Here is a 121,896-nt window from a genome sequence, read left to right as displayed (position 1 = left end):
AGAAATTTCTCCCTAAGTGTTCTACTATTTAAACCTTTTGTAAAAAGAGGAGCAGGTTGATAATATGGTATTTGAGGCTGTCCATTGTTCCTGACAGCAGAAATTTAAAAACTAACCATACAAATTAACTATAACATCATCAGAAGGAATTTTATTAGGTTTCATTCTATGACCTAAAGACAAAGATTAAATAGCAATGGATACTCTGACATAATATCATTATGAAGTGCACTGTGCTTGGTTGTTACAGCTATAGAAATGGCAGTCCTGAAGCAGATCTTGGTAAATTTGCTTGACTACATTCTTTAGGTAGTTGTCCTCCAGTGGTACTTTAGATAGAATTGCAGTGATTTCATCGTGGCTGGAAAGAACAAAAGGTTCATTAATTTTTCTGACACTTACCTCCATTTCATTGGAATTCATGTTTTTGGGGATGGTCTCTGAGTCTCTTAGGAAGCACAAGTAGGCATTTCTAGAAATAGCCTGCCCAATTGGAATTGAGATTCCAAAACGAGGCCAAAGAGCAATTCTCTATGAACTGTGAGGTATCTTGACTTAGCTAAAAATCTGAATTGTTGGTGTTTGCTGATGGATTTGAGGTGGGTGCATTCTAAACTCTGCCACCTTACAAACTGTCAGCAGTGTGTCTAAAAAGTCACAAAATATATGGTAGGAATGAAATATTGTTATATCTGATTACAAAGACTAATTGAGAAAAGCATTATGACTACACAGCTTTTTAAGTGATTATTAAGTGATTAAGCGCTTATTCTGTTTTTAAGGCCATAAAAGTTGTTTATATATGATCTGGGCTAAGCTTATACCCATTTTTTTCCTTCTTGGTTCCTGCTCTAGGTAAGAGTATTCAAAAAGTACAGCAAGTATAAAATAGACCAATGGTCTCCAGCATCCCCTGGAGCTAAAAATGAAGGTCACTGACTTTAAAAGAACAAATTTTTCAAAATGAAGTCAGAGAGAAATGACATTTGGCACTCACTATGGGGGATTATCCATTATTGGTATATCCAATAATGGTATATGCATTACTTCTGACCACTTTGAGAGATATTTTAAATGATATAACATAGGTAAAAAAGTAGTTAGGAGCCCTATCCTGGTGGCTCTTTACTTACCCAATGTTTCCAAGGTGATTTTGAATGGAGAAAGGTAATGGGACAGTTGGAAAATGGACTGAGAGAGGCAAAGTTATCTCAAATTTTGCAAATGCTGTAGAGCTGGAGAATAAAAGCCTCAATCTATAAAAGACAAGATCTTCAATTAAAAATACAAAACAAAAACAGAATGAAACAAATACTTTTTCCTTTTATACTCATATGGAAACTTAGGTAGTACATTATTTACTTGTCCTTATCAAATGGACAATGGGTAAAAAATCTGGAACAAAGTATTATTATTAGTAGTATCATTTTCATTGTTAGTCATAAACTCATTAAAATAAATCATTTTAATAAATTTTTGACTATTTACTGTTATGGGTTGAACTATGTCCCCTCCTGCCATCCATATGTTGAAGCCCTCGTCTCCAGCAACTCAGAATGTGACCTTATTTTGGAAATAAGGTAACTGCAGGTTTAATTAATTAAGATGAGGTCCTGCTGGAGTGGGATGGTCCCCTAACCCAAAATGATTGGTGTCCTTATAAAAAGGGTACATGTGGACACAAACATGCACACAGGAAGCACATCATGTGAAGATGAAAGCAGATACTAGGATTATATATTTATAAGCCAAGGTATGCTAATGACTGCCAGCAAATCACTAGAAGTTAGGAGATAGGCATGGAACAGATTCTCCTTCACAGCCCCTTGGAAAGAACCAACCCTGCTAACATCTCGATCTCAGACTTCTAGCCTCCAGAACTGTGAAACAATAAATTGCTGTTGTTTTAAGCCACTGAGTTTGTGGTACTTTGTTATGGCAGCCCTGGGGAAATAATGTACTTACTCAGTATTAGTCACATCTATGTTCATTAGGTTATAATTTGGTCCCCATCTCTTTAAAAACTCAATTTCCTCTCCAAGGAGTCTACAATGGCTCACTACCATTGAGATTTCTTGAAGCATCTAGGAAAAATTGAGGGAAAAAAAATTATGAAAACATTTCCGTTTTTAGTGGCTTTTTTATAAAGAATCCCTTGAAGTTAAACAATTTAATATATTTATAGTTTCAGGATTAAATATATGACATTTCAGTTCTGCTTTTTGGGACATATAACATAATTTTCCTACAAAATACTTCAATCAGATTTACCTTGGGTACTTGATGCTGTGTTGTACATTTCTTCTTCCAGGATTCCTGTTCCTCAATGTACTGAAAAATAAGCTTATGAACTAAAAGGGAGGAAGGAGGAGCTTTATCCTCTGAGGAAGGGAAAAAAAAAATCAAAACAGGGTATTACTTATTTTCAAATATATACATAAGCTAGAAATACGTTCAAACTACTAAGTGTCTAAGTATCCTCTCCATTTTATTTTCAAGCACATAAATCAACATATATATAGTGAACATAGACATTCTTTTTTTTTTTAAAGATTTTATTTCTTTGAGAGAGAATGAGTCGGGGGCAGAGGCAGAGGGAGAGGGAGAAGCAGACTCCCGGCTGATCAGGGAGCCCAACGCAGAGCTCGATCCCAGGACCCTGAGATCATGACCTGAGCCAAAGGCAGATGCTTAACTGACTGAGCCACCCAGATGCCCCAAACATAGACATCTTATAAAAACTCAAGACTTTATCATATACGGAACAGAACTTGGTTAAAAGCATGGGTTTAAATATAACCTAAACAAGTTTAAATACTGCCTTTCCTTACAACCTGAGGGATCCTAAGCACACTTACTTCTTTTGAGCTACAGTTCCCTAATTTGTAAAACAAGGAATACTTACCTCAAAGTGTTGATATAAATAATACAAATGCCTGATATAGTATAAGTACTCAGAATGGTAATTTTTAAATTACGGAAATAGCTATTATTAATCATTGCTTACAATCTAGTAATAATTAAAAATATAATTTTTTTTTAAAGATTTCATTTATTTGACAGAGAGAGCGAGAGAGCACAAGCAGGGGGAACAGTAGAGGGAAAGGGAGAAGCAGGCTCCCTGCCAAGCAGGGAGCCCGATGCGGGGCTCGATCCCAGGACCCTGAGATCATGACCTGAGCCGAAGGCAGATGCTCAACCATCTGAGCCACCCAGGTGCCCCAAATATAATTTCTTTTAAACCCTACCCAATATTTAGAACATTACCCAAGCAATTATATGTCTAATACACATTTCTAAGGACAAATTATTATTATTATTGTTTATAGTTAACTTCATATATGAAAGATTTCTCAAGGAGCAAATTACACTTGTAAATATTCAACAAATTTTTAATGGATAAGTGTTTGGACTTACCATCTAACAGAGATTGAAAATTCAGGTCAACAATCTTCCTATAAGCCTTGTCCAGGAAAAGGAGACCAACTAGAAGAACCAGAATAAGAGTAGTACTTTTTTAAAAACATATATTTTATTTATTTATTTGAGAGAGAGAGTGCGCCTGTGCAAGCAGGCAGTGGGGGGGGGGGGCGCGGAGGGAGAGGGACAAGTAGATGCCATCTGAGCCCACACAGGGCTCAATTTCATGACCTGAGCTGAAATTGAGTGGGATGCTTAACTGACTGAGCCACTTCCGGCACCCCATTATTTCTTTTTATTATCTGATTTTAAACTACATACAACTCAGTACTTTAGAATCCTACTTTTTCTGGGTAGCAGGGTTTTTTTTATATAAGCAGTGAAAGATGTATCTTTTTTTTTTTAAGATTTTATTTATTTTAGAATGAGAGAGCATGCATGCATGAGTGGGAGGAGGGGCAGAGGGAGAGGGAGAAGCAGGATCCCTGCTGAGCAGGGAGCCCGATGTGGGGCTCGATCCCAGGACCCCAAGACCTCAACCTGAGCCAAAGGCAGATGCCTAACCGATTGAGCCACCCAAGTGCCCCTAAAGGTGTATCCTTGAATCATATTATTCTTTGTGTATGGCAAATGCTCCCCCTGAAACTGCTGAACTACATTTATTGGCAAGTCTCTGAAGGAAATTTAAGGTGTAGTACATTTATTGTAAATTTATCAAGGCCTCCTCCTTGACTCCTAACTTTTGTGCAAAGATACTATTTTCAGACACCATACAAAAAAATGACTATCATCTCTTCATACCTACTATCTTTTTACAAATACAGTGAAAATGATTTATGCTTTTAGCATTACAGTAATAAGTAGCCAGGAGAGCTGCTTCCTCTTCCAAATTCTAGAGTTATCTCCTGTCTCTCAAATTCGATTCTTTTTACTTTGTTGAATATTCTCTATGTGTTAGTGAGACAGACAGACACAATCAATTTATATTCTCAAAAAGCTTATAACTCAGGGGATGCACAGATAATTACACTAATAAACACCAAAAACTACAATCAATGATAAGCACTATTAAGGAAAACTGCAGGAAGCAATGAGAACATATATAATAGGAGGGCAAATAGTAGAGGAAGTGGATAAAAGGAGAGTCAGGGAAAACTTTCCTGCAAAAGTGATAACTGAGTTAAGCTCTTAAGGATTATTAACAGAAGTTCATTTAGTGAAAAGGGAGTACTATGGTCTGAACATTTGCGTCCCCCATCAAATTTATATACTGAAATCCTAATGTCCCCTGTGATGGTATTAGGAGATGGATCTTTGGAAAGCATTTATTAGATCAGGAAGGTGGAGCCCTCATGAATGAGATTAATGCTCCTATAATAGAGAACCTAAACAGTTAGCTTGGTCTTTCAGCATGTAAGGATACAATGAGAAGTCTGCAACCTGGAAGAGGGCTCTCACCTGACCATGCTGGCACCCTGATCTTGGACTTCCAGCTTCCAGAAATATAAGAAAAAATTTCAGTTGTTCAATAACTACCCAGTTGATGGCATTTTTGTTATAAAAGTCCAAATGGACAAAGGGAAAGGGCTTCCAGGCATAAAAAACATCATTATGAAGGTCCTGAGGTAGGATGGAACATGATTGAGCATGAAAAGACCAGGACCTTTTAAGGAAATGAAAAAGGAGCACCTGGCTAGCTCAGTTGGGAAAGCATGCAACTCTTAATCTCAGGGTCATGAGTTCAGGCCCCGTGTTGGGTGTAGAGCCTACTTAAGACAAAAAAAAAAAAAAGGAAATGAAAGAAATCCATGTGCCAAAGTACAGAGAATAGTTTAAGATGTGGCAGGAAAAGGAGGAAAAATTCAATTCATGCGAGACATTATAGGCCATAACAAATATTTTGATCATTAGTCTAAGAATATTAGGTGCATGATTCGATTTCCAACAATCATCATAGCTACAGGAAGGAAGATGAATTGGAGAGGAAAAGGAGAGGATTCAGAAAGGCCAGCTGGAATGTTATTGTAGCCATTTGGTTAGAGATGACTATTGACAGGAAACAAAGAAATGTGGATCAGTATTAAGAAATTAAAATCCCTAAGTCTTATTGATGATTAGGTATGCCTGATAAGGGATGAAGAGGTACAGAGTGATTCCTAAGTTCTATTTTTTGTTTGTTTATTTATTTATTTTTAAGTACACTCCACGTTCAATGTTGGGCTTGAACTCATGACCCTGAGATCAAGAGTTGCTTGTTCTACTGACTGAGTCAGCCAGACACCTCTAATTCCTAAGTTTTAATTTTGGACCTGGACTGAAGTTGATGGTATTATTACTATTTTTTAAAGATTTTATACACTTATTTATTTGGGAGAGAGAGAGCATGAGCAGGGGAAGGAGCAGAAGGAGAGGGACAAACAGACTCTTTGTTGAGCACAGAGCCCGATCCCAGGACTCTGAGATCATGACGTGAGCCGAAACCAAGAGTCAGACGCTCAACCGACTGAGCCACTCAAGTGCCTCGATGGTATCCTTTGAAAAAAGGGACTTTTAAGGAGAATCCTCTGTGGAGGCTGGGAGACTGTGAAGTTTGTTTGGCCATGTTGAAACTGTTTCAGAGAAAAGACCTAAAGACACTGACAGGAGACTCTCAACAAAACAGCTAGAACTCTGTCCAGCCACCATATAGTGATTCTACCTACTTTGATAAGCCTACCAATACACACAGAACTTCCAATTTTTTCAGGTTAACTTAAGTACAAAAAAAAGTTAAGAGTCATCAGCCATTAGAGTAAATCCTCTATCACAAAGCACAGATGGAGAAAAGGAACTCAGAATAAATAGATGCAAATAGCATGTTGATCCATTATTTGGATACATAAAATTTCTATCATCTATTGTAATTCAACAAAGGTCAAATTTCACTAGTTGAATTTTTATTTTTTTATTTTTGAAGATTTTATTTATTTGACAGAGGGACACAGCAAGAGAGGGAACACAAGCAGGGGGAGTGGGAGAGGGAGAAGCAGGCTTCCCGCAGAGCAGGGAGCCCGATGCGGGGCTTGATCCCAGGACCCTGGGATCATGACCCGAGCTGAAGGCAGACGCTTAACGACTGAGCCACCCAGGTGCCCCATTGAATTTTTATATAATTTGCATAATTCTATTATCACAAATTAAAGTGATCAACTCTTCTAAGATTTTCAGCAGTGCTTTCATTATGTCAATAGTTATTATTGTATTAAAATAAAGAATGGACTCTCTAGTGAGTTTAGCCATACATTTTCCTGCAGAGGAATTATCTTACTTTTGCTACTCACCTACTGTCTCTCCAAAGGTGATGGTAAGTTCTATTGTGTCATAAAGAAAGGTGAATACAGCTTGATCATCACTCCACTCAATGACTTCCCACTCAGACAAGCTGGAGAGAACGAAAGAGAGACAAAGAATTTTTTTCTGAGGTAAAAGAAGAGAGTTAACTTCTGATACCATGCAAACAGTATGAGCAACAGCTGCTGAAGTTTTTCTACTGGCTTGGGGGACAATCAATATTTTGATTCAAATACTGTGAATGTACAAACATGCTTTTAAAAAAAAAAGAATTGACTCAATTTTGAATTGTGTATCAGAGAAAGCCAAGTTTAGGCAATATAAGGTGTTAAATATTTTAAAATTATAATTTCATAGCTTTCCTACCTCATATACCTTCAGCTTGATGCTGGTTACACTGACTCTTTTTGAGAATGTATTGTACTATAGCTTAAAACAGCGATACACATTACAAACACATGTCAACTGCTGTAAGAGGTTTAGACGACCACAAAGGCACAGGATAAAACACAAACTAATGACACCTACTTTTCCTTACCTCAACTGATCCAGTAGCTCTTCAGTTTTATCTGTTTGTTTTTGTACAAAGTCTATTTGAGCAAGGGTCTGTTCTTTTTGTACTTCCAGTTCTAAAAGATTTCTGCAAATCAAAGTAGGTATTCATAGCAAGATAAGGCTGCTGTCAGAGAATTTGGACTCCATTAAAATAAAGGTTTACGACAAGAAGTCACATGCTAGATAGCTCCCCACTGAAGTGAATGGCATCCATTTTTTTTTTTTTAGGTTTCTTTCTTTCCTTCTTTCCTTTCAATAAGCATTAATCTAGAAATGTGGGTCTAATTAGGAAAGGCTTAAATAAATGGTTCTCAAAATTAGGATCCATGAAAGTATCCTTGAAGGTTTGCATATTCTTTAAGATTATTATTAAAATTTATTTTTTGTTTTGATGATAAAATATAAACATAATGTAGATCATAAGAATGCCCATCTTAAAACTGAGACATGCCATAATTTTGATGCCTACGTTTGGTTTTGTTTAGTTTATTAGAGCTAAATAGAACTTATGCCTTGTTAGTCATTTTGCTAGCATCAATTTAATTTTAGCCAAACATTATCACCTGTCAAATTAATGTTGTCAGTTGGAATTTTATTGGTTTGTCATTATTTATATTTGATTCATTTTAGTCTTATAGTTAAATAAGACCCATGACAATAAGAAAAATATACCTCATTTTATACTTACTTAAGTATAATATGAAAGTACAATACAAAAACAGCTTAATGCTAGGTTTATTTTCTTCAAACGGATACTGATACTATTCAAGCTCGAGAAATAGTACCTTGGATTAACGCCCTGTAAACAGTAAGTGCTTAGAAAATGTTGTCAACTAAGATGGGTCAAGTTCAAGGTGGAGCAGAAGCCCTGAGTCAGTCTTAAGTCAATACTCATGTGGCTAATCTCCTCAGTTTTTGGAGGTAGGAAGTCATTTAGGCCTGTAAAGTTAGCCTATTTTCTAACACTCCAAATGAAGGCTGACCTTTGGAGCTTTTCTTCTTCAGTTTTCAGCTGTTCCAGTTCTTTGGAAAGAAAAACAAAACAAATTTATCAGAACAGACACATTAAAATCTTGCCACAAAAATCATTTGTTCTACTGAAAATTCTGTATCACTTAATCTCACCTAAATAAACAAAGAATAGATTTTTCCCCCCTTTTATCTCCTTAATTAATTCAGTTATCTTTCTTTTCTTTTTTATTTTATTTTTTTTAATTTTTTTTAAAGATTTTTATTTATTTATTTAACAGAGAGAGAGAGCACAAGTAGGCAGAGCGGCAGACAGAGGGAGAGGGAGAAGCAGGCTCTCTGCCGAGCAGGGAGCCCGATGCGGGGCTCGATCCCAGGACCCTGGGATCATGACCTGAGCCGAAGGCAGCCGCTTAACCGACTGAGCCACCCAGGCGCCCCTTTCTTTTCTTTTTTAAATATTTTGTTTATTTATTTATTTATTTGAGAGAGCAAGAGAGAGAAAGAGAGACAGAGAGAGGAGCAGAGGGAGACGGACAAGAAGACTTCACACTGAGCAGAGCCTGATGCAGGGCTCGATCTTATGACACAGATCAAGACTTGAGCTGAAATCAAGAGTCAGATGCTCAAACAACTAAGCCACCCAGGCACCCCTTCAGTTACCTTTCTCTGCAGCTCTCATTTCAGAATCCCATTCTTCCATAGGACTGTCTTTCTCTTCATCCTCCAAATTCTTAGTTTCTAAGGAGGCAATGTGCATTAGGATAACTCAGTAAAAAATAACCAGAGATAAGAAAAAAAGATGGTCCCCAAATGAAGTGTTAACAATATTTCACAAACACTCGTTATTCCCCATTTTCCTCACCAATAAAGCACTGAGCTATAATTATAATTTCATACAAAGACTTGCTTCTAGTGGCAGACAAGTGCACTTTGAGCCATATGGCAATGATCTCCAACAGCAACTTCTCAGGGGCCACTTGAGGTAGAAATTGTTTATATATAATTTGCATACATCAAAGTTATTGGGAGGCAATCCCATGGACAAGACGCAGGAACAGATACACATATACAAATGCATGCATGCACATTTTAAAATTTTAATTTGTTTTTGAAATCTTAAAACCTCATCCTTAAAATCCCTTTCCTTCCCACATCCAAAACAAGTTTAGATTTTTACCTCAAAAACATAATTTTTTAAAAAGATTTTATTTATTTATTTGACAGAGAGAGAGAAAGAGCACAAGCAGGGGAGCAGCAGAGGGAGAGGGAGAGGGAGAAGCAGACTCCTTGCTAAGCAGGGAGCCTGATGTGGGGCTCGATCCCAGGACCCTGGGATCATGACCAGAGCTGAAGGCAGCTGCTTAACTGACTGAACCACCCAGGAGCTCCTGTTCTTTTTAATTCTTCTTCTCCTTTTTTTTTTTTAAGATTTTATTTATTTATTTGTCAGAGAGAGCAAGAGAGAGCACAAGCACTGGGGAGCGGCAGGTAAAGGGAGAAACAGGCTCCCCGCTGAGCAAGGAGCCCGATGTGGGACTCGATCCCAGGACCCTGGGATCATGACCTGAGCTGAAGGCAGATGCTTAACTGACTGAGCCACCCAGGCATCCCTGTTCTTTTTAATTCTTAAAAATATTTTGTATTTTCTCTTTAATTCTTTATATAAAATTATTTTATAAGTCAAAACTCTTTAAGAGGCCCTCCTTGGCCAGGCCTCTAAAGCTGACATCTCCAGCTTTATCTCAGATCATGTTCTCTCTTATGCTCTCTCTAGTCTAGCCACATTGGCCTTATTTCAGACCCTTGTACTTGGCATATTCTTTCCCATAAGAGCTTCTGCATGTGTATTCATATTAAATAGTCTACTCTCCCCTCCTCACTTTAACTCTTCCTCATTCTTCAGATCTTAGCTTAAATGCCACCTCCTCAGAGGGAAGCCCCTCCCGACGTGACTAGGTTAGATTTCTATTTCAGGACTACAGCACCATGTAACCTCTTTTGGAACCACTTATCAGGTAACCACTTACCGTAAAACTATTTAATTCTTTTTTCTAAAGATTTACTTGAGAGAGAGAGAGAGAGAAAGCATTAGTGAGGGGGAGGGACAGAGGTACGGGGAGAAGCAGACCTCCTGCTAAGCAGGGAGCCCGAGGCGGGGCTCCATCCCAGGACCCTGGGATCATGACTTGAGCTGAAGGCAGATACTTAACCAACTGAGGCACCCAGGCGCCCCCTATGTGTTTAATTTTTTTTTTTTTTTTTCACAGAGAGAGAGAGAGAGAGAGCACAAGCAGGGGGAGCAGTAGAGGGAGAGAGAGAAGCAGGCTCCCCGCTGAGCAAGGAGCCCGATGCGGGACTCAATCCTAGGACGCTGGGATCATGACCTGAGCCGAAGGCAGCCGCTCAACTGGCTGAGCCACCCAGGTGCCCCCCTATGTGTTTAATTCTTATGTTCTTTTCTAGATGAGATGCTCCACAAGGCCATGAAAGTTTTTGGGTTCTTTTTTTTTGAAGGTTCATTTTTTTATTAGAGAGCATGTGCACGTGAGTGAGCATGCACATAAGCAGGAGAGTTGGGGAGAGGGAGAGAGAAACCTAAGCAGACTACACACTGAGCTGGAGCCCAACATGGGTGGGGCTTGATCTCACAACCCTGAGATCACAACCTGACCCTAAACCAAGAGTCGGACGCTTAACCAACTGCATCACTCAGGCGCCCCTAAGTTTTTGTTTTTTATCACCATAGTATTCTTCGCACTAAGCATTGTACATGGCACATTGTAGGTACTCAGCATATTTGCACAAGGAATAATGAAGGAATGAGAAAGAAATAGAGAGCTATTTGTTAGTGGGTCCTAGAGAGGGAAGTGTGGTTTTGGTATTCTTAAAGATAAGAGAGAGGTGAATATATCCTTCAGAGAGGAGGCGGGGAGGTTGAATATATAAGAGATAAGGAAAAATCAGTGATATGAAATTCCTGAGACGATAAGAGGGGATGGAACTCAAAGTTTAGGTGGAAAGATTGGTCTTACGGAAAAGAAGGATGGATGAAAGAATGGATATAGATATATAAAAGTTTGATTTGTTTGGCAATAGGAAGTTTAGAAATTGTGGCCTAATAGCTTCTATTTTTTTGTGTGTGAAGTAGAGAAAAAGGTAATGAACAAAGGGGTAGGGCAGTCTAAGATTATGGAATTCATATACTCATTATCAATACAATGCAGTAAACATGTCCTAGGTACTTACTCAATACAAAGCATAGTGCTAAGAACTCTGAGGGATATGGAGAAAAATAAAAGCTGATCCTTGCTTCCATGGAGCTTACAATTTAGTTAGGGAGATAAACTATGCAAAAGTAACTATAATTACAAGTAGATGTATAGCTACTATAAGAAAGACTAACAAAATAGCTATAGGAGCTCAAGGGAGATGATGACTACCTCCTTTGGTAGAAAACAGGAGAATGCACTAGCAAAGACAAAGTGGCACTACTGCATAGAGATAACAAGATTTGGTTGGAATTTGGGATGCATAATAAAAAAATAAAAGTAAATCACATAAGAAAGGAAGATCTAAAAAGGACTGGAGAAGAAAATGATTGTAGAGAATGTTAAATGTCAAGCTCCGGTGTTTGGACTTTATTTTGTTATAAATGGAAAGACAAGTTTTTCAAAGAAGTAACATAATGAAAACTGTTCTTCATAATTATTTAATCTGGCAGCAATGTGCAGGTTGGACTGGAAGGAGACAGAATGAAGTTAAGAGTGTAGCTAGATTAGTTAGAAAACTTGAAATAGCACGTCAGAATTAATGATAGCCTTAATGGAAATGGGAAAGAATACAAGAGATGCTGAAGAAGTAGATATGACAGGACTTGATAAGAGAAACTCAAAGACAAAGAAAGTTTTAGCTTTTTACAGTTTATAACAATAGTGATGTCTTTAATAGAGATAAGAAACATCACAGGGAGAGCAAGTTTTCAGGCTTTATTTTGGAAATGGGAGAAGAAAATAAATTTCGTTTTATTCACACAGAGTTTACGGTGCTTAAAGACATTTTTGCATAGAGGTTCAGCAGGAAGCTAGAAATGTTAAGTTTGGAACTCAAGAGACAGGCTAAAGATGCTTTTACTCAGAATAATTATAAGCTACTCAAGGTCAAAATCTGTGTTTATATCTTTTTTTCTGATGCTAAGCACAGTATCAGGTATGCAGTAGGTGTTCAACAAATGATGAATTTAACTGAATTTGGGAATCATTGATACAAACACAAATGTTAAAGCAGATGAAAGGGAGAGAATATAGAAATGAGTAGATGATAAAATCTAAATGCCTACAGATGAGGTTAGAGAGAGACCAACAGAAGGACTAAAGGGAGTACTCAGGAAAAAAGCAAACAGTTGGGGGTAGTGCAGTATCACAGAGGTTCAGGGAGGTGAAAGGTTCAGAAAGAAAAGAATCAGCAGTGTCAAATGCTGAGAGGTCAAGATGGTTAAGAACCAAGAACTTCCAAATTTGATGATTATGTGGAATTTTGTGATCTTTGAGAAAGCAATTTCAGGACAATAATAGTAACAATGCGGGATCATGAGAGGTCAAACTGAAAGGAGATAATTTTCAAAGAAGACAATAAGTTCATCTATTTAAAAAAATAAGACTATGGTTTAGATTATGAAGAGCTTTCTAAAGAGATTTATTATCTTGAGCATCTCTTGTTGATTGTGTTACGGATGACCACAGGAAAGGAGTTTTATTTTGCTCTAATTTAATGTCTCAAGTTGCTAATACAAGGCTTCGACATAAGTGACACCAGCAATCTGTACTGTAGGGAAGTATTTAGATAAAATTAAATTTTCTTTTGGAAAAGTATTCAAAATACATTACCTATTTCAACCTCAGTGAGACAGTTCTCAATCTTCTTAAGTATGTTGTCCATCTCATCTATCCTTATCTGAAGTTTCTCCCTCTCATTCTAAACAAACAATATTATATTGTCAAGTTACACCTCTAAACAAAATATTTTAACATTATAAGTGGTTAAACTTGCTGACATACTGCTATATCACGAACAGGCAAATCTTAAAATGAAGGTCAAAGCTTCAAGCCTGGACTTGAAATGTTTTTAAAAAGCATACATAACAGATTAATATAAACTTATTTTTTGTACTTTCCTTTATTCCAGTATTTCCATGTAATATAAGATGCTAACACATGTTACTTAAAAAAAAATTTTTTTTTTAAAGATTTTAAGTAATCTCTACACCCAATATGGGCCTCAAACCTACAACTCCAAGAGCAAAAGTCTCATATCCACTGACTGAGCCAGCCAGGTGCTCCCCGCAAAAAGGAATTTTTTTTATTTTTAAAAATTTTTAGAGGGGGGAGGGGAATGACAAAGAGAGAGGGAGAGAGAGTATCTTTTTTTTTTTTAATTATTAACATATAATGTATTATTTGTTGCAGAGGTACAGGTTTGAGATTCATCAGTTTTACACAATACACCGTGCTCACCATAGCACATTCCCTCCCCAGTGTCCATCACCCAGCCACTCCATCCCACCCACCCCGCCTCCACTCCAGCAACCCTCAGTTTGTTTCCTGAGAGTAAGAGTCTCTCATGGTTTGTCTCCCTCTCTGGTTTCTTCTTGTTTCATTTTTCCTCTCTTCCCCTATGATCCTCTGCCTTATTTCTCAAATTCCACATATGAATGAGATCATATGATAATTGTCTCTCTCTGACTGACTGAGAGAGAATCTTAATCCACACCCAGTGTGGAGCGCAACTCGGGGCTTAATCTCACAACCTTGAGATCACGACCTGAGCGAAAGAACCAACTGAGCCACCTAGATGCCCCCCAAAAATAATAATTTTTTTAAAAAAAATGTATTTATTTGAGAGAGAGGGAGGCAGAAGGAGAGGGAGAAGCAGAATCCCCGCTGAGCAGGGAGCCTGCCTGGAGCTCAATTTCAGGACCTCGGGATCATGACCTGAGCTGAAGGCAGACGCTTATCCAACTGAGCCACCCAGGCGCCCCCCAAAAAAAGAGTTCCTAAAAAAATGTTCTATGGTCAAATAAATATGGGAAACACTGAACAGAATTATAGCATGTTTTGTTCCTTTTATTTTTTAAAGATTTTATTTATTTATTTGACAGAGAGAGACACAGCGAGAGAGGGAACACAAGCAGGGGAGGTGGGAGAGGGAGAAGCAGGCTTCCAGTGGAGCAGGGAGCCCGATGCGGGGCTCGATCCCAGGACCCTGGGATCATGACCTGAGCCGAAGGCAGACGCTTAACGACTGAGCCACCCAGGCGCCCCTGTTTTGTTCCTTTTAGACTTAAAAAAATATTTCTAACTTTAGACTTTAATATGCTAGCTATTATATTTCTCCAAAGGGGGAATATGGCATGTAACATTTCTCAGAATTATTTGCCAAGGGAAAGAAAGTTTTTTTATGCAAAGTACAATCATTTTGGGAAATGCTACTTTAAACATGGACATCTGGCTCAGTCGGTAGAGCACGCGACTCTTGATCTCGGGGTTGTGGGTTTGAGCCCCATGTTGTGTGTAGAGATTACTTAAAAACATAAATAGATCACAAACTTGAGATGAGGACATAGGCCCATATTAGTAAATATATTCTAGAATTACTCAAGATGCCAGATTTCCCACTTTTGATAAATTGAACCCTACCTCTTTATGAACCATGTTCCTTAGGAAACATTCTTCATATTCTATAACCACTATAAAGTAATTTTAATAGATCTTTCTTTCTATGCTGTTAACTGTTTCAAATTACCTGAGCTGACTGTACCAGTTTGCTGTAGAGAGCCACTTTTCCTTGGTGAGTGAAGACTTTAGTCATCTTTGTAAAACGTGATTTTATTTTGTTTAGGTAAATTCCAAAGACCTTCAGCTGCAAGGAAAAATCAAAGGTTAGGGCGTACTAAAACAAATGAGTTAGGAAAGGCAAACGGTCTGGGAAGGCTGGTTCAGCTGCTATGGGCTGTTTTGCCCATCCTAGACTGATTCCTAAGGCAGGGCATGTCTCATTTGCAAATTTAATCACATTTAGTAGTTTAAGAACAGAACCAAAGATTTTAATTTTAATTCTTGCCTTTAATTCATTTATTCATATTACAAATCAGAAAATGATAGGCCCTAAGTTAATAAAACTCTTAATATATTAGAGCACATATAAAATGAGTTGCTATTTAAGTAACCAATTAAAGTAAATCTTTTCCTCATCTAAATCTAAGTGAAACAAGTAGGAGGAAATTCTAAATGAACTTCAAATATATTTCATATATTTAATTGGTCATTTGGGGTTTGAAAAGATTATATATTTTAATGATTATTCACGTATAATTAAATAAAAACCTTGCTAACATATTTTACCTGAGAAGTTAAAGAACTCATCACTAATTATCAAGTAACAGTTACTTATTTCACAATAAACATGTTCAAAATGTCTATACTGATTCCCATTCAGAAAATGAGATAAAAATACCTCCTCATCAGAGCAGTGTCTCATTTTTTCCCACAGGTTCCTATTTACATCAGTCAACAGTTTATCCTGGTTCAATGCAGAAAGCTTTAATCTAAAATATAGAAAAGCTAATTAATTAGCACAGGGTTCAGAAGTCAGCTTGAATGAATCAACTGAGATTTACAGGCAAACTTAACTTAATTCCTCCTAGTTCTTTTCTACATTAAAAAAAAGGGGAATTCACACAAGAACAGTGGTCAGCCTGATTATTTCAATGCTTGTAGAACAGTTCAAAAATGTTATGAATCAGAAAAACTTCCCTCACAATCTCAATGAACTTGTTCCAATATAAAAATATGTTGCTTTTAAAGAATCCTTAAGGCCTATCAGTGCATAACTGTTGTGAAGTTGTAGCTATTATTTTAAGTAAGTTCCCAATTCAGTTCCCAGTCTTAACTCACCTTTATACAATAGCATTTATAAAAGTAGTAAAATTATATATTAGTCTCTTGTTAATAAGAAATAAATTTCTACCAGAGTTAGAATATATTATATACAGGAACATAAGTGTAAAATCAAACAGTAGAGCACATCTAAACAGACTGTGCATTGTATGTGAGATCCTATTTATTCAAAATAAAACATTCTAAGACAAATCTTGAGACACTCAACTCTTTTAGACAATATGAAGAAAAAAATCTTTTGTGTCTTGTTCAGTGATGAGCCCCAATACCTAGTACAGTGCCTGGTACAAAGTAGGTATTCAATATACAGTTGTGGAATGAAAAACCAGAATCAGGCAAATCTGTAGTGTTATAATTTAACAGCATCTTAAGTTTTTAGTTTAAAAACTACATAGTTATTTAAAAATTATTTTATTTCTTTTCTGTTAGATTGGTTCAAATTTAGTCGAATAGTTCTAGGTAAGTATGATATATTTTGTGCAAATCTAATTTACTGAGGGAATTTAGATATACCTAATCTATAAATTACTATGCAGCATCCACATATACCAAAGCACTGAGCAATAATCTGTGTAATACCATGTACTTTCTTACATGCAAATCAAGGGCAAATGTGATAAAATTATAAACCCCAAAACAATCTTGATTTCAGGCACTATATATAAATTTCTAAAGGGTATTATCTTCTTTTGAAGATGTTCTTTTGCAATCAGTTTATGATATCATAACCTAATAACTGTTTACTGAGTGTATGACATACTTTTTGCTATGAATGGCATGAAAACATTTTATATACACTATTTCTACTGCTCATATCTACCTGCTGAGTAGGTATTATTATCCCTAATTTATGGATGTTGAAATGAAGGTTAAATGTCTTACACAAAGTCACACAGCTAGTGCTATACCCAGGACTGAGCTTCAATCTGTCTGCCTACAAACTTGATTCTTTTCCACATACCATATCACACTGCCAATTAATGCCATGAACTTTTTCCTATGCCAATGTTATTCTAATTAGAACTTTACCACACAGATTATCCACCCATCCAACAAAACACACACAAAAAATAAAAACTTTCATACTCTTCAATTTTTTGGCGAAGAGCCTCACAGTCTTCTCTATAAATCTGTATCTTGGGTCGGTAAACATACTGACTTAACATCAAGTCTTCTGGAGTAGGTGCTGTGTTTATAGTAAACTGGAAAAAAAAGAAAATCAGTCCCTCAAAACTGGTAGCTTGAAGACAAAACCATGTTTAAGAACTGTTTGAAGTTTCAGAGTGCTTATTTTAAAGTTCTACAAAGAAAAATTTGATTATTCTATGAAATTGATATACCCAGTAAGCTACAAGTTGGAATCCGAATACAAGTCTTTGACATAAAAGTCCATTTCCTACAGATGTTTAGTGGATGTTCCACTCACATGCGATTGAATAGTGGTTTGAAAATGGCTATGTGCTGTTTTAAGAAAATCAATACCTAAAAATTCAAACTTATCAGGAACCCTTTCATTAGAAGAAAGAAAAAAGATACCAGTTTCCTAGATTAATCTTTTCTACTCCCATTCTCTAGCACTGATCCTTACTTCTATCCCAGTTTGAATTCAAATTTTTCTGGCACATGTAAAATAAGGTAGTAAAAATTTGGTTAAAAAAATTCTTTTAATCTCTGGACATGTCTTCTTTCTTAACCATCTATATTTTAGCCTTCTCTGTTTTCTTACTTAGGCTCTTAAGGGTTTTCTTATTTTATTGTCTTTTCAAAGTACCAGATTTTGGATTTGCTATTCTTTCTATTAATTTTTGTTTCCTGTCTCATTAGCTTTACCATTTACTTACATTAATTCTGCCTTCTTGCCTTTTTAATGGATTTTATTTTATTATTCATTTTCCAATTTCTTTTTTTTTTAAAGATTTTATTTATTTATTTGACAGAGAGACAGCAAGAGAGGGAACACAAGCAGGGGGAGTGGGAGAGGGAGAAGCAGGCCTCCCGTTGAGCAGGGAACCTGGCGCGGGGCTCGATCCCAGGACTCTTGGATCATGACCTGAGCTGAAGGCAGACGCTTAACTGACTGAGCCACCCAGGTGCCTCTCATTTTCCAATTTCTTTTTTTTATTTTTTTTAAAGATTTTATTTATTTATTTGAGACAGAGAGAATGAGAGAGAGCAAGCACATGAGAGGGGGGAGGGTCAGAGGGAGAAGCAGACTCCCTGCTGAGCAGGGAGCCCGATGTGGGACTCGATCCAGGGACTCCAGGATCATGACCTGAGCCGAAGGCAGTCGCTTAACCAACTGAGCCACCCAGGTGCCCCTCATTTTCCAATTTCTTAAAGTGAGCATTAAAAATTCTTTTATTTTTAGATTCTCTTCTATAATAACAATGTTATCTAAGGCTTTTAATTTCCTGCAAAGTATAATTTTTGCTGTATGTCCCATATGTTTGGTATTAAATATTTTCCTTTGCTTTCTTAACAGTCTTGATTTCTTCTCTGAGCTCAGAGTTATCTACAAGTGTATTTTTCAATTTCCAAGAAGCTAAGAATGTTATAGTCCTTTTATTAGTTCTAATTTTATTGGATTAAGATCAAATGATGTTGTCCATAAAATCTCCATTTTTTTCAATTTGTTAATATTTGTGGCCTAGGGCATAACTAATTTTTGTAAATGTTCGACAGACTTAAGAGAAAAACATATTCCTATTAAGTGACACAAATTTTTCTTCTTTTAAAATGAGTTTGTTGATTGTACAATTCAAATATTGTATAATCTAACACAATTTTGATTTTGAAAAATGTTTATTAAAAACTTCTGCTATATTTGGATTTTTATATAGTGGGAAAAAGCATATGCTCAGGAAAAAGTATCAAAGACAAAATACATGGCAAGGAATGAGAAAAAAATAGAATTTCATCTTATCAAAGTCTATGATATTACAAAAAAAAATCAATTTTTTTTGTTTTTAAGTAGGCTCCATGCTGGAGCCCCAATGCAGAGCTTGAACTCATAACCCTGAGATCAAGACCTGAGCTGAGATCGAGTCAGACATTAGCTGAATGAACCACCCAGGTGCCCCCCAAAAAAACAATTTTTATGCTAACCACAATGTACCTACTATAGAAAAACTTTCTGCAAGCAAATATTCTTCCTTAGATTCTTTTTCTATTTTTGAATAAACAATGGTTTTGATGCACTTTAATAAACAAGTATAATACATTTTAACTGAGATAACTATTTTGCCAAGAAACTGCACTTACTTTGGCTGGGAGATTGCTCTGTCGGGGTTTCTGTATCAAAATGTGGACCTGAAGAAGTATAAAGAACTCCTTTATTGTAATTTTCCCATCTTTGAGTTTCTGAGGAAGGAAAAAAAGTTTGCACAATATTCAAGGTGAGCTCATTTTGACTATAACCACCCATTTTGTTTCTAAATAGCTTATAGTATTTTGCATATATTTGTGGAAATATCCAAATATTTGTAAGCTATACACGAACAGATTTTATCTAATATTATTTCTTAAGGTTATTCAGTGACAACAGAATTGAGAACAAACAACAAAACACAGGTCTTTTAATTGTGATTTCTACCCCATATGATCAATCACCATGCTGGGTCCTTAACAAAAAAACCTAATTTTATATATAGTTGAATATTTCATAATTTTTAAAAAAAATTTAAAAAGTGAAAACAAAACAGGGAATATAGTTGCATTAGAAATGAGAAATAGTTTAACATACCTCCTTCAAGCTCTCTTCACAAATAGTGTCTCCGAGAAACTGTGATTCCATTTGACTATTGTGCTGTGCTAGATGTAAAGCAAATTCAGGTGATAAACAAGTCAAAATTAAATTGTAAGCTTAATTTTAATTATCATTCAGGTTTATGTGTTGTTCATGCTCTTAAAGCTATCCACTAGGATCTTTTTGGGAAAAGAGTCATTTACAGGGCAAAGCATATTACCGTTTTAAGACCCCATCCAATTATTTCTCTACTAATTATAAGCTTCTTTTTTTAAGATTTTATTTATTTGACATAGAGTGAGAGAGAGAGAGAGAGAGAGAACACAAGCAGGGGAAGTGGCAGGCAGAGGGAGAAGCAGGCTCCCGGGCAAGTGGGGAACCCGATGTGGGACTCGATCCCAGGACCCTGGGATCATGACCTGGGCCAAAGGCAGACACTTAACTGACTGAGCTACCCATGTCCCCCTAATTATAAGCTTATTTAAGGAAATTACCCTTTATGGTCTATCACTTCTCAATTTATTAAAATAACTAAGCATTAAAAATAAACTAAAATTATTTTACTTATCAACTATGTATAACTCCCAAAAAGCTTAAATAAATTTCAAATATCTCCTGAATTGAAATACATTTATTATTAGTGAAGTAAGCAGATGACATCTATTATTTAGTCTTTATGAAGATCTTACTGCTGAAGTCCAGAGAGGTCCCATCGGCCTTGATCGAATCAAGAGAACTGCTGCAACTAGATGGTGTTCTGCTCAGGCTTTTTATCAAAACACTGTTAGTATTTTTATCTATATCCCCGTCAGCATGGTGATCAAAAATCTGAAATTATCAATTAAGGAACATCATCAGCCTCGTTATGACTCTGTATACTTACAATAACTGTTTGTTGAACACTAACAAATACTACTTCATAACATAAAATTTATCTACAATTATATGAAATATCTTAGTAACAAACTGGAATAAGTAACAAGCAACTTATTAGGCCTTTAGAGTTCAAAGTAATTTTATTTTAATTTTTTAAAAAGTTTATTTTTCTTAGTAATCTCTACACCCAACATGGGGCTCAAACTCACAACCCTGAGATCAAGAGTCGCATGCTCCTCTGACTGAGCCAAACAGGTGCCCCTAAAGTTCAAAGGGATTTTATTTAAGAATATATAGAAATCAGTTTGCGTATTATACTGTATAAGCAAATTGTTTCTCAGATGTGTCTAAGTTAAAGCCAGATCCTATGAGCTGCCAAACACTGACCTATTCAATTATTCAACTACTAGCCACCAGGGTCAGGGCTACCACACTGAAATAAAACAGCATAGAATATTGGCTATTCATAGTGACTCTGGCTAGAGCAACAAAGAAACTCATTTCCAGGTTTTAGTACTTCTTTCCGCAGATGACTAAGACTCCTTTGGCTGATGTCAAATAAGTGATATGGTCTTGCTTTTACCATTTTAACCATTTGACTTTAAGCCTTAATTGCCATTTTCATCTACCTACTTAGTTATGTTTTTGAGGTCAATATATCCTTTGTCTAAATGTTAGAATGTAATCTCCATGAGAACAGATTTTTTTCTGTAAATTCCTGCTGATGTATTCCCAGCACCTAAACAGTACTCAGGACACAGGAGACATTCAATATCTACTGAACAAAATACTAATTTTCATATAATCCGTTCAGTTATAAATTTCCTATCACTGATACTACATTCTCAAAGCTTCACAGATGAACCATTTCCTCAGGACCTCATATTATAGAACTACTGAAATATTTCTCTAAGCTTACTCACATATTAGAGTTCAAATTTTGTTTTCTATGAACCTCTGATACTTTTTAAAATTATTTTATTTATTTTTTTTAAGATTTTATTTATTTATTTGACAGAGAGAGAGACATAGCGAGAGAGGGAACACAAGCAGGGGGAGTGGGAGAGAGAGAAGCAGGCTCCCTGCAGAGCAGGGAGCCCGATGTGGGGCTCGATCCCAGGACCCTGGGATCATGACCCAAGCCGAAGGCAGACGCTTAACGACTGAGCCACCCAGGTGCCCCTGATACTTTTTTTTAAAAGATTTTATTTATTTATTTTTGGGAGAGAGAACACAAGCAGTAGGGAGAGGTAGAGGGAGAGGGAGAAGCAGGGCTCGATCCTGGGATCATGACCTGAGCTGAAGGCAGCCTCTTAACTGACTGAGCCACCCAGGCGCCCCCCTCTGATACTTTCTAATCTTTATTTCTCTACCTATAAAACTCAGTTTGAGTGACAGATTTTATTCTCTCCAAGTTATCCAAATGAGTGTTCCCTCAACTTTTAAAATCTATAACCTCTTTCATAAACTCAAATTCTCACTTCTTCACTTTGAGATACTGGGCTTGACCTAGGCATTCTCTCATCCACTAAAGAGGCATTCTACATATCCTCATTAGCCAAGAAAATTCAGGCAAGCTTTTCTTATGCAGTTTGCATAACAAAAAGGCTTTTTTGTTATGCAGATATTTAGACTGAATTTAAGACTAAATATTCAGATATTTAGACTAAATTTAACGTTTCAAACTACATATACCCTGCCTAGAGATTCTCCTAATGCAAAACCACAATGACAAATTACACAATTACATTAATTTTTGTACTACTTCCCATTTCACTTTTTGTGATGATTTGTCACTTCAAGTTGTTTTTAAGTCTAGCTGTTAGTCAAATAATTCCTTAACATTCTAAATAGGAATATTTCTCCAGCCCTATAACTGGAAATAATCAATTCCTGCTCATCCAAGACTAAAATTAAAACTCAATACTCATAACTTAAAAAACACATTCCTTAGTTCAAGACAGAGCTTACCTCCCGATCTTGTGCAGTATCACTAAACCTAATCTCACTTTTCCTGATTTTCTTCTCATTCTGAATATCCTCTTCATCTTGTACCCAGGTTCTTTTTTGGCTACTGTAGGTTTCTCTTATTTTATTTTCAGATGGTGAAATCTCTTTTTGATATGTCTTAATCAAAGCCTTTTCCTCAGATTCTATGGTAATAGAATCTGAGGAATTAATCTCACCAGGATATACAGGAAGGTTTTCCTCATTTATATATTGAGATGGACTTAAGGTCAGTTTAGCTGCAACAAATTCAATGCTTGACTCCTTACTGAAGACTGGTTGAGCTTCTAAATGATTTAAATCAGTTGTATCTGCTTGAATCTGCTTCAGGTCATTAATACCAGTGACACTACAATTTCTCTTGTTTGGCAATCTGGGCAAAAATATTCCCAAAGAACATCTCCTCACTTTATCTTTTACAACTGTCACGAGTGGTACAGAATTAGTTTCAGCTCCATTATGAGAAATTTTACTTTTTTCATCTCTATCATCTTCAACATTGCTGGGCACTGTGTTAATATTATGTATTTCTGTAGCTTGCACTATACTCATATGATTGTGTGCCTTATTTACTAATGCAAATAATTGTTCTGGAGAAGGTGGTATATGAGGAGTTTGGAAATCTAAAACTTCTTCAGGTTTTCCATTCAAATTATTCAGATTTGATCTGACACTACTAAAACTTGCAGTATTAGATGCAATTGCAGGATCTGATGTTTCTCTAGAATTAGCATGAGTTTGAATAACTTGCTTAGTCAAGTCTGAATTACTGTGGAAATCTGTATTACATTTAGCTGTCTGAATATTTTTTCTTGGCTCCTTTGTACAGGCTATAGTAAACTGTTTGTCATTATTGAGCATTTTGGACTCATTTTCACATGTGGGTACAGAGGAATTTCCTATAACAATATTTAAATTCTTATTTCCAGCATTCGATGATATAGTTTCATCTTTATTCACAATTATCTGTCCTTGTTGAGGTAATGGAGGTAGCTGGCTTGAGAGATGAGGCTGAGAAGTAACACAAACATCATCAACAAAGGTCATCTTTAAATTATGTTCTGCCTTAACAACAAAGCCCTCCATTTGATCCTCTGGGAGCTTAGAAGATACTTGCTTTGAATTAGGTTTAGTTATCTCCCCCAGATCTTGACTATATAATAAAGTTTGATTAGCTATTAAATTTTGGGGCTCCTTAATCAGATCTTGATCTTTGAGCACTGTTGTAACACAGTCTGACTGTCCTTTGGTATTGGTTTGAGTCACTTTTTCCTTTTCTAACAAAGAACAAGAAGCAGAGAGAGGCAGTCCCTCAGATTTCAAGTAATATTCATTGGCTAAATTGTTTACATAAATAAGATCATTTTGCACTGGACAGTTATTGGCTTTCTCATCTTTATCACCTAAGGACATGACATTCCCCTCCAAATTATCAAAACAGGAAATAGCATTTGGTAAACAGGAATAATTATCACTGGATCCACACACAGCAATTGCATGACTATTTGTAAAATCCATGTTTCTTCTATCTGTACTGTTTAACTGACAGCTTACAATTTTTGCTTTTTCCAGTGTATAGGCCTGGTCTACAACTTTCCCCATGACCTCTTCATCTACAGTGCTATTGAATTTGATAACTTCTAACTCACTTTGACCCCTAGACAATGTATTAGTAGGAACAGAGGGTATCACATGATGCTTTTGCTTAGTGTAAAGAACAATTTTGTTTTCTACAGCCGGTGCTTGTTTTTCAATGACTTCTTGAACAGAGCTACTATCATTATGAAAAGAAATACCCAAAATTTTTCCATTAGCTATTTCAGATTTAGGGCATTCTTTAAGAATTTTCTCTGTGTCTTGACAATCAATGAAAACAGTATGGGACTTGGTGACTTCCAGATCATCATGATTATCTACAAACATTAGAGTTTTGTCTATTGGCCTGGTAGTTTTTTTATCTGGTGAGACAGTTTTACATTCTAAGGCAGTTGTGTGACTTCTAGTCATCTCCATGTCATCTTGCCCATATATATACAAAACAGTTTTAGAAGTTCCTGCCAAAGGCACCAAATGGGAATCCTCTCTATCTTCCAGGGCAGTTTTGTTGTTTATTTCCACTGTATAGCTCTGGGTGATATCCATATCATTTTTATCATTTTTGGAAAATGCAGCAGTCTTGTCATTTTTGAGTCTAAGGCTTTTCCTTCTCTGACTTTTGCCTGATATAGTTTCATTCAGAAATTCTGGTTTTTGTACATCATCGTTTTTCCAAAAGGTTGATTTAGATACTTCCATGTTATCACCAGCTATAAATCCTACAGCTTTCTCTATAGGACCATTGTTAGACCATCCCCTCAGTAGTGTTAGCTCGTTGACTTTTGCTGAATGGTCACTCTCACCATTCTCTGGAAAGGAAACATTCTCCTCAGCAGAAGCAGGTGTCAGTTTTGGCTTTTCTAGGCTTTTCCTTTTGTATAGTTCAAAGTCAAGTCTGTCTGTAAGCACAGTGCTCTCCTTTGCTTGGTAGTCAATGAAAACAGTATGGGACTCTGTCATTTCCAGTTCATCGTAATTATCTACAAACATTACAGTTTTGTCCATCGGCCTAGTGGTTATTTTATCTGGTGAGACAGTTTTACAGTCTAAGGCAGTTGTGTGACTTTTAGTGGCCTCCATGTCATCTTGCCCACATGTATACAAAACAGTCTTAGAAGTTCCAGCCAAATGGGAATCTTGTTCATGTAATAAAGCTTTATGATTTATTTCCACTGTATAACTCTTAGTGATATCCATATCATTCTCATTATCTTCTGAAAATACAATAGTCTTATCAATTTTTTGTCTGCCAACACTTTTCCTTCCACAAATTTTGACATCTTGCTTTTCATTCAGAAATCCACGTTTTTGTATGCTTTTGTCTTCTAACACATCTATGTTATCATTAGAAATAAATGCTCCAGTTTTTTCTGTAGGAATTGTATTACATTTTTCAACTTTTACAGTTATCTGTCTGTCTACTGTTGTTAGCTGGCTGTTAGAATTTTCTAAATTAGTTTTACCCAATTCTTGTACTTCAGAAGGACCAAATCCAATGACAACAGTGTGACTCTTGGTTAGATCCATATTTTGTTCCTCCTCTGAACAAATAATTGTTTTGTTATGGGAACAGCCAGGTGTGGGATTGCCTACACTTTTCCTCAGTGGCTCAGGCAGTTTAGAATTCTGGCCTGATACAGGTTTCTCTGTGTAACTGTTAACAGCAGTATTATGATTTTTCATGGTAGACTGTCCTTCTAATGAAAATAGTGACTCTGTGGTAGGAAACAAAGATGGCTCACATGAAACTGTATTTCCCAGTGCTATTTGTTTCTTAAGATTTCCACCAGAGTATACTATACTATGGCTCAGTGCTATGTCTTGATTAATATCAGCTGACTGAGGAGAATCTTTATCAAGATAGGGTGCAGTCTTTAAAACTTGATCTTTTTCTTTGCCCCACATGTCAGTTGGAATGTTTTTAGATATTATGTTTGGCTGCTGGGATGGTTCAATATGACTTTTGGTCATTTCTTCCCATTCATCTGAAGGGCTTTTGCTGTGAGAGTGAAATTTACTGGTATTCTCAAATATTAGATTGTAAGATGCAAGAGGAGCTTGACTTTGTAAGTTAGTTGTGTGACTTTTAGTCAAATCCATATCTTCACCTGTGAAGATTTCAGTCTTTTTGTCAGTCAATGAAATAGATAAAGAATTTGCCAGGCTCTGCTGTAATCTTCCCTTAGATACATGAGGAACTAAGCTACAATTTATATTCATTTCCCCATCCTCTGACATGGTTATGAGATTTTGGAGCATCATTTCTTTTTCAGATATTGGTGTGTCTGCTCTCTGTATATTTGTCTGATCTTGTTTAAAAATCTGATTATCTATTGCAACTGTATGACTCCTGGTAATGTCCATGCTATCCTCTCCTGAATAAATAGTTTTCTCTGTGAGAAGAGAGATGGCATCTAGTTTGGGATACATTTTAGAATAATTACTACCATTCTTCAGCAAATTCTTCTCTTCTCTCATAACTGAGAGACACTTGGTCAGTTCCATGGCATCATTACTACTAGAATAGAAAAATGTCTTATAATTTTGAGTTGCTGGGCTGGAACATATAGATTCTGGGATTATGGCCAATGTTCTGGCATCTTGGTTAGAAGTCTGTGTGCCTGTGTGAGTTTCTGTCCCGGTAATATGACTTTTGGTAATATGTATTTCACCATTAGGGTTTAAAGAAGGGTCTTGAAAAGCAGCATTTGGTTTATTCTTAAAGATTGTCTTCCTTCCTGGAGCTTTAGTTCCATAATCTGTCATAACCTCCATCATGACATTCTGAGTTTGATTTTCTGTATTAGATAAATTATCTGATGAGGGTAAATTCTGTATAGTGTGATTAGTTGTCAAGTCCATAAAATCATTGCCATAAATTGTAATATCATCACCTTTAAATTCCCTTAAGCTGACCTCACTGGATGTGGGAACCAAAGTCTGAATATTGGCTGTATGACACTGGGTGAAATTCATCCCATCATCTTGTTCTCTAGAGATTCTAGTCATATTATTACTATTTTCATTTACCCTAAGAGATACATGCATTTGATGTACAGAAGAGGCCCTATTTGATTCTTTGGGATGAATAGATATCTCGAAATTTTCTTTATCAGGTCCTGTTAGAGAGGCATTAGATTTTCCCATTTTCAATCTTTTTATGAAGTCGTTAAAATTTATTTTCTTTTCTGAAGAAGTGCTTTGATCCGTGGAAAAATTTAATTCTTTTTTCATTCTTGAATCCTTAGTATGGAGCTTTAAGTTAGCCAGAAATGATGTGGTATCTATCTTAGTGGACTTTTCACTTTTAGGACAATCTAAAAGGCCTTTGGTAATCATTATGGTGTGACTTGTTGTTAGGTCCATCTGGTTTTCATCTGAAAAGATGACTGTTTGGTCATTTGCATGTTTCCTTTCATGGTTGTGTTCTGTAATTGAAATCTATAATGAAAGCAAAATATAGGAGATCAGATCAAATGCAAACTTTTAAGAAAGGTATTTTATAATATGTACTATATATAGAGTGCTATATAAATAATCCTCAACGATGGCTTCATGATACACTGGTTTGTTTGAATCAGTGGTGCGGTATGTAGCATGTAATTTGTTATTACATTTTTTTTCAAAGTCTGTAAATGCTTTTAGTGTTTTTCGACAAATAAAAGTTCAAGGTTAATTATACACCAACTAGAATGACTAAAAAATGAAAAAGACTGACAATATCAAATGTAACTATAATGAAAATTCTAATTACTATATTAGATAGGTCATTCTCATTCTAAGTAAAAAACACTTAGAATGGGCTAAGAGCATGATGGCTAATTTATAGTACACTCTACTCTTGGAAGTTGGGTTCTCTTTGAATCTTAATGCAATGGTTTTATTTGTAAGGAAACAGTCTAACTCCTTGCTACTCAAAGTATGTTTTGTGAACTAGTACACTAGTATCATCAGGAGATTGTTAGAAGTGTAGAATCTCAGGGCCTGCCCCAGATATACTGAAAAAGAATCTATATTTTAACAAAATCCTGCATATGCCCATTATAGTCTGAGAAGTCCTGATATAATTATATATTTCCCTATTATTTAAACTGGCCATGATTGAACTGTCCTTAGGTTAACTGCAAAGGTAGGAAGTTTTCCAGTCTACGCTGGTCTACTTTAGTAAGTAATCCCTAAATCATGCCATTACCATTAATTTTTTTGTGTGTTAACTATAAGGGAGAATAAAATAAAAGGCATGTGCATGAACTCATACCTCTCTCTGTTGCATCTGGGTCTGAATGGGAGCACAAAGCAGTGTGTTCATCCCTATTGAGAAAGATGAAAAAACTACAGTCAATAGCAAAAATATGTATCACCAAGAGCCTGATTTTTCTTTCCTTAGGTTCTTGATCATTTATGAGAATTTATTGAAGTTTTATCAGTTACTAAGCCCTTCATAAGGACTGAGGTATTAAATTTCATTAAGACTTCTAATTGTCCCTTGGTGCTCAGTGGGTTAAGTCTTCAACTCTTGATTTTGGCTCGGGTCCTGATTTCAGGGTCTTGAGATTGAGCCCCACGTTGGGCTCCGCATACTGTGGGGAGTCTGCTTCTCTACCTCTCCCTCTGCCCTTCACCCCGTGTGCTCTCTCTCTCTTAAATAAATATTTTATTTTTAAAAAAAGATTTCATTTGAGAGAAAGCATGAGTGAAGGGAAGGGCAGAGGGAGAGGAAGAAGCAGTCCCTGTTGAGCATGGAGCCTGATGTGGGGCTCGATCCCAGGACCCTGAGACCATGACCTGAGCCGAAGTGAGACCTTAACCAACTGAGCCACCCAGGCACCCCTAAATAAATCTTAAAAAAAAAAACAACAACAACTTATAATTGTCCCATTTTAGGGACAGAGAGATCTGTGATTATTGTATACTCTACGTGACTGAAATATTTTTAGAATGTGGTGATTTTATTTATTTATTTATTTATTTTAAAGATTTTATTTATTTATTTGACAGAGAGAGAGACAGCGAGAGAGGGAACACAAACAGGGGGAGTGGGAGAGGGAGAAGCAGGCTTCCCGCCGAGCAGGGAGCCCGATGCGGGGCTCAATCCCAGGACCCTGGGATCATGACCTGAGCAGAAGGCAGAAGCTTAACGACTGAGCCACCCAGGCACCCCTAGAATGTGGTGATTTTAAAGGTGGAAAGTTTGGACTACTTTTTTTACCCTTTACTTCTTTATTTTTATTCCCTGTATAGTAGAGGTTACATGGTAAAGAGTACCAATTCATGAGACTGAAATGTTAGAGTAAGATTTTTTTTTTTTTTTTTAATTTATTTATTTATTTATTTATTTATTTGACAGAGAGAGACACAGTGAGAGAGGGAACAGAAGCAGGGGGAGTAGGAGAGGGAGAAGCAGGCTTCCCGTCGAGCAGGGAGCCCGATGCGGGGCTCGATCCCAGGACCCTGGGATCATGACCTGAGCCGAAGGCAGACGCTTAACGACTGAGCCACCCAGGCGCCCCTAGAGTAAGATTTTGAAGCATCTTTTATTCTATGTTAAGGAATCTAGATGTTACCATGATGAGATGTGCATTTTATAAAAATAACTCCAGAGAAGGAGAAAAAAGTAGATTTAAGAGAAGATGAACCAGTGAGGAGCTGCTGTAATAGTACAGATACAAACAGGATGAGAATTTCTGTTTGGGTAAGAGAAAATGAGAATGGAAATAAAGGATTAGACTCAGGACACTTTAGAATTGAAATATAAAGATTAGATGGACTTTGGAAATAAGGAAGGGATTGAAGATGCTGTAATAAAACAGGAAATACATTTTTATAATATTTAAGTTTAAAGGCAAATCTCTAGAACATTTTTAAAAAGCTTTTATTTAAATTCTGGTTAACATACAGTGTAATATTAGTTTCATATGTACAATACAGTGATTCAACACTTCCATACAACACCCAGTGCTCATCACAAAAATCTTTGAAACATTTTAAAGAGTTTATGGCAACCTTGATTGAATATGAAGTAATTATAGGCTTTTTGTTAAAAATCTTACTTATATATCAAGCTTTCATTCACTTATCCAACAAATATTTACTCAGAACTTATTATGTGCCCCAAAACTCAACTACCTACTAAGGCACAAAGAACACAAAATTTCTGGACTCAGAGTTCCCAGTTTAATTAAGGAGCCAGAAGGAAATACCTAAAATACAATATGATAAATTCTACAAAAGACTCAGAAATAAAAGGGGTATTAAACCATTACAGGACAGAGTGACTCCTTGGTTTTGTCAGAAAAGGCTCCATTTAAGCCAGTACAACTTGATGTGTGGTGCCAGTCTGTGAACTGCTTGTTACCAATTCATGATGAAATAAGGAGCTTGCAGCCAATGTAAATCATGTGATATTTCTTTCATCAAGAAAGCTTTGCTAAGAAAAAAATGTCAGCTAACTAAACAGTAGTTTACTGCCATAGTTGGTTTACATTCTAGTGCAAGTTCCGTTTATGTCATGGATTATTAACAGTTTGAGGGCTAGCTACTTTGTTTGTTTGTTTTTTTATTAAGATTTTATTTTTAAGTAATCTCTACACCCAATGTGGAGCTCAAACTCACAACCCTGAGATCAAGGGTTGCATGTTCCACCAACTGAGCCAGCCAGGCACCCTGGACTGGCTACATTGAATAGCACTGAAGTTAACCTAAGTGAAAAACTAAGTTAGGTGAAAAATGAGCAGACTAATAGGCAACTTGGAGTAGGAAGGGCACTTCAGAGAGAAGAAACAAATGGATACCCAGAAAAAAAGTCAACATGGGGATCTATTAATACTTCTTCATGGGCTAGAGCATATCTATAAAGGGCAAGAGATAAGGTAGGAGAAGTCAAGCCAAATTTTAAAGAGCCTTCAAAGTCTATGCCAAAGAATGTGGGTTTTATCCTGTAAGCAAAAAAGTGTCATTGAAAAATTTTAAGTTGGGAGGTAATATCAGATTTAGAAATATGTAGAATGGATTATAGGGATAAGAAACTAAATACAATAGCCCCTGAAAGAATAATGAATAATGAAGATTTGAACTCAAACAGTGGCAGAAGGAACAGAGAGGAGGTAAAAGATTTGCAAGATATTTAAGAGAAAGAATAGAGAGTGAAGACAAATGGATATAGAGAATGAGGAAAAAGTTCAAAAATGACTCAATTTCTGACTTGAGTGAATGAGTGAGTGGGAATCCAAAATAGAGAAAACAAGTGGAACAGCAGGTCTGGCAGAAATCATAGCATATTTGTGAAATTTCATATTGAGGATTTTGTATAAAGAACAGAGCTCTTTACATTTTTTTCCAAAGTTCTTTTACACATTACTCTGTCCGAAATTTGGCTGAAGAGAAAGTTATGTGGTAAGAAAAGTATTCTGGTCATACTCACCAGTAATCTCATAGTAGTTATCTTCTGGATTCTTATTCCTAAAAATTAAAAAGTATTTTAAAAATCTATATCCCAAACAATGATCAAGAATCATAACATTTGAAAGAGTAGGGAAGGTGAAAGGTTTTCAAAGGGTGACTGTCAGAAAAATACAATGACATCTTTAAAAAGACTCATCTAACTCTGGCAGAAAAAAATTACAAGGCAGTCAAAGGAACCTTTTCAGATTGGTCTTAAGGCTTTGTTAATTTCAAGGATACTATAAAAATATGCTTAATATATGCTGTTGTTTTTTTTTAAAGAACAACCTACAAAGCAACTCATTATCTAGAGATTTAGCCTTAAAAAAAAGCAAATAAAAGAAAACAACCCAAACATCCATCAACAGGGAGCTGACTAAATGCTGATGCAAACATACAACAAATTATGAAAGACTGAGGTATATCTATATGTAACAACATGGAAAGTGTTATCAGACATATTATTAAGTGTTCTCATTTTTGTCTTGTTAAAAACAAAAACTAAAGATAAACATGCACTTGGATATACATTTAAGTTTCTGCAAAGACATCTAAAATTATCAGGGTGCCTGAGTGGCTCAGTCAGTTAAGCATCTGACTCTTGATCTCAGCTCAGGTCTTGATCTCAGGGTTGTTGAGTTCAAGCCCCATGCTGGGCTCCACACTCAGCGGTGGTTAACTGTGAGGAGCCTAAGCTTAGAGAATCTTCTGAATCAGTATATAAAAAGAATCTTTTTTTCCAGCTCAAGAGTAGTCAATTACATGGAAAATTTAGAATTTATTTAACCAGTCCCTGATAGATCCTTAGGATCTTTTACCTCCTTTGCTATTACAATAAATGCTGCAGCAAATAACCTTATATGTTCGTTTTAAACATTTACAAGTATCTTGAAATAAATTCCCAGACATGAAATTACTGAGTCAAAGGGCATGTGTATTTAAAATTTTGAATGATACTGCCAACTGCCTTCTTCAGTTTATATCCACTAGCAAAGAGCGACTTTTTACCTATATTCTTTTTTTTTTAAGTTCTATTTATTTGCGGGAGGGAGGGGCAGAGGGAGAAGGACAAGCAGACTCCCTGCTGAGAACTGGATATGAGGCTCGATCCCAGGACCCTGAGATCATGACCCAAGCTGAAGTCCTGGGTCCCTGCTCCCTGCTCAGTGGGGAGCCTGCTTCCCCCTCTCCCTCTGCCGCTCCCTCTGATTGTGCTCTCTCTCTCTCTCAAATGAATAAAATATTTAAAAAATAAACACTGCATTTGATAGGAATAAACAGCTTTTAAAATATAATTTGAATCACATTTTCTTTACTTACTGTATAAACAGAACATTTTCTCCCGCTTCTGTTTCTAAAAATAAAATAAAAATTAAATTTGTTCAAGGATACACTGATAAAGCATTAGAAAAATTGCATATGAACATTAACAATTAAAAAAAATAAATTACTAACTACCCACCTTACTTTCTGACCCCATGGCTCAAGCTATACTTTTTAAGCAATAAGATAGACAGTTTTATCAATCACCTGGTTAGATAGCCACAGCAAAATTTAATAGAAAACAGATTTACCTGCAATTTCTGACTTTCTTACTATTTTCATATGAGACTCTGTCTGGAATACTCTAGAAAAGAAAATGAAGATTACTGAAAATCTGCAATTTAAAAAAAAAGATTTTATTTATTTATTCTGGATGGGGGCATGAGCAGTGGCGGGCTGGTGCGGGGGTGGGGGGGAATGGGGAGACAGGGAGGAGGGGTTGGGGTTGGGGACGGACAAGCGGATTCCCTGCTGAGCGCGGAGCCCAACCTGGTGGCTTGTGGCTCTGAGCTGGGCTGTCTCAGGCCGTGAGATCATAACCTGAGCCGAAACCAAGAGTCTGATGCTTAACACACTGAGCCACCCAGGCACCCATGAAAATCTGCAATTTTTTTTTTTAAGATTTTATGCATTTATTTGATAGAGAGAAAGAGAGACAGCGAGAGAGGGAACACAAGCAGGGGAAGTGGGAGAGGGAGAAGCAGGCTTCCCGCTGAGCAGAGAGCCCGATGCGGGGCTTGATCCCAGCAGTCTGGGATCATGACCTGAGCTGAAGGCAGACGCTTAACAACTGAGCCACTCAGGTGTCCTGAAAATCTGCATTTTCAATTAGAACCCTATGGTGTTAATTTATAGTCTGTTTTGAGATAAAGATAACTGATTTCAGCTTCCTCTTTGCTACATCATGTACTATTAATATTTCAAATGCCAAAATGCATTTAACATTAAAATGTTGTTTTTAATGAACTCTGACAAAAATCATTATTTTATCCCTCTCAATAACCTAAAATATTCACTCTATTCAACGAAACATTTATTAAGCACCACTATATACTTGATGCTATATACTAGAGTCTGATATATGATCCTTGACCTCAAGGAGTTTTCACTGTAAGTAGAGCTGGAACAATGATTATAAACTTTTGTTATTAACAGTTCAGATAAGGGGACATGGACTCCAGAGGAAGGGATCTCTTTTGATTGGATGATTAAGCTTCTGGAGAAGCAGCATTTGATATCTGCCTTAAAGAATCTGGCTAGTTCATTTTTGTTCTAATATTAAGTATCATTCATTATTGAGAACCTAGTCTTAATAAGAAAGAAAATTTAGTTTCAATTACAGGGGCACCTGCATGGCTCAGTCAGTTAAACATCTACTTTTGGCTCGGGTCATGATCCCAGGGCCCTGGGATTGAGCCCCACATCAGGCTCCCTGCTCAGTGGGGAGCCTGCTTCTCCCTCTCCCTCTGCTCCTCTTGGCCCGGCTCCTGCTCTCTCTTTTTCAAATAAATAAATAAAATCTTAAAAAGAAAATTTAGTTTCAATTACAAAAAAGCAGTGAACATTTGCATACATACTGTGTGACAAGCATTCTGTTCTTTATATACATTTTTAATGATTATAACAATTATCATGTTATTTTACAGATGTAGATATTGAAGGTCATAAAGTTTAAGTAAGTCCCAGGGTCATATACCCAGTAAGTGGCAAAACCAAAATGCAAACCCAAATCTGTCTGACTTCAAAACCTGAGCTTATAACTACAAAGCTATACTTGAAAACTTTTCTTCAAATCATTTACAATAGAATAGAAGCCTTTTTATTCAATATGAGCTGGATCAGTAGTTGGTCCATTAATCAAAAAAAAAAAAAAAAAAAAAAAAACCTTTAAAAAAAAAAAATTTAAAATAAAACCTAAAAAATAAAAAAAAAAAAAAAAAAAAAAAAAAAAAAAACCACTTAAAATAAGGAATCTTAACTGATACCTACATAACTTAAATATTAAAAAAAATTAAAACACATAAGTAGATTTTAATTTGCAAATCTCTGAATGTCAATCTGAGGACTTTACTTTTGAGTGGATCTACTGGTACAATTTTAGTGTATTTATAAAGTGGAATAAAAAAAACTTTTTTTTTTTTTAATTTATTTATTTATTTGAGAGAGAGAATGAGATAGAGAGAGCATGAGAGGGGGGAGGGTCAGAGGGAGAAGCAGACTCCCTGCTGAGCAGGGAGTCCGATGTGGGACTCGATCCCAGGACTCCAGGATCATAACCTGAGCCGAAGGCAGTCGCTTAACCAACTGAGCCACCCAGGCGCCCCAAAAAACTTTTTTTTTTTTAAAGATTTTATTTATTTGACACAGAGAGAGAGGGCACAAGCAGGGTGAGCAGCAGGCAGAGGGAGAAGCAGGCTCCCCGCTGAGCAAGGAGCCCGATGCAGGACTCGATCCCAGGACCCCAGGATCATGACCTGAGCTGAAGGCAGACGCTTAACCGACTGAGCCACCCAAGCGTCCAGACAAAGAAACTTTCAAGTAATATGAACACAGACTCCTAGATTTTCTTTTTTTTTTTTTTTAAAGATTTTTATTTATTTATTTGAGAGAGAGAGAATGAGAGAGAGCACATGAGAGAGGGGAGGGTCAGAGGGAGAAGCAGACTCCCTGCAGAGCAGGGAGCCCGACGCGGGACTCGATCCAGGGACTCCAGGATCATGACCTGCAGACTCCTAGATTTTCATGAAAGATTTCCCCATGGTTGTCTCAGCCATACCAAATTTTTATTTTATTTTATTTTAAGATTTTATTTATTTATTTGACAGAGGGAGACACAGCAAGAGAGGGAATACAAGCAGGGGGAGTGGGAGAAGGAGAAGCAGGCTCCCCGTGGAGCAGGGAGCCCTATGCGGAGCTCGATCCCAGGACCCCGAGATCATGACCTGAACCGAAGGCAGATGCTTAACAACTAAGCCACCCAGGTGCCCAGAAGTTTTTTTTTTTTTTTTAAGATTTTATTCATCTATTTGACAGAGAGAGAGAGAGAGAGCACACCAGGGGGAGCAGCAGACAGAGGGAGAGGGAGAAGCAGGCTCCCCGCTGAGCAGGGAGCCCAATGCGGGGCTCGATCCCAAGACCCCGGAATCATGGCCCCAGCCGAAGGCAGCTGCCGAACCGACTGAGCCACCCAGGCATCCCTTGAAAGAATTTTTTAAAATAAATTCACCTTGGGCGCCTGGGTGGCTCAGTTGGTTAGGCGACTGCCTTCGGCTCAGGTCATGATCCTGGAGTCCCGGGATCGAGTCCCGCATCGGGCTCCCTGCTCAGCAGGGAGTCTGCTTCTCCCTCTGACCCTCCCCCCTCTCATGTGCTCTCTCTCTCTGTCAAATAAATAAATAAAATCTTTAAAAAAAAATAAAAATAAAAAATAAAATAAAATAAATTCACCTTTATCAAAGTTTTCCGTGCTGTTCCTTACAATTTTCATAGAAATAAGTATCTTTATCTTTGAACTCATTTTCATCAGTTTATGTAATATTAAATTAAATTATGCAATTACAACAACTTCAACTAGATAAACAAGACAAGTACTTCTTGGTAAGCCTACCAATTGACTCTCCGGATCTAAAGTTTATGGACAGGAAAGAACATTCTTTGTGCTATAGATATCAGTATACTTTACAAGGGGAATGGAAAATATAGGTTAATTCTAACAATTCAGTGAGCTGGGAATTATTAAAGAGTGCTTTTACTATGCATGTTTCTACATCTAGAATCCTGTAATTCTTTTTCAATTAATCTATTTAACAAAGATAATTTTTTTGAAACATCACTCATACATTGTTCAATATTACTTAAATTGACACTATTTGTGATAACATACACTATCTTATTTTGGCCATGCAATACTATGAGATATGAGATATGTAAGAACTATTATTTCCATCCTAAAAAAAGGAGGAAGCTGATGCTCTGTTAAATGACTTAAACTAGGGACTATTTAGTAATAAGCCAGAACTGTTCAGTTTTTTTGGTTTTGAACCTGAAATTCCTTTTAATATCCAAGAGCCATTTTAGGAAAGTAAGCATAATGAGTAGATTATATCCCAGGAAAGGAAAGGGTGGACTAGGTTTAATAGTATTTGGGAAAGTCTATCAGAAGAAGTGGAAAAAGCAGTAGACTAGGAGTCAGGAGACCTATATTAAACAACTGTGGTTCTGTCACTACCTACATTATCTCGGGAAAGTCATGTCACGTCCCTGGCTTTAATCTTCTTGGTAAAACATAAAGAGTTTGGATTATACTTACTTACTTATTTAGTAGGCTCCATTCTCAGCAAGGAACCCAACATGGGGCTTGAACTCACAACATAAGACTGAGATCAAGACCTGAGCCAAGAGCAAGAGTCGGACACAACTGACTGAGCCACACAGGTGCCCATACTTATTTTTTTAATTTATCATTATTATTATTTTTAAATATTTTATTTATTTATTTGAGAGAGAACACGAGTCGGGGGGAGGACGCAGAGGAACAAGAAGACTCCCCACTGAGCATGGAGCTCAAAGCAGGCTCACACAGGGCTGGATCCCAGGACCCCAAGATCATGACCTGAGCCGAAGTCACACACTTAACTGACTGAGCCATGCAGGTGCCCTAGAAAGTACAATTCTGAATGAAGACATAACAATTATGACTATGTACCGATGAACATACAGAATCAATACTCATAAAGAAAAACTATTGGAAATATAAAGAGAGAGAGTGAGATACAGTATCAACAGGACACTAATTTACCTCTCATAATTCATGCAGATTAAACTGAATAAAATTTAAGATTATAGAAGTTCCAAATAACATAAGGTATAAGGTAGATATAATTGATATATATCAAACTCTACACCCTAAAATACAAAATATCTTCTTTTTAAATACCTATGGATCATTTACAAAAATTCATTTTTTATTAAAAAAATTTTAATAAAAACAAAATAATACAGATTAACATTCTCTGACTGCAATAAAACTAAAAATTAATGACAACAAAATACCCTTACCACTTGGCTATTTTAAAATTCTCTATTAAACAACTTTTTTTTTTTTTTAAGATTTTATTTATTTATTTGACAGACACAGACAGCGAGAGAGGGAACACAAGCAGGGGGAGTGGGAGAGGGAGAAGCAGACTTCCCGCTGAGCAGGGAGCCCGATGTGGGGCTCGATCCCAGGACCCTGGGATCATGACCTGAGCCGAAGGCAGACGCTTAATGACTGAGCCACCCAGGCGCCCCTATTAAACAACTCTTGAATCAGTGAAGAAATACAAATATACTGCTGAACATCAAGAAAATAATCATGAAAACAATATATATAAGAATTAAATTAATAAATTGGGGCACCTTGGTAGCTCAGTCAGTTAAGCACCTGACTCTTCGTTTTGGCTCAGGTCATGATCTCAGGGTTGTGAGACTGAGTCTCACATTGGTCTCTCCACTCCACGTGGCGTCTGCTTCCCCTCTCCCTCTGCCTCTCCTCCCACTCGTACACACTCTCTCTCTAAAATAAATCAATAAATCTTTAAAAAACTAAGGGCACCTGGGTGGTTCAGGGGCTAAGCAGCTGCCTTCGGCTCAGGTCATGATCTCAGGGTCCTGAGATAGAGCCCTGCACTGGGCTCCCTGCTCAGTGGGGAGTCTGCTTCTCTCTCTCGCTCTGCTGCTCCCCCTGCTTGTGCACTCTAGCTCATGCTCATTCTCAAATAAATAAAATCTTTAAAATTTAAAGTAAAAAAGTAAATTAATATATTAATTTAGGGAAAAGTAACATCTTTGTGATGTTGAATCTTTTTTTTTTTTTAAAGATTTTATTTATTTATTTGAGAGAGAGAGCAGAGCAAGCGAGAGAGAGAGAGCACGAGCAGGGGTGAGGGGCAGAGGGAGAGGAGGAAGCAGGCTTCCTGCTGAGCAGGGAGCCCCTAGCGATGTTGTATCTTTTTATTCAGAAAATTGTTATAACTCCATTTGCACAATTTTTTAGTATCCTTCAGTAATGGTTTATCCTTTATATGCTTTTATTATTAAATACATAGAAACAAAATATAACACAATGGGGGGAAAAGGTATTTATCTTCTATCTGGTTATTATTTATATATAGGAAATATACCAATTTTCATATATTATTATTATTATTTTTTTTTTTTTTAAAGATTTTATTTATTTATTTGAGAGAGAATGAGAGACAGAGAGCATGAGAGGGAGGAGGGTCAGAGGGAGAAGCAGACTCCCTGACGAGCAGGGAGCCCGATGCGGGACTCGATCCCGGGACTCCAGGATCATGACCTGAGCCGAAGGCAGTCGCTTAACCAACTGAGCCACCCAGGCGCCCTTCATATATTATTTTTGTATCCTGCTGCTTATTGTCTGTACAGGTATTTCAACTGATATTTTTTTTATTTTTATTTTTATTTTATTTTTTTTATAGATTTTATTTATTTATTTGAGAGAGAGAGAATCAGAGAGACAGCACATGAGAGGGGGGAGGGTCAGAGGGAGAAGCAGACTCCCTGCCGAGCAGGGAGCCCGATGTGGGACTCGATCCAGGGACTCCAGGATCATGACCTGAGCCGAAGTCAGTCGCCCAACCAACTGAGCCACCCAGGCGCCCCTCAACTGATTTTTTTTTTAAAGATTTATTTATTTGACAGAGAGAGATACAGTGAGAGAGGGAACACAAGCAGGGGGAGTGGGAGAGGGAGAAGCAGACTCCCTGCTAAGCAGGGAGTCTGATGCGGGGCTCGATCCCAGAACCCTGGGATCATGACCTGAGCTGAAGGCAGACACTTAACGACTGAGCCAGTCAGGCACACCTCACTTGATATTCTTATATTTTCCGAATATACAAGCATCTAATTTGCATAAGGTAATAGATTTACCCCCATCTTTCCAATCTTTAGAACTCCACTTCCTCTATTTTTTGTTGTTGTTGTTGTTGGTTACTTTTTTTTTTAAATTTTATTATGTTATGTTAGTCACCATATGATACATCATTGGTTTTTGATGTGGTGATCCACGATCCATTGTTTTCAAATAACACCCAGTGCTCCATGCAGTACGTGCCCTCCTTAATACCCATCACCGGGCTAACCAATCCCCCCTCCCCTCTAAAACCCTGTTTGTTTCTCAGAGTCCATAGTCTCCCATGGTTCATCTCTCCCTCCAATTCCTGCCCCCCCCATTTTTCCCTTCCTTCTCCTAATGTCCTCCATGCTATTCCTTATGTTCCACAAATAAGTGAAACCGTATGATAATTGACTTTCTCTGCTTGACTTATTTCACTTAGCATAATCTCCTCCAGTCCCATCCATGTTGATGTAAAAGTTGGGTATTCATCCTTTCTGACGGCTGAGTAATATTCCATTGTATATATGGACCACATCTTCTTTATCCATTCATCTGTTGAAGGGCATCTCGGCTCTTTCCACAGTTTGGCTATTGCGGACATTGCTGCTATGAACATTGGGGTGCATATGGCCCTGCTTTTCACTACATCTGTGTCTTTGGGGTAAATACCCAGGAGTGCAATTGCTGGGTCATAGGGTAGCTCTATTTCTAAATTTTTGAGGAACCTCCACACTGTTTTCCAAAGTGGCTGTACCAACTTGCATTCCACCAACAGTGTAAGAGGGTTCCCCTTTCTCCACAACCTCTCCAACATTTGTTGTTTCTTTCCCTGTCCATTTTTGCCATTCTAACTGGTGTAAGGTGGTATCTCAATGTGGTTTTGATTTGGATTTCCCTGATGGCTAATGATGATGAGCACTTTTTCATGTGTCTGTTAGCCATTTGTATGTCTTCTTCAGAGAAGTGTCTTTTCATATCTTCTGCCCACTTTTTGACTTGATTATTTGTTTTTTGGGTGTTGAGTTTGAGAAGTTCTTTCTAGATCTTGGATACCAGCCCTTTATCTGTAGTGTCATTTACAAATATCTTCTCCCATTCTATGGGTTGCCTCTTTGTTTTGCTGACTATTTCCTTTGCTGTGCAGAAGCTTTTTATCTTGATGAAGTCCCAAAAGTTCATTTTTGCTTTTGTTTCACTAGCTTTTGGAGATGAATCTTGAAAGAAGTTGCTCTGGCCGATGTCAAAGAGATTACTGCCTATGTTCTCCTCTAGGATTTGGATGGATTCCTGTCTCACATTGAGGTCTTTCATCCATTTTGAGTTTATCTTTGTGAATGGTGTTAGAGAATGGTCGAGTTTCATTCTTCTGCATGTGGCTGTCCAATTTTCCCAGCACCATTTATTGAAGAGACTGTCTTTTTTCCATTGCATGTTTTTTCCTGCTTTGTCAAAGATTGTTTGACCATAGAGTTGAGGGTCCATATCTGGGCTCTCTACTCTGTTCCATTGGTCTATATGTCTGTTTTTGTGCCAGTACCATGCTGTCTTGGTGATCACAGCTTTGTAATATAGCTTGAAATCGGGCAATGTGATGCCCCCAGCTTTGTTTTTCTTTTTCAACATTTCCTTGGCGATTCGGGGTCTTTTCTGATTCCATACAAATTTTAGGATTGTTTGTTCCAGCACTTTGAAAAATGTCATTGGAATTTTGATCGGGATGGCACTGAAGGTATAGATTGCTCTGGGTAGCATAGACATTTTAACAATGTTTATTCTTCCGATCCATAAGCATGGAATATTTTTCCATCTTTTGTGTCTTCTTCAATTTCTTTCATGAGTGTTTTGTAGTTCCTAGAGTATAGATCCTTTACCTCTTGGTTAGGTTTATTCCGAGGTATCTTACGGTTTTTGGTGCTATTGTAAATGGAATCATTTCTCTAATTTCTCTTTCTACAGTTGCATTGTTAGTGTATAAGAAAGCAACTGATTTCTGTGCATTGATTTTGTATCCTGCCACATTACTGAATTGCTGGATGAGTTCTAGTAATTTGGGGGTGGAGTCTTTTGGGTTTTCCACATAAAGTATCATGTCATCTGCGAAAAGAGAGAGTTTGAGTTCTTCTTTGCCAATTTGAATACCTTTTATTTCTTTTTGTTGTCTGATTGCTGTTGCTAGGACTTCTATTAGTATGTTGAAAAACAGTGGCAAGAGTGGGCATCCTTGACGTGTTCCTAATCTTAAGGGAAAGGCTCTCAGCTTTTCCCCATTGAGGATGATATTCGCTGTGGGTTTTTCATAGATGGATTTTATGAACTTGAGGAATGTTCCCTCTATCCCTATACTCTGAAGAGTTTTAATCAGGAAAGGATATTGTATTTTGTCAAATGCTTTTTCTGCATCAATTGAGAGGACCATATGGTTCTTCTCCCTCCTCTTATTAATGTGTTCTATCACATTGATTGATTTGCGAATGTTGAACCACCCTTGCATCCCGGGGATAAATCCCACTTGGTCGTGGTGGATGATCCTTTTAATGTATTGTTGGATCCTATTAGCTAGGATTTTGTTGAGGATTTTGGAATCCATATTCATCAGGGATATCGGTCTGAAATTCTCCTTTTTGATGGGGTCTTTGCCTGGTTTGAGGATTAAGGTAATGCTGGCCTCATAGAATGAGTTTGGAAGTTTTCCTTCTGTTTCTATTTTTTGAAACAGTTTCAGTAGAATAGGTATTATTTCTTCTTTGAATGTTTGGTAGAATTCCCCAGGGAATCCATCAGGCCCTGGACTCTTGTTTTTTGGGAGGTTTTTGATCACTGCTTCAATCTCATTACTGGTTATTGGCCTATTCAGGTTGTCAATTTCTTCCTGTTTCAGTCTTGGCAGCTTATAGGTTTCCAGGAAGGCCTCCATTTCATCCAGATTGCTCAGTTTATTGGCATATAGTTGTTGATAATAATTTCTAATAATTGTTTATATTTCTTTGGTGTTAGTCGTGATCTCTCCCCTTTCATTCATAATTTTATTAATTTAGGTCCTTTCTTTATTCTTTTGGATAAGTCTGGCCAGTGGTTTATCGATCTTATTAATTCTTTCAAAGAACCAACTTCTAGTTTCGTTGATCTGATCTACTGTGTTTTTGGTTTCTAATCCATTGATTTCTGCTCTAATTTTAATTATCTCTCTTCTAATGCGTGGCTTAGGCATTATTTGTTGCTTTTTCTCTAGTTCTTTAAGGCGTAGAGTTAATTGATGAATTCAGGATTTTTCTATTTTTTTCAGTGAGGCTTGGATGGCTATGTATTTCCCCCTTAGGACCGCCTTTGCAGTAGACCATAGGTTTTGGACCGATGTGTTTTCGTTCTCATTGATTTCGATGAATTGTTTAAGTTCTTCTTTGATTTCCTGGTTGACCCAAACATTCTTGAGCAGAGTGGTCTTTAGCTTCCAAGTGTTTGAATTTCTGCCAAATTTTTTCTTGTGATTCAGTTCCAGTTTTAGAGCATTGTGGTCTGAGAATATGCAGGGAATAATCTCAATCTTTTGGTATCGGTTGAGACCTGATTTGTGACCCAGTATGTGGTCTATTCTGGAGAAAGTTCCATGTGCGCTCGAGAAGAATAAGTATTCTGTTGGTTTAGGGTGGAATGTTCTGTAAATATCTATGAGGTACATCTGGTCCAATATATCATTCAAAGCTCTTGTTTCCCTGTTGATTTTCTGCTTAGATGATCTGTCCATTGCTGAGAGTGGAGTATTGCGGTCTCCTACAATTAACGTATTGTTATCAATATGACTCTTTATTTTGGTTAACAGTTGGCTTATGTAGATGGCTGCTCCCATGTTGGGGGCATAGATATTTACAATTGTTAGATCTTCTTGTTAGATAGACCCTTTAAGAATGATATAGTGTTGGGCACCTGGGTGGCTCAGTCGTTAAGCGTCTGCCTTCGGCTCAGGTCATGATCCCAGGACCCTGGGATCGAGTCCCACATTGGGCTCCCTGCTCAGCAGAGAGCCTGCTTCTCCCTCTCCCACTCCCGCTGCTTGTGTTCCTGCTCTCGCAATCTCTGTCTCTGTCAAATAAATAAATAAAATCTTTAAAAAAAAAAAAAAAAGAAGTTTAAAAAAAAAAAGAATGATATAGTGTCCTTCTGTGTCTCTAGTTACAGACTTTAGTTTAAAATCTAATTTGTCTGATATAAGAATTGCTACCCCAGCTTTCTTTTGAGGTCCACTGGCATGGAAGATGGATCTCCATCCCTTCACTTTCCATCTGGATGTGTCTTTAGGTTCAAAATAAGTCTCTTGTAGACAGCATACGGATGGGTCCTGTCTTTTTATCCAATCTGCAACCCTGTGCCGTTTTATGGGAGCATTTAGGTCATTCACGTTGAGAGTGATTATTGAAAGATATCAATTAATTGTCATCATGTTGCCTGTGAAGACGTTGTTTTTATAGAATGCCCCTGTAAATTTCTGTTGTAGATCACTCTTGGGGTCTTTCTCCTTTTATAGAACCCCCCTTAATATTTCTTGCAGGGCCGGCTTAGTGGTCACATATTTTCAGTTTCTGCCGGTCGTAGAAGCTCTGCATCTCTCCATCCATTCTAAATGAAAGCCTTGCCGGATAAAGTATTCTTGGCTGCATGTTCTTCTCATTTAGTACCCTGAATATGTCTTGCCAGGCCTTTCTGGCTTGCCAGGTCTCTGTGGATAGGTCTGACGTTATTCTGATGTTCCTCCCTCTGTACGTAAGGAATCTCTTCCCCCTAACTGCCCTTAAGATGGTTTCCTTGGTTCTAAGATTTGCAAGTTTTACTATTACATGCCGGGGTGTTGGCCTATTTTCCTTGATCTTGGGAGGGGTCCTCTCTGCCTCTAGGATGCGAATGTTTGTTTCATTCCCCAGATTAGGGAAGTTCTCAGCTACGATTTGCTCAAATACATCTTCTAGTCCTCTCTCTCCCAGGATTCCAATTATTCTGACATTGGAACGCTTCATGGTGTCACTTATTTCTCTGATTCTATTTTTATGGATTCTGAGTTGTTTTTCCCTGGCCTCCTCTTTTCCCTTTTTATCTATTATATTGTCTTCCACGTCGCTTATTCGCTCTTCTGCCTCAGTTACCCTAGCTGTTAGATTATCTAGATTGGATTGGATCTCATTGATAGCATTTTTAAGTTCTGCCAATTCACCTTTCATTTCTGCCCTTAGAGACTCTATGTTGCCATTAATTGATTTCTCCATTCTAGCCATTGTCTTCACAACTGCTAGCCTGAATTCCATCTCCGACATCTTGGTTATATCTGCATCCATTTGTAAATCTGCAGCATAAGTCATAATCTCTGAGTCTTTTCTATTTTGGGGGGCTCCTCCCCCTAGTCATTCTGTTGATGGGTGTTTGAGGGAATGTATAGAGTCCAAATTATTGACCAGAACCCAAGCAAGATGCACCTGTTTTCTTGGGACCTTAGGGTTGCTGGCCTCTTGTTTTCCCAGCCTGTCTTCTGCGGGAGGTGCCTGCCGCGCTGTTACTCCGGCAACCCTGTTTGGGCGGAGTTGCCCTGCCCCTCTGTGGTGGGGGATGGGCTCAGCGGGAATCAGTCTTTGGGGTTTTGTTCTCTGGCGGCTTTCCCTGGTGGCTTTCTGCATCTCTTCCGTGAGTCAGAGCAGACGAGACCATTTCCAACCCTCTGCCTCAGAGCAGAGAGATCGCAGTCTGTTCTTCTGTGAGCTCTCCAGGCCACACTGTCTCCGTTTCTCTCCGTGCTGCTATAAACTGCAGCGTCCTGGGTTGTGCGCCCCTCCGCAGCGCTCCTAGTCCTGCCTCCAGGTCGGGGCCGTCTCTGCCCTTTGTGCTTCTAAAACCGCCAGCTGCTCCCAGTTCAGGCGCATACGCGCGACCCCGCCGCTCTGGGTTTCTGCCCCGGGGGCTGCCCTAAAGTCCTTTCCCCACCACTACCTGTCTGTGAGTCTGTGCCCGGTCCCCAGCACGCGAGGCTGTCACTTACCGGTGGTGTAGGATCCCCACGGCCAGGCACCCTCTCGCTGCCGTTTATCCTCTGATATCTGCCCGCAGAATCACGGCTCCCCGCTTCGTACCTCAAAATCAACCGCCTGCAATATTCTGCTTGTAGAGATCCAGATCTTCTTACATCTCAGGCTGGTTTCGTGGGCGCTCAGAGTGGTCTGGTAGATATCCAGCTCAATTCCTGGGACCAGTTGAAATAGGGTCCCCTACTCCTCCGCCATCTTTCCCCCCAGTCCCACTTCCTCTACTTTTATTAGCACCTTCAATACAATGTTAAATTAACCGTGCTAAGACATAGCTGTTTTTTTTTCTGACTTTAGAGGTGATGCTTTCAATGTTTCTCAAGCATAAAGCTGAATAACAACTTTTTAATAATAATTCTCTAATGCTTATGTAATTAAAACCCAGATTATCCAAGTCAGTTATTACCAACATACCTGGTTTGATACACAAAAAATCATTACCTGTAACATTTTAATCATTCCTCCTTCCAACTTACTTTATAGTATCTGCAAAGCTGACTCGACGAGAGCTTTTCTTATTTCTCAAGGCATTAGATTCCTAAGGGCAGAGAATATATGGTATGATTCTTTTTTCTTTTTTAAGTTAGTTAACATAGAGTGTATTATTAGTTTCAGAGTAGAGTTTAGTTATTATCAGTTGCATATAACACCCAGTGCTCATTATCTCAAGTGCTCCTTAATGCCCTTCACCCAATTACCCCATTCCCTCCCACTTCCCCTCAGTTTGTTCTCTATAGTTAAGAGACTCTTATGCTTTGCCTCTCTTACTGTTTTTACCTTATTTTATTTTTCTTTCCCTTTCCCTATGTTCATGTTTTCTTAAATTCCACATGAGTGAAATCATATGTTATTTGTCTTTCTCTGACTGACTTATTCTGCTTAGCATAGTACCCTCTAGTTCCACCCACATCATTGCAAATGGCAAGATTTCATTCTTTTTGATGGCTAATATTCCAGTGTGTCTGTGCATGCATGTGTACCACATCTTCTTTATCCATTCAACTGTTGATGGACATTTGTGTTTTTTCCATATTTTCACAATTGTGAACATTGCTGCTATAAACATTGGGGTGCATATGCTCCTTTGAAACACTATTTTTGTATCCTTTGCATAAATAGCTAGTAGTGCAATTGCTGGGTCATAGAGAGTAGTTCTATTTTTAACTTTCTGAGGAATCTCCATACTGTTTTCCAAAGTAGCTGTACTAGTTTGCATTCCCACCAACAGTGTAAAGGGCTCCCCTTTCTCCGCATCCTCCCCAATATCTGTTGTTTCCTGAATTGTTAATTTTAGCCATTCTGACTGGTGTGAGGTGGTATCTCATTGTGGTTTTGATTTTTATTTCCCTGAGGATGAGTGATGTTGAGCAATTTTCATGTGTCTGGAGAAATGTCTGTTCATGTCTTTTGCCCATTTCTTGATGGGATTTTTTCTTTTTGGGTGTTGAGTTTGCTAAGTTCTTTATAGATTTTGGATACTAGCCCTTTATCTGATATGTCATTTGCAAATACCTTCTCTCATTCCATAGGTTGCTTTTTAGTTTTGTTGATTGTTTTCTTTTATGGTATGATTCTTACTGAAACTACTGTGAATTAGGTCTCCAAAGTACTACAGACAGAGACCAAGTCTTATTCTGAGTTAATGTGATATTATTAATTTTGGTAATTATTTATTTCTCTGAAATATCTCAATGCACTTAACAAACATGATTTTCTTTCTTTTTTTTTAAGATATTATTTATTTATTTGACAGGGAGAGACACAGGGAGAGAGGGAACACAAGCAGGGGGAGTGGGAGAGGGAGAAGCAGGCTCCCTCTGAACGACTGAACCACCCAGGTGCCCATGAATATGATTTTCCATGTGAATGGTAATAAGCACACCAACACAAACATGTATTTAACGAAGTTGATTACTGTCCCTTACTTTTTCTCTCTCCTTTTAAATGAATGATTGTTTTGTTATTAAGAAAAATTAAGGGGCACCTGGGTGGCTCAGTAGATTAAGCGTCTGCCTTTAGCTCAGGTCATGATCCCAGGATCCTGGGATCAAGCCCCGTTTCAGGCTCCCTGCTCAGCTGGGAGTCTGCTTTTCCCTCTCCCTCTGTCCCTCTCCCTGCTTTCTCTCTCTCTCTCCCCTGCTCAAATAAATAAATAAATAACATTTAAAAAAAAAAAAGAAGAAGAAAGACTGGGGACAAAGCAAGTGATATGTGGCCTGTTACGGTAAACTTATTATACTATTTTTAGGATTTAAGAAAAAAATTTAACTGTGGTAAAATACACATAACAAAATTTAGCATCTTAACCACTTTTTAAAATTTAATTTATGGGGTGCCTGGATGGCTCAGTCGGTTAAGTGTCCAACTCTTGGTTTCAGCTCAGGTCATGATCTCAGGGTCATGAGAGTGAGCCCTGCATTGGGCTCTGCAGAGCTCAGCATGGAGTCTTCTTGAGATTCTCTCTCTCCTTCTTCCTCTGCCACTTCCCTCCTCTCTCAAATAAATCTTTAAAAATTTTTTAATTTTTATTTTAAAAGTGGTCAGAACTCTTAACTTTAGATCTACTCCCTCAACAAATTTTTAAGTGTATAATTCAATATTTTTAACTATAGGCACAATGTTGTGTAGCAGATTTCTAGAACTTACCTTGTATAACTGAAACTTCATACCTGTTGCTAGCAACCCCCATTTTGCCCTTCTCTATGGCCCTGGCAACCAATGTTCTGCTCTCTGCTTCTATGATTTTGACCATTTTAGATACCTTATATAAGTGGAATCATGAAGTATTTGTCCTTCTGTGATTAGCTAATTTCATTTACCATAATACATCTTAACCATTTTTAAGTGTACAGTTCAGTAGTGTTAAGTAGGTATACATTGTTGTGAAACCAATTTCCGAACTCTTTTCATCCTGCAAAACTGCAACTCCATATCCATTAAACAAGTCCTCTTTCCCCATCCAATCTCCTAGCACCACCATTTTACTTTTGGTCTCTATGAATTTGATTAGGTAATTCATAAGTGGAATCATAAAGTATTTGCCTTTTTTTTTTTTCAGATTTTTATTTATTTTTTTTAGAGAGAGAGAGAGAGAGACAGAGCAGGAGGAAGGGCAGAGGGAGAGGGAGAGGGAGAGAGAGAATCTCAAGCAGACTCCACGCTGAGTGTGGAACCTGATGTGGGGCTCAATCTCACAACCCTGAGAGCATGACCTGAGTTGAAACCAAGATTCAGATGCTTAACCGACTGAGCCACCCAGGGGCTCCGTATTTGTCTTTTTGTGATTGGTTTATTTCACCTAGCATAATGTCCTTAAGGTTCATCTTTGTTGTAGTGTGTATCAGAACTTCCTTTTTAAGGCCAAATAATATTCCATTGATACCACATTTTGTTTATCCATTCATCTATCAATGGACACTGGTTTGCTTCTACCTTTTGCCTACTGTGAATAATGTTGCTATGACAGGGGTGTATGTCTCTTCCAGACCCTGCTTTCAATTCTTTTGGGTACACACCCAGAAGTGGAATTGCTGGATCATATGGCAATTTTATTTTAATGTTTTGAGGAACCACCATACTGTTTTCCATAGTGGCTACAACATTTTACATTTCTACCAACAGTGTACCAGGTTTCCAATTATTCCGCATCTTAGCCAGCACTTGTTATTTTTTGTTGTGTTTTTTTTTTTACAGTAGCCATTGTAATGGATATGAGGTAATATCCCACTGTGGCTTTGATTTGCATTTTTCTAATGATTAGTGATGCTGAGCATCTTTTCATTATAAAATGCTATTTTTATTTTCCCTCATCTTCTTTAACAAGAGCAAACCTTTTTACTCACATAAATACCAAATACAAAAAGCAAATGACAGAGAAATACACAAATCTACAGAGACTTTTACTATGTTAATTCTTAATACCTGAGCATGTCTTACTATAAGAAAGAATCGGGAATGTTCATCCTCTCTGTTAACACCCTAGCAGACACTACAAGTGGCCTCGAGCTTAATATGGACAATAATACTACCACAGTTCATACTGAAACTAACAGAGACTAATATACTTCTTACTAAAAAAAAAAAAAGGGACACCTGGGTGGCTCAGTCGTTAAGCGTCTGCCTTCGGCTCAGGTCATGATCCCAGGGTCCTGGGATCGAGTCCCACATCGGGCTTCTTGCTCAGTGAGGAGCCTGCTTCTCCCTCTCCCTCTGCTGCTCCCCCTGCTTGTGCTCTCTCTCTCTCTGACTTAAAAAATAGTAATAAAAATAAATAAAAATAAATTAAAAAATAAAAAAAGAAAGAAAAACTGAAATTTTTGTGCTATATTGGAAAGAGCACTGAGCTAGAAATTAGGAGATTACAGCTCAGATGTGAAGTCTGCCACTAACTAGCTGTGTGGGCTTAGATAAAAATTTGACCCCCTTGGACCTCATTTTTTTTTCTTCTATAAAACTAAGAAATTGGATTTAAGATTACTGGTGAGGTCCTGTTGGTTTTAAAGCTTTGAGTCTATGAATCTGTCCTTCACTCATTCAGCATTCATTACATTTTTATTTTCTTTTTTTTTTAAGATTTCATTTATTTATTTGATAGAGAGAGACACAGCAAGAGAGGGAACACAAGCAGGGGGAGTGGGAGAGGGAGAAGCAGGCTCCCCGCTGATCAAGGAGCCCGATATGGGGCTCGATCCCAGGACCCTGGGATCATGACCTGGTCTGAAGGCAGACGCTTAACGGACTGAGCCACCCAGGCGCCTCTCATTACATTTTTAAAACACACACACACACACACACACACACACACACACACTAGGTCCTGTGCTGATGGAAAAATAGTGGTAAAGGAAATAAATGATTCCCTACTCTATTGTGTTAATGGTGACACAGACATTAAAACAAAAAAATCTATACAAATATAAAATTCAAAGTGTGATGAGTGTTATATAGGAAAACTATGTTTAAAAAAAAAACAAACTAATCTAGCCTAAGAATCAGGAAGATTTCTTTGAGGAAGTATATTTGAGACCTGAAGGATTAGTTAAAAATTAGTCAGATGAAGAGTTGGGTAGAGAGAAAGCATTCTAGGTAGAATGTGTGCAGAGGCCTTGAAACAGGAAAAAGCTTGATGCATTTGAGAAATAGAAAGATTAGGGAAGCCAGAGTAGAGTGTGCATTCAGAATTATATGGTCTCCAAAACTATATGCATTTCATCAATCAACAAAATGTACTGAAATTCAACTATATCAGGCACAGTAAGTTGAAAAAACACATGATAAAGTTCCCACCCTCAGGGAGTTCTCAATTTAGAATGGACATTAGCAAACAATTATAATGGAAGGTATTGAGGGATGATTTTCTGAGAGAAGCAATATCAAAGTTGTGTCTTAAAGGACAAATAGGAATTACCAAATAATGAGGGCTATAGACTTACAATAAAGCAAGTATGATAAAATATTAATTGAAGAATCTAAGCGATGATTATATGAGCATTCACTATAAAATTCCTGCTACTTTTCAGAATGTTCCAAAAAAAAATTTTTAATAGAATGTTGGGAGGACAAAGAAGAATGAAAGACTAATCATCTAAATAGAGGAGACATTTCATGTAAATTCTTGCAGGCTTGACAGTTTGTGTCATGTTTGCAGAATAGTAAGCAATGGTGAGATACATGTGTGAGAGTGGCAAGAAAGGCTGGAAAAGTAAACTGGACTTAAAAATTAAGAATGCCAGTGTACTCAAGAGTTCGGATTTTAATCTGATAGCCCCTGGATGCTTACTTGTACACATTCAACCAGAAATCATTTATGATGTTCTCTCTTCATATAGCTAATAAAGTTCCTCTTAAAATTATCACTGAAAATAGTCATCTATAAAGCATTTGCATTAGAGACTTACCTGAACTGTTTCATTCCCACTTCTGAGGTCCTGAAGAGGACTCCTTGGAGGCTTCAAAATCTAGAAGAATTAGAATTATTCAAGAAAATCTGGGATTAATATTAATAATCAGTTCAAATTCCATCATAGGAGAAAGGTAGAGATGTTAAAATTTCTGTGAAAACCTGTAAAACTCCTCAAATTCGTACTCTTCAGTGCTGTATCTTGTGGCTGGTTTAAATATCTGGCATCTATTCCCTTCTCCCTGCCCACCTTCCTCAATTATTTTGCCTTCTCTCATCCCCTGTGGTCTGGGTGAAGCTCCACCCCAACCCTAGGGCACAACATGTAGCCCTGGTCTAGAACAATTTGCAAATAATATTCTCTCATCAACAGTGAGTGGTTCAGAAAGGAGGACTTGACCCATAACAAGATAGTCGAACCAATATGATTCAATCCTAAGTCCTTTGTTTTTGTTTTATCTTGAGGAAATAGACACCTTTTCATTTAGGAGTTAAACTGGACGTTGGGAGAGCTAGAGGTACTATAGTAATCATGGGGAGAGGGCCCGTCCGAAAATGGAGATTACCCAGAGGAAGCAGTCAGAGTAGAAAAGTGAGAGAAAATCCTAATATTGGTGATATTATTGGAACCCCTGGTCAGTTATGTTGTGCCAAAAGTCATCCCTATCTTTGGATTTTTCAATTTCAAAATCCAATAAACTTTGTGCTTAAATCAGTTTGAGTTGGATTTTTTGTGTATTACTACACTATTTAAAGATATTCTTAAACTTTATTAAAGTATAATTTACATGGCATACAATTCATAAAATTACCATGAAATTCATAAAATACAAATTTTAGTATATTTACAGAATTGTGTAACCAGGTAAATATTTGAGTATCCAGAGAGCAATAGGAGCCAGCGGGAGTGGGATGGTGATGTTATAGTCAAAATTACTGTGACATATAGTCATCATTCAATAAAAGGTAACAATTATTATTATTAATTTTTAAGATTTTTATTTATTTATTTAACAGAGATAGAGAAAGAGCACAAGTAGGCAGAGTGGCAGGCAGAGGGAGAGGGAGAAGCAGGCTCTCTGCTGAGCAGGGAGCCCAACGTGAGACTCGATCCCAGAACCCTGGGATCATGACCTGAGCCAAAGGCAGCCGCTTAACCGACTGAGCCACCCAGGCGCCCCCAAGGTAACAATTATTAACTTAATGTTTCTTACTGAGGAATGTCGTCTTCTAACAGGTCTGTCCATATTGTCACTGAAAAAGGAAAAAAAATTTATAGACACATTGGTAAAAGACTGAATTTCCAAAAGCCATCATCACAGCATCTTCTACATGCTTTTAAACTGGCCATCACTTTCACTTAACACATGGCATCACTTTTACTTAGCAAAATTTATAAGACATTAAAGTCACTATTTAGAAGGTCAGTGTTTTAAAATACATATTGTATACTCTAAGAATATCTCCTGCAAAACAATCAGCACAACATAATGTACCATGTTTACAGAGGTACAATTTTAAGATAAATGGGTCATAAATCAAGAGACTCTAGCTCTGGTTTTACTACTGTGTGATTTTTTTTGTTTTTACTACTGTGTGATTTTTAAATCAGGTTTTGAAAATTCAAATGCCTATGGAGGCCAAACAGATCATCTAGTAGATGCAAGGAAAATAGGTGGTGTTGAGATGATAATGGAGAGTTCCTGCTTGATCTAATGGTCACAGTCATTACTCTGATCAGGTTAGCTGTTACCACAAGAATATGAGCCCAGTGTTGCTACACTCAATTTTTCTTTTTCTTTCTTCTTCTTCTTTTTTTTTTTAAGATTTTATTTATTTTAGAGAGAAATAGAGAGAGAGCTTGCATAAGTAGCGGAAGGAGCAGAGGGAGAGAGAGAATCTCAAGCAGACTCTGCACTGAGCACGGAGCCCCACGCCGGGCTTGATCTCATGACCCAGAGATCATGCCCTGAGCCGAAATCAAGAGTTGGACGCTCAACAGACTGAGCCACCCAGGTGCTCCTTCACTTGATTTTTCATGAGAAAAGTTTAGCAACTAATTCAAAATTTAAAAACATTGTTTAGGGGGGGAAAATTCTGTAGACTATGAACAGGCCACCATCAGTTTGTGATGCCAATTTTAGACCAATCTTTCCATTTCCTTGGGCCTCAATTTTCCCATCCTTATTTATGTTTTTAATATTTTTTGTTTTATGTGACAGAGAGAGAGAGAGAGAGCACAAGCAGGGGGAGCAGCAGGTAGAGGGAGAGGGAGAAACAGGTTCCCCACTGAGCAGGGAGCCTGACGTGGGGCTCGATCCCAGGACCCTGGGATCATGACCTGAGCCAAAGGCAGACGCTCAACCGACTGAGCCACCCAGGAGCTCCCAATTTTCCCATCCTTTTTTTTTTTTTAAGATTTTATTTATTTACTTCAGAGAGTGACAGAGTGAGAAAGAGAGAGGATGAGAAGGGGGAGGGTCTGAGGGAAAAGCAGGCTCCCTACTGAGCAGGGAGCCTGATGTGGGACTCGATCCTGGGACTCCAGGATCATGACCTGAGCCGAAGGCAGTCACTTAACCAACTGAGCTACTCAGGCACCCCAATTTTCCCATCCTTAAATTGAAGGGATGGGAGGTGGTCTCTAAAGTGCCTCTTAGTTTTGACTCTAGATATATACACACAAAGATATGGCAAAGAGATCTATGACTTTGTAATATTTACTTCTTTTCCCTGGAACAGAATGGAAAAAGATTTCAGAAGTTATCAATAGGTCTTACCCATAAGAAAAGTATCTTTCTCTGATAAAGAGTTTAACATTTTTAGCTATACTACATGAACTTACTTTTCTTCATTAGCCTCTGAAGACATCCCATCCATTTTTGAAGAAAACCTTTTTCTGTAACAAACACACAACATTAGAAAAGGTGAGAAAGAAAGAAAAGAAGTTAAAAACTATGAAGAGATTAATAGCAAAGTTGTAACTTCAGGATTACTTTCTGGGGGAAGACTGAAAAAAAGGGAAGAAAAAGCTACACTATGGGGCTATAAAACATGACAAATTTTGAGTTTAAAGTACTCCATTATAATTAATACTTCTGGAAAATTCTCATATTCAAGATAAAAATCAGTGACTAACTGATTGGGATGATAAGGGCATTAATGGTTCAAAAAAAATTTGGCCTACTTTATAAGAATTTATGGATTATATAATAATTTAACCCCACAGTGAAATCAATTAGGTATCAAAATATACTGGATGTGCATAATATACATATTTATGTTATGAAAATTCAACTATAAGTACTCAGCAAAAAAACTTTAAGACATAAAAATAACATTTGAAAGAGTGTAGCTGAATGTGAGAGTCCAAGATGGCAGAGGAGTAGGAGACCTTAATTTCCTCTCGTCCCAGGAATTCAGCTAGAAAGCTATCAAATCATTCTGAACACCTGCGAACTCAAACAGAGATTGAAGAAAATAATAGCTGCAACTCTACAAATAGAAAAGTGACCACTTTCTGCAAGGTAGGCGGTGCGGAGAAGTGAATCCAAGGCAATATATGGGAGGGCAGACCACAGGGCAGGGAGCCTCCCTCAACGGGCTACTGGCAAGTGATATAGCAGTGGAGCACAAAATTGGAACTTCTAGAAATCTGCTCCGGTGAGGGATGTCACTTAGGCTGCTAAGCGGGGATGGAATCCTAGCTAGGGCAGTGTGGTCTCAGGATCCTCAGGGTCACAGGAAGACCAGGGGTGCCTGAGTGTGGCAGAGCTCCCAGGCATCGGAGCGGGGAAGCTGGCTACAATCAGTGAGCCGAGGAGTGGGCTCTCAGCTAGGGGTTGCCATAAGCCAGGATCCATGGCACAGTCGGGCCCCTGCTCGCAGAAGAACTGGGAAGATCCCCCTTCCTCCCTTGGGAGGAGTGGCGCAAGAGCGCACCACAGGAGTCTGATGGGTTTGGAGTCTCAAAACGGGGTCATGTGCCTGAGATAGAGACACTCGGTCACAGGCCAGGTGAGTACTGAGTGCGGCCAGAGACCAGGGAGAGAGGAGTGATTGTTTTTCTCTGAGGCCTCACTGAGAAGTGGGGCCCAGAGTCTTCCGCTCTGGGGCTGGAGACTGAAAAGCTGCTATTTTCATTTTCATCTTCTAAAGCTGCGTGGAGAGCCTTCAGGGAACAAAAGCCAGAGAGAGCAAAGAGGAGCAGATTACTTAGCCTGGCCCCTGGCAAGGGTGGTACAATTCTGCCTGGGGCAAAGACACTTGAGAATCAACTCAATAAGCCCCTCTCCCAAAATATCAGCAAGAACATCCAGCCAAGACCAAGTTTACCGATCAATGAGAACTGCAAAACTCCAGCACATAGAAATCATGGCTTTTTCCCCATGATTCTTTAGTCTTTCAACTTTAATTTTTAAAATTTTCTTTCTTTTTAAAACAATTTTTATTTATTTTTTCAACCAATTTTTTTATCAACTCCTTTTTAAAATCTTTAATTTTCATTTTTACAGTCACATTCTATCCTTTCATTATATTTCATCTTATTTTATATGTGTGTATCTTATTTTGTGTCTGTGTGTGTATATATATATTGTGTATATATATATATTGTGTATAATAAATATATATATATATAATATATATGAAAGTTTTTCTTTCTTTAAAATTTTGGGATCCAATTTCTTCTAACAGACCAAAATACACCCAAAATCTAGTGTATGGCTCTGTTCTATTTGCCCACCTGATCATATTCTCTCTTTTTCTTCTTCCTTTTTTTGCTTTTGTTTTGTTAAAGTCTTTTTTAATTTCCATTTTACAGTTACATTATATCCTTTCAATGTATTTAATTTTATTTTTGTATATATAAGTTTTTCTTTCTTTACAATTTTTAGATGTAGTTTCCTCTAACAATCCTACCAAAATACACTCAGGAGATAGTGTATTGCTTTGTTCTGTTCACCTGTCTGTTTATATCCCTTCCTTTTTGTTGTTGTTTTTCTTCTTTCTCTTTTGTTTTTTCTTGTCTTTTAATTTCCATTTTTACAGCTATATTCTATCCTTTCATTGTATTTATTTTTGTACATATATAAGTTTTTCTTTATTTACAATTTTGGGATCTAATTTTCTAAAAAACAGACCAAAATATACACAGAATCCAATGTATTGCTCTATTCTGTTCACTTATTCAATTATATTCTCTCTTCCCCTCTTTTCTTTTTCTTTTTTTCCGGTTTTGGGTCTCTTCTGATTTGTTTAGTGTATATTTCTCTGGGCTTGTTGTTGCCATATGATTATTTTGTTCTCTCGTTCATCTATTCTTCTCTGGACAGAATGACAAGATGGAAAAACACCTCAAAAAAGAGAACAAGAGGCAGTACTGACTGCCAGGGACCTAATCAGTATGGACATTAGTAAGATGTTGGAACTAGAGTTCAGAATAACGATTATAAAGATACTAGCTGGGTTTGAAAAAACATAGAAGACACTAGAGAATCCCTTCTGGAGAAATAAAAGAACTAAAATCTAACCAAGTCAAAATAAAAAAAGCTATTACTGAGAAGCAATAAAAAATGGAGGCTCTAGGATAAATGAGGCAGAAGAAAGAATTAGTGATATAGAAGACCACACAATGGAGAATAAAGAAGCTGAGAAAAAGAGAGATAAACAACTACTGGAACACGAGGGGAAAATTTGAGAGATAAGTGATACCATAAAGCGAAACAATATTAGAATAATTGGGATCCCAGAAGACGAAGAAAGAGAAAGAGGGAAGAAGGTATGTTGGAGCAAATCATAGCTGAGAACTTCCCTAATCTGGGGAAGGAAAGAGGCATTCAAGTCCAGGAGGCACAGAGAACCCCCCTCAAGATCAATAAAAATAGGTCAATACCTGGACATATAATAGTGAAGCAATGGACAGATCATCTAAGCAGATTGATAAGGAAATAAGGGCTTTGAACGACACATTGGACCAGATGAACTTCACAGATATATTCAGAACATTCCATCCCAAAGCAACAAAATACACATTCTTCTCGAGTGCACATGGAACATTCTCCAGAATAGATCACATCCTGGGTCACAAATCAGATCTCAACCAGTACCAAAAGACTGGGATCATCACATACATGGAGGCTAAAGAGCATCCTACTAAAGAATGAATGGGTCAACCATGAAATTAAAGAAAAATTTTAAAAATTCATGGAAACAAATGAAAATGAAAACACAACTGTTCAAAATCTTTGGGATGCAGCAAAGGCAGTCCTAAGAGGGAAGTATACAGCACAACAAGCCTTTCTCAAGAAACAAGAAAGGTCTCAAATACACAACCTAACCCTACACCTAAACGAGCTGGAGAAAGAACAGCAAATAAAGCCTAAACCCAGCAGGAGAAGAGAAATAATAAAGACTAGAGCAGAAATCAATGAAACAGAAACCAAAAGAACAGTAGAACAGCTCAATGAAACTAGGAGCTGGTTCATTGAAAGAATTAATAAGACTGATAAACCCATGGCCAGACCTACCAAAAAGAAAAGAGAAAGCACCCAAATAAATCATGAATGAAAGAGGAGAGATCACAACTAACACCAAAGAACTACAATTATAAGAACATATTATGAGCAACCATAGGCCAACAAATTAAACAATCTGGAAGAAATGGATGCATTCCTAGAGACGTATAAACTACCAAAACTGAACCAGGAAGAAATAGAAAACCTGAACAGGCCCATAACCAGCAAGGAAATTGAAGCAGTAATCAAAAATCTCCCAACAAACAAGAGCCAGGGCCAGATGGCTTCCCAGGGGAATTCTACCAAACATTTAAAAAAGAATTAATACCTATTCTTCTGATACTGCTTCAAAAAATAGAAATGAAAGGAAAACTTCCAAACTCTATGAGGCCAGCATTACCTTCATCCCAAAACCAGACAAAGACCCCACCAAAAGGGAGAATTACAGACCAATAGCCTGATGAGCACGGATGCCAAAATTCTCACCAAGATACTAGCCAATAGGATCCAACAGTACATTAAAAGGATTATTCACCACAACCAAATGGGATTTATTCCTGGGCTGCAAGTTTGGTTCAACATCCACAAATTAATCAATGTGATATACACATTAATAAAAGAAAGGACAAAAACTACAGGATATTCTCAATAGATGCGGAAAAAGCATTTGACAAAGTACAGCATCCTTTCTTGATTAAAACTCTCCACAGTGTAAGAATAGAAGGAACATATCTCAATAGCATAAAAGTCATATAAAAAAACACACAGCAAGTATCATTCTCAATGGGGAAAAACTGAGAGCTTTTTTCCTAAGGTCAGGAACATGACACGCCTGTCCACTCTCACTACTGTTGTCCTAGCCTCAGCAATCAGACAACATAAAGAAATAAAAGGTATCCGAATTGGCAAAGAAGAAGTCAAACTCTCACTCTTTGTAGATGACATGATACTCTATGTGGAAAGCCCAAAAGACTCCACCCCAAAATTGCTAGAACTCATACAGGAATTCAGCAACGTGGCAGGATATAAAATCAATGCACAGAAATCAGTTGCATTTCCATGCACTAAGAATGACACAGAGAAAGAGAAATTAAGGAATTGATCCCATTTACAATTGCGCCAAAAAGGGGCGCCTGGGTGCCCAGTCGTTAAGCGTCTGCCTTTGGCTCAGGTCATGATCCCAGTGTCCTGGGATCAAGCTCCGAGTCGGGCTCCCTGCTCCGCGGGAAGCCTACGTCTCCCTCTCCCACTCCCCCTGCTTGTGTTCCCTCTCTCGCTGTGTCTCTCTCTGTCAAATAAATAAATAAAAAATCTTAAAAAAAAAAAAACAAAAAAACAATTGCACCAAAAACCATGAGATACCTAGGAATAAACCTAACCAAAGAGGCAAAGGATCTGTACTCTGAAAGCTATAGAACACTCATGAAAGAAATTGAGGAACACAAAGAAACGGAAAAATGTTCCATGCTCATGGATTGGAAGAACAAATATTGTTAAAATGTCTATGCTACCCAGAGCAATCTATACATTCAATGCAATCCCTGTCAAAATACCATCAACATTTTTCACAGAGCTGGAACAAATAATCTTAAAATTTGTATGGAATCATAAAATAGCCAAAGGAATGTTGAAAAAGAAAAGCAAAGCTGGAGGCATCACAATTCCAGCCTTCAAGCTCTATTACAAAGCTGTCATCATCAAGACAGTATGGTACTGGCACAAAAACAGACACATAGATCAATGGAACAGAATAGAGAGCCCAGAAATGGACCCTCAACTCTATGGTCAACTAATCTTCAACAGAGCAGGAAAGAATGTCCAATGGAGAAAAGACAGTCTCTTCAACAAATGGTGTTGGGAAAATTGGACAGCCACATGCAGAAGAATGAAACTGGATCATTTCCTTACACCAAACACAAAAATAGACTCAAAATGGATGAAAGACCTAAATGTGAGACAGGAATCCATCAAAATCCTAGAGGAGAACACAGGTAGCAAACTCTTTGACCTCGGCCGCAGCAACTTCTTGCTAGACACGTCTCCAAAGGCAAGGGAAGCAAGGGCAAAAATGAACTATTGGGACTTCATCAAGATAAAAAGTCTTTGCACAGGAAAGGAAACAGTCGACAAAACCAAAAGACAACCAACAGAATGGGAGAAGATATTTGCAAATGTCTTATCAGATAAAGGGCTAGTATCCAAAATCTATTAAGAACTTATCAAACTCAATACCCAAAAAAGAAAAAATACCATCAAGAAATGGGTAGAAGATATGAACAGACATTTCTCCAAGAAGACATACAAATGGCCAACAGACACATGAAAAAATGCTCAACATCATTCATCATCAGGGAAATACAAATCAAAACCACGATGAGATACCACCTCACACCAGTCAGAATGGCTAAAATGAACAAGTCAGGAAACAACAAATGTTGGCAAGCATGTGGAGAAAGGGGAACCCTCTTACACTGCTGGTGGGAATGCAAGCTGGTACAGCCACTCTGGAAAACAGTATGGAGGTTCCTCAAAAAGTTAAAAATAGAGCTACTCTACAACCCAGCAATTGCACTACTAGTTATCTACCCCAAAGATACAAATGTAGTGATCTGAAGGGACACCTGCACCCCAAAGTTTATAGCAGCAATGTCCACGATAGCCAAACTATGGAAAGAGCCCAGATGTCCACCAACAGATGAATGGATAAAGAAGATGTGGTACACACACACACACACACACACACACACAATGGAATATTACTCAGCCATCAAAAAAAATCTTGCCATTTGGAATGACGTGGATGGAACTAGAGGGTATTATGCTAAGTGAAATAAGTCAATCAGACAATTATATGATTTCACTCATGTGGAATTTAAGAAACAAAACAGAGGAGCATAGGGGAATGGAGGGAAAAATAAAACAAGACGAAATCAGAGAGGGAGACAAACCATAAGAGACTCTTAACCATAGGATACAAACTGAGGGTTGCTGGAGGGGAGGAGGATGGGGTGATAGGGTAACTGGGTGACAGGCATTAAGTAGGGCACGTGAGATAATGAGCCCTGGGTGTTATATACAACTGATGAATCACTGAATTCTACCTCTGAAACTAATAATACACTATATGTTAATTAATTGAATTTAAATAAAATAGAATTTAAAAAATTAAATTAAAAAAATTTTTAAAAACCAACAGCGAACATCACCTTAATGGTGAAACTTTGAAGATTTCCCTCTGAGATCAAACAGGTATGACACCTATTTCCAATTCTGTTCATCCCCAAATCTTAGTAGTTCTATTTCCAATATTTACCCCAAATGAATTCACTGCTATCTTCAGTGCCTCCATCACCGTTTCAAGCTTATTATCTCTCATGTAAATTATTGCAATATTTACCTTAATGGTCTCCCTACTTTCACTCTTATCCTCCATAGTCTCTTCTCTACATAGACAGTTATCTTCTTAAACATAAGTTACATTTAAGAGACTCCATACTTAAAACCCTTTAATGGCTTCCAATGGCTTCCCGTGGTAATGAGAATAAACTCTTCACCAGGACTTATAAAGCTCTCCAAGATCTGGTTCTCCACTTGCCTTTCAGACTTCACACTTCATCTCATGCCACTGTCTTCCTCACTATTCTAGCCACACTGGCACTTTTATTCCTGTACACACAAAGCTCTTTCCCAAGCCACTGAATTTATATTTGCTATTCTCTCTTGGCAAAAAAAGCTAAGAAAAGCACTCTTTGTAGCATTGCGTATGTCTCTTTTGTAGCATTACCACAACTGCAATTTAAAAGCCTGTTATGTAAATCAGTTATTCCTAGTATTTCCCCAAACTACCTGTGCCCCAAGAGTAAATTCTATGTGAATAAGGCTGGTGTCTCTTATGCTCACTGTTACATTCTGAGAAACTAGCACATGCTTTGTAAATAATAGGAGCTCAATATATATTTGCTGAATGAGTAATTAAGAAACAATCTTTTAAGTTACCTTTACAATCACTTGCCTAGTTTTTCTCCTTCTGGGAATATTTTCAAATTCAGTGACGTATTCAAAATTCACAGATAAAAATATTAAATACTATCAAATCAGGATCACCTAAACATCTTCACTGTTTGAAATAGTCATTGAACATCATTCCTGTCTAATCTGCAGACCAGGTGGCATTTAAGTAAGTGATGAGATTCAAAGCTTATTGAAATCCTCCTTTTTAAAAAAAAATTCTATTTATTATACAACTATAAGTTCCACCATCAACAGAAATAGGGTACCCCAGATCATCATGTTAAACTTCATTTGTAAAATGCTGTTACGGTTGAACTCTTGGTCACTGCCACATTAACTAATTATTGGTTCTAAATCTGTACACCTGGCACTCAGGGGTGCTACAGCATACTCACAGAAGTGTCCTGGGTTATTTTAAATTTTTGAGAGAAACAGCAATTTTTGACATCTGTCAGGCACTGTGTGAACTACTAGCTCAAAATAGTACCCATTTGTATTACATTCATTTTGATAATATATTATTGCAAAGCTGGATTTTTGGCAGTTGTTATGATATGAAGCAAGTACTTTTTATCAGTGTGGTACTGGAAATGAGGGTGGCAGTGTCCTATATGATTCCAAGATTTGAGAAGTTGTGTAGTGTTCAACAGGCACACACAGCCATTTAGTAAATAACTGTGATTATTTAAGCATAAAATAAAAATATTATCTTTTCTTTCAATTTATGCATATTATTTTTTTTCAAATGGCTACTAAGCGGTTAGGACATAAATTTATTTCAACTTAACAACTTTTTAAGTTGTTTGGACCTAATGACTTAATAAATGGAACTGTTAGTTATTTCTTTTGATCTAAGGGCACCAATGAGCCAAGAAAGTTTGGGAATTACTAGTCTAACTAATCCAGAAGTCTTCAAACTACAGGGCCCAAATGGGCCCTTAAGAGTGTTTTTTGTTTTGTTCTACATTTTGAATGGGTTGTAGAAAACAAAACAAAAAAGAAAAAACAAAACAAAACAAAAAAACAGAGAACATACCAGAGACCATGCTGGTGACCACGTGAAATGCAAAACCTCAAACATTTACTTTCTGACTCTGGCTACTCCTGCATTTCACTACCAATTTCTAGGGTTAATGTATTCCACTGTGTCCACTGATAATGGGCTCTAGACCTGTGCTATCTGATACAGTAGCTATTTAAATTTAATTTAAATGAAATAAAACTTAAAATTCAGTTCTTTAGTCACAATAGCCACATTTCATGTGTTCAGTTGTCATTTGTAACTAGTGGTGAACGATGCTGGACAGTGCAAATATAAAACATTACCATTATCACCGAAAGTTTTATTGGACAGCACTATCAATACCTAGATTATCTTCTACTATGCTCTCTTATTCAGCATCAAGCATGTCACTGATTCTACCACTCCAAACATTTTTGTATCTATTTGTCATCTTGTAAACATTTCCAGCCATTCACATAGTCAAGGAGAATCATACTGCTTTGAACCCAACCTTTAATTAGCAAAATCTTACATTGACTCATCTCTGTAAGGCATCCTTCCCTTCAAGTTCCACCTCAAATGCCCCTTTCTCCACAAAGCCTCCTCTAGTCTCCAGGGCTAAAAGCATCAAACAAACTCTCCTTTTTCTGTGCTCCCATACCACCTTACAAAGTCCTATAATCCTTTACATTGTCTTGTATTATAGTTATTTGTGAATGTTAATTATTTTCTCTTTTGGACTGAAAATCCCTCCAGATTAGGGACTCTGAATCATTCGCTCCCGGCCCTAGCACAAGACAAGGGACCCACTAAATATCTGAGGAATTCGATTGATCCAATTCAATTGAAGTGAAAACTTCAATCTTAATATCTAGCTAGAGTAAGCTCTGCTCTGGTTTTCTCCGTCATCTCTCTACAAACTTATCTCTAAAATTCCAATCGGCAATATTTGAGAATTTTTTCCCTTAAACTCAGTACTGAGATAAGCAGCAAGAAAAAGGGGCTTTAATAAGCTCCGAGCTACTAATGGACACAGGGAGATATTTTCAAAACTCGTTTGTGGCTTACTAATACTGGCTTTATCTGTTAATGTTATTGCAACTGCAGGAAACCGAATGTCTGTTTAGTGCTGCCAGTAAATAAACTGCGACGAGCCGAGCGCTTAAAACCACTCAACGCTGTCACTTCACTTATAGCTACAAAAAGACCGAGTCGGAAATACAAACCGCCGGGAGTCCCCTAGGGAAGGGGTGCGAGGCACAGTCCCGGAGCCCTGACAGAAGATGGCGGGGCGCCGCGGACCGGCAATCCGAGCAGGCCCGAGGGGCTCAGGTGTGGAGGGAGAAGTGCTAGGGAAGAGGAAGGCGCACAAAGTGTAGGCTCAGGTGGGCAAAGAGCCCCGCAAACCGGCAGAAACTTCTACTCTGGGCCCAGCGCTTTCGGAGACCGCCTGGCGGAGGGAGCGTCCCCACGACCCACCACCGAGCCTTCAGAGCGCCCAGAAAAAACCTAATGCCCACCGCCCCGGAAGCCTAGAACGAAAGGGTCATTCTCTTTACCCACCGCAGTCCAGCTGCTTGACAAATGGTCCTCAGATTTGTTTGGGGTCCGCGCGCTCCTCAGAGAGCGAGCCCGCCGCCGCCCACCGACTAACCTCACAACGCCCAGACTACTTCAGTGAAGTATTCAAATCTAACCGCCTAGCTGTTACACATGCGCAAAGCCGCTCTACGCGTCGGCTCCGCCCCTTATACTCCGGAGCAACCCCCTTCCTGACTCCTTTAATCAAACTTCCTTCCCAGTCTGTATATCAATTTTATTTCCCTAAAGTCTATCTTATTTTCCACCGAATTTTCCTTTGTCCCGCTCCATTGCAGATCCTTCACATCGTGGGAGCAGCCATCTTCTTTTGATTACTTGCTGTAAAAATGATCAGATCTTTGTTTCCGTACAAAATGGCGGCTTCCATAACATTGCGTCACATCCCCCTAGTATTACTCCCTATAGCTACCAGGAAGGACTGAGCTTCGGGGACGAGGTGGCCGAGTGGTTAAGGCGATGGACTGCTAATCCATTGTGCTCTGCACGCGTGGGTTCGAATCCCATCCTCGTCGATTGTAGCTTTTTGCCTCAGATGAATGTAAATTTATTTGCGAGTGAAAACAGTTGATTATTCCAGTTACGGTTTACTACTCGATTTACTCTGGGAGCATCAATGTCTGCTTTGAGGTATTTGGAAGACAGCTTTTGGAGCATTCTAACGTCCCAGATAAACAAGAGGGAAAGAAACATCCCAGAAGACGTGTGTGCTTCATTTATTATCTTTTTATATGAAGTAAACAACAGTGCAAAGAATTCCATGTTAAATTAACCTAGCTTCTGAGTGAGGGACTTCAGTTACCATAAACCCCTTACCGCGGAGTTTTTAATACCTCTCCTTACTATGACATACCAGGCTATCACTGCAAAAGCTACTATAAGACACAGTGTTCAAGATTCTCTTCCAGACCCCAGCAGGCTGCATGTGCTCAAGAAAAGTATACATTGGGAAACATTAAAAAGATGTTGACAACATGCAGAAACTTAGTATCTAGAAGCCAGAGACTGAAGACCTGAAACATGGCTACCTTACCACGGAAGAAAGTGTTAAACCTGTTCTTAGATTTAAACAGAGAGGGAGACACAGAGGACAGAAATAGAATAGAGGGGTTCCCCTCTTCAAAGGTCATCAGGCACATTCATTCAACTCATATTAACCTTTATTTATCCAGTATTTATTATCTACAGGCACCACGATGAATTACATCACTTTAACTCGTCATAACCCTATGATCATGATAGACATTTTTATTACTCCTTTTTACAGATGAGGACACTGGAAGATAAACTTGTCCTAGGTTATACAGCTTCTATAACTATGTAAGAAAGGGCAGTGTAATCCAAGTCTGTCGAACTCTGCTGGGTCTTAACCTCCATTCAATACCGTGCTGGAGATTAGTATTTAGTGCTCATTAATCCCTTGCAGAAATGATTTACCTGTTCTCTCTCCCATGAGGCTGTGCACACTGCATACCTGGCACCTGGCTGGTGCTTCAGCAAGGTTTGCAGCACTGAGAGTAGGCAGTTGGCCCACTGCTGGGGTTCCTCCCCAGGTAAATCCAAATCCCTTGGGGATATTGATGCCTGTGTTGAGAGCTTTGGGTCGCCCCAGCACCTGTCTTCAGCCTTGCTCTCCAATCCATTTGCCACCTGCTCTTAAGAAGGGTTTCTATCCCGGTTGCACACATTCATAAGGAGTCCATTAGAGTCCACATTCATAAGAATTCAATTGGTTATTTGGTTGGAGGAAAAAGTGCATCTTTATTTTCACTAATCTATCATTGAAAGTACTGCCTTCAATAAAGGTAAGCAATGAACTATAGTAATATTAACCTTAACTGTAATTTTGTTACCAAGAGAAATCACATATTTTTATATCCCATTACCTGCTCATCACTATTTCAAATAAATTATTAGACCTGCCATTAAGTTATGCATTCCTAAAGAAGTACATACAGTATTATATTATTATATCACAGATATTAAAAATATTTCGATAACTGTATTCCAACATAATTGTTGCCTTTGTATTCCAACAAACTTAATTTTATGCATTTAAAAACAACATCCTGAGAAGGGACCTAGTGACTTCACCAGACTGCCAAAGGGGTCTATGTCACAAAAAAAGTTAAGAACCTCTGAGACTTTTCTAAAGTGCCCTGAACACACTGATCTTAACTTGTTCTGAACTCAGATTTACTCTCTACGCCCAAGACCTATGCTATTCCTACTCCTCTCCCTGGAACATGTTTCTGCTCCCCTGTACCTCCTTCCCATTCACCTCTGCCTGCCTGGTTCCTGCTCCTCCTTTAGATCTTAGTTTAGATATCATCCCCATCAACAAGTCTCCCTTTGCCCTGCAACCCGCAGCCCCGTCTTAGATTCCCTGTAACTAGTCCCTGTGCTTTCTCTTGCTTCTGGAACTTTGCACTCCTCCTGGTTACTCCTGGGTTTCCCCCAGCATTTGCCAGACAGTATTTAAATGCCCTATCAGGGGGCACCTGGGTGGCTCAGTCGTTAAGTGTCTGCCTTCGGCTCAGGTCATGATCCCAAGGTCTCGGATCGAGCCCCGCATGGAGCCCCGCATGGAGCCCCGCATCGAGCCCCGCATCGAGCCCCGCATCGAGCCCCGCATCGGGCTCCCTGCTCCGCAGGAAGCCTGCTTCTCCCTCTCCCACTCCCCCTGCTTGTGCTCACTCTCTCGCTGTGTCTCTCTCTGTCAAATAAATGAATAAAATCTTTAAAAAATAAATAAATAAAATCTTAAAAAAAAATTAAATAAATGGCCTATTGGGACTGCTACCTCTCTAAAGACGGGCAAGACTGCATCACTTCTGAGTTATGCCTGCTTCTTGCAGTGACGACTTCCTATGGAAAACTGATAAGATCTATCAATGTATCAGATCTTATAAGATCTATCAAAGTGAGTGGATTACTTTCCCAAAGGAACATCTTCAGCTGTAGAAATTCTGAAAATACAAAGCACTGGAAGTGTCTAGAGGGAAAAAAAAAAAAAACAGACTTGTGAATGGAAACTCATTTTTCTGTTCTTCAGCTCTTTACCTATTTTCATGCTTAGTTCATTCATGATTTCTTTCATATGAAATTTCAGTAATAATTGCTATGACAGTTCCAGTGTTTTGCACTTCTGTAATCTCTTCACCTGTAAGAACTGTGCTTACTTGTAACTTTTTCTAAGAGAATCAAAAGAATCAACAACATGCCAGATTATTTAAAAACTCAGGGTGGGCTGGGGGGTACCTTGGATTAGTAATGGAAAAATACATTTGTAATAAGGCAGTAAGAGTTAGAGGCGCCATCTACTGGCGCAGCTGCAACTGCAAGACTTGGACAAGGTACTTCTAGAGGAATGGCTGCTACCTTTGGAAAGATCTCTATTACTCCCTGAAATTTGTCAACAAACCACAGGTCAGGGAAACCATTCTCCATCAACACCAGGGTTCTTCTTCACAAGGCCTATCCTGAACTTTTGCAGGGCTCCTCACCCTCTGGAAGACCACGAGAGAAAAAAATCATTGCGCAGTCAAAGGTGTTACCAAGGTATTCCAACTTACTTCTTCAGGGCCCAGGAGTGGGCCTTCATTCTCCAAGTCCAGCTTCAGGAAGACCCACTGTCCTTGGAGAATGAGGTGCTCTGGGAAGAACGATTCAGTGTTTAACTGGTGATGGTCAGCAGCCCTTCTAGGACATAGCTTTGAAGGAAGAATTGAAATCCAAAGAATTTGGTTTTGGTTTTGGGTTTTTTGTTTTGTTTTGGTGGGCCCCCAGTTTGTTTTTTAATTCTTGCATGAAAAACCAGACCTTGGGCTGCAAAGCTTGCAAAGATTGGTTTTGAGGGCACCTGGGTGGCTCAGTTAGTTAAGCGACTGCCTTCGGCTCAGGTATGATCAAGTCCCGCATCGGGCTCCCTGCTCAGCGGGGAGTCTGCTTCTCCATCTGACCCTACCCCCTCTCATGCTCTCTCTCTCTAAAATAAATAAATAAAATCTTAAGAACAAAACAAAACAAAAATCTCTTTAAAAAAAAAAGATTGGTTTTGAGAGGCAGGCAATGACAGAAGTGAGTTCAGTCTGTTCCTACCATTAGGAACTATGGTCTCACTGGAGGACCATTTCTGGGAAGACAGTCATGACAAGGCCTGAAGAAGTTCAAGAGTGAATCCAGTTATTCTTTGTGCCTGCAACACCAACTGGAAATTATTTTTCTTTGCTCAGATCATTCCCTGAGCTGCATGCTATCACACGAAAGCATCCCCTTTGTGGTAACAGCTTCTGGGGATGCCTACTGAGTTGAAAACTAAATGTTTTCATATTGAAGATCAATAGAGCAAAAACTGAAATCCAGTTTAGAGTAACGTTGCTTAGGAAAGACAACATGAATAAATGCTAATAGATTAAGGGAACTGGGGAGTAACACTTGCTATATCCCCTTGTTTTGTGTCTTCTGCTGAGGTAGCTCTGGATAGTTAGCAAACAACAACCAGTTACATCTTTCCTTCTCATCACATTGAGGAGGAGCAATGCCCCAGATTTCTAAACTCCAAAATTTGCATTTGAAATCTTCCAGAAAGTAGTAAAACTGGACCAAACCCAACTCCAAAAGGGTGAAGTTAATGGATGAAGGCAAGACCTGAGGATGTGACCAATGATTCCATGGAATTAGAAACAGAAGCAATAATTTTTTTTGATTGTGATACTATAGGGCAGTAAGTGTTTTATATTTCTCTTTGAGTCATTAACGCTGAGCACTTTTTCCTCCTTCAGCTTCCTCAAGGATTTTTACTTTCTTGAAATTCTTACCTAAATGTTTTGATTTATGTTTACCGATTCCTTTAGTAAATACTTAGAAGTGTTACTGATGGACAGATGAAGGCTGCATTTGTTCTGAATTATGACAGCATGCAAATGACTAAAATGGACTATTAAGAGAGACCAAGTCATCTCAATTATCAACTTCCTGTTGCTATATAGCTATGGATTTAGAATTCTGATTTTTAAATTCTTGAATGACACAAAACTCTACATGTGAAAAAAAAATTTTTTTCTAGCTTTTAAAAAGTTGAGGGGTGGGGTGCCTAGGTGCTTTGGTTGAGCATCCAACTCTTGGTTTTGGCTCAGGTCATGATGAGGGTCATGAGATCAAGCCCCGCATCAGCTCTGCACTCAGCAGGAAGTCGGCTTGAGATTCTTGCTGTCTCCATCTGCCCCCCACACACACACACACCGCTCTCTCTCTCTCAAATAAATAAATGAATCTTAAAAAAAAAATTTGAGGGGAGCCTGGCTGGCTCAGTCAGTGGAACATGTGACTCTTGATCTTGAGGTTGTGGGTTTGAACCCCAGGTTGTGTGTATAGATAACTTAAAAATAAGATCTTAAAAAAAAAAGAAAAGCTGAAATAGGTCCTGGACAATGGTTTCTGTGTACTCACTGAAAGGATCACTGCCAATAAACTCGCCTTTCGATGACTGCCCGCAGTCATTTTTGGTATAACATAGCAAATAACAGAGGCAGCCCTTATTTTAGCATCATGGGCTAAATTACAGAATTGTCTCGTAGTTCTGGAGACTAGAAGTCTGAGATCAAGGTGTCAACACGGTTTGTCCTTCTGAGGCCTGTGAGGGTGAATCTGTTCCACAACATTTTCCTAGCTTCTGGTAGTTTGCTGACAATTCTTGGCATTCCTTGGCTTGTAAAATTCTTAATTCTTACAATTTTGCCTCAATTTTGATTCTGGGAAATTCAGCATTTAGGATAGGATATAAAGCTATTTTTTTTACAATTCTTAACCTACCTTAACTTCAACATTTAGAATGTTGTAAAGTTTACAGGAAAAATAACCTGAAAAAAATGTATCATTTATTATTTACTTGAATACTGAAGTATTTTCAAAAATCTGTCAAGGGGCGCCTGGGTGGCTTAGTCAGTTAAGCATCCAACTTGGTTTGGCTCAGGTCATGATCTCAGGGTCCTGGGATCAAGCCCCACATTGAGCCCTATGTCAGGCTCCATGCTCAGCGTGGAGTCTGCTTGAGATTCTCTCTTTCTCCCTCTCCTCTGCCCCTCCCACTCATGCAGTTTCTCTTTCTCAAATAAATAAAATCTTAAAAAAAAAATCTGTGTCTAGATGCCATGATATTAAGTTTTAGGAAATGGCAAGGCACAGAGCTCTCTATATCTGAAAGCATGCCAGATCTAGAACACCAAAGCCATAAACTGCATTTAGATCCCTGTTCTTTTATGATAAAGAGCAGTGTTTGGATCTGCTAAGGCATATTAAAGTGGCCACTTTCACAAATTATTATATATTGCTTATCATTATACTCCCCCAAATACCAGATATATGGTGCTCTCTATCCCTGGTGAAAGTGATCTGTGGCCCAAGCACTTGCGAGTGGTACCACCAGCTACACGGAGGTCAAAGAGACCTTAGGAGTTGTCATGGGGTGACTAAAAGAGGAGAGTCACTATTTCAGAGATAACCAAAGGTTAAACAGAGAGAAGTCTTTCAACATTTTTTACTTAAATTTTTTATCTTGAAAAATATTATACAATGATACAATATATATGTAATATATCCTGTGTACAATTTTTTTTTAAAGATTTATTTATTTGACAGAGAGATACAGCGAGAGAGGGAACACAAGCAGGGGGGTGGGAGAGGGAGAAGCAGGCTTCCCGCGGAGCAGGGAGCCCGATGAGGGGCTCGATCCCAGGACCCTGAGATCATGACCTGAGCTGAAGGCAGACGCTTAACGACTGAGCCACCCAGGTGCCCCTATCCTGTGTACAATTTAAAGGAACAATAATAAAACCTATGCCATGTAAACATGACCCAGCTTAAGAAACACCTTTGAAGGGGCGCCTGGGTGGCTCAGTTGGTTAAGCGACTGCCTTCGGCTCAGGTCATGATCCTGGAGTCCCTGGATCGAGTCCCGCATCGGGCTCCCTGCTCGGCAGGGAGCCTGCTTCACCCTCTGACCCTCCCCCCTCTCATGTGCTCTCTCTCTCTCATTCTCTCTGTCTTAAATAAATAAATAAAATCTTTAAAAAAAGAAACACCTTTGAAGCTTCCCATGTGCCCCTCCCTGCTGCCATCCTCCCACCAGAGAGAACTACTCAACTTGGTGTTAATCATCCTCCTGCTTTTCTTTTTTTTATTTTAAAGTTTTTTATTTATTTAAGTAATCTCTACACTCCATGTAGGGCTTGAACTCATGACCCCAAGATCAAGAGTTGCATGTTCCTCCAACTAAACCAGCCAGATGCCTCCATTCTCTTGCTTTTCTTAACCAAATATACATGTATATATATCTCTAAAAATGTTCAGTCTTACCTCCTTTTTAAATTTTATATAAATGGATTCATATTATATTTATTCATCTGTGATTTCTTTCATTCAACACTACTTTATCCATATAATTCATTCATTTTCACTGCTGCTTAGTATACAATTGTCTGAATACACAGTTGGATATCCATTCTCTTATGGATGGATATTTTGGTTGTCTCTTGTTTTTTGCTATTGCAAGAATGCTACTGTGAATGTTCCCATACATGTCTCCTGGGGTATGTGTACAGGTGACTCTCTAGTTGTACTTCTAGCTACCATTAATTGGATAGAGCCAAATCATTAATTACATGTCCAACTTTACTAGGCAATTCTTACAGTTTGGTGTGGTTAATGGCTGATAAAAATGTTGCAGTTTTGAAAACTTGGACAAGCTTCAAATGAAAGTTACAGGAAGAGAGTACACAGAGGAATTGGAGGGGAAGCAAACAATACTCATAATCAAAGACAATATTGTTTACCTTGCACAAAGCAAGTGTTCTAAGCAGAATGAGTGCGTTAGTGATGATACCTCTGACTGCAGTAAACTTATCCATCTAAAACCTGGTCATATTCCTTAGCTGCTCTGCTTCCATCTTTGGTTTTCAATCATCCTGTGTCCTCAGTCCTGAGTACCTGTGATCCAAAGACCAAAGTTCTGAGTCCTGAGTACCAGTGATCCAAATATCAAGAGTTGCACGTTCCTCCAACTGAACCGGCCGGTTCCGCAGTCCTGAGTACCAGTGATTCAAAGACCAAAGAGACTATGAAATGAGCCCATTTTCTCTTTGGGAGAAAAGACTGAGCCAAGCAAATCTAGGTCATCCACTGAGAGATGCAGACATTCCAGGAAACCCATGGTTCCAATCCACAGTTGGAACTAAAGCCAACCTTGAAAATGCAGCTGCCTGACCAGCTGTTTCAGTCACGACATTCACCTGCTTCTGCCTCTCACACTACTTACTGGAAGGAATGTAATTGGTATAATCTTTTTGGAGGGCAGTGTGGTATTACCTATCAATAAATATTTAAAGCTATCAACCTCATAATTACACTAAAAATTTATTCTACAGAAACACTGATATGAGTGCAAACAGATCTAAGAGTGTTCACTACAGCTTGTAATCACGAAAAACTGCAAACACCTAAAATTCCACCAATAGGGGATGGATTAAATTATAGTGTTGTCACACAATGTGACACAATGAAGCTGTTAAAAAAAAAAAATGTCCTACAAGAACACCTGGGTGGCTCAGTCAGTTAAGTGTCAGCCTTTGGCTCAGGTCATGATCTCTGAGTCCTGGGATCAAGTCCCGCATTGGGCTCTTTGCTCAGTGGGGAGCCTGCTTCTCCCTCTGCCTGCCGCTCCCCCTGCTTATGCTCTCTCTCTCTGACAAGTAAGTAAAATCTTAAAAAAGTCGTACAGAAAAGCCCGTTGCAGAACAATTTGTACGGCATGATCCCATTTTTATTTAAAAAAATACATAAACATTTGTGCATCTATGAATAGAAAACAAGAAGAAAACCACTTAATTATCAATATGGTTACCTCCAGAGTAGGAGTAAGGATAGGAGGGCTATAATAAGAATTAAATTTCTAAAAAGGATATCATTTTACAAGGGAAAAAACTATAGAAAAGATCAACTGGATTCAACCTGAGCTTCCTTAGGGCATTACCTTTTTTAGAAGTTCTATATAAATAGTCTAGCACCTAGCCCAGCATTTGACTGACACAGAGACCAATTATTTGACTAGTATGTGCGAGATGGAAGAACACATGCATGTGCGTGGACACACACACACAACCTCTGTTTTTTAAGTGTCTGCAGATTAGTGGAATCATTGTAGTCAGGAACTCTTGTTTACAATAAAGGCTTGTTGCAGCAATGCTGTTCAAGAGAACCTTGCACAATGAATGGAAACGTTCTCTATCTGTGCTGCCCAATATGGTAGCCACTAGACCAAATGGCTTTGAATACTGGATATGTGGCTAGTGCAATGGAATAACTGCATATTACATTTTATTTAATTAATTTAAATTTAAATAGCACATGTGGCTAGTATTAGACAATGAAGATTTGAAGGATCTGTTGAAATATATGAAAAATATACACATATACAAAATTTTGCATACCATTTCAAGATATCCAGGGACCCTCTCAAACCCATCCATGTGTCCTTACATCAGAAACCTTTGAGGCTGATTAAAAGAATGAGAATAAGATAAATGGGACTAGAAAGAGAAGGAATACAGAACTAAAGAGCCCAGATGGAAAATGCTACCATTCAGAATCCCGGAAGGCAAGAGACAAGGTATGGAGATAGCCTCTGCCTCCTTCGTCCTCCCACCACAGAGAACATTTATTCATTGTATTTTAACTGTTTACTTGTCTTCCCCACAGTGGGCTGTACACTGCAGATTATATACTCCCTAAGAGCAGGGACCACATCTAACTTATTCACCATTATATACAAAGAGCCCAGTATAAACCCAGCACACAGTTGGTACTCAAATGTCTGCTGGATGAATTTTACCAGGCATCTGATTCTTGCCTGTCCTGGGAAACAAGAGCTCCTGAGTTAAGGAGGGTCTCCATGATAAGAGGAATTGGCTGGCTCATGAGAGAGATAGGGTTTTCACAAAGTTGAGCAGATACTCAGATCCATGAAAATCTTGTCTCCCCAGGTTGTTACTATCCCTTGTAGTTCGGAGTCCTTTGTTGATATACAAGCCATGCAAAGACTTCAGTAGTCAGTGATAGGGAGCCATACACAGAGGGTCAAATGTCCTCAAAGGCTTTCTCCTTGGATGTCTCCTGCTCTGTTTCTCTACCTCTGGAATTTGCCTGCCTTCTCTCACAGTGCCCCTCTACCTGTAATTCTTCTCTTACGTCTCTACTGGGCCAATTCTAACTCATTCTTAAATGCTTCTTCCTCTGGGAAACCTGTGCTGGTACTTCCAGACAGAATTATGCCATATCTCCACTGTTTCCCTTTGTGTTTTGCATATTTCATCATGTGTGCTCTACCATGGCAGGACCTAGTTATTTATTTTTGTATACCAGCATTAAATACTGTTTGGCATATAATAGGGGGCCAACAACCAGTATGGACCACTAAAAGAACATAAACTCAATTGTTTTTCCCTATCCACACCACCACTGCTTAGCGTGTGCTGATCAAAGTCTACAGATTAGGTGTTAATGAGCCTGTTTCATTCACCCTGAAGAAGCCTGAAAACAAAAAGTCAGGGTTCTCTTTATGGGTACCCCAAAGAAATAGGAAATATGTGACAGATATGTAACAAAAGGAACAGAAAGGAGAAAGTTTCCACCTGAACAGAAGTCAAAAGGCTGACCAGGCAGAAACGCAGGGCAAGAAAAAAGCAGTGAGAACATCCTCAATATGGAATTTATGAAAAGCCCACAGCTATCATCATACAATTGTGAAAGACTGAAAACTTTACCCCTAAGCCATTAACAAGACAAAGATGCCCACTTTCACTCTGCTACTTCTATTCAACAGTGTAGTGGAATCACAATGAGATATCCAGAGCAACTGGACAGAAAAAGAAATAAAAGGCATCCAATTGGAAAAGGAAGAAGTAAAATTATCTCTAGTCTCAGATGACATGAAAAAAATACACACATCCACATACATTTTAAGAATCCACACACAAAAAATTATTAAGCTAAAAAATTCAAAGTTGCAGGATTAAAAAATCAACGCAAAAATCAGTTGTAATTCTACATACTATCAATGAACAATCCAAACATAAAATTAAGAAAACAATTTATTTTATCATTTTTGGGGCATTTTAAATAGCATCAAATAAGATATGTGGGAATAAATTTAACCAAGGAGATATAAGACTTGTATGCTAGAAATGACAAAACACTGCTGGAAGAAATTAAAGATCTAAAAAAAAATGGAAAGACATCCTATTTTCATGGATTGGAAGACTTAATAATGTTAACATGGTAATACTACCTAAAAATAATTTATAGATTCAACGCGATCCCTATCAAATTCCTATCAGCCTCAGAGGCAACAAAAGCAAAAATAGACAAAGGTACTACATCAAACTTAGAAACTTTTGTGGATCAAAGGGCATAATCAATAGAACAAAAGGCAACCTATGGAGTGGGAGAAAATATTTGCAAATCATTTATCTGATAAGGGGTTAGCATCCAGAATATGTAAAGAACTACAATTCAACAACAAAAAAATCAAACAACCTGATTGAAAAATGCATAAAGGACTTGAATAGACATTTTTCTAAATGACATACAAAAGGCCAACAAGCAAAAGAAAACATGTTCAATGTCACTAATCATCAGGGAAATGTAAACCAAAACTACAATGAAATAACACCTCATACCCATAAAAAGAAAACCCAAAAAACAAAAAATAGCAAGTGTTAGCAAGGATGTGGAGAAATTAGACCACCTCTGTTTTTAGTAAGATTGTAAAATGGTGCAAATGATATGGAATACAGTATGGTGGTTCTTCAAAAAATTAAAAATAGAGGGGTGCCTGAGTGGCTCAGTAGGTTAAGTGTCCAACTCTTGGTTTCAGCTCAGGTCATGGTCTCAGGGTCATGGGATTGAGCCCTATGTGGTGGGTCTCTGTGCTCAGCAGGGAGTCTGCTTCTCTCTCTCTCTCCCTCTGCCCCTCCCCCTGCTCATGCACTCTCTTGCTTTCTCTCTCTCAAATAAGTAAATAAATGTTTAAAAAAATTAAAATAGTGGGGTGCCTGGATGGCTCAGTCAGTTGGGCACCTGCCTTTGGCTCAGGTCATGATCCCAGGGTCCTGGGTTGGAGCCTGGCATCAGGCTCCCTGCTCAGTGGAGAGCCTGCTTCTCCATCTCCCTCTGCCCCTCCCCTCCTCATGCGTGTGCTCTCTCTCTCTCGAATGAATGAATGAATGAATGAATGAATGAATAAATAAATAAATCTTTAAAAAAATAGAAATACCATATGACCTAGCAATCCTATTTCTGTATATATACCCAAAAGAATTGAATGTAGAGTCTTAAAAAGGTACTTGCACACCTATGTTCATAGTAGCACTATTCATGATAGCCAAGAGGTGGAAGCAGCCCCCGTGTCCATCAGCAGATGAATGGATAAACAAAATGTGATATGTTATTCAACCTTTAAAAGGAAGAGATCCCATCACAAGCTACAACATGGATGAACCTTGAGGACATTAAGCTAAGTGAAATGAGCCAATCACAAAAAGACAAATACTATATGATTCCACTTATAGAAGATGTCGTGATACTGTGATTTATAATAATACGTATTTGGTCTTTATTCCTGTTCCTGGTAGAGCTCCTAAGACCCTAGGGATTTCCTAAGTGATGAGAGTGATTCAGGTATCTTTTGTTACTTATAACACACCCCTTTCAACCACACTTGAGTTTGTTAATGCAGTGACTTTTGGAGAGCACTTAAGGACGGGGGTTGACTGGCCAGGGGAACCAACTCTGTTGATAAGAGGGTTGGAACTTTCAGCCCACTTACTAACTTGCGGGGGTTGTGGGTAGGGAACTGGAGATTAACTTAACCAGTGGCCAATGATTTAATCCATCATGCCTAAGTAATGAACCACTCATAAAAATCCTAAATGACTAGGTTCGGAGAGTTTTTGGGTTGGTGAACAAGAAGGCATTCACATGCCAGGGGATGGCACACCCCAAACTCTACAGGGTCAGAGGCTTCTGTGCTCAGGACCCTTCAAGACTTTGCTCTATGTGTCTCGTCATCTGGTTGTTCATTCATATCCTTTAATATTCTTTTCCTTTTTTTTAAGATTTTATTTATCCATTTGACAGAGAGAGTGAGAGAACACAAGCAGGGGGAGCAGCAGAGGGAGAGGGAGAAGCAGGCTCCCCGCCAAGCAGGGAGCCTGATGCGGGACTCAATCCCAGGACCCTGGGATTGATCATGACCTGAGCCGAAAGCAGACACTTAACCAACTCAGCCACCCAGGCACCCCATATCCTTTAATATTCTTTGTAATAAGCCAATAGTCTAGTAAGTAAACTGTTTTTAAGTTCTGTGAGCCATTCAAGTAAATAATTGAACCCAAGGAGGAGGTTGTGGGAACCTCTGATTTCTGGTTGGTCAGAAGCACAGGTGATAACCTGGACTTGCAACTGGCATCTGATGTGGAGCAGTCTTGTGGGACTGAGCCCTTGACCTGTGGGTCTGAGGCCTATCTTCAGGTAGATAGTGTCAGAATTGAGTTAAATTGTAGGACACCCAGCTGGTGTTGGGAGAATTGCTTGGTGTGGGAAAAGTCCCCACACGTTTGAAGTACAGAGTATTCTGTGAATATTAAGTGAAGGAAGACATTTTTTTTTTCAGGTATCTAAAACAGTCAAACACATAGAAACAGAGTAGGGGGCAGGGGGAAATAGGAAATTGTTATTCAATGGGTATAGACTTTTAGTTATGCAAGATGATTAAGTTCTAGAGATCTGCTGTACAACGTTATGCCTATAGTTAACTACACGGTACTGTACACACAGAAATTTGTCAAGGGGTAGATCTCATGTTAAGTGTTCTTATTGCAATAAAGAAAAAGAAATTAAAACTTGTGAATCAAAGGACACTATCAATAAAATGTATAGACAACTTACAAAACAGGAGTAAATATTTGAAAATCGTATCTGATAAGGGTCTTATATCCAGAATATATGAAGAACTCTTATAACTCAAAAACAAAAGACAAACAGCCCAACTTAAAAATGGGCAAAAGACTTGAATAGATACTTCTCCAAAGATACATAAATGGCCAGGAAGCACATGCAAAGATGCTCAGAGATGCTAAATAGGGAAATGCAAATCAAAACCACAATGCAAGAACACTTCACTCCCACTAGGCTGGTTATAATCAAAACAATGAAAAGTAACAAGTATTGGTGAGGATATGGGGAAACTGAAACCCTCCTGCATTGCCAGGGGTAATGTAAAATGGCTTAGCCACTGTAGAAAACAGTTTGGTGATTCTTCAAAAAGTTAAAAATAGAATTACCATATGACCCAGCAGTTCCGCTCCTTAGTATATACTCGAAAGAACTGAAAACATGTATTCAAACACAAATTTATACATGAATGTTCATAACAGCACTATTCACAATAGCCAAAAGGTGGAAACAACCCAAATGTCCATCAACTGATGAATGGATATACAAATGTGGTATACCCATATGGAATACTATTCAGCCATAAAAAGGAATGAAGTACTGGGGTACCTGGGGGACTCAATCAGTTCGGCTCAGGTCATGATCCCAGGGTCCTGGGATCGAGCCTCACATATGGCTCCTTGCTCAGCGGGGAGTCTGCTTCTCCCTCTGCCCCTCCCCCTGCTTGTGCTCTCTCGTGCATGTGCACACGGTCTCTAATAAATAAAAATCTTAAAAAAAAAGAGAAAAAGTAATGAAGTACTGATACATGCTATAAATTGGACAGACCTTAAAAACATTATGCTAAGCAAAAGTAGATAGACATAAAAGGTCACATATTGTATGATTCCATTTATATGAAAAGTCCAGAATAGGCAAATCCATAGAGACAGGAAGTAGATTAATGGCCACCAGAGCTAGGAGAAAGGGGATATGGGGAGTGACTGTTTAACGGGTACAGGTTTCCTTTGGGTGATGGAAACGTTTTGAAACTAGTTAAGAGGTGATGCTTGCACAACCTTGTGAATGTATTAAATGTCACTAAACCGTGTATCTTAAGATGGTTAATTGTACATTACGTGAATTTTACCTCAATTAAAAAAAAAAAAGGAAGAAAACCAGACACACAAGGTGTTAGAAAAAGGGATATATTTACAAACCAACAAGTTCCCTAACTCTAGCTAGAGGGGGAGGAAAGAAGGAGGTAGCAAGTATAAGGAGATCCTTTAAGAGCCCAACCTCACGCCTGTAGAAACCCTGAGTACCAGCCCATGAGGTCAACTCCTAAAAACCATGGCCCATTCCTTTTCCAATTCAAGAAGCAACCCCTCCATTGGCCACAGCCCTCAGTCTTCTTGCCAGTCATCCTGTGCCCAGGCAGGCATGGGTGAAAAGTACTCAAACCCTGGCCCTTTATAGCGCAGAGCATGCAGGAACATCACAAGGTCCTGGGGCAAGGGGTCCTGTCGCACCAGCCGGCACTCTGCACAGAGAGGGTCTATCTCTTGATTTACAACATCTGTTTCAGCTGCCTTCTCTGGTGCCAAGGCCATTGTGTCCAGATCCTGAGGAGCTGCCTCAACTGCTCCATCCATCTTCTGGGCAGATGCAGCCAACTCTTCTAGGTGGTCCTTGCCCAGCTCTGAGGAGGGAGCTGTAGAGTCTATGAGTCCTGGGGACAGATCACCCTCACAGAGATCTAGCACATCCAGGCTCTGTTTGGCCTGGTGCTCTGCCACAAGGTCCCGAAGCAGTTCCTCATCTGTCTTGGGAATGTGGCCGCCCCGGCCCCGGGAGGGGCCCCACGCAACTGAGTTGTAGATGGGGTCATTGAGGATGGGGTGGCCCAGGAACTGGAGGTGGACTCGGATCTGGTGAGTGCGGCCTGTGAGTGGCCGGCACCGCACCACACTGGAGTGGCCATTGTAGCTCAGTCTCTGGAACACTGTCTCACAGGGCTTGCCCCGAGCATCCACGCGGCATACCCCTACCTTGTAAGATACCACCAAGATGGGCTCCTTGCAGATCACTTCCTCAGTGGGGAACTCCCCCTCCACCCGGCACACGTACTCCTTCTCCAGCTACATAGAGGAGGGAAGAGGGAGAAAGTCAGCACAAAGCCTAAACTCATGAAGTTCAGACCCAATACAGTGATGAGAAATGTATCAGTGTCAGACAGAAGAGGATTCAAACGCCAGCTCCAACAATTGCCAGCTGCATGATTCTGGGTACAATACTTAGCCCCTTTAAATCCCATTAACTTGTCTAGAAAATGTTAAGATTAGAAAAGCATTTACCTCACAGGACTGTTATAAGGATTCAGTTAGACTCTAATGTACCTGGTACTGAGCCTGGTACACAGTAAACACTAAATGTATCACAATCAGATCCAGACTTACAAGTCTCAAGACCACAGTCACTACCATTTAACTCTTCTACCCAAGCCTCTTCCGACTTCATCCAGAATCTTTCTACCAAGTAGGCTCTCCCCACAATCTTAAAAACCTCAGTCATAAAAAAACAAACAAAACCAAAAAACACCTCAGTAAGCTTGTCAGCACTCTAAAACTTCAAAACAGCAAACTACCAAGAGAGGCAATGTATATGCCATCTCTAAAGATCTTTTGAAACATAAGAGATAATAGCCTGTTTTTCACATTTTCAGTGTTGACCTTCCCGAGGATAGGAAGCTTGGCCAGATAACATGAAGGACCACTTCAAAAGAACTCAGTGACACACTTTTGATACAGAGCATTCCTGAGCCCAGGAAGTGGCATGCAGGAGACAAAAGCCCAGCTCACCTGCCGGTCCCGAACCTGCTCATGAATTCTCTCTGAGACAGTTGCTGTCTTGGCAAACATGAGGACCCCCGAGGTAAGGCGGTCAAGCCGATGCAATGGGTGTAGCTCCTTGAGTTGGTGCTCCTTGCCCAGGATGAAGATGACAGTGTTGTGTCGGAAGCGGCCACAAGGGTGGACAGGAATGGAAGAAGGCTTGTCTACAACCACCACATCCTCATTCTCAGCTAGCAGGCGGACAGGCTCTGCTGTGACTGGTGGCTCATGCCTGTGCACTCTGTTCCTCAAGAAGTCATTGTCCTGCAAATGACACAGGCAACTCATCAGACCAGAGCTGAGCAACATGTAATCAACTTCACACAGCTTCCTGTTCCTTACTGACAGAATGGTCACACTACATCCTTAAGCAGAAAAGACAGCATGCATAGTGTATTCATTTTATAAAAATACAGACACACAGGCAGGGAGCAGGCATTGAAAAAGTACTAGAAGGATATACACAAAAATGTTTTGGTGATATTTCTGGGTGGTGCGATTATGAATGTTTTTTGGTTTTGTTTATTTGTATTTTCTCTACAATAAAGTTATATTTAAAAGGTAAAGTCTTGGGGCGCCTGGGTGGCTCAGTTGGTTAAGCGACTGCCTTCGGCTCAGGTCATGATCCTGGAGTCCCGGGATCGAGTCCCACATCGGGCTCCCTGCTCGACAGGGAGTCTGCTTCTCCCTCTGACCCTCCTCCCTCTCATGCTCTCTGTCTCTCATTCTCTCTCTCGCAAATAAATAAAATCTTAAAAAAAAAAAGGTAAAGTCTTCTGGGACGCCTGAGTGGCTCAGCTGGTTGAACGTCCAGCTCTTGATTTCTGCCAGGGTCATGATTTCAGGGTGGTGGGATCGAGCCCCACCTTGGGTAGGGAGTCTACTTGGGATTCTCTCCCTCTCCCTCAGCCCCTCCATCTGCTCTGTCTCTCTAAACAAACAAACAAACAAATATCTTTAAAAAAATAAAAATAAAGAAAAAGTAAAGTTTTCTAAAATGGAGAGGGGGGGAAAAGCTCCATAAAATCATCACTTATTGTGACTTTGAACAAATAACACCAAGCTGTAAGTCCAGATATCTGGTCTCTAGACTTGGATTTGCCACAGGCTCCCTGCACGTCACTTAACTTCTCTGGGCCTCAGTTTCCTCATCCGTAAAATGTGAGGATTAGGCCAGACCTGTACTTCTCAAAATTGGGATGGGAGAGGGGATTCAAACCACTCATTCTTCAAATGCTGAAATCACCTTTTCTCCCCTCACAACAAAGTGTTACTGACAGGGGAGTCTGGTAACTCTCAGCTGTGATGGAATTTTAAAGGGTCAAAGCACTGGGCTAGACAATTCTAGTTTCTATACCTGACATTTCACAATTCTATCATATCAGGATCTATGATAAATAAGTAGTAGTTACAAGAACACAGACTTTGGAGGTGACACTGTTGCAGGTACTTACCTCTCTGAAGTTTACCTTAGTTTTGTTTCCTCACAGGTAAAATGAGGTGGCAATACCTACCCCACAAAGCTGTCGTTAGAATTTGATGTTAAGTACATAAAATGCTTACCTCTGTGCCAGCACACAGTAAGGAGACATAAATGACAGGCTCTATTATTACTATTTGTACAGAGATCTACAACGCAACATAGCGATCAGTGCCAGTGCCACAAGACAGGGCACAAAAGGAGCTTTAAGAATTCCAACTTCTGTCCCCTGCAAACAAGGAAGCCGCCTGGAAGGAGGGGATATACGGGTTGAGTTTTGAAGCAGAGACTACTTTTGCGGAGATGGGATAAGAGGAGTGGGCTACAAGAGTGTTCCAAGTGAAAGCGAAAACGCTTCAGAATTACCTCGATTTTACTCCAGTACCTATGCCCTATTAACTCTGAAAAGACCCCTGCCCCCTTTCCTCGCCCGCTTCCTGCCGGCCCCATCAGGACTCCACCTTGAGCACAATGCTGAGGTCCTGGACCGGCTCCTCGTTGAGATGCAGGCGCCCCGCCCGGACTGCGGCCTCATAGTAGGCCAGGGGCTGGGCTCGGAATTCGGTGCTGAAGACGTGCAGCAAGCTGTGGCCCACCCAGCGGCCTTTGCAGTAGGTCCGAAAGTCAAAGTAATAAGGCCGCACTTTGCGCAGGCCGCCTTCGAAGTAGTAGCTGGTCTCTGCAAAATGCTCATCGCCGAAGCTCACCCCTGCCCGCCGCTTCTTCGGGGGTGGCACGACGCGCTCCCTGATGGCGTCCCGTCGCTTTTTACGCTTGCCTGGGCCCGAAGCTGCAACCGGGGCCTTCTCCTCGCTCAGTGGAGTCTGCTTCCCGACCTCCCGGGCCGGCTCCACTCCCGGGCCTACAGGTTCCGGGCTCCCGGAGGTCCGCTCACCCCTCGCGTCGCCGCATGCGTCTCCGTTTTGTTGAACCGCAGCCCTCAGCCCGGTCGCTGCCTCGGCCCCAGTCGAGAATGTTTCCGCCATCGGACCCCAGCAACTACCCCAAATCCTGCCAGCGATAAGGCGCCGGAGGTTGAGGCACCCTTGCTGAAGAACTGGAAGCCACCGGTGGCCGCCCAGCCACATGACAACTCGGCCCCAGATCATGGGTCGCGATGTGAGGACGTCACCGGGCACCAGCCAATCAGCGAGGCCCAGCGTCGAGGCGGGGACTGAGAAGAGAAGGAGTGAAGGAGGGAGTTGAATGAGTGGAGTTGAACGTGTTGAGTTGCCAGTTGAGAGTCAGTGAGTGAGAGTGAATATGGGAGTGAGTTCAGTGGAGAGGCTGTGAGAATGACTCATCAAAAGTGTAGATTCCATGTAGATACGCTCAAAGTCCCTTGGGTCTGGAAAAACGAAAGGAGCCTTATTCAAAACAAATCAGAATGAGGATTGCTGAACTCTGACTATACTAAGAAGCGCTGTGTTGTACACTTTAAAGGGTGAATATTATAGTATGTGACTTATAACTCAATAAAGCTGTTAATATATGTATCTAAACACGCACACCCCAGAAGCAATGTCTTCACACCTATCCTATCCTTCCTGAGAAGGATTAGAACTCCCATTTGCCTTTCATATGCTCCTGTCCTGTTAAAAGGGCAAGTGAAGCAGAAGATGTATTTGTCAGCGTTCTTAAATGCAAAATACGAACCAACTCTGGTTAAGTTCATCAGAGAGGCAATTATTGAAAGGATATTAGTGCCTCATAGAATACAGAGAGCTGGAGAACAGGCTCAGAAACAGAGCCAAATCAAGAGAAGACAAGGCCTCTGAGAACCAGCTACATGACAAAAGGGTGAATTGTATGGAATGTGAATTCGATTTCAATAAAGTGTTTTTTTTTTTTAAAGAATGTTTTTCCTAATGTGTCTGAAGCACAGACAAGGAATGAGATATTGGAACATTCTAGAGAGGAAGTCCTTGTGGGATTGTATAAAGTCTTGCTACTCAAAATGCAATCTCTGGATTAGCAACATGGGAAACACCTGGCAACTTGTTGGAACTGCAGAATCTTGTTCCTTCTTCCCTCCTGACCTACTGAATGAGAATCTGTATTTCAACAATATCTTCAGATGGTATGTCTGTATATTAACATTTGAGAAGCGCTGGTATAGACCATGTAGAGCAGGAATTTGTCATATTTTTTGGATATCCAGCATCTTCTTAACCCTCTTCTTTTGTGTGAGGAATTTCCCACATTATAAGATGTGGAAACCAGAAACCGGCCTTCCCAGATTCCCTTGCAGCATGGGCATTTATCACCTGGGCTCCATTGATCAGTCAGGGCCTTTTTTTTTTTTTTTTAACATTGATTTTATTTATTTGACAGAGAGAGAACACAAACAGGGGGAGCGGGAGAGGAAAAAGCAGGCCTCCCGCTCAGCAGGGAGCCCAATGTGGGGCTCGATCCCAGGACCCTGGGATCATCACCTGAACCGAAGGCAGAAGCTTAACGACTGAGCCACCCAGGCGCCCCCAGTCAGGGCCTTTAGTTCAGAGGCACACAAGAGAGGAAGCAGGCACAGTGTAGAACCCATGTGTGACAAGATAGCATTGGAATGAGGTTAAATGCTAAACTCTCTCTCAAGAAAAAAAAAAGATAGCATTGGAAACATCTGATTTGGAGGGCTAACAGTAGGGGAGATTCTTGCGTCCAGTGGTCAGTCAGCAATGCTGGCTGCAGTATCTATGTTCAAAGGCATTGAAGTATTCCCTGAGTAGTCCCTCGGTGAGGTTTAGACACTGTTCCCGGCTGTATGGACCCCAAACATGACTCTCTGGTCCATCTTAAGATTCTGTGAACTACTTAGTATGCTTTAATCCTGTGCTGTACAATGGAGTAACCATTAGTCACATATGGCTATTTAAATTTAAATTAAGTAAAATGAAAGAAAAATTAAAATTCAGTTCTTCAGCTGCACAAACTGCATTTCAAGTGCTCAATAGCCGCATGAAACTACTGGCTACCTTATTGGACAGCTCAGATACAGAAAATTTCTATCACCACAGAAAGTTCTATTGGACAGAGCAGCTTTAATCAATTTCTTTTACTGCTTAAACTGGTTAAATGAATTCTACTGTTTGAACTAAGAACTCCAACTAACTTACTATGATAAGGATTTAAGTCTTTATGGTAAGAGCAGTGGGAAATCATCAGAGTTTTTCGTGTGTCTGTGAGGTGTGTGACATGATCTGATCTCTATTTCCAAAAGATCACCTCTGTTGCAACATGAAGAAGGAACTGAAGAGGGAATCACAAGCTCTAGCTCCAGTTCAGTGTGGTTTGACCATGTGAGTTCTAATTCAAATATTCACATACCAAACAAATTTTGAACATTTGCCAGGCATCATTTGGCTCTGGAGGTACAGAGGTACGAAAGACATAGTTCCTGATCGCAGTGAAGACCTATGCTGGTTAAGCATACAAATAAAAAACATATTTGTGCTAGGTTACACTGCGGTTAATGCAGAGTCTGAGATAGAGGGATGCGACTACCCTCACGTGGCTTCCCCATATGATCAGTGCTTGGGGAGTGGGAGATCACATGGCTTTGCAAGTCCAGGATCTGGTTTCAATTTATTCAGCACACACGCTAATTAAACTTAGAGGACATCGGTGAATCTGTAAGGGTGCCAATTTGATAATTTACAACTGTAACTTTAAGTTAGAAAATGTATTCCATCTTATACCAGTGACTACTTGTGCCTGTTAAAGACACCCTCATTCTTTTGTTTTTTAATTTTATTTATTTATTTGAAAGCGAGAGCAGGAGAGCACAGAGAGAGGGAGAGGGAGAAGCAGGCTCCCTGCTGAGCAGAGAGCCGGACGTGGGGCTCGATCCCAGGACCCTGAGATCATGACCTGAGCCGAAGGCAGATACTTAACCGACTGAGCCTCCCAGGCACCCAAGACACCCTCATCCTTGTTCAAAATATTTGAGAGGCTACATTTGAAATCAAGAGTTTGTTTGGTGAGCAGAAAATCAGATTAAAGGGCATGAGTTGAAAGGTCACGGAGTAGCTTGATGAAGCACCTGTAAACCTATTACAGTGACCCTTTCTATGAATCAGATGCTGCCAGATTCATGTCTCCAGTTTTGGTGGCAGTTAGAGGACTCTGGGGAATCTCTCACTCATAGACTTGACCCTCAACCCCCTACTTATTTTCTATGAATAAGCACTGAAAAAATCTTGTCTATTATTTGCTCCTTTGCTTTCTAATCTTCTTGCTTTCCACTTCCTTTTGTTTTCATATGCTCTCTAAGGATGGTTATAAATGTGGCCAGCAGAGTTCCTCATAGTTCCTTTTTACATGGTGGTAGTTATTACCACCATAGCCACATAGATTGGCTTTGGACACATCTAAAGGCTATAGCCTCAGTCAAGTTATGTCTACTGATGGTTGGCTCATGTCTTTGGTCACATGTTTCTTTGGGAGAGAGTAACTGGCTCCGGAAATTGGGGGTGGAGAGTGGGGAAGGAAGGGTTTCATTGTAGGGAAATGATAAGCCCTGAAAGATATCAAAAGTCATCATCATCATCTTCTTCTATTTTTTTTTTTTTTAAGTAGGCTCTATGCCTAGCATGGAGCCCAACACAGGGCTCAAACTCACATCCCTGAGATCAAGATCTGAGCTGAGATCAAGAGTTATATGCTTAGGGGTGCCTAGGTGGCTCAGTCGTTAAGCATCTGCCTTCGGCTCCGGTTGTGATCCCAGGGTCTTGGGATCGAGCTCTGCATCAGGCTCCCTGCTCAGAGGGAAGCCTGCTTCTTCTCCCACTCCCCCTGTTTGTATTCCCTCTCTCGCTCTCTCTCTGTCAAATAAATAAATAAAATCTTAAAAAAGAAAGTTATATGCTTAACTGACAGGGCCACCCAGGCGCCCCAAAGGTCATCTCCTTTAAAAAAAATGTGACACATTCTCTTACCACTCTCTCCTTCAAGTACACTGCCCACACTTCTGTCATATCTTCTATAACTCTGTGCTGTTATTTGTAAATTTGTCTGCCCCTATGGCGCGCACCCTTCTACATTTAGCTGTAAAGACCTCTGGGACCCATACCTACTCTTACCGGTTCTGAATTCCCGTTTAACACAACTCCTAGAACACAACAGGAGGAGCTCGGTGTCTACTGACTAAATGAGTAAGAGAAAGCCTCACAACTTGGCTAATGCGACCTGGGTCTCCTGTAAGAGTAAGGAAAGTAGTCTCCTTCGCCATCCGAGCAGCCAGAGTGCTCTAATTTGGGTAGCAAATGGGTGAAATTTTCGGGGACAAAACACCAACCCAGAGGATTGCCCAGGAGGTGAATTTGCTCAGGGAACCAGGAAAACTCAAAGGCCTTGGCAACTGGGCTACCCTCTCCGAGAAGAGGATGGGAGGAGGACGCTGTCCCCGCGCCGGGTACGCTCAGATGCTAGTGGAATCTACCTGTCCCTAGAGAAGGTGGGGGACCAGGGCATGTGACTCCACTGTTTCCCCGCGACAAGTCCCGCCTACCTCTTTCTCGCACTCCGTTCCTCACTTCCTTACCGGCCGGGCTCCTGTCAACCAATCCACGCACAGAACATCGCCAGGTTGGGCGGTGGTTGGAGGACTCCCGGGATCCGTCACGCGGAGACTCCGCCCCCTACTTCTTCCTAGCCTTCAGCGACGGAACTGAGCCGAGCGTTTGTGAGCTGCTGGGCAGGCGGTTGCGGTAGGTGAAGAGGGTCAGGGGCGCCCAGCGTTTTAGGGCCCCGATCCCATCCCGGGATACCACAGAGGGGCCTCATGGTCTGACTCATCCCGCCCAGCCCGTCCTTGAGGCGAAAATGACTGAGGCCCGGGTCTGGACACCAGGGTTCCCTGCGCTGTTCTGGACTTCCTAGGGGGGTGGGGGGTGAGGCCCGGGCTTCGGTGCGAGCAAAGTTTTGGTTTGGTGGGCTCAAACGACTTCGGGATGGGGGTGGAGATTCACTGTGGACCCTGGCATCAGTTCATCCAAGGCCGCTGTGACATACCTTCTGGGCGCTTACGTTGGCTGGGCTGTCACTCCTGGGATTATTCACACTTTAGCCCGGCCAGCCTTCCTAATCCAAAAGGTCCCTCCTGGAAGAAGGTGTCAACCCATTCCGTAAGACTAGATAGTTATGAAGGCCCCTGGCAGTGTGGAATTGGATAAGAACATGGATTTTGGAGTGGCACAGGTCTGGTTTCCAGTCAAGGAATCACTATATATCAGCAAGGTACCCTTGACTAGTTACCCTTCTGATCCTCAGTTCCTTCCTCTGTAAACTGATGGAAATGTCTCTTCCAGTGTTTCTATTAAAATAAGAACTTATAAGAATAAGGTATATAGCCCAGCTTCTACATGTAATGAGCACATGGGGCTTTGCATATGGCATTACTTTCTCACAGTTTTCACCAAGAAGCACTGTTATTATCCTCATGCATTTGGAACTCTGCAAGGCCTGTAGTCTGTGTGCTTTTGAAAACATAATTTAATTGGCTTAGGACAGAGTGGTTGCATTTTGGAGATCTCTGGAGAAAAGTGCAGAATGGTTGTCTCCACTGGGAATGTCTTAGAAATGTGTGTGTGTGTGTGTGTGTGTGTGTGTTACAACATATATAACACAAATTGGCCATTTTAACCATTTTTAGATGTGCAGTTCAGTGACACATATGATTGTGCAACCATCACAATCATCCCTCTCTAGAACTTCCCAAACTGAAACTCTATCCATTAAAAAGTAACTCCCATTCCTTCCTCTGCCAAACCCCTGGCAACCACCATTCTGTTTTATGACTCTATGAATTTGACTGCAGTAGGTACTTCATATAAGTGGAATCATTCAATATTTGTCCTTTTGTGTCTGGCTTATAGACATTTCATTTTTTAAAAAGAAATTTTGTTATGAAAACAGCTTGAGTGCAGAGCCAGCAGAGGGATCCAATTACCCTATTGTCATTTTTATATCTGTAACAGGAATCTAATAAAAGACACTTTAAGTTTAGAGAAACTTCTTAAAAGCCTGTTACCTTCCTTCATTGGATAAATATCCGAGTCCTGCATACTTATCCTATATCCTTAAAGCCAGTCCTTACATCTCTGTTTTTCAGCTCAGATTCCAAATGAAAATGTTTGAGAGCATTGACTCAACAACCACAAGACCTGGCCCTGATCTTTGGGCTGAAATCTGCTCCTGTCTACCAAATCCTGATCAGGAAGATGGTGCCAACAATGCCTTCTCAGACTCCTTTATGGATTCTTACCCTGCGGGCACAGGCCAGAGGGAGGCCCCAGAGTTTGCTGTTCCGCCAGCTACAAAGCCTTGGGCTCCCTTGCAGGATTCCGAAGTGTATTTAGCATCTCTAGGTAAGTTAGATGGCTTTTTTTTTCTTTTCTTTTCTTTTCTTTTTTTTTTTTTTTTTTTTTTTTGATTCAGAAGCTGGTGGTTTTAAGGAAGCATGTTGAAGTTCTGTTTCATCACCTGGTTTCTATTCTTTTCTTTTTTTTTTTTCTAAGATTTTTTATTTATTTATTTGACAGAGCAAGAGAGCACAAGAGCGGCAGGCAGAGGGAGATAGGCTGAGCAGAGAGCCCGCTGTGGGGGACGCGGGGCTTGGCTTGATCCCAGGACCCTGGGATCATGACCTGAGCCGAAGGCAGATGCTTAACCAACTGAGCCACCCAGGCACCCCTCTATTTTTAATTATTGTTTTTTGTCCTCACCACATGTATTTGTTAGGTATATTCCGGGGGGGGTGTTTCAGGTTGGTTGTTGGGGAAGGGCACCCCTTTTCCTTTTTTTTTTTTTTTTTATTTTTTTTTTTTTTAATTAATTTCTACACCCAATGTGGGACTTGAACCCGAGATCAAGAGTTGCATGCTCTACTGACTGAGCTAGCCAGGCACCCCAGGAGCACCCTTTTCCTTTTTTTTTTTTTTTTTAATTTTTTATTGTTATGTTAATAACCATACATTACATCATTAGTTTTTGATGTAGTGTACTTTTCCTTGTATATCCCTTAAAACAGTCTTTGTTACCTCCTGCCTCTGTTTCATCTGAATTCTGCTTCATTTCTTGGCATTCTGTAGATCCCTCTTGCCTACTATTGGTGGTCCATATATTCAGATAACTCAAAAGTGTCAGACATTTTGCCATCTTGAAAGAAAAGGTCAAGACCCCAGAGCTGCACACAGATTTCTGGTGAAACTATTGTATTGAAAAACTACTGTACTGGGGCACCTTGGTGGCTCAGTCGTTAAGCGTCTGCCTTTGGCTCAGGTCATGATCCCAGGGTCCTGGGATTGAGTCCCGCATCGGGCTTCCTGCTCAGCAGGGAGTCTGCTTCTCCCTCTGACCCTCCCCCCTCTCGTGTGTGCACTCTCTCTCTTTCTCTCTCATTCTCTCTCTCTCTCAAATAAATAAATAAAATCTTAAAAAAAAAAAGAAATGAAAACAGGATTGCAAATCATAAAGTTTCAATTGGGTCTGGGCTTGATATTCACCCTCCCCCTCCAAAAGGCCATCATTTACCCATTTATTATTGTTGAAGGCAAGACTACATTAAAGCAGAAGGCAAATGGTGATCCCCTTCCTTCTGTTCTTCAGTTGTTCCACAATTACACTTAAAATGCAAAGAAGAGTAATTAAATATCTATCATCAGGAAGCCATGTGGACCACTCTCATTGGGATTACAAGATGTTTGTTTTTATTAGGTTCCAACATCCAGGCCACAAGTTGAGTAACTTTAAAAAATGTTGGGAGGTTGCTTTTCTTTAATCAAGATTTTAATCACAGATAGAGATCTTAAAGGTCTCTTATTATTGAGTTCTCATCCAGTCAATTTTAGTGTCTAATGAACCATTGGATCTTTCATCATTTTCTCTAATTCTTTCTCATGAGATTTGGAAACTACTTCATGTCACTGTAGCAGAAAGAAAAACCATTTACTCCTCAGAGAGACTATTTTCAAGGAGTTGACACATGTCAAGCCAGGGAAAACAAGTAATGCCTTCGAGAGATACCTGCTGGCTTCTGTAATTTCAAAGAAAACGTGCCATTGATTTATTTATGAGCCTATGGCTTTTTTCCTTTCTGGGGTTAAACATGTATTTGATACAATACAGAATTAAGACATGGTGAAGGAAAAAGAAAAATGTACATTTCCCTTTACCTGTCCTTAAAAAAAATGGACTCTTGGGCACCTGGGTGGCTCAGTCGGTTAAGCATCTGCCTTCGGCTCAGGTGATGATCCCAGAGTCCTGGGATCGAGTCCCACATCGGGGTCTCTGCTTAGCAAGGAGCCTGCTTCTCCCTCTCCCTCTCTCTCAAATAAATAAATAAATAAATAAAATCTTTAAAAAAAAGGGCTCTTTTGCAGGGAGTATGGATGTACTCATTAGTGAGAGAATTTTTAAGTTGTCACCTTGGCATTTTATTTTATTTTTTAAAAAAGATTTTATTTATTCATTTGAGAGATGGAGAGACAGAGAGAGCACAAGTAAGTGGAGAGCCAGAGGGAGAGGGAGAAGCAGACTCCCTGCTGACCTGCGAGCCTGACTTGGGGCTCGATCCCAGGACCTGGAGATCACGACCTGAGTTGAAAGCAGACACTTAACCATCTGAGCCATCCAGATGCCCCTGTCACCTTGCATTTTAGATTTAGTTTCATTTCATACTCACTTTCCTTGTTAAGTTGCTTCTCCTCTTCTTTGTAGAAAAGAAGCTAAGAAGAATCAAAGGTTTAAATCAGGAAGTGACTTCCAAGGACATGCTTCGAACCTTGGCCCAAGCCAAGAAGGAGTGCTGGGATCGGTTCCTCCAGGAGAAGTTAGCATCAGAGTTCTTTGTGGATGGACTTGATTCTGATGAGAGGTAACTGGTTCTCAGTCCAGTTCCAGGTGACAGTATTTCACTGGAAGCATCTCTCTTTCTCTAAAGAATTCAGGGAGAGTGACATTTGAGTCCAGATATTGGTTGATATCAACATCAGCTTTTCTGAGCTCTGTTTGCTCTTGGTCCAGTAGCAGATGTTGATAATTATTATTTTTGCAAAAAAGCAAATACCCTACCTACATCTTGATCACAGATTGAACAGAATTAATGAGAAAGCACTGTCTTCATTTCTAAGTATACAATGCGCTTGAGAAAGTAGTAACCAATCAGCAACTGGAACTGTCTTACCTGTGACTCGCCATTGCCTTAGAGAGTTCCTGTCATATTGTAGGCATTCAAATTTGTATGGACTAAATGAATGAATTTCTTAAGCATCTACTGTGTGAAGGCACTGCCCATGATGTTATGGGGTTGAGGGTGCTGGGGTGGAGGGGAGATGTTAGGAAATTTTAGGATCCCTCCTTTTTTTGGTCCCCACAACTATTTGGGGAGAGATGACAAATATACATAAAGCCATATCTAACAAAATAAGGCAGCATAAGGAAAGAGCCAGGTGAGTGGAAGTGACAGAACATGCTTTGGGAGTTGAGAGACCATTGAGTTCCCTGTGGGCTCTGGTGTTTGTGCCAGAGAAGAAGGCAGGACTTGAACAGTATCTGCAGGTGGGCCGGATGCAGAGAGGAGGACATTCTGCAAAGAGCGGAATGGTGCTCGACACCCGTCACCCGGGAAAGAGGCTCTGCCACTTCCTGGTTGTATGTTCTTGAGGAAGTATCCTGGGTGTGCCTCAGTTTCCTGCTCTGTAAAGCAGGAATAGTAGCTCTTCCCTCACCAGGTTGTTTTGAGGGTTAAAGGAGTTACTATGTGTCGAGTGCTTAGAACAGACCTGGCACCTGGTAAGTACTAGGTAAGTGTTAGCTATGAGTGTTAGTCCTAACAGAATTTTAAAGTTCAGTAAGAAATTATTCAAAATAAAGTAAAAACCTGAATTTTAACAATAGGTCTTAGGGAAACAACACCTAAGTTTGCAACATATCATTAACATTGATTTTAAGAGTCCCATGATGTCAGATGAAGATATGGTTGCTGAAATCAGAGACAGTAGGTGAATAAAACTTGATAGTTATATTTTACTTTTCAATATGCAAAGCATTTTCACTTACATTATCTTAAATATTGTATCAGCATGCCCCCAGATTCTTCAGAAATCAGTGTGGCATCTAAAGTCAGGGCAACTACCTATCTTCTGAGGGTTCAGAAAATAATACACATTTTGCTCTTATCTGTCTCTAAAGACTCAATCCAGTTGAGCCTTAAACTGCCCCAAACACAAGAGACTTGAAGATGCACACATTCCCAACCCACCAATAATTTGGTATTCTGTTCTCTCTCCCCTTGAATGTTTGCCTCCTTTCCAATTCTGAGAAGAAAAGACAAAATTTTCTCCTGCATAATGTTCAAGTAGGAATTCTTTTTCTTTTAAAGTCGAATCAGCACCAAGGCCCGAGTTAATGTTTCTGTGTGTTTCTCCATACCTACAGTGATGTGATGTTCCCTTTTCTATAGAAGCAACTGAGATAATTCTGTGAAGAGTGTGGTAGATGAAGATGAAATGCTCCTGGAGTACCGTAGGCCCCTGAGCTGTGGACACCTGTTCCCCTGAGCTGCCATCTGTGGGAACGCTTCTTTCTATCAGTGTTAAAACATGCGCCCCAGAAACAGTAGATAGGCATTTATTTGCAGACTTCAAAGTTTCTGTTTTAAACAGAGGCCATCTTGTAGTAGAATTGTGTGGTTCTTCAGGTATGTGAAGGCCAGGTAGGTGACCCTCCTCATGGCATGCCTTTGGCAGAGGAGTAATAGGCTGAGAAATCCTACTGTCTACAACACAATTCCCCCATTTTAGGTGTCTAAAATCTGCTGGTGATGTCTTGACTTCTTGGCTTAAGACTTTGGGCTATTGAAGAGCATAGAATAAGGCTTACAGTATTTGTCATCATTTATAGTTTACTATGAATAGCTCATAAGCATTAGAGTGGAGGGTCTTGGGTACTTAAGGAAGGTGGGAGGGGACACTTTCCCTCCCCCCCCCCCCCCCCCCAGAACAGATCCAAACCCAAAAAGAGCCCTCTGGCACAGTGCCTGTTTCTTTGTGGGAGAAATTTGCTGCGCAGATGTTTCCATCTTGGGGACTTGCTATAGGATGAAGTAAACAAACAAACAAACCCCACAAAAATGGTGCTTAGTGTAACTAAGTGCTGTAAGTATAATCGAGTCTCAGACTGCCTTGGGTATAGGAGATTTCAAGATGCTCACTAATAATTTGGCGTTTATTTGAATGTTTCCTCCCTTGGACAATTTCCTCTCTGGTTTTGAGGAAAAAAAAAAGACAGGACTGAGGCATAAGCTCTTCAGCTACTCTTGCCAAGCCTTTAGAGGCTGTGCATGGAAGGGGGCCTGGTGCTGCTTATAGCCAAAGTGCCCACTAGGGGGTAAATTATGCCGCTGAGCTGCCAGGATGCACAGCTGTCAGAGGACTATCGTCATTCTCCCCGTTAGCAGTGAAAAACAATTGTAGGAAGAAATTGGTGGTGGGCGGGAAGGCAGCATTTGAGTAACTGAGATAATCATTAAGTAATTAATCAGCTGGGTCTGATGCAGCCACCCTTTCCCCCTGCTCTCTCCTAGCACCTTGGAACATTTCAAGAGGTGGCTCCAGCCAGATAAAGTAGCCATCAGTACAGAGGAGGTCCAGTATCTGATTCCTCCAGAGTCCCAGGTTGAGAAGCCAGCAGCCGGGGACAAGCCAGCGGCAGCAGAACAATAAATTACACACACACACACACGCTGAGCAGCTGTCTTGGATCCAGAGGGAACAGCGGAGAGCTCGGCGGAGCAGCAAGGAAAAATCCAGGGAGGGGGGGAAGCCCACCCTCCCACTAAACAAAGCAAACAGCTGTGGGCCCCCGAGGACTTGCTTGGGGCTGCCGTGTGTGACTCTCTTGGATAAACTGACTGACCCAGTGCATGATGGATCAAGATACTGCTTTCCTCTGTGTCTCACAGCTTGCCTGAGCTCTGTTGCGGCAGGTGAGGAGTCCACTAAGAATCTAGTGAAGCAGCAAGTATGACAGTATTTGGAGAAACTGATACCCTTGGGTTTAATATATGTGAGCCATATTTTTTCTTGCCTCTTCTGGATGTTCCTGCCTGCGTTCCCAGCATTCCCTTGGTTAATTGTCAGGGGTGAGTGGGGCCAAGGAGAATCAAGTCGGCCTCCTTGGATCCACAGCCCATGTGGGGCTTCTCTAAGTTTGTAATAAATATAGGGATGTTAGGAAAAGAGGCCATGCTTTTCCTTTGGTTCATTCCTTGTGGAGAAAATGGACCAAGGTATGAAAACTTGGGTGTTTGTGTGTAGATGTATATTTTTGATTTCATGCATGGTTTCTCCCCTAACTTCCTCTTGCACTTAAAATGGGCCAGTCTTCAAATTAGACTTGTAAATATGGCGTCGGTATTTGACACCACCCCTGAATAGTTCCAAGCTCGCTTGTGGCAGCTTTCCTGGCCGTTCTTGTTCAGTCTGTGTTGTCCATATAAAACTTTTCGCATCAGAAGAGCTGTGTGTGTGGTGCTATTGACCTGCTCCCCACCCCATCCGCCCCCCAGAGAGGTGCTCCCAGGCAGTGGGGAGGTAAAGACAAGTGCGTGACAATGCAGGAGAGTTGATAACCTTTGCCAGCCTTCTATTTTTAACATGTACCCTCTGACAAGCCAGACCTCGGTGCTCTGAGGGTAGGATTCTGTGGCTGTGGTGCCATGGAACTTCTTCCTGGGTAATAGGTTTCAAGTCCTTAATGATGAGCAGGGTGACCCTAAAAATCTGCAGAGAACATGTGCTCCCATCTAAATCAAGTATTTGCCTTGTCTGAAAGAATGGGAATCAACCAGGTAATTCCATATACTTGCTGAATCATACGAATTTGGGGAGGGGGGAACTTCCAGGCATATTTTCCTTTTTTAAAATTGATTAATGGTCTTAGCTTTGTAATAGTAGGATACCTTTGACATAGAGAGTGACCCTCTGTGTTCCCCGGACACTTTGAGGAAGCAGACACTGACAATCATCTGGCCCTGGACTGAGCTTGCAAGTTGCCATCCCCGCCTGGGGTTCAGGTGCTAGACCACACTCTTCCTACAGGGCCATCTGATGGCTTTCAGGTGGATGGATAGACTTTTTTTTTTTTTTAAAGACTGAGTTTTCTTCTCCCTGCATGATAAACAAAAATTATTCTTCCTCAGTAACAATTTAAGAAAAAAAGTGGTAAGGTCCCAAAACACTCTGCTAAAGAGCAGTTAGAGAATCTAACTGTCCAATCTCTCATTGGACAGTTAGAGAATCTATCCATACCAGAAGATAGTGTTTCTGTAATTCAGGCGAGATTCTAGCTTTGCCTTTTCCCTACCTCCCATTTTCTACCTAAGAAACAGAAATTTTAGTGTGAGAAGGTGGCGAATTGCATTAGAGGAACCGAAAAGGAACTTTTGGACTGGAAGGCTTTTAGCCCCTCGTGAAAACCTGGGTGAGGTATGGGATGAAGGTCCCAGATCTTCAGCTACCTGCTCACTTAACTCTTTAGTAGAGGTAGATTGCCACAGAAGGGAGTCCAGTGAGTTGCAACTTTGATTTCTGATTGGTTTAGAGATAACAACCTAAGTAATGGCTCTTTTCTTTTTTTTTTTTTTTTGGAGTAGGCTCCATCCCCAGCATGGGGGGGCTTGAACTCATGGCCCTGAGATCAAGACCTGAGCTGAAGTCAAGAGTTGGATGCTTAATTGACTGAGCCACCTAGATTCCCCAGTGATGGCTCTCAAAAAAAAGTGAAGCACCATTTAGCAAAAACAAATTTGATATTAGCTCCCAAAGCTAACTTATTAATATAGACTTGACTTAGCTATTGAAATGGTATTAATTTGAATCCAAAAGTCTTGGGTGCTATCTTTATCTGTCTTATGGCTTACTGTGTGATCACAAGTCAAATGACCTCTTTGTGTTCTATTTCCCTTTTAGAAATTTAACTAACCATAGGAAAAACTGTATTGGCCAGAAATGCTGATTTGTTTCCTTTGACCCTGGAAATTCCCAAGGAACTCCAGTTAGCACTTCCTCAAATCAGTAAAATTTGAGTTGAGAGGGCTTTTCTTATTACCCCAAGTGAAACAGAAAGAGCAAATGGAGCAATATTTAATGCTAACTCTTAGAGCCAAGTGAGGACAATTACCAATAGGGCAAAGCAGAAATGACTTGGCATACCCAAAGAAGGCTGGGTTAGAGCCAGGGAGATAAGCTAAGTGACTGGTGACGGCCACTGTTCTCGCACATGGCGCTCATCACCCAGCGCTTGGTAAGATCAATGCTGGAATGGCACAGGCTTGCGTCCAGTCCTGTTCCAGAAATAGGCTCTGGATGTAGGCACAGAAAGTAAACAAACATCCCACCAGCTGTTGCCGAGCTGTGTCCGTCCCAGGCAGGCCTGCCCACCAGGACTATTGCTGGAAGAAGGAGAACGCCCTGGACCACTCCCTGGCCCTGCCTTGAAGTGACTCCCCAAGGTTGAGAAAAGCTCCAGCCACATGAAACAGGCAATATTTTTCTGAAAATTCCAAGCCACCCCAACCAGCTTTGGCTCTGCTTGAGTTATAAGATTCAAGACAGGACACTGCCATAGCACTCTTAGGTTTGTGGGAGAGCTGTTTACTTGAACGCAGAAATGGGTTTAAGGCACAGATTCATTCACCTAGCCAATATTTGTTGAGCCCCTGCACTGTGCATGGTGGTGAATAAAGCAAAACCACATCTTCCCATGTGGAATGATGGAGAGATATGGCCTAGCTAATTAGTGCTGTAATTGCTAGTGCTGCAGAGTCAAGGCATTAGCATAGGGTGCTTTAGAGCATATGGGAAGGAGCTATGAGAGCCCTAGGCCAGTCAGGGTAGGAGGTAGGAGAGAGGCTGTGTTAGGGAAGCTGAGTCCAGAAAAAATGAGTAGCAGTCAGACCGTAAGAATGGAGGGAGAGGAACATGGGGGCATAGCAAAGTCCCAGAAGAGGAAAACAGCATGTACATAGGCCTAAAGGCAGAAGAAAGTTTGGAGACTGGAAAGTTGTTCAATGTAGTTGGAGCATAAAGGACAAAGGAGGAAGCCTCAAAGGTGAGGTTGGAAATTAATATACAAGGCCAGGTGTGAAGGGCTTTGTGAGCCATGTTAAGGAGCTTGGATTTTATTGTGGGGGCAAAAAGGAGCTAATGGGTCATTTTTTTTTTTTAGGATTTTATTTATTTATTTATTTGAGGAGTCGGGGGAACAGAGGGAGAGGGACAAGCGCAGAGCCCAATGCGGGGCTCGATCCCACGACCCTGAAATCATGACCTGAGCCAAAATCAAGAGTGGGATGCTTAACTGACTGAGCCCCCCAGGCACCCCACTAATGGGTCATTTTAAGAGGGGCAGTGACAGGATCAGATTTGCATCTAGAAAGATGGTTAGGGCTGCCATGGATACCACATGATTAAATTGATTAGGGAAGCACAAATTCACACTTGGCAATGATATGTCCAAATGAATAATGCAATTACGTGGCTTGTGGTTTTCCCTTATTTATATTTTCTAGCTTAATTTCTTTGAAGTTATTGTTTCACTATTACAGAACAAATAGAATCATGTTTGGCAGATTGCAAAGATGGACATGTCAATATATCTCATCCCACCCTTTCATCCTACAGTATGATGGGGACACTCCTATATTGGGATGTTGGGTCAATACTCCCTCCCCTTGAACCTGGGTAGACCTATATAACTGCCTTGCTAATACAGTACAGCACAAATAGTGTGACTTCTGAGGCAAGATCATAAAAACATTCCACCCGATCCCCCCAGCACCCCCAAACATGTCCCTTGGTAGTCTGAGCCAACATGTGAGATGTCTGGCTACCTTGAAGCCACCATACTATAGAAGCGCCACAGGGAGACAGAGGTGCTCCCAGCAGTTTAGCCCCCAGCTGTGTGAGGCTTCCCACCCCAGGCATCAGACATATCAGAGATTCAAATGGTTTCAGGCCCCAGCCTTCAAGCCACCCCAGCTGACACCATGTGGAACAGAGACAAGCTGTCCCTGCAAAGCCCTGCAGATTTATGAACAAAATAAATGTCATGGCTTAAGCCGCTGAGTTTTGGACTCGTTTGTTACTCAGTAGGTAACTGGCACACCATGACCTGGGTTTCAGATTTTATGGAGGTAATTTCAAATATTTTATTTTTCAGTCCCTTCTGGTTTCTAATGGTTACAGAACTTTAATACTTATGCTGGGTGCAGTATGGAGAGGAGCAAAATTGGAGGCAGGGACCAGCTGTGAGGTGGTTGCAGTTGCCTAAGAAAGGGAGGACAGTGACTTGAGGACTTCTGTCTCCACTTAGGAGATAGAATATGCTGCAAGAAAACGTCCCTCCCACCCTAGCAATGAGAAATAGCCAGATAATCTACAAAATCATAGCTTTTCTTGAGTCCTCAGGAAGCTGAGGTCACAAGGCGATAAAAAAAAAAAAAACGCCTTTTCAAGGAGAGACACACATGAACAGTTTCAACTTTAACAGAGCATGGAAGAAAGAGGTGGCTGACCTACACGTGAGTAAGAAGAAACCAATGAAAAATTAACAGAAGTGAAAAGGCTACACGTGGGCTAGCATGTCAGTTTAGAATAGTTGGAGACAGCTCCAGACATGGGAGAGTTGTACTCACAAGTAAGCTTTCTTCCATGGGCCTCCCCTGAGGTTCTGAGGGAAAGTGGGAGCAGGGCAGGGAATGGGAGAGAGCTCTCCTCCTCGGTGTGTGAGCACGCAGACTTGATAAGGCAGCTGCTGGGGGAAGGCAAAAAGCCTCAGCTGTTTCCACAATCCTCTCCTATAAGCGAAAGCCTTAAGCCACTGGGGAAGGGGCAACAGATCCTTGCTTCAGGGGGAGTGATAAAAGCAAAACTCACCTGCTTCTGGGTGAGGAGTAACAAGCTTTTCGCCCTTCTTTAGCACAGGCAAAGATCCATTGCTTCAGTGAGGAAGAATGGAAGCAAAATCCCTCTATCCCAAAGGGAAAACAGGAAACTATGATGGGCTGAAGATTCAAGCAAGGGTCTGCTCTGCTGGGGGGACAGGGCAAGAAACTCGGGCCACCCAAAACCAACCACGGATATAAGGCAGAATTTGGCTTTCAGAGGGAATAGGGAGAAAGCCTCACTCTTGCCCTTGGGGTGTGTCTAAGACTAAAGCTGAACCCGGATAATGGACACACACATCCTCACCCCCACCCCCGCGTGTCCTGCCCCTCCAGGAGGCTAGCACCACAGGGCAAGCAACAGTAGTCTACTGCCGGTGGGGGCAGGGATGGCTGAAAAGCTGAGGGCGGGGGCGCCTGGGTGGCTCAGTCGTTAAGCGTCTGCCTTCGGCTCAGGTCATGATCCCAGGGTCCTGGGATCGAGCCCCGCATCGGGTTCCCTGCTCTGTGGGAAGCCTGCTTCTCCCTCTCCCACTCCCCCTGCTTGTGTTCCCTCTCTCGCTGTGTCTCTCTCTGTCAAATAAATAAAATCTTTAAAAAAAAAAAAAAAAAGCTGAGGGCGGAGCAGGAGCCCAGAAAATCCCTCTGACACCCTAGTCCCCACCCCTAACTCAACTGATTCAACCCCTCAGACCAACAGAAGAGGCACGCCCACTTCCAGCCATAAACACCATTTACCTCAGTCTCCGCTGTTTACACAGGATGGGCATTCAATACAGATTTATGAAACATACAAAAAGGCAAGAAAGAGGAAAAGCCCAATCCATTGTCAAAAGATAAAGAAATCAACAGAACCAGACTCCCAGATGACACAGATTTTGGAAGTACTGGATGGGACCTTAAAATAATAATGACTAATCTGTTAATGGGTCTAGTGAAAAAGGGTGGGCAACTTGCAGGAACATATGGGGAGTCTCGGCAGAGACATGGAAACTAAGAGTCAGATGGAAATGCTAGAAATAAAAAACTTGGTATCAGAGATGAATTCCTTCAACAAGCTATTCCATAGGCAGGCACAGCTGAGGAAAAAAACCAATGAACTTGAGAAAGGTCAATAGAAATCATCCAAGCTGAAACACAAAGACAAAAAGGAGTAGGAGTAAGAAAAGAAAAAAGAAAACCAAGCTTCTGAGATCTGTGGGAAAATATCCAACAGACTAATATATGCGTCATTTGAGTCCCAGAAAGCGAAGAAGGACCGCATGGGGCAGAAGAAATATTTGAAGAGATGATGGTTACACGAACGAGGACGTGGCACTGAGGGTAGAGAGAGATGGATGCGGGAAGCACGTAGGGGAAGTGCCACTGGAACTTGATATCTGAGTGGAAAGCAGTGTGAGAGAACAGAAGAGGGAAGCACGGCACCTGGGTTTGGCACGAGGTAGTGGCGGGTGCTCAGCCAGTGGTGGTGCGGGGAGGGCCAGCCTGGCTTAGCCCTCCGCAGAGCCTGTGCTCCGAGGGTGTGCAACCCTGCCTCCTGCAGGCTAGACTGGAGCGACCGCGGGTGGGCCTCGGCTCCTTGATGCCTCCCCTGGGAGGCTGTGCTAAGCGTCTGCATGCTGCCCGCCATGAGTCAACATGTGGCTAAGAGGTATATGCATCTCCTGCCATTCTCCCCACCTCCCTTTCCCAAGTGCTACATCTCACAGATTGTTCTGAGGTAAAGGTCTTCTCTTCCCAAACAGGCGGACTCTCTTCTCCCTTCATGCTGACCTGATCCACTTTAAAAAATTAGTTCTTTTGCAGATAAGCAGGGCGGGAGGAGGCAGAGGTGGGTGAGAGGGATGGTGTCTGTGCGTGCATGCATGTGTGCACAGGAAAGGAGATGGGCTACTGAGAGCTTATGAGCATTTTATTTTTTTTGCCTTTTTAAAATATTTTATTTATTTGTCTGGGAGGGAGAGCAAGTGAGAAAGAGCACAAGCAGGGTGAAGGGCAGAGAGAGAAGCAGACTCCTCGCTGAGCAGGGAGCCTGACATGGGACTCGATCCTGGGACTCCACGATCATGACCTGAGCTGAAGGCAGACGGTTAACTGACTGAGCCACCCAGGTGCCCTCTTTCCTTTTTTTAAAAAAAGTAGGCTCCACACCCAACATGAGGCTTGAGCTCACAACCCTGAGATCAAGAGTTGCGTGCTCTACCTACTGAGCCAGGCACGCACCCTGAGTTTTGGGGCATTTTAAAGAATAGGATCATTTTTGGCTTTTTATCTTATGTCCTTTTTGGATGAGGTTCTCCACTGGTAACTCAGCAGATGCCAAGGTGCAGCGTGATCTTCAGCAGAGTGATCAAATAAATCATGAGATCTGGGAGACAGGATGGAGGGTGTAGGCTGGATAAGGGCACAGTATCGTAAATTCATAGTTGTTTGAACAACCATCTAAAAACTATGCTCATTGATTGATAAACTCACATGATGCTGGTTTCTTCTTCTTTTTTCTCCTCCTCCCCCTCTCCCTTCTTCTTCTCTTCCTCCTCTTCTTCTCCTTCCTCCTCTTTTTCTCCTCCTCCTTTTTTTCCTCTGTCCAGCTCAACATTTTTTTATTTTTATTTTTTATTTCTATTTTTTAAATATTTTATTTATTTATTTGACACACAGTGAGAGAGAGAGCACAAGTAGGGGGAGTGGCAGGCAGATGGAGAGGGAGAAGCAGGCTCCCCGCTGAGCAAGGAGCCCAATGCAGAGCTTAATCCCAGGACCCTGGGATCATGACCTGAGCTAAAGGCAGACACTTAACTGACTGAGCCACCCAGGTGCCCCAACATTTTTTTAAAGATTTATTTATTTGAGAGAGAGAGAGAGAGAGCAAGCAGGGGGAGGAGCAGAGGGAGGGAGAGAATCCTGAAGCAGACTCCCCACTGAGCATGGAGCCCCACCTGGGGCTTGATCCCAGGTCCCTGAGATCATGACCTGAGCCGAAATCAAGAGTTGGATGCTTAACCAACTGAGCCACCCAGGCACCCCCAGCTCAACATTTTTATCAATGATTTGGATAAGTGCATAGAAGGCATCTTTACCAAAAGTGAGAGGATAGGTAATTGACTGGGCAACAGAATCAGACTCTAAAATTTTTTAATAGACTGGAATGATGGGACAAAGTATGAAATCTAATAGGGATAAATATCCCTTCATTTAGGATAAAAAAAATTAACTCCACAATTAGAAGACAAAAAAGAACTGTGTATTAGTTTGTTCTAGTGACATAAGCCAGACTCTATCTAGATTAAGCCATAAAGGGACACTGATTGGGAAGGACAAAAGTAGATCTGGCCTCAAGGTCAGCTGGATCCAAGGACTCGGATAGGATTTTCAGTCTCCTCTTTCTTTCACTCTTAACTTCTCTCTATTTCTTTGTGTGTAGGTATAGCAGGTAGAGAACTGGGAGTTCTGCACATCATCCCAGTTTAGCAAATCCAGCCCTTCCAACTCCATATAATAAATCCCAGGAAAGGACTCTGATTGGCCCAACCTGGGTTACATGCTCATTGAACCAATTGCTGTGACCAGGGACAGGATACTTTTATTGGCTGAGCCTAGGTCATGGGCCCAAACCTATGGCTAGAGGCACAGGGTGCTGTGGTTGGCAATCCCACCAGAACCATTTGAGAATGGGAAGTGGGGGAGAGTGCTGTTACCTGCAGAAAAGCACAAGGGATGCTGAGAAACCAAAACAACAGATGTTCAGTGTCTTTACAGTTCAATTGAGTCAGTAGTGGTGTGTACCTGCCAACATTTATAATTCTAGGAATCAATAGTGGAAATGTACTTAGGGCTATAATAGTGTAAAAGTACATTCTGCACTGGCCATATGACTCTGAAGCATCATCTGGACAGTATGAAAGAGGAACATTGACAAACTCACAGTGCTGCCTGGAGGAGGGACGCAGAGTGGGGAGGCTCAGAAGGTCACCTCATTTGAAGAAAGGTCAAGGCAATAAAATTTGGCCTGGAAAGAGAAGATATGATAGACATAGTTGGCCTTAAAATATTTGGAGGAGTCTTGAGTAGGAAAATGAAACACTGACATACAACAGACAAACTAGGACCACTGGGGGTAAGTTTCAGGGAGATCAATTACCATTCCTTATAAGGTAAACTTTCTAATAGCTGTCCAAGAATAGATAAGGCTGCCTTGTAAAAGGTAGTGAGTTCCCTGTCACTGGAGGTGTTCCATCAGGCATCAGAGATGTAAAGAGGATTCCTGTATATCACAGAAAGTTGCATCAGGTGACCCCTAAGGTCCTTTCCAGTTATGAAAGTCTGTGGTCGTCCACTGGAGACCTACAGGCGCTTGCTGCTAGTAAGTCAGCTCTGGACTCCCCAAAATCTGGAAGGGAGAGCTGATGAGCTCTTTTCCCTCCCTAGATGATAATGACCCCTTCTGATCAGTCAGAGGCAGAGCCCTCCAACAATTCTTATCTTAGCCCAGCCCTGTGGGACAGACTCTTTGGCAGGGAAGATCATGGAAAGGCAGTCCTTGTGCTATTTCATGTCCTCTGAATACCTACCATGAGAAAAAGACTGGGATGTAGGCAGTTTATTTTAGGGAGTGGGCAGAAGTAAGGGAGCAAGGACAATGAGACAGGATAGGGTACATTGAGTGGTTCACTGTGGGTAGTTAGGGCTCAGTACCCCTGGGATCACTCTGAGGAGCCTTAAAAATCACAGCTCAGAATGTCCCCATTAAATAATGGGGAAATCTGGGCTCTATTCTACCAGTGCTCATCCCTCAGTGGTTGAGGTTTGTCATTTGGGAGTGTTAAGCTCCTGCTACTTCCAGGCTGCCTTGCAGGGGCTGAGAAAATCCTCCCACAGAGAAGGAGAGGGATGGTCTACTCTGATTCCTGGACCCAATTCCTTTTTTTTTTTAAGATTTTATTTATTTACTTGAGAGAGAATGAAAGAGAGAGAGAGAGAGCACAGAGGGAGAAGGAGAAGCAGACTCCCTGCTGAGGAGGGAGCCTGATATGGGGCTCGATCCCAGGACCCTGGGATCATGACCTGAGCCAAAGGCAGATGCTTAACCGACTGAGCCACCCAGGCGCCCCCCTAGACCCAATTCCAAACAGGAGTGGGTGAGTGCGTGGGGTTCTCCCACACACAACACCAAGCAATTCTCACACACCAGCAGGATGTCCAAGAATTCAACCCAATTCTATCCCTATCTACCCAGAGATTGTATCAGATTCCACAGGGTAAGGACTCAGTCCCACAAGACTGCCCCCCACCCCCTACTTCAGATGCCAGTCACAAGCCCCAGGCTGTTACTTGGGCTTCTGACCAACTGGCTACAGATGGGAGGCTCTAGCCATCTCCTCTTTAGGTTCAGTTAATTTGCTAGAGCAGCTCCCAGAACTCAGGGAACCACTTCCCATTTATCAGTTTATTAAAGGATGTGATAAAGGATACAAATCAACAGTCAGATGAAGAGAGACATAAAGGAAGTACAGGGAAAGGACCTGAAGCTTTCACGCCCTCTCCAGGCACACCACTCTCCACAGTCTCTACGTGTTCACCATCTCTGAAGCTCTCCCAACCCAGTCCTTTTGGGTAATTCTGGAGGCTTCACTGCATAGTCATGATTGAGTCACTGGCCATTGGCTGATTCAGCCGACAGCCCCTCTCCCCTCCCCGGAGGTTCTCACCCTCTAATCACAGAGTTGTTCCTCCTGGCAACAGGCCCCTGCCTTTGGGTGGGGTCCGTAAGTCACCTTCAGTAATAACAAGACATTTACTTCACCTTTCTGGCTCTGAAATACTTTCAGAAACTGTGGATGAACACCAAATGTATCTGAGAAATATGTTGTGGTCATCTGAATGACCAAGTATACATGTCTTATGAATCATTATAACACAGAGGGGAAGCTGTGAGCATGCACGGGGACCGTCTACCACAGCTGCGGCTGGACACAGAGGTGGGCTGAAGGGATGTGGGGCAGGTCATCACCAGCATCTGCCCTGGTCCCCTTCCCACCCAGTCCAGGACCTGTCTTCCAGGGACAGCACGGGACCTTTGATTTCCACGTTCTAGCCTCTGTGGCCCAGTGGGTTCTCCAGCTTTGCTAATTCGGCATAGCCTTGTCTGATGTTCACCCATAGGTCTCTTGGGTTGAAGTCTCCCTTCTGGGCTGAGCTCCCTCACTGGGCTGTCCAGGCTGTGGGCACCAGGGCACTGCACTCTCCAGGCTGCCACCTGTTCTATTCTACACCCACATGTGAGCTCAGGACATGATGACATTAGGGACACTGGCTGCATTGTTCAGTCTACAATGGTCAAGGCCAGAACTGGTCGAAGGCTGGATGGGCTCCAACTTTCCTCTGCTGATGGCCTATTGTTTCTTAAGAAGCAAAGGCTAAGAATGACCAAGAACTCAAAGACCCTGAGAGACCTCACTCAAAGCCTTGGAGACACTTCGAAGATGGGAAAGCAATGCACTAATGTTAGAAGCAGGATTCCTGGCCAGCCGTGGAGGACCAGTCCAGGTTGGTCTGCGACTCCAGTTACCACTCCTCTGGCCTCCTTGGTCAGAGCTCTGACACCCTTCTCTCGCCCTTACCCCCACATTCCTGAGTCGTACTCACTGTCTTTCCAGCCATTCCTTCTGTCCTCCGTCATGTCAGGTACCTCCCACCAGGGGGCTACATCACCTCTGATGGTCACACTCACCACTCCCTAATTTTGCCTCACTGTTTAACATCCCTGCTCAGTGCTCTGATACCCATTTCACCACCTGGGAGAAGGGAGGCTGAGTTGTAGGTGTTAATGGTGAGTTTGGGGTGAAATGGAACGAAGGGCCTCCCTATGGCAGGAGGGGGTGGGTAGTGGGTGTGTGTTGGGGCGGGGTTCGATTTTACCACTGTTAGCTTAGGGCAAGGCAAATGGTTGGCAAATGTTTTCCAGCCAGATGAAGAGGCTGGCCAGCCCATCAACTGAAACCCACCTGAGATGTCAGAGACATGAGACAAAACACTGGATCCAAGCTCGGCTCAAGACAAGGCACTTTACTGGGATGGGAGCGGGGCAGGGTGGGCTGACCCCTCTCACACCTGTCCCCTCTTCCCTCTCTTCCTCCCTCAGGCCCTCTCCATTGCTCTTCAGTGGGGGCTTCTCTCCCCCTGTGCCTCTCTTTGTCTCTTTTTTCCTGTTTCTGTCTCAGACTCTGCTGTGTTTTATGCATCAGCCCTCAGTCCTGCGTCACTGAGACTCTGTCACCATCTCACTTCTTTGCCTCTTCACATTCTCTGGGTCCCTAAATACGCTTTGTTTCTCTTTGTCACCGTCAAAGAGATGGTGCGTGCCTCTGACTCGACCTGTTTTTCTGTGTCTGTCCATCTGTCCATATTCCCAGAAGCCCTTTAACCCTGGAACGGAGTGGCTTTCCTGAGAACGGAGCCAGGGACCGTCACCCAAAGTGCGGAGTAGAGGTGGCTAAGGACATTTCCAGCCCAGCAGTCGTCATGGTAACAGCCAGGGCGGGCCAGCAGGGGAGTGCCGAACCACGTGGGCTTGACCTTTCTATGGGTGTCACGTTTGAGTGGGAGTTGGGGAAAAACAGCAACAACTGCTTCCCTCTGGCCCAGCCCTCGGCCTTCCAGGCTGGGCTGAAAGGAGAGAGGGAGAGAGGAGAACTGGGACAGCTGGCCACGGGGTGAGAGGAGGGATGCGTTAGCCAGAGCCATCTAGAGGAACGGCGGGAGAGAGGGGCCCGAGCACAGGCACGCACACACAGCTGCGGTCGTCACCAAGATGCCCATTGTGACCTGACCTATGGAGGGCACCAGACATCATTCCTGGAGGCTCCGCTCGTGCTTCGCCAGCCACGGCTCTGGGTAGGTGGTTACTAAAGGTCAGTTCCCCGCGCTCAGAGCTCCCCTCCAGACTCCTTCAGATCAAATGTAGCTTTTTCCATATTGCAAAAGCCTCTATTGCTCGAATGAAAATATGCTAAAAGAAAAAAGAGCCAATGATTCTTTCAAAAATAGAAATATTATGAATGCAAAAGTCCAAAGAAAGACACTCAACATAAAAGGCATTCTAATCTTCCCTCCCCTTTTCCCAGCTCTGAAGGTCCCTCCACAGTTGCTTCCCATGCCTGCCAGGTCAGCAGAGGGAGACGAGGCGGGTCCCCGGGCCACTCCCCTGACAAGGGCACAAGAAGGACTGCCAGATTTTTGGTAGCTCGTGTGTGATGGGGGCTTGGACTCACAGCCCTCCTCCCTGCTCACACACACCCGTCCCACTCCTCATCTTTTCCCCACGGGGCAGACATACAGGCACCAGAAGAGGTGTCCACAGGTGTCCTGTTAACCTTGGGACCCCTTAAGAGGGAGGTGAAGGGTATAGGGCAGCCTCAGGTTAGATCCATAGAGAACACAGCTCACCTGTGGATCTCATTTCTAGACTTTCAAGTTATGGCCATGCAAGAAATCTCAAGCTTTCTGGGAAACACTGCAGTGGAAAACAAGACCACCAATTCAGAATGAAAAAAAAGTCTTGTAGTGTACTGGAAATCTACATGCAGGAAAGACATGAAGGGGGCACTCACCAGCCAGGAGGTGGGTGGTGACTTAACACACCAGCATTCCAGCCTTCTTTTATTCATCAGTCAGCCCAAAATCCCCTTGGAGAACTGCCATTGAGCCACTCAGATAAGGGAAGGCAAAGTCTTGTGATTCTTGGCAGGAGAGGGCACGGCAGACCAAGTGCGCGTAAGTTAGCATGCTTCCAAAAGGCTATTTGAAATGAGTCCTGATTATGTATGTTTGAAAGTGGTCACAGTGTTACCAAAGATCCAGCACTTTTGAGGCTAACCTCTCTTTCTCTGACTCACAGGTTTATGCGTGGTGGGCCTCTGTTTGCAAGTTGATTGACATAACCTCCTAGTTCTGGCCCTACAGAATCATCAGTGACTCCTCCTGCCCCTTCCCTGGGGACAGAGTAGGTTCTGGGAACCTTCGGGTACCTGGGACTCCAGAGTAGCGGGCAGAGGGCAGGAGGGAAACGGGTGCCCTGCCGCCCCACGTGAGGCCCAGGCTCCAGCCTGGCACATGCACCGCACCATCCCTCTCCCCTGGCTGCAGCTGTGTCGCTGTGTGAGTAAGGGGCCTTTTTCTTCTGTCTAAGCCCTTCCCTCTAGCTCTGCCTTTTCTCCATCAGCCCCTCAACTCACCCCTTGTCCCCCTCCTGCTCAGCACCTGGGGCTGGGACAGCTCCCCAGGGATTTTTTTTTTTTTTTTTTTTTGATAGTCTTGGAGCATCTGCGCTCCTGAAGTGGTGTAAACTGGGGAATGTGAGTCGGACTGGCAATTGCTCCCGCTAGGCCTGTGGCCTCTAGAATCCATCCCTTCCCTCTCCACTTATGCTCTGGGCCGGGCCTGCCTCATCTTCTGGATCTGGATGCTCACTGCGCTAGGACAGGCCATCCACTCTTTCATGCCCCTGCCTTTGCTTGCTCTATTCCCTTGGCCAAAAATCTCTTTTCTGGTGAATCCGTGTTCTGCTTCAAGACTCAACTCGAATGCTACCATACAAGTAGAGCTCTTCTAAATCTACCCCAGGCTACTCTGTTTCCCTTAGAATTTGTTCTTAGCACTCTCATAGCAGTCATGTCTCTGTTTGCACGTCTGCCTCCCCACTGGAGGGAGTACCGTCTGGAATGGGCTGGGTCGTACTGATCTGTGGAGCCCCAGAACTTGGCTCAATATTGCTCACTGAGTATTTGTGATTGCTGTTGGTCCTCACCCAGAGTAGACCCCCTGGTGTAGGGTGTGAGCCAGAGAAGGTCTCAGACTCCCCAGAAGCAATGGTACATCTACATGGCAATGAGAAGTGGGTGGCATGGGTCATGCTGCCCCTTCCTTGCCAGACCACAGCCCCATCCTGACCCAGGTCCTATAGTGCCAGGCTGGCTGCAAGACAGGGTACTTCTCACCTCTGACAAGACCACAGCGTTGGCCCACTGGCATCCCATGGGATGGAGAAGCACCACCTGGCTGGCATCTGGATCCTTTCTCCCTAGCCTTGGGCAGCTGAATCCTATAGTTATTCCCTCAACCTTTGGCTTTACTGACTCCCCTTGCTGCACTAACCAGAGCCCTGGAGAGTGGACTCAGAGCGGGGAGAGCTGGAGGCATCCTTCCTGCCCTCCTCCCCCTCCCTCCTCCTGGCTGGCTACAGCTGTGCTCTGTGATGGGGAACTGAACGCAGTCTTAATTACTGCTCAGCCCTGCTCATTAGTGCCTCTGGAAGGCAGAGAAGCCCCGAGTTAGGATGTCTCGATCAGAGCGGAGGCCAGGGCCCAGCTTTCCCGGGGGATCGCTAGTCCCATTTTTCAGGAGCTGGGTCTGTGTGACTGTGGATCCCTTTTTGGGCCTCCTGGAGCTGGAGAGAAGAGAGGGAAGGCTGGGCCCCCTCATGGGCTCTCACTCATGTGTACGGAGCATCATGGGGACAACATGTGGTGGAACATGTGAAACTCCAGTGCAATCAGAGAAAAATGAATGAATGATTAAATAAACCAAATGTGCTCAAATCCAGCACATTGATGACTTACCTACCTTCGGAGGGACTTAAGCAAGGAACCAGGTGCATTGTTCAGCCACTCTTTTTTTTTTTTTTGCAGTGAAATGGGAAAAAGAACTGTAAAGTGCTGAATACTGAACAAAAGGAAGCTGAGTGAAGGACAGGAAGTGTGGGCCCTGGAAATTATAAATGAATAGGCCCAGTACAATATCTGGGAAAAGTCCTTTACAATGCCAACTTGTAAACACCCTAGAAGATCATATGAAATAATACACATGAAAGCACTTTTTGAACTGTAAAGGGCTTTGGAAAAAGAAGGTATTATTAGGTAATATTTCTGCTCAGCGCAGACTATAGAACAGATGCTGTGGAGAGGCTGGTGATTTATGATAATGAGTCATCACCCACAAGGTACTCACACAGTTTAGGCTGTTTCATTTAATTAGTCATTGCCTCTCATATACACTACTGTGGAAGCCTTCTAAGGGGCCTTCCCACCTCCACCTTCTCGTAAGTTCCATTCATTTTATATGCCACTGCCAGGTTAATTTTCCTGATGTGGAGCTCTCATCAGATACTTGCAATGATCCTCTCATCCACTTCATAGAGCTTGGAGACCTTGGCTTCGCAATCAAGATCCTCCATACTCTGGTCCCACACGACTCTCCCAACCTGATTTCCCTCCTTCCACCCTGCCGACGTAGACTCAGGGAGATCAAGTCACTTATCCAACACCAACAGACATGAAGTGGCAGATCCCCAAATCAAGACATCAAACCCCAGACACCTGACTCCAAAACCATCACTTTTTCTAGGCCATCACTTTTCCCTTTGATGGATAAGATGCAATGAAGATCTTTCCCCCACAGAGCTTTTTCTCTTTGGAAAAAATTTCCTCAGGACAAATTCCCAGGAGTGGGATTACCAGGTCAAAAGACATTAATATTTTTATGGCTGCATGAATTGACATATACTTGGCCAAAGGGCTGAGCTGATTTAGATTTTAGCCGGTGATAAATACACACAACTTTCACCAGACCCTCCTTGCCACTGGGGGGTAACCTTTGAATAAATTGCTTCTTAAATAAGGTATTTCTTTGTTTTAGTTTGAGTTTCTTTGACCATTGAGGTGGAATATTTTCCATGATTCTATTTACTAATTGTACGTTATCATGTGCAGATTATGTGTTCATATCTGTGGCTCATATAATTATTAAAATGTCCATGTTTCAGAAGCTGCAACTAGATAAAAAGGAGAAGAAAAGGCAATCTTTAAGAGCAGGTATGGTTGGCTCTGTGAGATCAGAGCAGAGGTCCCTATCTGAGAAAAGCATGTAAATAAGCTGTATCTTGAATGAATCTGTAAAACAAAATGGAGGTCAACTGATTTAAAATACAGTCTGCAATTAAAGGGAGCACTTTGGAGAAGGCATTTCCTGGACTGAGTCAATACTTTTCCTGACCCTGTCAGTGTGTCATAACACTAACATCCACTACTTAATTTCCAAGTCATTTTGGTGACTACACATTTGTCCTGAAACAGCAATGCTTTATTTTTTTTCATGATGCATTAAAAATTATTTTATTTTTTGACGAGGTAACGTACACACACAATACAAAGGTCAAAAGATATAAAAGGATAGAGAGTAAAAACAACATCGCCCTCCTCCCCTGCCTTCTAATCATTGCGTTTCCCTCCCTGGGGACAGATGCTATTCCCAATTCCTTGTGTATCCTTCAGGGACATTCTATGCATATTTGAGCCTGTACAGGTATATTCTTAATGGAAATGACAGCATCCGATACAGCATACCATACGTGCTGATCTGTACTTTCCTGTTTTGAGAGTATTCCCTATCAGTAAATAGAAAGTTTAAATACATTTTAAAAACTGGAATTTTTTTTTTTTTTAAGATTTTATTTATTTGCGAGAGAGAGAATGAGAGACAGAGAGCATGAGAGGGAGGAGGGTCAGAGGGAGAAGCAGACTCCCTGCCAAGCAGGGAGCCTGATGCGGGACTCGATCCCGGGACTCCAGGATCATGACCTGAGCCAAAGGCAGTTGCTTAACCAACTGAGCCACCCAGGCGCCCTAAAAACTGGAATATTAAGTGGATGTGCTCTACTCTAAGAGAACTCAATAAATAAAAATCTACATATATAAGGCAAAGTTTCAGGAGGTACTTACTTTGCAAACTAAGCCTCTGTTTGTATAAAAATCTTCTAATATTAAGCCAACTTCATATACTTCAATATTATATACTATATACTTCATACATAATATGAAGCCAACTTCATATCCTTCATATACTCATCAATATTATGTTAATGTATTTATACAGAAACAGTCTATGGAAAACAAAGGCCATTTAGCTTGGAAATTATTTACTAAGCAAAAAAATTGTTAAAGATTACACTTTGGTCAAAATGACATATCCTGACCTGGTCAGAGAGTGTGATTATATGTTTGAAAAAGTTGATTCTAGGGGCGCCTGGGTGGCTCAGTCGTTAAGCGTCTGCCTTCGGCTCAGGTCATGATCCCAGGGTCCTGGGATCGAGCCCTGCATCGGGCTCCCTGTTCGGCGGGAAGCCTGCTTCTCCCTCTCCCACTCCCCCTGCTTGTGTTCCCTCTCTCGCTGTGTCTCTCTCTGTCAAATAAATAAATAAAATTAAAAAAAAAAAAAAAGTTGATTCTATATTCATGTGATTTTAATTGCCATTAAAATAATAATATTAGGATGTAAAAATCAGATTGGCAATTGCTTAGGGTAGAAAGTAGGGGAAACTCACTGCACAAGGGTCTGAGGTAACAGAAATGTTCTGTATTTTGGTTGGGATGGAATTAAAAGAGTGTATATATTTGTAAAATAAATAAATAAGTTGATTCTATATAATTCTTGTATTTTTTAAAAAAGATTTTATTTATGTATGTATGTATTTATTTATTTATTTGAGAGAGAGAGAGTGCAAATGGGGGGAGGAGCAGAGGGAGAAGGACAAATAGACTCCGCATTGAGCATGGAGTGCGACATGGGGTTTGATCCCATAACCCTGAGATCATGACCTGAGCCAAAATCAAGAGTCAGACGCTTAACCGACTGAGCCACCCAAGAGCCCCTGTGTAATTCTTGTATTTTAAAAAAACCCCACAAATGTAATAATTCCACCTGTGCAGTTTGCAATCTGTACAACAATCGTGAACAGCATGCAGTGGAAAGGAAGGGCTCTCAGCGTTAGCTGACGTGAGATGTGCAGTCCGGGGTCATCAGGACTTCTGGGTAGCATTCAGCCCACCAAGGCCCTGCATCCTCACATGGCGAGAGACTAGACTTTTGCCCTGGATCACATCAAAGGGTTGGGGCATGCCCTACAAATATCCCCAACTTCTTCCAATCACTGACCCCGGGGCTGGCATCTATGGGTTTATTGAAAACTGTCCTGTGCTTTCAGCCTATGCCATCTTCAGGGGTGTAAGTCTCATGGGTTTACTACCTACGTGTAAAGCAGCTTTTATTGTTCACGCCGACATTACTCTGGAGCAGCCAAACTGGCGCTGTTCGTGGAACGAGCCATTGTTCACCCTATCTGTGCTTGGTAAGATCTTTTAAACTTTGATCTTTTCTCTCCTTGGAATTTATCTTTTCAGACTTAGGGTCTTAGCTCTTCCAATGCTGCTTTCTAATTGTAGAGTTAGAATGTATCATATAATTTTTTTTTGCTATTTTATTAAAAAAAATTTTTTTTATTATGTTATGTTAATCACCATACATTACATCATTAGTTTTTGATGTAGCATTCCATGATTCGTTGTTTGTGCATAACACCCAGTGCTCCATGCAGAACGTGCCCTCTTTAATACCCACCACCAGGCTAACCCATTCTCCCCATCCCCCTCCCCTCTGAAACCCTCAGTTTGTTTCTCTGAGTCCATAGTCTGTCATGGTTCGTCTCCCCCTCTGATTTCCCCCCCTTCATTTTTCCCTTCCTACTATCTTCTTCTTCTTTTTTTTTTTTTTTTTAACATATAATGTATTATTTGTTTCAGAGGTACAGGGCTGTGATTCATCAGTCTTACACAATTCACAACACTCACCATAGCACATACCCTCTCCAATGTCTATCACCCAGTCACCCCATCCCTCCCACCCCCCACCACTCCAGCAACCCTTAATCCTGAGATTAAGAATTCCTCATAGCTGTGAGATCATATGATACATGTCTTTCTCTGATTGATTTATTTCACTTAGCATAATACCCTCTAGTTCCATCCACATCATTGCAAATGGCAAGATTTTGTTGTTTTGATGGCTGTATAATATTCCATTGTATATATACACCACATCTTCTTTATCCATTCCTCTGTTGGTGGACATCTTGCCTCTTTCCATAGTTTGGCTATTGTGGACACTGCTGCTATAAACACCGGGGTGCACGTACCCCTTCGGATCACTACATTTGTATCTTTGTGGTGAATACCCAGTAGTGTAATTGCTGGGTCGTAAGGTAGCTCTATTTTCAACTTTTTGAGGAAACTCCAGACTGTTTTCCAGAGTGGCTGCACCAGCTTGCATTCCCACCAACAGTGTAGGAGGGTTCCCCTTTCTCTGCATCCTCGCCAACATCTGTCATTTCCTGACCTGTTAATTTTAGCCATTCTGACTGGTGTGAAGTGGTATCTCATTGAGGTTTTGATTTGTATTTCCCTGATGCTGAGTGATGTTGAGCACTTTTTCATGTGTCTGTTGGCCATTTGGATGTCTTCTTTGGAAAAATGTCTGTTCCTGTCTTCCGCGCATTTCTTGATTGGATTATTTGTTCTTTAGGTGTTGAGTTTGATAAGTTCTTTATAGATTTTGGATACTAGCCCTTTATCTGATATGTCATTTGCAAATATCTTCTCCCATTCTGTCGGTTGTCTTTTGGTTTTGTTGACTATTTCCTTTGCTGTGCAGAAGCTTTTTATCTTGATGAAGTCCCAAAAGTTCATTTTTGCCCTTGCTTCCCTTGTCTTTGGTGATGTTTCTAGGAAGAAGCTGCTGCGGCTGAGGTCGAAGAGGTTGCTGCCTGTGTTCTCCTCTAGGATTTTGATGGATTCCTGTCTCACATTTAGGTCTTTCATCCATTTTGAGTCTATTTTTGTGTGTGGTGTAAGGAAATGGTCCAGTTTCATTCTTCTGCACATACAAGTAATTTGATTCCTTCATTTGTTCATTCGCACAGTATTCACTTTCATCTCCTCCAAATCTTTGCTCAAATGTTACATCCTCAGTGTGGCCTGCCCTAATTACTCTATTTCAAGTTGAAACACCTGCTTCTCCTCTACCCCCTATTGTCCTGACCGTGCTCCATTTTCTCATATTACTTAGCACCTTCTAACATAATATATGCTTTTCTTATTTACTATGTATGTTCTTTAAGATTTTATTTATTTATTTATTTGACAGAGACAGAGAGAGAGAGGGAGAGGGAGAGAAAGAGGGAGCACTAACAGGGGCAGAGGGAGAGGGAGAAGCAGACTCCCCGCTGAGCAGGGAGCCCGATGTAGGGCTTAATCCCAGAACCTTAGGATCATGACCTGAGCCGAAGGCAGATGCTTAACCGACTGAGCCACCCAAGCGCCTCCTGTATGTTCTTTATTGTACATCTCCCTCCCTGGGGATGTAAGCTCCATTTTGTTTACTGAATCGCTAATGTGTCCCAAGAATCTAGAACAGTGCCTGGTGCATGGTAGGCCCTCTGTAAATACAGTATTTGTTGAAAGAATAAATGATGTAAGCTCCTGCCATGTATACAACACACATAGGGGCTAAGCATGTGGGCCCTCCAAAGATGAATCTGCTGGGAGTTCCACCCTCAAAGGGCCCATGGTCTAGCCTCAGATTTGCGACATGGAATTATTAACCACAATACAAGATAAAAACTGCAGTACCGAAAAAGAGCTGTGAAGTTAGAGGAGGAGGAAGAAAAAGCTTTTAGTAATGGAAGAGCTGAGGGAAGGCATGAGCAGAGGAGTCAGAGAGACTGGAATTGAATGCTGAATTCTAGTGAATGAGGTTGGCTTGCTATAAGCTCCTTACCCACAAATTGGGGGTAAAAATATTTATCTTAGTGTGATTGTGAGGGTCAAATAAGATAATGCCCGTACATAGCCTGTGGTGGATAGCGCCTGGTACCAGTTCATGAAGAACTAAGATCAATCCTCTGCTTCCTCTGGAGTGTCCCTCAATGGGAGAGCAGAAACAATGACCTATAATGGAATTTTATAAGTCATTTAAATGACAGTTACCAGGACTGTGTAACAGCCCAGACAACACTTTGTGACTGACATCAAGTGCAAAAAGACAGACTACAGAACTGTCCATGATTATAACTGGGTAAAAATAATTCAAAATTAAATCCATTCTTGGGCTCGTTGGGTGGGAATGAGAATTAATTTACCTAAATCTGCTTCTCTGATCTTTATATTTCCACTTTTTTGTCACAATTTAATTTTTTTTTAAAGATTTTATTTATTTATTTGACAGAGAGCGAGAGAGCACAAGCAGGGAGAGTGGCAGGCAGAGGGAGACGCAAGCTTCAGCTGAGCAGGGAGCCTGATGCAGGACTTGATCCCAGGACCCTGGGATCATGACCTGAGCTGAAGGCAGACACCTAACCAACTGAGCCACCCAGGCGCCCCTGTCACCATTTAATTCTGATACCATTTCAAACTTACAGAAAAGTTGCATGATATGAGGAATTTCCAAAAAGCTTTTATCCAGATTCACCAATTATTTGCATGTGTGCTTTCTCTCCCTCTGCGCATATATATATATATATATATATATATGCATTTCCTAAGAATAAAGTCATTCTGGGGCACCTGGGTGGCTCAGTCAGTTAAGCATCTCATCCGCCTTTGGCTCAGGTCCTGATCCCGGCGTCCTGGGATCGAGCCCAGCATTGGCCTCTCTGCTCAGGGGGGGAGCCTGCTTCTCCCTCTCCCTCTCTGCCACTCCCCCTGCTTGTGCTCTCTCTCTGTCAAATAAATAAATAAATAAATAAAATCTTAAAAATAAAAGAATACAGTCATTCTCTCACATAACCACAGAATAGATTTCCTACTGTTTTTCAAATAAAAAGGCCGAGAGATGGTACCTTCCTGAGATCCTGGACCACATTCTCACCAGGCTCAGGTGCAAGTCTCTTCTCTGCGGTCTTTGGGCCTCTCACATCTGAAAACCCCAGCAAACTACCAGGTCAGTCATGCTGCCAGTGGGCAAGGCCCCCTTCCCAGGCAAAAGGTGTGGTGTTTTGTGCCCCTCACTCCAGGATGTGTGGGGGAGGGCCCGAGATGGCACCACCCAGAGGAACCTCCTGTTTGGGGACTGAAATCCTGAAAGTGTAGGGCCACAGGGGTTTTTGTGACGCTGGAAGTGTGTCCCCTGGAGCTGAGCTTCCCTGGGAAACAAACGGACTCTCAAGGGAAAGACACTTAGCTGCCTGCTGGCTCCCCACTCAGAGTCTGCTGAAAATACTTCTTCAAACCCCTGAGTTCTGAGGACCAGTCTACAAGTGCTGGAGCCAGAAGTGGTTAAACAAGTCTGTCCTTGGAATTCCTAGGCTTAGAGCCACAGTAATACAAGGATTGCTTAAGGGACTGCTTTGTTTGGAGGAATGAGGTCTATGCTGAGGGCCTTGGGCAGTAACTAAAGCAGCGGCCGCAGCAGCCAACTGGGAGGATGTAAGAGGTTTCTCATTAGCTCATGGACAGGGTCTGCACACATATCGTCAGTTCATGAACTCCTCCGCCATCACCAGGCTAACAGTCCTCTCCACTCCCCCCTCGATCCTTCTGAGTTACCAGACCCCGGGGGTTCCACTCTCCATACCTGTGGCCTCCACCTCATGTCCAAGCAGGACAAGCACAGGCAGAACAGATCGCACACCCTGCAGCCCATGCGAAGGAGCCCAGCACCATTCCAGACCACACAACTGGTCTGCTTCTGGCCTTGAGACCCAGGGGTTACTAGTGGCCTTACCCTTGCTGTTCTTTCCTTCACCCTCAGGTGCCCCTTCCTCCCTGGCTCTGTTACTTGTGACCTCTGTGATTTGGACGAATCAGCCTTTCTGGGTGGGTTTCCTCATCTGTAAACAAGATAATGACATTTATCTTAGAAGGTGGTGGTAAGGGAGAAAAGAGACCCTGGGTGTAGAAATACACAGCTAATCTGAGCGAGTGTTTGTAATAGCTGAAGCTCACCCATGGGAACAGCTAGAGCTTGACCTCTCTTAATTTGTACCCTAGAAGTACCCTGTCCTGAGGGTCATAAGCTGCTCAGTTGGTATCAATGGCCGAGGCTGATTCCTACTGCCGGGGCGCCTGGGTGGCTCAGTCGGTTAAGCATCCCTCTTTGGCTCAGGTCATGATCCCAGGGTCTTGGGAGAAGGTTATTGCCCATTCTCACCTATCAGTTTGATAATATGACCTATAGACCACAAGGAACAGAGTCCTCGCACACACTAGTGGTAGGAGAATAAATGGACACAAACTTGTTATCGGGGAACAACAACTAGAAATATTCAGCACATTCTCTTCAATTAAGCAATTCTCCTCATCAGAGCCCATCAGAAATATTCACAAATGTGCACAAGGTCAAATGACAAAGGCACTCATTGTAGCCTTATTTGTAATAGAAAAGTATATGGAGGCAATCTGAATGTCTAAAATTAGGGAACTAGAAACTGTGGAGTTATGTTGCTGCTGTGCTATGGGGTGCCATGCGGCTGTTAAAAATAATGACAGATTCCAAAGCAATCTACAGATTCAATGCAGTCCCTATCAAAATTCCAATGGCATTTTTCATGGGAATAAAAAAAATCCTAAAATTTGTATGGAACCACAAAAGACCCCAAATAGCCAAAGAAATCTTGAGAAAGAAGAACAAAGCTGGAAGCATCACTCTCCCTGATTTTAAACTATGTTACAAAGTGATAGAAACCAAGACAGTCTGGTATTGGCATAAAAACAGACACATAGCTCAGTGTAACAGAATAGAGAGTCCACAAATAAACCCATGCACATATAGTCAATTAGCTTATGACAAAAGGAGCCAAGAATATGTAATGGGGAAAGGATAGTCTCTTCAATAAATGGTGTGGGGAAAACTGGACAGCCACATGCAAAAGAATGAAATTGGATCATTATCTTGCACCATATACAAAATCAACTCAAAATGGATTAAAGACTTGAACATAAGATCTGAAGCCAGAAAACTCCTGGAAGAAAACATAGGTGGTAAGCTCCTTGGCATCAGTCTTGGCAGTGATTTTTTAAATATACACCAAAAACAAAAGCAATAACGCAAAAATAGACAAGCGGGACTATATCAAACTAAAGGCTTCTGCACAGCAAAGGAAACCATCCACAAAATGAAAAGGCAACCTACGAATGGGAGAAAATATTTGCAAATCACGTATCTGGTAAGGGGTTAATATCCAAAATATATAAAGAAATTCAACTTACTAGCAAATAATAAACAATCTGATCATAAAATCAGCAGAGGAACTGAATAGACATTTTTCCAAAGAAGACATACAAATGCCTAGCAGGTACATGAAAAGTGAGCACCCAACAGGTGCTCGCTATCACTAATCATCAGGGAAATGCAAATCAAAACCACAATATGATATCTTACATCTGTTAGAATGGCTGTCATTCAAAAGACAAGAGATAACAAGTGTGGGAGAGGATGTGGAGCAAAGGGAACCCTCGCGCACTGTTGGTGGGAATGTAAATTGGCACAGCCACTATGGAAAATAGTATGG

At 40.8% G+C, this 121,896-nt stretch overlaps 3 protein-coding genes and 1 non-coding gene across 5 annotated transcripts; 2 read left to right on the top strand and 2 right to left on the bottom strand.

The window, feature by feature from the left end:
• Positions 1 to 209: 209 nt before the first annotated feature.
• On the bottom strand, positions 210 to 65,250 carry KNL1 (kinetochore scaffold 1). The gene is made up of 26 exons (XM_032418016.1): positions 65,168 to 65,250; positions 54,921 to 54,974; positions 53,290 to 53,329; positions 52,074 to 52,133; positions 46,653 to 46,714; positions 33,468 to 33,520; positions 33,214 to 33,247; positions 31,874 to 31,911; positions 28,712 to 28,764; positions 22,822 to 27,894; positions 20,664 to 20,802; positions 19,972 to 20,039; positions 19,491 to 19,589; positions 17,316 to 17,431; positions 15,787 to 15,877; positions 15,076 to 15,192; positions 13,161 to 13,248; positions 8,938 to 9,015; positions 8,289 to 8,328; positions 7,289 to 7,390; positions 6,741 to 6,841; positions 3,418 to 3,486; positions 2,272 to 2,381; positions 1,966 to 2,084; positions 1,134 to 1,256; positions 210 to 361 (listed from the first exon to the last, which is right to left on the bottom strand). The coding sequence occupies exons 2-26, from the start codon at positions 54,953 to 54,955 to the stop codon at positions 220 to 222; spliced, it is 7,050 nt and encodes a 2,349-aa protein (XP_032273907.1). The 5' UTR covers positions 54,956 to 54,974; positions 65,168 to 65,250; the 3' UTR covers positions 210 to 219.
• Positions 65,251 to 65,636: 386 nt separating this feature from the next.
• On the top strand, positions 65,637 to 65,718 carry TRNAS-GCU. The gene has a single exon. It is a non-coding gene; the product is annotated as a tRNA-Ser (tRNA).
• A 14,668-nt stretch (positions 65,719 to 80,386) lies between these two features.
• RPUSD2 (RNA pseudouridine synthase domain containing 2) lies at positions 80,387 to 84,661 on the bottom strand. Its single transcript, XM_032417327.1, has 3 exons — positions 84,025 to 84,661; positions 82,051 to 82,347; positions 80,387 to 81,330 (listed from the first exon to the last, which is right to left on the bottom strand). The coding sequence occupies exons 1-3, from the start codon at positions 84,649 to 84,651 to the stop codon at positions 80,596 to 80,598; spliced, it is 1,659 nt and encodes a 552-aa protein (XP_032273218.1). The 5' UTR covers positions 84,652 to 84,661; the 3' UTR covers positions 80,387 to 80,595.
• A 4,529-nt stretch (positions 84,662 to 89,190) lies between these two features.
• CCDC32 (coiled-coil domain containing 32) lies at positions 89,191 to 97,075 on the top strand. Of its 2 annotated transcripts, none has more exons than XM_032417905.1 (4): positions 89,191 to 89,268; positions 90,672 to 90,927; positions 93,278 to 93,434; positions 96,144 to 97,075. In XM_032417905.1, exons 2-4 carry the CDS (start codon positions 90,684 to 90,686, stop codon positions 96,280 to 96,282), a joined length of 540 nt encoding a protein of 179 aa, XP_032273796.1. In that variant the 5' UTR covers positions 89,191 to 89,268; positions 90,672 to 90,683; the 3' UTR covers positions 96,283 to 97,075. The 2 variants fall into 2 exon arrangements, with proteins under 2 accessions (XP_032273796.1, XP_032273797.1); XM_032417906.1 differs by having other exon boundaries at positions 89,199 to 89,268; positions 90,677 to 90,927.
• The last annotated feature ends 24,821 nt before the right edge of the window (positions 97,076 to 121,896 follow it).

Source organism: Phoca vitulina, unplaced genomic scaffold (assembly GCF_004348235.1).
Source record: "Phoca vitulina isolate PV1807 unplaced genomic scaffold, GSC_HSeal_1.0 scaffold20, whole genome shotgun sequence".
NCBI classification, from domain to species: domain Eukaryota; kingdom Metazoa; phylum Chordata; class Mammalia; order Carnivora; family Phocidae; genus Phoca; species Phoca vitulina.
This window is presented reverse-complemented; position numbering and strand designations above follow the sequence as displayed.

Bases quoted from the DNA above. Each gene is read 5' to 3' on its own strand.
- KNL1 (XM_032418016.1), bottom strand. From the start codon at position 54,955: ATGGATGGGATGTCTTCAGAGGCTAATGAAGAAAA. The intron at 33,521-46,652 runs GTAAGTTGGAAG...TTTCTTTTCTAG, and splicing joins AGCTTTGCAGATACTATAAA to AGTATTCCAGACAGAGTCTC. The intron at 6,842-7,288 runs GTAAGGAAAAGT...CGTTCTCTCCAG, and splicing joins GAGCTACTGGATCAGTTGAG to CTTGTCTGAGTGGGAAGTCA.
- RPUSD2 (XM_032417327.1), bottom strand. From the start codon at position 84,651: ATGTGGCTGGGCGGCCACCGGTGGCTTCCAGTTCTTCAGCAAGGGTGC. The intron at 82,348-84,024 runs GTGGAGTCCTGA...TGTCATTTGCAG, and splicing joins ACCTCAGCATTGTGCTCAAG to GACAATGACTTCTTGAGGAA. The intron at 81,331-82,050 runs GTGAGCTGGGCT...TCCTCTATGTAG, and splicing joins AGCAGGTTCGGGACCGGCAG to CTGGAGAAGGAGTACGTGTG.
- CCDC32 (XM_032417905.1), top strand. From the start codon at position 90,684: ATGAAAATGTTTGAGAGCATTGACTCAACAACCACAAGACCTGGCCCT. The intron at 90,928-93,277 runs GTAAGTTAGATG...TCTTCTTTGTAG, and splicing joins AGTGTATTTAGCATCTCTAG to AAAAGAAGCTAAGAAGAATC. The intron at 93,435-96,143 runs GTAACTGGTTCT...GCTCTCTCCTAG, and splicing joins GGACTTGATTCTGATGAGAG to CACCTTGGAACATTTCAAGA.